The sequence below is a fragment of the Hippichthys cyanospilos genome, chromosome 8 (assembly GCF_059441005.1).
Source record: "Hippichthys cyanospilos isolate Australia breed blue-spotted pipefish chromosome 8, RoL_Hcya_1.0, whole genome shotgun sequence".
Classification (NCBI taxonomy): domain Eukaryota; kingdom Metazoa; phylum Chordata; class Actinopteri; order Syngnathiformes; family Syngnathidae; genus Hippichthys; species Hippichthys cyanospilos.
Window position 1 is genome coordinate 18,361,188 of NC_142376.1, and position 141,945 is coordinate 18,503,132.

Here is a 141,945-nt window from a genome sequence, read left to right on the forward strand (position 1 = left end):
AACTAGTTTAAATATTCTGACCAGTATGGTTTTTGTGGTTTATATATTAAGCAACAAAATGCACTTATATTAATCCATTTACGGGCGGTCGTTTTATCACTTGCTGTTGACTGAAAAAGACATAACTTTTGCTCAGGGCTCACATGACCAAACTCAGAAAACCGGTGAGCCGGGATTACCGTATCCCTTCGTGCACAAGTTGTGTTTTTTTTCCTCATTTTCAACCCCCATATTGGGGGGGGGGTTGACTTATACCCGCTTAACTCAAAACTGGACAAATTTTCTCCACATATCTGTGTTTGAGTAACCTAAATTTGAATGTGAAATAAGTCATATCTTGTCATTTACAAGGCTTAAAATGACTATATACTTCTAGTTCGATATAGTATGCATCCTTTTTAGCGCGTTTGCACTATCAAATGCACTTTCGTTAAGTGCTGCCTCATTGCCTCTTTGTTGTCAACGAGGCAACAAGCACACTTTGACCCATTTTGAAAAGGAGAAGACGGCTTGACTTGTTCGTTCAAGACAAAAATGCAAGAGCAATGGCACGGCACACGAGGAGGTGGGGGGAGAAACACAGCGAAAAGCAGCCCGTCCATGCTCCGATCTCTTCACAGTCATGGGTAAAGAACGTTTCAACAAAAGCATTTTTGGAAACCTCCATTTCAAACAAATTGGATGGGTCCGGAGATGACTACTCGTGGAAGAATAACAAGGACGTTTGCCCAAATGACGAGCAGGAGGGACAGGACGTTTGAGATTTAAATGGGAGGAGCTATTTGGCATGTCAGATAATGATGATGACTTTGAGGGGTTTTGACAAATTCATATTCAGTTGTGTCGAAAAAAAAAAAGGCATTGAAACTTCAAAGCGTATATTGCAACATTAGTTTCAGCATTTGCATCCACACGTGCACGTACATTGCCTCGCACTTCTCGTTTCTGCTCGATAACCGCAACAGTATGTCATTCGATATACAACGCAGAAATGCATCCAAAAGTTGCTTAATTTCGTCATTTTAATAACACACACCATGTGATTTAATAGAACAGCCATGATATGTGTAACCACTAAAGTCAGGGGTAGACTTAGTCACATTTTTGTCAAAATCACCCAAATTGAAGTAAAAAAAAGAGGGATGAACTTATACATGAGGTCGACTTGTACAGAAAGAGATGAGAAACACGGTAGTTTCCAGAGCCCTGAGCAATTGAAATGTTATTCAGCTGACAGCAAGTGTCAAAATTCACCAAGTGAGATGGACAAAACAGGTGGATTTTGTTGCTTATCATATTGAACAAACAAAAGTCTAATCAGAATCCTAATTGTGTACAGTTGGTCGTTCACAATGGAAAGCACAAATTCTGCCTGAGAACAACTTTTAGTGTAAATGTGGGACATGGCCTGTATCTGATTTTTTTTTTTTTTTTTTTTTCATACCTGCAAGATAAGCTGTTTTGCTTGCGAAAGGTTACAGTGATGGAGATCGTTCTTACAGTTTAGTCTTGGGTAAATTTACGTCTTCAAACTATCCTGTTCTAAATCTGACCTACTTGTGTCAGCTTTCTAACATGATCTAATAATGCTTTATCGTTAGACTAGGACAGGCCGTGATGCTGAATCAGCAGTGACTTACTTTGCTTTACTGTCAGCCTCATCTTAACTGTTAAGGTTGTTTAAAAAAGTGCTATCTTTAAGCAAAAGTCACACATAAGAGGGAAACAGAAGTTGATTTAAAAATAAGTTGTTGCTCTATTAGATATGTGAGGAACTGACAGTGCTTATGAGTAAACCTAACACTGCATGTCATTGGCAGCTAATTTCTCAAGCGTCATCTTTGTTATTCAAAAAGTCACAATGGAAAAATAAAGAGGTCAGACACAATTTATCGTCTGGTTAGACGTCACAAGTTTTACAAACGATTACAGCTGTGTCAAAAAACAAACACGAACACTTCACAGAACAGATCCTCATCATTTCAAAATAATTCTGTCGTGCATTATCTCAAATACTCAATCCAATACTAGCAAATCAAAATAACAGCTTATGAATATACATAAAAATTCCCTCACTTGACACATACACAAGATAAACATATACAATACATAAAGATGCTGGTGTATTTCAATCTTTCCTTACAAAAGATACTCATTTGAATTCACTAAAACTCCAAATAAACAATTTTCACCATTTTATGGAAGGAAAACCTCTGATAAGACACAAAGGATTGAGTAATAGTGCCTTGACTACAATATCATGGAAATACTGTATGACCAAAGGAAGAATCCATTGCAGTATATTTTACAGCTGCAGTTCCACAAAAATATAAACAAACACATCCCTTGCAGTATATTATATGTACTGTTGCAATTCCAGAAAAATATAAACATTGACGTAATGTGTCTGACCAAAGGAAGAATCCCTTGCAGTATATTAAACAGTTGCAATGCCACAAAATATAAACAAACAAATCCCTTGCAGCATATTATATGTACTGTTGCAATTCCAGAAAAATATGAACATGAAAGTACTGTATATGGCCAAAGGAAGAATCACTTGCAGTATATAATACAGTTGCAATTCCAGAAAAATACAAACAAACAAATCCCTTGCAGTATATTATATGTACTGTTGCAATTCCAGAAAAATATGAACATGAAAGTACTGTATATGGCCAAAGGAAGAATCACTTGCAGTATATAATACAGTTGCAATTCCAGAAAAATATAAACAAACAAATCCCTTGCAGTATATTATATTTAATGTTGCAATTCCAGAAAGATATAAACAAACAGTAAAGCTGTTATCTTCATATAGTTGTGAGATACAGCTTTGTTCTTAATTCATTCACTACTAGTGCAGTAAAAATGGAACTTTGATGCCCCTTTCCATCAATGAGAGTGAATGAGGTTTTTTTTTTTTTTTTGACAAATTAGTTGGGCAAAGGATAAGAATTATTGTATTAGTGTTTTGTGGCAATTTAGTGGCCATCCTATACTTTCCTTTCTTTCACTTCACTTTTATTCAGATACGCTATTCGTATAAAAAAAGTCAGTTGGTTAAGATTTATTCTAACAACAATTCCTACAGAATTCATAATTTTCAAGACAGCAGTGCTATTTCACCAAAAAAATTACAGTTGTCCACTAATTACTCTCGCTCACATTGACTGATTCTGTGAGTTTTTTTTTTAAATTTTATTCATTTTGAGCCTTTTTCCTCATTCCTAAATGCTCAACAAGACAAAAAAGAAGCTTATGAGTGCAGTGAAGTCAGCTGCTAAAATTAGCCAGCTGTTACCACCTGCTACAGTAAATGCTGACATTCTGCTGTATGTTCACTCAGTGTCCTGTGCCATTCGCAAGGAACTTCTTTTTACATTTGTGAGAGAGGAAGAAATTATTTGGATTTTCATCATTTCCAATAGGAAAACATATGCTGGTTTCACTGTGAAATACATGTGAACTTTGCTTCTTTTTTGTAAAGGACTAATTGAAGCTAAGCAAATACATAATTCAAAGTCTGTATTGCAATTCAAATGAGCCAAGCATTTTTTTTCTAGTGCTTAAATGCTGCTGGGTTTAGAATCTGTGTGCTTTCCTTTCAGGCAGGTACACATCTCCAGATTGTGCCTCAAGTCGTCTATCCGCATGTCCTTTATCTGAACCAGGCGCTCCAACTTGCTCACCTTCATTTGCAGGATCTACGCACACACACAAGCCGACCCATAAATAGGAAAACAACAGGGTGTACATTGACTGAAAGTCAGCGATTTGTGATGAAAAAAGAGGAAGTGTTGCACATTTGTCCTTGTGTAGCTTCTTGCCTCACATGCAGATGTTGCCACAGATTGAGTTATATCCGGTGAGGTGAAACTGACTCACTGACCACAGCTGACTCAACTTGTGCCATATACTGTATGCGTCCGCACACACACACACCTGCAAAATGTCTATATGACCTGCTTTTCCCCCAGTATAAAATGAAAATGGGGAGACAAGTCAGGCGATGGATGTGTTTCCTAAATTAGTGTGTATGCTTGTGTGTGTGAGTGTGTGCATTTGTGCATGTACCTCCACTGTCTCCTGCAAAGCCATGGCTGCATGCTCTTTTTCCTTCAGAATTTGGCGTACAGCCGGGTCCAAGTTGGAGTAAAACTGAGCTGTGTGGTGTAGTTTGCTGCAACGTTAAACACACAAAAAAACTTTTTTCAAAGTGGATATACAAAAAGTCCACACACCCTGTTAAAATGATAGGTTTTTGTCCTAAAAAAAGATTCATGGCAGACCCTTTTCCACATAGAAAGTCACTAAATGAAACAACTGACAAATAAATGGAAATCTTATGGAAGGTTAAGAGATAAGAGATTTGTACAAAGAATTTCCAGGCCATTCAATTGGACAGAAGTGACACAAACCAGTGCCGTAGGTGCCCCCGAAATGCAAGAAAAACTAAAAGTAGAAAACTAAGAGGCATACAAGCCTTATTAAATAAGCTGCAGGGATTCTTGCAATTACTGACTTTGTTAGGCATGTTACAGCAATCCCACAAGTAAGCTGTTCCTCCAAACAGCAAGCATTATGGGAATTGGCACTGATTGCATTATACTTTTTTATGTTTGACCCAATGAGTATGTATATTTATGCAACCAGACTGCTTCCCCCTACAAAAAAAAAAAAAAAAATCTATATTTTTCTGCTTCTTTGACAGATTTTAGTGATTCAGCTTTACTTAGTTACCTGGTCTCCATTTTTAACTTGTCATCCCGTTTCACTTCCTCGCGTACCATCTCAGATAGATATCGTGCCTCACTCTGACTCACGTCTGAAGGAAAGAGAAGAAAAAGGGTGACACACCCTCCATAATCATGTCCACTGTTCTCAAGAGCTGCATAGTTTGCTGTTGGTGAACACCCTAAAAAGTCGAGTAAATCTTCCCAGCACAAACAACGGGGGGAGAACGGAGAAGGAGTGAAATGAGCGGGAGCCTTGAAGTTCTGCCATGCCGCTGTTTGGTCAGTGATAAGGCCAACAGTTGATAAAAGGATGTGTGCTCTGTGTCTGTCCGTGATAGCATGCGGGGTGGAGGGGAGGGGAGGAAAAAGGCGCTGGTTTGAGGTCAACTCAAAAGGTTATTTGACGGGACGGATGAGGTGAGAGAATTGAAAGAGAGTCGTGTCAGCGACTGACGCCCAAAAGGTTACGACATTAGCTTATCGTGTGTGGTCACTATGATCTCGATAGCAAGACATACACGTACAGGGTGGGTACAAAGCGAGGCTTAAGGGGAAATCCTCTCAAATCAGCATGTAAATGTGGCTCATATGTAAGGCTGAACAATTAATCCAATTAATATGGACCGCAATGTCTTATAATTGAATTTCCTGACTGCAAAGTCTCGAATTTGGGCTTTACTTTTGATATTATTATCTACTTTCTTTATTTATATAAATGTATGAACAAACAAGAGAAAGGAAGAGGCCCAATCATGTGTGTGCTTTTGCATGTTTTCCAAAAACATTGATATGACTTTAACTATACCATACTGTAGTTATGGTGGCAGTAAACTCATCAATCAACCATTATCTATATCTTATCCTCACCAGGGTGGCTGGCTTGCTGGTGCCTATCCCAGCTGTCAACGGGCAGTGGGCAGTGGACACCCTGAGCTGGTTACCAGCCAATTGCAGGGCACGCAGGGACGAACAACCATTCACACACCCAATCACAGCTACAAATTTACAGTAGAATTTAGAATGTCCATGCATGTTTTTGGAGTGTGGGAGGAAGCCGGAGTATGCGGAGAGAACCCACGCAAGCACTGGGAGAACATGCAAACTCCAACACAGGAAGGCCGGAGCCAGCTGGAATTGAACTCGAGGCTCTGAACTGTGAGGCGGATGTGCTAACCGCTCTACCAACGAGCTGCCCGGCAGCAAAGTCACTTCAACTTCTTTCAAGTTTAAATTTACTTTCAAATTTGATGCTAAACATGATGCTATTTAAAACAGCAAATGTTGCCTTAAGAACACACTGGCCAACTTAATGCTAACAGATTACGTCACAAGTAGATTGGATCATTTAGTAATGCTCACAGGCATATATTCTTTGTCTTCTATGAAGGCTAATATTCTTAAACTTAATATAGGATGACCAGACGTCCCATTTTAACTGGGACAGTCCGGATTTTGAGCCTTGTGTCCCAAATCTTGACAAACTTAACCAGCCTCATTGTTTCTTCACGACTTTATGTAGCTTGCGCCTCGAGGTGCCTTGTTTTGTTTTGTTTTGTTTTAGTCCAACAAGCAAATTCTTAGGGCTATGCAAATGTCAATCACACAATTGTTATAACGATTTATGAGGTAAACCAAATTAAAAAGGAATTTAAACTGATTGATTTTCAGTTTTATGGACTAGGTTTAGCAAAAAAGTGCTGGTATCAATCGTTTACATGGAGAAGCAAAAGAAAGAGCGTTCAACTCAATTCAATGACCACTCCCACAGTAGGACATCTCAGATGTCAAAAAAAATTACAATTCTATGCAACAAACAGCAATACCAAGTCTGCGAGCATATTGCATGGGGTCCGTTTTACTATTATTTTTACTATTTATTTGACAAACCAAAATCGCAACTCAAGTTGATACAAATTTTATTACTGTGTCAAAACTTCGGGACCAAGCAAAAAAGGTTGAATCATGTTTGACTAGTTTAGTGCAGTTCGAACTGTCATCCAAGATAGGATTTAGCATTAGCTAAAGAAATAAATCAACTACCGTCACTAGTGATAAAAATTGTTATACTTACTGGTGAGATCTGCATATTTAATGTCCATCAAATTGGCTGTATTTTTGGTTTTTAGTTCTGAAAATGTGTTCACGCTACAAATAATAATAGAGTTAGAAGTGTGTTCTTTGTTTGTCTGCAGGACTGTATTGACCAATGGAGAAGGTCGGCACATCAGAAGGAGCAAGCACAATGAAATGATTTGTAATGATAAATCACGGCGCAAAACCTTTAATGTCTTTACATTCCATCTATTTGTTATGAATCCATATTCTGATGTGGTATTGGTGAGGGACATTTTTTCTTGTAAATGTATGTCTACACTTTATATGCCGTGAGGATCAAGGATTTGGTTACCTGTGAAAGTTTTCTCTGGGTTCCTCGTGTCATAGTATTCCAAGTCCTACAATAAAAACAGATATTTAACACAACACAAATAGCACGCATGCCCATGTAGGGTTACATTACGTACTGATAGGGTGTGTGCCTTTTGGTCCAATTTCTGTTGTATCTTTTCCCTGAGGCCACTCAGCACACTCTCAATCACCCCCGCCGATCGCAGTACAATCTTCTTCACCGATTTCTCAGGCACGTGGAAGTTCAGCTTGGAAAACACCTTCCTGTGTATGAAAAACATCACTCAACAATGCACACACATCTGTTTGCAATCAGGAAAGGAGCAGCAGATGGAAGGCTTTTTGTATCGACGTTGCATGTTGTGAACTTGTGATGATAAACACCACAGGGATCCTCAGGATTGGCCGTGCGCCATTGAAATGGTCCGGGACAGTGTTTGGACTGGTTCTCATGGCCAGATGACGAGAGTTTAGCTAAGTTCAGCCACTGTAGAAATTGACATGTCCTCTGGGAGTGGTGGGTAAGGTGGCAAGAGACATACTGAATTCCCCTTGTGCCCCTTTTACATCCGCACAATTATCTTTGTGAGCTTTACTGTCAAAATATGTATGCTGTGTGCGTTTATTTCTCACTCATGGCTAATGACAGCATTGAACCCCTAAAGTCAAGTATGTTCATGATGTACACTCACTGGCCCCTCCATTAGTTACCTTTGCGCAATCTAATGCAGGAATGGGAAATCAACTTTCTAAGGCAGTGGTGTCAAACACATTTTTATTTTGGGCCGCATTGTAGTGATAGTTTCTGCCAGAGGGCCGGAATGACTGTGAATTCAAATACATTTTAAGTGTGTTGATCACACATTTACCAAGATTTGACATCAGAAGCTGGCAAAAACTGTTCAAAAGAGATTTGGAGAATGAGAAAATGTTTGTTTTTAAAAGTTAAAGACAACTTGCAATTTTGGTATTTTAGTCAGAAACCTGAAGTCAAATCAGCATTTCAAGGGCCACAAAAAGTGAGGTGGCAGGCTGGATCTGGCCCCAGGGCCTTGACTTTGACACCTGTGTCCTAAGGGCTGTGTATGGCCTATGTGCTTCTGCAGGAAAATTTGACAGAAGTAGGCATGGATGATAAATAATGTGTTGCATCTTGCCTGTTCAGGAGGTTCCAGTTGCTGAGCTTCTGCTGCGTGGAGCTTGCAGGTGTGTAGTTGTGCAAGTCAATAATCTTTGGAAAGAAATGTTTGACGACCTCAGCAACCATCACTGCAGAGAGATATTTTATACATCAGCTCTTATTTCATATGCGAGTATACTTATAGCACACAATTAACACATTTGCACAACGTGTCATATGAAGATTAGTGATAGTTTGTTCCAGTAATGGTAATGACTAAATACAATTGGCAATTTAAAAAACACATTAACTCAAAATAGTTATAGCTTCTAACTAATCGCGTCATTAATTATTTGCACCTGAAGACTTGTATGTCATACAAGCTTTATATTAAAAATTCAAGTACTTTTTTTTATATCCATGTCACTGTCAATCAAAATACGCATTATGGTCTTTGTAAAACCAGAACGATCGATCCCGACTCATTAGGCTGCGCAGGTGTCCGAATTGACATCCTAGCTTTAGCATTAACTTTAACTTTAGCTTAGCTTTATGTACCTCCGTCGCTGAAGTCATTAGTGATGTTTCTTTTAGGTCTTGAAAGGCGAATTTTATCGATCCACGCGTACAAATCCTGCAGTTCATCCTCGTCCAACTCTCGCTCCATTCGCCACTCGCGTTTCTGTACACTTTATGAATTCAATTTTAATTCCGTTTCAAGCACCGGAAGATTTCACTGGATTGTTTTAAGCGGTTGCTAGGCAACGAAGCGTAAAGGGCCCTGTTACGAAAGGAGCGGACACAGCAGCAATTGAATCTCATGTAAATGCTAATATTACGTGAACATACGAACGCATTACGAGGTGTACAATATCAATACAATGTGCCTTGAGCATTAGTGGTTTATAATAAAGAAAGAAGAACTAAGAAAGAAGAAATACACTTCTACTGTGACTATGTTTTTATTAAGGAGGCTCCGTGGCAAAGTGAATAGCACGAATAGTTAAAGGGACAGAGGGGGACAGTTAAAGGGACCCGAGTTCAAATCCACCTCGCTCTGGCCTTCTTGTGTGGAGTTTGTATGTTCTCCCCGAGCCCACGTAGTTTCTCTCCAGGCACTCTGGCTTCCTCACTGCTGTGTGATAGCCAATAGCAATAAGAATTGTCATCTTTTTTTGTTTTTTTTTTCTATTTTTGGCCTAGTTGAAACCCGTATAAATGCTGTAAAAAATAATTAACAGTTGTTGAAAGTTAGTTTATGTTGCTTTTTTCTTTTGTTAATGTTAAAAATGATATAGGTTGAGGTATACTCATACAATTGTTACAGATAATCTAATTTATAGCCAGTGTGTCAAATGGGTGAGCATGAAAAGTTTTCTCTTTCCTGGGGGGGCTTTGCAAAATATAATTGAGAAGCACTTTTCAACACATTGTTAAATTGGAAGAAAAAACAAAACGCAGTATTATTGTAAAACTTGTGAACCGTGTCGATGTAGTTATTTTGTGTAGTTTGAAATAATAAGATATCAATTTTTGGGATGGGATGAATGCTATTTTGTAGCATGATATATTTTATGTAATAAAGACAATTAAAAAAATTGCATCACTTAAAGACAATTAGTAAACATCTAATTGCGAAGATTGCAATGACTAGCCTGTTCACACCCTCAAATGGTAATCGAGGAGTTGCTATGATAACTTGTGCTGCATAAAATGACATGCAAGGGCAAAATTAAGTTGTGATTTTATTTAAACACAAGCATGCACACATGGTGGTCTTTATAAATACAACCGAAACTCAAGACTGAATTGTGTCTTAGTTGAAGTAAAGATTGAGTAATTATTACTTCTTGAAGGGGTAATGTAATGATGACCACTGCATAGAACATACAATTCTAAAAAAATCCCTTGAGAAGTTAAAGTCAACGTGTGCTGCAGTAAGAAAAAGACAATCGTAAAGCACATATTCATACATTCAAACAAAAGGCTTCAAGGCATTTCATATTACCTGCGTTCTGTCCTTACCGTACAAAAATCTTTAAAGTGCCCATGTTGGTGCCACATTTGAAAATCCCTAAACTTCTCTTCGTACCAAAACAATATGAAAAGAGTTACAGCATCAGCAGTGCAATCATAAAGTGTTCACATATCTCAGGATCAAGGAGTAGGAGGAGAGACATTTCCCTTCAAACAGATCATCGTTATCATCATGGTGGCGCAGCCATTAGAACTGTCAATCACAGTTTGAGAAAGAAGCAAGGCAGACGATGGTAATCCTCACGGCGTAAAAAAAAAATAAAGCGCTTATTTTTATTGTTGATCCTTCAGATGGAAGTCGTCCCCGCATGAACCCACACCGTCGTCTCCTGAGAGCATTTTTTTTTTTTAAACATTGTAGGTGAGATAAGAGCATCAATGTCTGAGGATTTCAGAAGTGGAATGATTTAACTCCGTCATCTGGGTCCGCCGAGTGCAGTCAGGGCAGCTTTCCCTGCAAGCTACACAAATAAATAACATCATCAAGCACATAGCAAAAAGAATTCCTTCAGATGTGTAGACAATGATAAACTTTTTGTTGCTAGATTTAGGAACTGTTTAGAGAACAATTTAACTTGGCCCCCAAAGCACCTTACAAATTAATCTCCTGTTAAAATTAGTTTGGAAACCTTTAGCAATTCTTAATAAGGACTCAAAAACACATCCTTCTTCTCTGGAAATGACAACAAATAAATAAATCTGACCCTGAGAAAACAACAGAGCAGTGAATTGCATTAAGGTGTTAATTTACTTGGTAAGTTTAAATAGTTCAACAATAACAGTAAAAACCAGACAAATCTAGATAGATTATCCATCGGCACATTCATTTTGGGTAGTGCTTTTCCTCACTAAAGGATGAGCGAGAGCCAATCCCAGCGGACTGTGAGCACAGTTGGCAACACTCTATAGATGCCTGATCTCATTTTTGCAAACTGCATACTTTTCACGGGAGCTAATACCAAGCCGCTGCTTGTTCATTAAATCGCTATTTGGGATGATGGGCAAAAATCCACAATCATGAATGCAGATTCCTCAAGAATAACAATGAGACTGTGATGAGATGAGGCGTGGTGGATTTAGGGAAGCGCCGCTGTGGTGTCAATGCGTACCAGCGTTGTGTGAGGCAGCTGCGGAGGGACGACGGCAGGCTTTGGCTTGACTGGAGGCGTGACGGGTTTTGGCTTTGTGACCTGTGAGCATGCGGATGATAACATCAAAATAACAAGACGCTTACTATGTGTGCCATTAAATGCTGACTTACTGGTTTGGAAGTAAGTGGCGGCAGAGGTCTGGAAGGAGGTAGTGGCCTAGCCTGGAAGTAATCACAAATCAATATGCGACTAATCATTTTAAACAGACCAAAATTTGACGACACAGACGATAAACGACTCAGTAGAGGAACAGTGTGGGAAAGGCACTTGTTTTTCCAGCAAGGAACAATGCTAGCTGCTTTTTTTTAAAATTGAAAATAAAACAAAGGAATTCTTTTCCAGACTTTAAACACAGTCCTAAATCACACGCCAATTTTTCGTGGGCGATTTTCACTCACAATGCTTTTTTTTCTCTCTTAACTACAGATTTATTTAATCTGTTGGCCATGATTAAAATTTATGGCCATTTTGCTAACAATTGACTTCATTCCATCTTATATATTACCTCAGAGTAGATTGGCTTGTGGGGCACTGCTGGTGGTTGCAAAAGTGGCCTTAAACCCTAGAAAAACACATTACGCGACTTAAATAGAAATATAAACAATGATAAGAGTTGCTCTTGTGGGGGTTCAGTACGAACGTCTGGGTCACGTTACCTGTTGGATCTTTGATGACTGAGGTACAGTTGGTCCCTTTCTTGGGGGCTGTAGGACACAAATAAGTGGAAAGAAAAGCACAATGAGTGTTTCCTTAGAGAGACTGCAAAGTTGCTGTTGGATGGATTTGGGTCTGTGACTGGAAAGTACTGTAGATGGTTCCAGACACAGTCTTTGGGGAGTCTTTGGGGGCAATGCTACCGAGACCATTATGAAGGTTTGTGTCTGGGATCCCAAAAGTATGTATAATTTCCTTAAGATACAAACGTAATATGACTGCATTACATTTTTGCCAGTAGTGGCGACCAGTAGAAGCTGAACAATGTTTGGCCTGGATTGCTAATCCCTGCACAGTGGAATGTTCAAACATTAACAAAATTTCCCTTTAATTCAAACCATCATCATTTGATTTCACTTCAGTGCAAATGGAAAGGATATACTTTACGCGTGTGTTTTGGTTACATTATGAGAAATACAATGATGCCTTCTTTCAATGACAACATACCGGATGTATCTTTTAAAGAAAGCAGTTTTACTATATTTTAGTTTTATTTCACAGATTACAACTTGCAAAAGTACTACTTAAATCATTTTTTGTCAAGCATTATTGTTTTATGAAGGTAAATGCTGAAATGAATTTCTTCACCACATATATGTTGTGAGAATGGGCTATTTCCTTTTTGCCGTTCTTGGTTCCACTGCACCACTTCTCATCATTCTAGGAGCATTTTCCCACAAGCTGTGATATCTTTAAATAATGCACCTTCAATCAAGTGGTTTTTTTTTCTTTTCTAATGGATTATTATGTGATTTAATACATTGTTCTTAACCTTGTATAGTGCATTTGTTGAATCTTTTTTATGGATTATTTGTAGATTTTGTATTTTATTTTTCACACGGTTTTTTGTAGTTGTTGTTTTTTTGTTTTGTTTCTGCAAATATTTGCACTGGGGCTCCTTGGAAGAGTTGCTTTCTAAAAAGAGTCCCGGAGTTTGAGAATCCCTGCTCTAAAGTGATTGATTTCCATGAAAGGGGCCCATTGAAGACATTTTGAGGTGGCAAAAGTTGCACGGTGTAACCAACGGACCTCGGGAGCTGTTCTGCAGGGCTTGAACGCTGCACTTGAAGGTCCAACCATGGAGACGGAAAGCGGTTTACAGACTTGTGTGGCTGAAGACTCCACAAATGTTGGTTTGCTGATGGTTGCGGAGCGAAGATGAGGGCTGCCCCGTGCGTTGCCTGATCGAAATAAAGGATTTGTCTGGCCTGAGGTAGATGGGAGGAATCTATAAAATAAATATAAATAACAACTAAGATAAAAAAAGAAAGTCACAGGGGCTCATTGAGCGGTCAAGAGAGTTGAATGTCAAACCTCTTAGAGGGTTGCCTTTTCTGGCTGCAGCACATGAAAGCGCCGATGAGAAGGGCCGCGACGATGAGCAAGCTTACAGCCAGTGACACAATAAGCCCCAGTCCCCCGCCTATAAACACAAACATCACTTTATCAATATCCATTAAATGCCTGAGGGAAGCAAGAGTAAATGTCATTTAACATCATTAATATATCTACGAAGGGGAATTCCATGAAATCACTTATACTGGTGCCTTTATTTGATCACAAGAGCGCAGTTGTCTGACTCTATGTGGAATACATTCCAAGTAATAAGTGTTGAAGCAAACAAGATCAAGTCACATGTAAAGCACAGTCTTATCAAGCTCATTGACAGGCATGCACTGAATGTACAGTATTCTGCACAGTACATGTGCACAATACCTTCGGACACTTCCGATTCCAACACATCACAGAACGGTGGAGCCCAGCCAGGATCACAATGACACTTGCTCTGATGGTTACAAACCTGTTAGCAATATATTCAGTTAGTTTGGGATGCTTCAACTATTGAACGTGTATGTGTGTGTGTGTGTGTGGAGAAGATTTTTACCCCACGGTTGTTGCATTTGGCAGAGCAGTCATTACTTCCATATGCTCTTATGTTTCGGATGTCTTGACATTTTTGGTTATAACATACCTTAAAGAGGGATCAGTCAAGATTTTAGAGCATGTATTTGAAGGACACTGCAGCACTACAGTCTGAAGTACTGATAGACTAATATCTTTTCTTCAGTGCTTATACCGATTATTAGTAGTCAACGAGGCCTATAACTTATATTTGGAGCCAATATCCAATTTTAGTAAAAGAGAAAATATTGGTGTCCAAAAAAGAAACAAAAAAACATCTATGTGATGAGATTTCACTAAATCAGGCTTTTGTCACTAAAATGACAATCGAGATATTGTTAATTCTACACTCAATTCCCTTTGAAATGACACATAATACAGTGAGTACAGTATCTAAAAAACTGATGAACTTCCAGCAATTTGAAAGTAGCCAAGATGAAATCCTATGTTTTGAGAAAAAACCCACATTCGTATTTTAATATGTGCATCGTCTACGAATCCCTTATTTTCATACAATTCGATTCCAGTTTGAACCGTTTGGATGAAAATGAAAGTTGAGACCTTAAGGTGGTTTTAGCAGAAATCCCAACATGAACATCTCTGTCAATTTTTGTTATTTTTGTCAATAACTCAAACCTAATTTCTGTGACTTAAGCCTACTTTTGTGAAAATGCATCACATATAAACTCCAACGTAACTTTGCTGAAATGTCTCTTAGCAAAAATTTAACAACAAACTTGCATGTTTCACTTTTTTTTCAACTTTAGACAACTTTCATTAGTTTGTTTGTTGTTAAATTCTAACAAAAAGTTTCAGCGTGCTCCCATGGTCATCAGTGTTTCTTAAAAAATGTAAATAAAACAAGTAAACTCCTTATGGTTACTACATCAAATCAAGTTCTACAACATTTTGAACATACAAAAATGTTAAAATTTAACATCTTTGTTTAAATTTCAAACAAAAAGGTGCCAGGGTCAGCAGAATCTATCATAAAGTATACTGCACTTGAAAATGTAAATAAATAGTCCATGATTTTAACTGTTATTATTAGATTAAAAGAGAAAACTGGCCCAGATGAAAATCTGCCTATAACTAATTTAAAGAAACACTGTTTTACCATATTATTGCCACACTTGGTACCAGTGGGCACCATGCCCAGGTCTGCAGGATAGTTGTCTTCAGGGTTCATGGTTGCCTCGTTGCATTGGTCATTTCCTAATTTGTAAAAGGACTTCCTGGATGTCACTGGGAACTCCCATCCTCCTGAGCAGAAAAGCGTCCCGCATGATTGCTCTCTACAACCAAACAGCAGATAAAGCAATTAACCACAAAACCAAGAATGCAACACTGATGATATACCAATGTGTCAAAACATACTGGCCAGCGCATCTACGTATAAACAGGCTCTTTCTGCAGCCTCCATGCTGGAAGAAACAGGCATCTGCAGCCACTTCAGCATCTATAAACAAGACTTAAGTTGATTGACCTGTCCTGTTTCATAATAAAAAAGGAAGAAAAAAAAACACTGCAGTTCTTCAGTAAGTATGGAAGTAAATATTTTTTTAATTACAACTCATCTCGCAGAGAGGACTCAGAAAGTTTAGTTTTGAGGTTGGATACAGGAAGCAGGTGCATGGGAGTGATATGATTGGACTGAGAAACAAAACATGTTTTTGGTGTTCTACCTGGCCCCCACAGTCTTTTGCAATGCTGCTGCCGCGATGGACACTGTCCGTTATAGCAATATCCTTTCCCACGGTTGCATGGCAGGCCATTCTGAGCGTAGGCGTCAGGAGGACAGGAGGCGGACAGTCCAGTGCAGTGCTCTGCCAAGTCACAGTTTCCTGTCTTTGGGCGACAGACGCTGCCTGACGCTTTCAACTGCAAATGGTGATGGACCAAATGTAATTAATCTCACACACAACGATGAAGCTGCACATTGACACAGCCACATAGTAGCACATCATGTGAAGAGTGTATTTGACATACTTGACAGTTGTGGCAGCATTCACCCTCAGCACACTGGGCTCCTCTGCTAAGTTTGCAGTTAGTAGCATTGCAACATGGATTCTTGCATTCCTTGGAAGTGAGCATAATATGACAATCTTGCCTTCCTTATTTTAACTTTGGATATGTAAAATGTCTGCATGAGCTCAGTGTACCTCTACGGTTCCACAGTCACACTCCTCTCCAGGTTCCAGGAAGGCATTGCCGCACACTGGCCCACCGTAAATGCGGCCGGTCGAGGGAATATCCAACAGACAAGCTGGGTTGATCTCTTCCAGAAACCTATTGAGCTGCTGCTGGCTGCAGCTGCTAAACATCTCCGGAGGCACGGCGCTAGAGGAACATTCAAGATGCCCTGACGTTTGCTTTGTGTTTGAGAGTTCAGTAAATACATTCAATACAAGCTTAGTCGGCTCTGATTAGCTTACCCAACACTCTCTGCCATAATGCAGCCTTTTTTCGATGTCAGAGAACCACAAATACAATTTTCCGTGTCATGAGACAAGCCCAAGTTGTGACCCATCTCGTGAGCAATAGTGGAGGACACTCCTATTGCGTTATTGTTATGATCCTGGGTGCACAGTAGAGGATTGTTAAAACAAATGAAACAAATACAGTGGAACCAATTCCATTGTAACAGTGAAATGTGTGTGTTTTTTAGCTATTTATTAGGATGATGGACGATAATTAATTGCTCAAATGTGTAAACTGAAGTGACTACAGGCCTTGCGGAAATTTAGACAAACTGGATTGCACTACTTGGCTGCACTCAGCAAATGCATTGTTGAGTCAGTCTTACTCGTAATTTGCTGTCCAAAGAACAACATGACATCAGCTATGGGAAATCCATACCTCCATTATGGCATGACTCCTTTGCACAACATTATTCTGATCAATATACAGTGATGCACAGTATGAAAATCATATATATAGCTTGAGTCTACCTAGCTGCCTATGCAAAAGATGGGATCCACCTTTGACTGGGTGACAATGAACAACAGGGTGCATGTAGACAGACAATTTGATTGCACACATGGACAAACAGTTGCCAATGAATATAACGTGAATGCTTTTAGAATGTGGGAGGAAGTTTTAATTTCCGGAGAAAACACATTCGGGGAGAAAATGTAAACTATATACAACAAGGCAGGTCGCAGCCAGAACTGTGAGGCATACATGCTAACCTCTACTTGCTCAAATAAAACACCCATCCATCCATGTGCACTGAAATGAAAATATTTGTCTCAAACCAAAAACCAAAAATAAGAAATTCTTGGCCGAAAATCGAAACTGGGAAAAAAAACAACAACAACACTTTTTTTTTTTTTGCACATCGCCTTGCAGGAACTGACTTTGATGTAACAAGCCGTGTCCTGTACTGGTCTGTAAATGATTTATGAAAATGAAATACAATGTAAAATTGTATGTTATGGGTCTGAATATTGTCATTGTTCAGTGTTTTAACACCTGTTTAAAAGGGAGTCATTTTAATGTGTTGCGTTGTTTTGTTGGAAATGTTATAATAATAATTTAGAACAAAGGAGCTCTGTTTTTTTATTTTGATTCATTGACATACCAACCACTAGAATGGAAGACATAAGCCTAGTTACTTGATTAGGTATTATTGTAAAGGTATGTGACGAGGCACACTATTTATTGTAATGAAATATCAAATCAGTAAAATAAATAAATAAATAAACAACATATACCTTGACCTATATCTTGAATTTGAAAAACATAATCATATTTTTCTTTCTATAAAGAAGGGTTTGGTAAATGTGCATATAAAACCAGAAGGGTTCTTTAATTCCAACAAGGTTAAGAACCAGCGATATAGATATCTGCAATTATAAAATGCATTGCCAGACTTTTTTTTCTGTCTGAGTTCCCGGTGCTTGACTGCATTTGAATGCACCACGTGCACTACATATACTGTATACAGAGATAGTAGCTAGTGGCTAGCTTTAAAGCTGGAGACTTGTATGGTGTCATACGATGACAGCGTCACTCCTTAGCAGTTTCTTAGTGCCCTTAATCAGGGATTTAAATGGACTTTTTTTATAGGTGGTGTGCCGAGGCTGATGACGTAATAAAAAACGCAATTCATAGATCTAGATTTGGTCCAATGGCCAACTATTCACAGCTAACAGTTTATAAACATCTCATCATGATTACAAATAACTTTATGAAACAAAAAAAATCACCTACCTCATTGACTGCTCCCGAGCTCGAGGTGCACATTGCATTTGTGTTGGCAAGACCAACCGTGGTGCCTTCGAAATCCAAGCCTCTAAATAATAAAAAGAGCACATTTTTCACATACGAGTCAGGCCAGATGAAAGGCTCTTTACGTGAGCCAAAAAAAACGTCTGAGTCTTACGTGATGAATTGTGCGTTGTCATGCTTCATCCTCGGCAGGAGGTTCCGCTGGCGCCACTCCAGAAAGCGGCTGAGCGTTTGCTCGGGATTGGAGCTGACCTCTATTTGATCTTTGTATGACCAGATATCAAGTCCCACCAACATCACTCGGACATCCACGGGACGATACAGCTGGAACGCAATAGCAGAATGCATTTTAGCACATTCAAGTGGGCAGCAACAAGGACGCATAACTTAAAACAGTATGTGGACAGAGCTGTTCATAAGCGAGTCAAACGTGATGCGACAAACCACATGAGCGAGAATTTGGGGGGCTTTAATACTGTCACAGACCACCACTGTTGGGTCTACTGCCTGAAGAGTCACAAACATTGGCCCAATTCTTAGAAAATATGCAAACGGACAAAGTGTGATGTGTGTGAAACTCCTCTTCTTAGGTGTTAAGATTCACAGTTGAAGTGAGAGAACTTCTCTTTTTAATCACTTGTAGGGAACAGACCGTATCAGCACACTTTTTCCTTCATTTCTGATATCCACACGCAAAGGAAATGTCGTGAGTGTACAAGAAATATTCATAGACCACATGAAATAAATCTAGAGTTGTGTGAATTTTAGAGTGAAACTATTTCACAGGACTATTTCTGTCTGTGTGAGAGACACGTACCCTATCAACGTTGTTTGCTATTTCAAGCACCCTGGCCTCCACCGTCCTTTTATTACCAAACCTCTTGTACTGGAAGGAAACATTTACATTATTACATTAGTACTGAGTTTGGAATGCATGTTGTTGATTAAAATCAAATGTATTATTGATATGAGAAAGAGAAATCAAACCTCTGTGTTGTCAACCACCACAGCGAGCTCCACTATTCTGGGTTTTCTACCTCTGTCTTTAGTCTGGCCTCTGCTTCGCTGAGGAAGAAAAGGAAAAAAAGTCTAACAAGGACATGATTTTTTAAAGACAGACAGTAAGATATAGCAGTGTGTATATTTTTAGGTACACCTAAACAATCCAGTGTAATCCAATATAGCTCTACCATCCATTTCTACCTATATGAAGATACTGTAATAATGCGCAATTTTAATTGGCGCTGCCACTAAAGAATTAACAATACATTTATTGTTGTTTTGCCTCTAATGATAGGGATGATGTCCAAGACAGTGAGAGCTGTGGAACTGGATAATTGTGTCTTGAGCAAAACTGAGTGTGCTATTGAGCTGCTAACCAGCAGAAGCCCTGTTGATTCAGCCTCACCTTTTTTGCTGTTGAAAGACTTCCATGATATAACTTAGATATGGTAAGTTGGACTACACTGTAGTAAAATTGCTCTCATGAGCATTATTCTGATTATTACAACTGTGTGTAGGCTGTGCAACAACTGTAAGGACTTGAACTAGAGGCTCATTGTTCATGTGCCACTAAGTACAAAGTGTAAAAACTGGATATTGTTCAGATCTTTGAGCAAGTGACTGCCTCACACCCTCCTCCCACCCCAACTCGGGTTTACCTATACAGTATGCGATATGGAACAAACAAAAAAACATATTACTGTGCGTTGCAGAATATAATTTGAACATACCTATAAATATTACTAATAATATCAGCATGCAAACAGGAGTTCAGTGGAAACACAATTTTCATATCCCATTAAAATATGTCTTTTATAAAACAACGGATTTTGTGACATTTCCCCGTGGTCTAAACAAATCATTTAGTCAAATAGCAAGCCTTCTGTTGATATGCTGGGTTACAAAGATTTGTTGTAAAGCTTAATATTCATGTCAAAACTTTTGTTCACTGGTCCAATTAGTGGACCATTGGAGTATATACTGTATATAGTGTATGAATGTGTGCATGCTGTGAGTGTCTTTACCAGACTGCTGAGATGGAAAAGTCCAGACGGAGGAGCGACATGATCATAGTACATGGTTATGTTTCCATGGGAACAGGAGCTCCTCTTCCTTCTCAGGTGTTTGTAGTTGTAAACTGCATGAAGACCCTCATCACTGTGAACTTCACCTTGCTGCGAGGCCAGGGGCTCTATCAGGTACGTTTGATCCTGGATCCGTACAAACCCCCTGCAGGGAAAAACAGGAACTTCAGAGAAGGTTCAAACACTAGCATTGCCCTGATGTCAAAAAGCAATCCATGTTCTCACTCTTGTGAATAGCAAAGATGCGATTTATAACTAAAGCAGGTTAAACCCGAGACATCTGGATCTCCGATCCTGTCTTACTCACAGCAGTTAATTTTAATGGAGGAAACGGCTGCAGTGGAGTCTGTCTTTAACATGCTGGACATGAGTCATGGTGTACAGTCTCAAGCCATAATGGCTTTAAGTGAACTTAAACGGTAAGAATAACCTGTAAGGAATCATTTTTACAGAATGGGGAGTGGGGAAGAAAAAAAAAACTTACTTTAATCCTGAGCACAGCTCTATACTGGCAGAGGAATCGTCCACTCCCACGATGTGCCCATGGTAGTAGCAGTGATTCTGAACATGTCAGAAAAAGACAGATTTGAACACAGATAGATCATTGCATAAAAGCTTGTACTTCATGAGTCATAGTCAAAGGGAAATGATGATTCAAGAACATATACATATCAACTTGTGGAGATGTTGTGAAGCGGTCAGCGTTAGAGGAAGTACAGGTACTGTGTCATAATCAAAGCCCACACGTCAAATCATGAAACACAAATTTGAGAAAAGTACAACATGTAAAGGTATGATGCCACAGGATATCCTGTACTTGACAAAATGCATGTCACATTTTTCTGTGTTGTTCTGTGAAGTCCTATATCAATTATGAACAAAAAGTAATTGGACAAAGAGTAGTGTAACTAAATAATCGATGCAGGATTTTTTTTTTTTTTTTTAAATAATGCCTGTCCTCATTAGAGTCACCGGTGAACTGGATTCCATCTAAGTTGACTTTATAATCACCGAACACATACTATACAAACGGCAGTTCACTCATATTCCGGGTCTTGAATCTAACAAAACTTGCGAGGAAAGGCAGAAAATGTTTATTCAATAACAAGAAGAGCCTGGATTTAAACTACCATCCTTGGAAATGACTTTTATATTTTTACACATGCAAATATCGTCTCGGAAATGAACATTTGACATTTAATTCCTTTCAACTTTTCACATGACTTTCTAAAGGCTGTTTTTGGAAGGAAAAGAAAATATTTGCCTTCTATGAGTTCTACAATAGTGAGTCACAACTTAAAGACCATGTGAAAATATGGGTCCCATAGGAAAACCAATTGAGAACCTCTGGATTATGGACCACAGAGTCATCTAAATTTCTTGTTTTATCCAGCCATGTCAGACAAACCTGAGATTCATGATTTTAGTCGTCGGTCATCGTCATATGACTGAAAAACTTAAATGTCCCCTCAAGGGTAAATGTTTCTACACCTTGACCCTATGGCAATACTGTACATTTTGTACTTTTGGCTGTACTGTATTTTAAAATCATACATCCAAATTCTTACCACACAACCCACATAGAAAAACACATACTATACCTGAAGATCAGGCGTTGCTATTAGTTGAGTACCTTGCTCGGAATAATGTGTCACAGAGAAGGTTTTTCCAATAAGATCCCTGAAATAATCATCAGGTTGGTTGGAAGATTAGCAAGTGAAAAAAAGTTACACAAATGAACATATCTCTCTTACTTATTTCTTTCAAGGTGCAGTGTACAATTTTGTCCTGCTATCCTCACAGAGTACTGCAATACATCTGGGTATTTCTACACAACAACACACAATATTGCATGTACATGAATAGTTGTTTCAGAGTTTAAAACGAGGTTGTGCTGTGGCGGTGTATGGGTGGGGGTCGGGGGGGGGGGGGGGGGGGGGGCTTACCTGATGAATGGCAGCATTAGTTATGTGAAATGAATTCTTCAGCTTCTGAGGTGTCACTGTTTGATACTTTGTCACATGAGGTAGAGTCCACACATTCCCTGCAAATAGAAATGTCCCAATGAGCCAACAAAGTAAGGGGAAAAAAAACAAACACAAACTACAAAAAGGAAAGAAAACGAGTTTGAGAGAAAAAAAAACTGAATTAAATACCCCACGCGCAGAAGAAAATCCATATCACATATCCAAAGTGGGTCATGTTGCTTCGACGGACACAGTCATTGTGAGCTGGAAGGGTCTGAGAAAATGCCGAACACTAGCGCATCTCTCCGCCCCTCTATGTTGTAATTTCCTCAAAACGACCTTCTGACGCGTATAAATCACAAGAGAAATTAAAAAAAAAAAAAAAAAAAAACTCTAACTTTACTCTTTGGAAACCAGTTCAGTACCTTCATTACGACGCCATGTAGGTTGAAAATGAAAACCTATCCATTGTTTTTGGGCAAAATTTTACAAATTGTCTCTGAAACCAAAGCTTTAGAAAAACAAAAACAGCGGATTTAAAATGAGTTGTCAGTTAAGGAAATAAGACATGCATTGTGGTTAAGGCTGCATTATGACACATTAATGATGCGTAATAGGGTCTAAGAAAATGAAAGCAATCAATTTAACAGCCAAAGTTTTTAAGCAGCATTTTTGTTGCCATCTGCAGGTCGTTTTTTCTATTGCATTACCCAGAACTACAAACCAGTACACGTTGAGAAAACCCTGCATTTATCATTTTGCAACTTTGAGAAAAAAATAGTCCAAGATAAAAATCCGAGAATATTTCATCAATACTTTTCTGGCAGCAACAAGGAAAATAAAAATACAAAGTCCGTCAGCTTCATTTTGATGTTTGTTTGTATGTTTACTCATTTGACTGTCAACATCTTACATATACAGTGAAGACAACTTGCAGAAATAGCATTGCGAAACAGATTTACAAATGTAGTAAACACAAAAGAAATAATAAAAAAGAAATGCGAGTCTTGCATAAAGACAAAACAATCAATAAAAAAGAAATGCGAGTCGTACTTAAAGACAAAACAATCATTGAAATCATTAAAATATAATTACAATTACAAGGTTTTAACATATTTTTTTAAATTAACAGATATAAAAAGAAGTTAACGCTTTCAACAACAATCAATTTTATTTGAGAAGTTGAGACTATAGCAGGGTGGCGCCGTTTTGACGATTTTCTGTCCTTTTACGTCATCATTCAGCGACAATGGTAACAGCAACCAAACAATAAAAACAAAAATTCTGGCTTCGTCGACGTCTGGGAAGTATAATGTTCCAACCAGGAGTAGTTCCGACTACAATATGTGGGTTAGGCAGTCGTTATAATGAAGACTACTCGACTGACGACATTTCGCAGGAGGGGAAAACACCTTTTAACTTCAGACCTCAGCTCATTTATCTTCATAAGGACCACGAGCTGTTTGAGGTACTTTACTACGTTTGAAATAATGTAACTTTTTTTTCCCACAGTGAGCATTCTATTTTCAGGATGGCGACGTTGAAAGGCACATGTACCTTCAAGACCTTTACATTTCAGAGACAGACGAAGACACACAAACCCTCAGGTGCGACAGATATGCACCAGTGCCTTTCGTTTACCACCATAAAGTAGTTTTCGCTTCATTGAAGCGTCTCCCATCTGTGGCGTATAGCACTTTTTTTTTTAAATTATTTTTTGAGCGCCTGAATTTCCAGGAGCTCAGACGTTCAAGAGGTTTTGGTCTTGTCAGCGTTTCAGAATTTGCCTGCCACATCTCTGGCTGCAACACAATCCACTGCACGTTAGAGGAGTACGAGCACCACTACAACTCGCTGCACAGACACGTGTGCTCCATTTGTCGACGTTCACTACCAACCGCTCGCCTCCTGGACATCCACATTCAGGAGTGGCACGACTCTGTCTTCATGGTCCTGGCACAACGGCAAGACATGGTATGAAACACGAGGGTTAATACTCTCGAGTTCTCGGATGATAAATCCCACTAACCCATAATGTTTTGACACTCAGTATGTGAAGGAAAACTAAATGACCTTGCACAATGTAGCTTTACCAGAGATACACGATTTACAGTACCAGTGTTTGGTGGAGGGCTGTGAACACAAATTCAGGACGAGCACACTCAGGAAGGACCACCTCATACGAATTCACAAGTACCCCCCAGACTTCAGATTTGACAAATCCAGAAAAAAGAAAGGGTGAGACCGCACTTACCTAATATGCTCTATAGATGGCAGCAAAGTTCTGTGTCGTTTTTTTATATTGATTATAATGTTTTACAGATGACTCGTAGTACTGAAAGCTAAATATATATTAGCGCCTACTTAGCTCTTTTAATTTTAAATCACTGTTATTGCTATTCAGAAGTGAACTGGCTATCAATCTGCACTCAAATACTTTTACCTATGATAACATGATTTAAATAAAGTAGTCCTTCAAATAATTACCCAAGTAAAAGTAAGCACAGTTAAGCATTAGGTGGACAGGTATTGGTATTGTTTGTCTTTTTTTTTTTATGCTTGCCAGACAGACAAAAATATGAACGAGGCATGTGCAAATTAAAATATTTGTCAACAGTTTGAGATGAACTAAAAAAAAAAAAACATTTAATGATGGCGAATTCACCCAGACGAATTGTCTTAACAAAACAATAAGGTCTCAAATGACCTTTTGTCGTTTACGCTCATAAAGCAGCACAAGAGGCTCATCTGCGGCTGATTACTGTGTTCCCTTAAAACTACTTTGACAAGTCAAATTCATCCAATAAGTCACTTGAGGAATTGTAATGGAGTAAATGTAGCACCTACCTCTACTCGGATTCCAAAGTTACCTGCGACTTCACTTGTCAGTTGCAAACTTAATTTTCATTTCTTTAATAACGGAATAACAATTTCACTGTGTGGTATAGCAGTTTACATGTGAATCTTTAATGGGCGTTAAATTACTTTGGATATTCTGCTTAAAATCATAACTGTTTTTGTCAGACCTTTGCAGACAAAGCAGCCACAGCAGACGGACATCTCAATGGAGGTAGCAGACAATTTGAGTGACGTTCTTTGTGCAGAGCAGTCCAAACAGGAAGATCAAGAGGAAGCCATGGAGATGCCTCTATCAATGATAGGGTCCGACTTCACTGACAAAGGCGCTTCACATCAGGAGCAGGCAGAAGGTCACAACACAAACGATAAGCTTCCGAAGGCTCGATTCTCTTACAGGTTAGTCGGGCTGCTTTTATAGCGTTTGCTCATTTGGAACTTGAGTTTTGCAATCCTGCCTTTGAATTCTGCTGAAATATGTATTTTTAAATTGAACAATCATGCTTTATTTACTTATTTTTCCATAGGGTTCCTTCTAATGTCTGCTTTGGTCACGGTTCCATCCGAGGCTTCAGAGGTCGCAGAGGGATGAAGAAATGAAATATCTTGAGAAATCACAAATATGTGCTTAATTATTATATATGACAATAAATAAAATATTTTTTTGCACATTGTTCAGACCATCCTTTGTGTGACACACATGCTATTTTCTGTATGGCTTCAAAACAGAAATTCTTTAAACAAAAACAAAAAACAAAGACAAGGTACTGTATATTTGTAATAGGCTTTAATTTCCAAAAAATGCTTTTCAGTCAACAAGTATAAAATATACTTGGTTACTTATGTATAAAATGTCATTATTTTTTATCTACACAATACAAATGGTGCCTGTTGTAAGAGCTTTTCAAACAACTGAAAAGAAGTAAATTAAACTAACGATGTAAAGATTATTATTGGGGTAAAGCAAATGCCTTGAAATAATGTGACTATAGTGCACATTAAGGCCATGAGGGTAATTTAAAATGTGAATACAATTGTTGCTTAGCTCTTAGGTTGTATGTGCAATGTTGTTGAACTGGCTTTTCAGTATTATATCTTTGGATTTCAATTTTAGGGAGGTCACAATACATTTTTGGCTCGTAAATCCTGTTCAAATTCTGTTCATAAATACACAAAATCTCAAACACATAACCAGCATAAGATAATTGACTACATTTTAGCTTTTCACCACCATTCATAAAAATATAATCGTCTATAAAAAACATGATTTTTAAGGAAAACATCTCACTTCCAACAGAAATATTGAGTCAAGTGCGTTTTAACTCTTTTTGACTATGTTTTTTTTACACTGCAATTTTTGATAAACTGTAAAATGTTTTAAGGCCTATTGTGACAACTATTTTACTGCTTTTATAATCACTATATTGTATTCGTTGTTCAACGCATTTCTATGACCCCCGGCCCCCAGCTAAATAAATATTTTCACATATAATTTTCTTCATGAGACTTTTGTTTCTCTGTGGCATGGAGGTCATTTTAAAAGGTAAAGGCACACACGTCCACACACGCAACGTATCCATTGCAATGCGTTGTTAAGACAAGTAGTACATCCCATAAGGTCCACCGAATAGTCTTGGTACCGGCAAAGCGGGCCGCGGGCAGTTCACAGCCCCGTAGAGGGCCGGTGCGCCCACGGGCGCGCTCAAGGGGAAGGGGAAGGCGAAGGCCGGCAGTAGCGGCTTGGCAGCCAGCTTGAGTTTCTCCAGCTCGGCCTCCTGCAGTCTCTTAGCCTTGGCCCTGCGGTTCTGAAACCAAATCTTCACTTGTGTCTCTGTGAGGCTGAGGGAGCTGGAGAACTCGGCTCTCTCGGCGATGGACAGGTACTGTTTCTGACGGAACTTTCTCTCCAGGGACAACAGTTGGGTGCTGGTGAACGGAGTTCGCGGTTTCCTGTTGTTTTTGTGTTTGCGGAGGTTGCAGTGGCTCGGGCTGGGGAGTCCTGCGAGCACACATAGATATCATTAAAAATCATTTAATCAGAAATTCATTGTTGCGGATGAATGAGAACACGTTATTGTAGCTAACCTGCGCAATTGAATGAAAAAAAATATACAATAATAATTAGCAGTTATATAACTATGTTGTTAATATGTTTTTAGTTTTCAGCGTGTAGAATTGTTTTGCATAATATTAAAACGCGTCTTTTTTTGTACTCAGCCGCATGAAAGGCTCATAGTATTCGAAACGACCTAGTATTAATGCAGTGCATTTCTACCACAATATTACATTAACATTATGTTAAAGTACCAAATTCTTTCCATCAAGTCTAAATGGCTTCTTAAAAATATATCTTAGATGCGTCATCATACATTTCATAAACCACCCCAGCGTCCTTTGGAAGCTATGAATTAAAGGCAAAAAAAAAAAAAGTTTGAAAAAATATATAACTATATGTCGGCGTCTTAAAGTGACCGATGGGTGTAGAACGATGATAATCAGCTTTAATCACTTTTTTTTTTTTACTTGTACGCCTCTGTCATTTTCCGCCATTAAAAAACAAACAAACAAACAAAAAACAATACAGATATTTGTAATTCGAGTTCTTGGACATGATAAATGATTGAGTGATTCCACCCACTCGGAGGTGATGCGTAGGAAGTCTGTAACCATGGGCTGCTCTCCTTATCGTCGACATCCACGACGTTCTCTCCTTTGCACCGATTAAGTTCCACTGGCGAAGTGCGCTCGCTTTCCTCTCGTATCCGCGCGCCGGGCTCCGTGGATTGACTTTTTGCCTGCTTGTCCGACATGAGCGACTCCACGCTGAAAGGCAGATCCACAGTTTTGCCTTTACACCTGGCGACAGGTGACGAGTCGAGCCGCTCAATTGCGGAGCCGCCCGAGGCGCTCTCCTCCGCAGAAGTGTCCCCCGGTGCAGCCGTAGGTGGCGAGCCCTGCGCAGGATTCATGACGCACAGCTGAGGTGCCATACAACCAACTGTCCCTCCGCGCTCTCCGTCGCTATTCGCTTGCTTTATCCCAGTAAATATGTTTTCAAATGCTATGGCCGTGCACCAACTTGCTCCTCACGCACGATAGTGCTTTCCCAGTTCATGGTATCACACGCTTTCTTCTGTATGGACCTCGGTGACTCCACCCAGACTCTCTGATTGGACATCCATCCTCATGACAAGGCTGTGATGTAAAATTCCAACCAAGGGCTTAATTTGAGACCCTAAAAATGTTATATTGCTTGCACTCTCGCCCCCTTGAACATTCCAGCAGGGTTTACCCCCTGTCATTTGGAATTCCTTACTACATCTTCTAGTTATTTTACCTTCAGCATTTTACTCTCTTGGGCTGATGACATTTTAGCTTGAGGGTGACAAGTCCTTTTCTTCCACTGCAGGAAGAAAAATAAAACGGGCCGCTCTCGTACCCTTAAATTTTCCCGCCGATGTATTTAACACTAGAAAAGCAATTCGTCAATGTCGGTGAAAAGATGCAACCTGGCCAAAAGTACTATCTGTACAATGCAAGCAAACAATAGTTGGCACTTACAACGTATAAAAAGGCTCTAGCGCAATGGTTTGAACACCACTTACTTCAGCCAGAGACACATTCAAACAGCTGTTACAAAAAGCTTTTTTTTTTTTTTTGGCATATAGAAAATTTGAAAAAAATATCCCCCAAATTCAAGAGTCACTTAATAAAAAAGATAGAGGCCTAAAGGTAAACATCAGGACAGACACTTAAAAAAGTTCTGTCGTAAAAGTTTTGTTTTGAAACCAAAATATGACGAGGAGGGGATGGCACCACACAAGGTCCTCTCTTGGTGCTTGCAATTGCAGATTTACAGTTTTAGTTCTGCGCTTTTCACGCTCGGTTGACATCTTCCAGTGCCCTGTGACTGGCTGACAACACCCTGGGTTTTGTTTGTTCCTCACCTGAATTCTGCCAAGAAAAGGCTCTCGAGACCCCGCGTTCACGGATGGGATAATAAAGATTAGTTGAATCAGTTACACTACAATCATTTTATTTTTTGCATAAACTCTAGCCTGATTAATAAAGTTGGAAGTTGTTGGTAAACATAAGGGCATTTGAAATGCAATTTTAGAATCCACTGAACCAATTAACTATTGCTTCCTCAAACTTTATTTACAAAGACACTTATTTCACATTTGGAAAAAAAATATCTCATGGCACACCACCAAAAAAAAAAAATGGCAGAAAAAGTGGATACATTGAATTGTTTCATCTGTCATTGGTATTCTGCTAGCATAGTTAGTTGAATGAAGATACATTTTTTGTCGCGAATCAGCCATTTTTTGGCGTTGCACACTGGCATCAGAACACATTCTGTTGTTAGGTGTCATCAAAGATCTGTCAATAGAATTGTGTTATTTTGCACGTGATATTTTGTTCTTGGAACCTACAATTTTTGATAAAAGAGAAGTTAAAAAAAAGAAGCTCCTTCTAGAGCAAGTTCACTCTTGTTCCCCTCTAAACACAGGAAAAACTGGTGTCATTTGTGTCATAGCCAGTTGAATGACTAGCTTTCTGTGATGTTAAAGAACAATGATAAAGACTTCCTTATAAGATTAGATGTGCTTGCTTGGCCATATACAGATATTTTCATCAATGTGTTAGGATTTTTTAAAATGTGAGTTATTTACAGTACTGTACTTTGATAGATTGGAAGCAATGTAAGATTTCTGCCTCCTGGCCTAGTGGTAATCAAATTATCTATGGCTATGTATTGGCTGTATTTCAACCTATTGTGTTCTTTGTCAGTCAGCCCCTGAACAGTCAGCGAAACCCCAAATCAAGTTGGAGGCCCCGTTAAAAAGGCCCGTCCAATTGGGGTTTTGCTTTGCACAGCTTCAAATCAAGTCAAATCATTTTTGGAGAAACCTAATATGTCTTTTTCCCCCTTTGTTGGAACTTTTTTGGTCCACAGCAAGCGCACTGTCAGTGGGACAATTGGTTAAATGGAATTAACCGTTTCTTTCCCTGAGGTACTTTTCTCGCTTTGATCCTGCTGTGACTGGCGCCTGTCTGCTCCATGTCTAACCCTCCCTCGTAGCTAGCTGCCGCCCCCCTCGTCCCTCCCACCCTAGCTCTTTCTCTGTGTGTGTGTGACTGATAGATTGCTGAGTAACCAGACAACATTTCAGTGCCTGTAATTTAGTGTTCAACATTACATTCTCCCCACTTAATGTGAATGTAGCAACTTTAGGCTTTGATTGCCACTCTTTGAAAAAGGACCGGGGTTCACTGTGCCAGCTTGTTTAGTTTATTTTAAACGTATATGTAGTTATTCTTATCTCTCAGCGGAGTGCACATTCCTGAAAAGCCATCATTGAATATTTTTCTTTGGGAAACAAATTGTGAGGATATATAAGAACTATGCCTGATTCAAAGCTATTCTATCTGTAACGTTTTCTTGTTTTCATAATAAAATGCAAGAATCCCTTTAATTCTTCTTCAACTGCGGAATTTAGTACACTGATCAGTAAGCTTGGGGTTAATCAAGCTACACTAATTTCTGTGAGCGCTGCTTTTTGCCAAAAAAATGTTTACTGATATAGTATGGTTTTATTCATTTATTTATTTTTTTAAGTCTTCCTCATTCATGAATGTTTTGGCATGCTGCTCCTGAGCAGATTGCGGAGATAACTGGCTTTGAAAAAGTGCATATATATATATATATATATATATATATATATATATATATATATATATATATATATATATATATATATATATATATATATATATATATATATATATATATACACACACACATATATATGTAAAACACACACTGTATAAATGTTACTGGGTGCAGGCAAGTCATTTGTATATAATTTGTAAAAATATCAGCCATGTATGTACGTATGCTAACAGCCAGTGGCCAAAACTACCTATTCCACTAATATTTGAAACAGCATCGTAGCATCCTAGAGGGTATTACACAAACAGCACAAACTATCCGGATAGTTGAATAGGTGAGTGCTTCAGAAAACAGTTAATTACGATCTACAGGGAAAAAGATTCATTGTACCACCCTTGTCACATTCTTGCTGAAGCCATAAATCTGTTTATTTAAGCAATTATTGAGTAATTACTGAAATAATGAATTTGACTGTACTGTACTTGCTCAGTCATGCCAGCCATGGTAAGTTGATGTTTGAGGGCCCCAGGCCCTTCTTAGCAAATTAGAGTTGTAAAGGGAACTGCTACAGCATGCCAGCCTTGATGAGTTGTTTCATGTTGTGCTGTGTATGTATTTTGTTCACTGTCTTCTACAACCTGTTGACCCCATTGTGACTATATCAATAAATCACCAACACATACCTGGATTATTTATTTATTTATTTATTTTTGCAGTATCAGCCTGATGGTTTTTAAAGCCTAACAATACAGAACATGTTAGAACATTTTGGAGATGAGATATGACAGTTTCATGAGGCAAGTAACTGTTTTCGTTTTAGTTGGTATAACTGATGGTCTACAACCCAGGAAGACAGAAATTCTGAACGCAAATAAGTAGCTCAAATTATTTTTATCTATTTATTTAAATTTATATAAATGCTTCAAGAGTAATGAGTAATGAGTAAACTACAACCGATTTCAACAGATGATTCATTATCAGTAACTGATGTTTGACTGGCAACAAACTGGCCTGGCGTTCGGAACGTGTAATTGTGAAAATGCTGGAATAGCATGAACTTTTTTTGAAAGGGACAACAGGTAACTGGGACAACAGGTGACACATGAGACTCTGATAGTCTATATAATTACCTGATGGATTGTTGATTGGTTAAGTGCTTTTCATGTATCCACTGTATGTTAGCATGACTCAACTGCCAGGGAAAGTGCTGACAGGTGAGCTACTTGTTATTCATCCGTGTGTTTTGTGGCTTTGGTGACAGGGAGGCGCGTTCCACATGGCGTCGGGCCGAGTGTTGGACTGACGGCGACTCCGCGCCGAGGAGCGCTAACAGGCGAACACAGATACCGTATACTGTTGGGATCTGGCTGGAGCAGAGGTGGACGAATGGAACCGGACACCCCCGCGTGGACCTGGTGCTGGGGCGAGCTCAGGCTCAGTGCTGACAGCAGGGCAGGGAACATAGACTCCAAGCGATGATAATGGCCTTGATGAAGACCTTGGAGCTTGAGCCACTAGCAGAGGCTGGAGATGGCAAATTATCACTGGCTCTTTATTGTCTGGCCGTCATCGTCAAAGTTGGCGTCTTTCGTTTGAAGCTGATGACAGCACAGGAGTTGGACAGAATGCAGCAAGAAACCCGAGACGCACATAAAGGTCTTAGTTGTCAAATTCATCTTTAATAAAAATATTTGAGTAATGGTGGCATATATACCATAAATTATAACAAGACTCAAGCAAATACTAGATTAGATTTTTGTGGGAAGGTGAGCTCATCCTGTTCCTTATATTTTGGCCTATTTGTCTTAATATATGGCACCAACATTGCGTTTGCATGGGAATGGGTTGCGAGATATGTTTAGGCCACGTTCCCACAAAACAGTTTCTGCTTAGCCTTGCCCAGTTGATGACGATGGTGTAATATGATACTGATACCTCTCAAACATTTTTTTAATGAAAAGCTTTTTTAATTATTCCAATAGATGGATAGTAGTCTTCAAAATTGCCACTAGTATTTACACATTTGTGTGTTTATTTCTTATTGTGGAGAACCAAAAGAAAAGCGAACACCCATTTCTATTTGGAATTACACTTGAGGTGCGTTCAATGTCCACTCTCACAGTCCAAAATCAAATATGGACTGAAAATCGAAAATCAAATATGCTCCCCCAAAGCAAAAAAATCAGTAACTGATAGGTGAGCGCATTGGAGGGGGACGTGGACACATTTTGTATTTTTTTTTTTAACAAACAAAAATCAGAACAGCTGCATGTAAACTCAGGTTGTAGAGGGAGGGAATTACATTTTGACATGGGTAACTGCATAAGCACATCATCTGTGCTGCACGGGGACATGTTCTGCCAGTGTGCCGCTTGTGAAATGAATGGGAGCAAAAAGCACTCCTTATTTCTGAACACATCCACTTGCTGTGTAGTGCATGGGCGTCGGAGTGCATTGTTCAAACACACCCTAATCGTTGTTGCCATTGTCTCAGTTATATGATGTCAAACACTGCATGTGCGGGATCATGCGCCGTCGGTGACATTTTTGATACATAGGTTGTCATACGGCTCTATATTGTGGCCCGGTCTTCACAGCATAACTGATTTTATTTAAGAATTACGTGGCTCGTGTGTACATACAGATGTAAATTGGGCGTATGCTCCAGTTCTGGATTAAAAAAAAAAAAAAAAATCAATCAGTGTTTGCGATGCCACCTTTTACGTGAGAAAATGAAGGTGTCACGTCTCGCAGAGGCTATGTTTGGGTTAGCCTCGGAGGAGTCAAAACTGGAACAAATTGGGGTTGCACGCTTAAATCAAGGTCACTTTTGTGGTAGCTCTCGATGGTGGGAATAGATTCACTTTGTGTTCACTTCCTTTCAATTATGGTGTTAGTGGATCTGAGCCGCAGCGTGACAGTCTTGTCACACTACCACTTCAGTGACTTATGTTGTTGCTGTACTTTTAAATGTCGAGATGTGACGTGGGAGTCTGCGCACAAAGCATTGTTTAAATGTTTGGCGCCTCTACATGTGTCTGTGTGAGAATGCGAGGTCGTTCCTGTGATCTCGGCACAGTGACAACCTGAACAAATATGTTGGGCTGATTCTTGGTTGATGACAATAGAGGCCACGTTGTCTCAAGGAGCTCTGAAAGAGATGGGAGGGTACAGCAGAGGCCCCTGAATAAACAACCATTAAATCCTCGCTTTGGAGGGGAATCGTCGAACTTGGGTCCGGCAATAAAAAGACCGAAAACATAAATTAAGAGAGCGATTGTTTTAATAAAAATATCCTTTTAAAATCTCCTCCTCTTCATCTTTTTAGATATGAATTTGAAACAAGAGGAAGATTAGTAGACGGCGGGATGAAAAGCGGATGATGGGTTGAGGGACGAAGGAGCGGCGGCATGAAGGAGATGAAAGCTTTGTTGTGCTGATGGTTAATGAGCTGGAAAACACAATTGAACTTCTCTGACTGTGGAAATCGCTGTGAGGGCATCATAAATTAGCGCCAGTGTGGGAGCTAGGCGGCAGACAGAAAAGGGGCTTTGTGTTGCGGGCCTGCTGCCTCTGAAGTTGCTCAATTCTCTCCAGCACTCCGGGGTCTGCCCATCCTGCCTGGTGAGATGGCTTTAAGACTCCGATCTGACGTGCTGGCCCTTTTCCATCATCCCATAAGCGAGCGGAGGCAGAGATAGGATGGGAAGAAAGGAGCGACGACGGGTCTTTGCTGATATTTTCAAAGGGTGACTCCTCATCCTGCCTTTGCAGGCTTGGCACATGCCTTCTGTTACTAAGTGGCTTCATATTGAAAGAGTCGCCGGCCGCTATTCTCTCTCCCACTGGGTGCCAGCCTCTGTGCCCTGGCAGCTGCTGGGCTTTAGAATAGACCCATAGTTTCCCCTCTGCAGGTGAGCTGCACAGCCAAAACGGGGGCCCCTCAAAGGGCCTTTCACCGCCTCAATAGGAAACTGACTTGGAGAGAGAGGAGCGGGCACACAATGGCCGCCTTCTACTCCGAGACAGAGAAGATGGAGATGAGCTTTTTGGGTGCTGCTATAGTGTCGCTTATAACCATGTCGAGGAGAGAGGAGAGGAGGGCTTCCCTCGGTCAAGTTCGGGAGGGCGTGGTTCTCTCCCTTCCACTCTCTTTGGCTCTCCCGTCATCCCCGTGTCTCCTAAGTAATCGCTGTGTCTTTAAAAGTTGTCGATACCATTTTTGTGTATATGTGAAAGAGGTGATACTACTCTGATCTGCCCTGATCAGGACCTCCCTTCGTTTACCCCCTCGAAACCATCGCCGGTACGCTCTTTAGCCGCGCTCTTCTCATGCTCATAAGAAAGAATGCGCCTCCCTCCGTCCCCTCTCACCTCCTTTTCATTTGCTTTTTAACTTTTATTAGCAACAGCCATCAGTGTCACAAGAAGAGTTGGCAACGGAGAGAATGTGGGGGGAGTGAGAGGGGTGCAGGGGGAGTTGGGAAAAGGAATAAATATTGTAAATAGTGAATTATGATGCGGTTAAATAGTTTTATTTTATTCCAATGAATTATAGTTTGTTATGAGGATAATAATACAAGTGAGTAAGAGTGATAACTCATGTATATCTTTGTCATTTCTTGTTCCATTTCTTGCAATGACTTTAGCCTCATATTACGTTTGAAGATATTCATATACTTAAAAATATCCCAAACCACTTAATAAAACTAGTCAATTAGTTTGTTAGAGATAGTTACTGTTGTTTCTATCTCTGTTTCCAGAACCATTTGGGGTTTTAGGCCATTGGGTGATTGGAGGCCCTGTCTCCCCAGAACCAGGCCCTGAGGGACCTAAGGTGGGATCCACCTGGCGCTCCCAGGCGCTCTTCCATCCAAGTACAAACCAGGCCCAACCCAGATTAGTTTCTGAGATCAGAGAGTTCTCAGGGTTGTATGGACGTAAGATCCTTTATGACAGGGGTTCTCAAACTTTTTGGAATCAGGGACCGCTTTCAGAAAGCAAATTTTCCAAGAGCCCACATTGAAAATGTGTACAGAAACAAAACAAAAAACAAAATCATTTAAGCCAAACATAAGTGCCCTTTTTATTCACCAACAGATTCAACTGACCACTATATTTGTTACTTTTCAAATAAACTGAAGTTTAGAAATTAAAAATTACAAATTGCACGCCTCCTGAAACAAACTGGGTCAATTTCCCCCAGACAGGTTTCTTCCAATTATTTAGTCAAAAACAGAATCTTAAAATAAAATGACGCTTTACCTTTGCAAAATTGAAAAACTTGGAAATTTCAGATTTTCAGAATGATGCAATTTAAAAAATATATTAAATTGATTAAATTGACTGCTTTATTGAGGAGTCGTGATTATTTGAATTTAATATAAAATAAAATGAACACAAATTTATATTTTTCATTAAAAACCCAAATTATTTCACGGACCCCTGCAGTCAGTCCGCGGACCCCGCTTTGAGAACCACTGCTTTATAATACTAGTAATACTACTTTATTTCTTTAAAAAAAAACAGCTGGACATTTTAATTAATTAATTTATTTTTTTTTGCTGGTCAATCATATACAGTCCTGTTGGTACGTAGACCCCTAATTTGTAATCTGTTGTATTGGAATTGTTGCTGCATTTCATAATTTAGAAATCAGTTATTTTGGTCGAAATAAAAAAAAACAACAAAAAAACAGAAGTTTAGGAACTCATGACAATTCAGAAGGACTCATTTTGGCATATGATTTTTTTTTTTCAAATAATACAGTATATTTCATTTTGGAAGTGACTTTACTGTGTACACTGCACGACATAATTCTTCAAGGTCAAAACTCTTTGACTTAGATTTAATAATTTCCACTCCAATTTCCGAAAACAGCCCCCTCTCATATTTCCTTATTGTCATTGTTTACATTTGGCAGGAGGTTTTAAACACCATTTTAATGTTTGAAACTGTCTTCCTGGTTGTGCAGGGTGAGATGTTATCAGTTGCTATCTCCTTTTTCCTTTTTTCTTTCCCTCCCATAATCAGTTCCACTCTGTTGTTGCTGGCCCCAAGCCATTGCTAAACTGCTTTCATAAGCATAAGACCAAAGCCTCCTCAGATGTCCTCTAGACCCTTTAAATACCCATGAGGACCTCTGGTCACGGTGCGGCTGACCCCACAGCAATTGCTTGACATCATTATGGAAGCAGTACGATATCCCTCACACCTTCCTAAGCCTGCCATCTTCTAAAGTACGCTGAGCATGTTTGAACAGCAAACTTTGGCCAAGAGCGAGGGCTCGAAGGATACACATGGCTGGACGCATCCCTGAAGGACATAACGTGCTTTAAAATCCAGGACAGACATTAGTTGCGAGGACAGACATGCTCTTGAATGTGCCACACTTCATGTACTATTTGCTCTGAGGTTTTGAGACGAAAGCGGCGTTTCCTGCAGTCGGGCCAGCTGGGAATGATTTTCAGACTTTAGTAAAATCCCACTTTGGCGAGCGTCTTTCCGCAGGGATAAGTTCATAGGCCTATGTAAAGCAATAATGTAATAATAACTCCCTTTAGCGGGGTTTCATCTTGTCTTGGCTGGCTTGTTTGAAGAAGATGCAGCGCGTATCCTTATTGGGTTAAGCTAATTAGAAAAGAACACTGCGGCCATCCACTTCAAGTGCATTTAACTCATTTTTGGGATTTCCCCCCCAAAAAAAACATACTGCCTGTATCGTGCATTTGCAGAACATAAAAGTTAGTTTTGCAATCATATTTTTTTCAAACAATTCTGTCAAACTTCACTGTGAATAACATAATATAGATTCCCCGAAATGAAAATGTTTGTGAAGAAACGAAAATGAATAACGCTTGGCCGAAAACAGAGACACTGTAAAAAACAAATACACAAATGTTTTTCTCACATCGCTTCATGGCACAGCACAAGCAGCGTCATGCACTAGTCTGTAAAATGATTGACGAAACTGAAATAAAACTACATACAGCTCTGAATAATATTCTTGTTCAGTGTTTTAACAACTGTTTAAAGGTTTTTAATGCCCCCCAGTTTTTTTTTCTATATGTTTAATGACAATATAATATAATTACAATGACATATATTTTTTTTATTCTGATTCACTGATATATCAACCACTAAAATAGAAGACTGAGGCATAGTTATTTGATTATGTATAGTAATCATGAGTGATAAGATGCACCATTTATTGTAATTAAGTAAAATATCAAAGTACAATAATTTCACCCCATCTTTCTTCTTGATATATGTCAGCTTTTATAAATTGGTAGAAAGCCGCCATTGTTTAAACATTTGCTGTTATTAACATTGACAGATATTTTTTCTGCGTTTGAAAGGTCCGACTGCAATTGAAAGCAGCACGTGCACAGCATACATAATTAGCGACTCGCGTTAAAACGGGAGCCAAGTGTTGCATCATACGATGACAGTGTTATTGATTATTAGCGGCTTGCATACGATTTTTTTGGTGACAATGTATTGATGTTGATATGTAGCTCTGTGATGTGACTGCAATAAAAATGAGTCACGAGGACTCAAGCTACCCTCTCCGTTAACATTTATAAAGGCCGACTTTTACATTGTCATCCGTGTATTAATTGGTGTGTTTATTTTGAAGTTGGCCTTCGCAACATGCCATTGGCATCTGATGTTATGTTATGTTATGTTGTTGCCCCTCCTTCTCCTGGATGCCCATGTGAAATTCAGACAGACGCCTGTTGATTTTCAAAACATAATTTTTGGACGTGTAGTGTGGGTTTTTAATTGTAATTTAATTTAAAATGCATGTTTGGCTATTTTCTGTGGCCAAATGTTTTGGTGGCCAAAAATGTGGTGCGTACTTATGACTAAGAATCAATTAGCCCAACCGTTTATGAAAAATATAGAGAAAAATCCCTCACAGCCTTTTGTGTCCTCCACAAGTCTTTTTTCTGCACTTTTAAATTGCTTTGAAATAGTGTAAACATCACTGCTCCTTATCATTGGCTTTGTGCTTCTGCTCTTTTTCTCTTCCTGCCCTGTTTGACTGCGCATTATCAGTAACATAAATACATCCAACCACTGACGTCTTATCACCAAAGACGAAAATTATTGTGCTGCTAAAGTGAGCTCTCCCTTTCGGAAGACATCACCTCGTATTTCAAATGATAATAATTTTTGCAGTACCTTATAAACTAGGTTTTGCGACTTGATAAAATGATCCGGTAAGGCATGTATGGTCCACTTACCATAGGTTCCCCTCCCTGATCTAGCACAGATCTCTTTCCAATTGCCAGCACACTACTCATCCACCATAATTTCATCACCCGGGTAGTTTTGACACCGACAAGATAGCATCTTCATTGACGGAGATAATAAGGAAGTGAAATTTGCCAACATAGCTGCAAAAAGGAGGCACATGTTTCTTTAATAAGGATGAAAGCGTTGGCTCCTTGTAACCAGATCTTTCTGTAGCAAGCGGCTTTTCATCACGGAACAGCAGGATCCTCCCTTTTTAGCCCATAAGCATCAGGACAGATGAGAGCATGACACGCAAAGCCACATGGACGCACACACTCACGAGTGCATGCTGAGTGGAATCCTGTGAAGTCGCAAGGGTCGTTTTTATGATATGAAACAGAAAATGAATGGCACCTGTAAGAGTTTTAAACACCTGTGCACATCCTTCCTCTCTGTTGTTGTGGCGACATTACGCAGGAAGTACTCCCTGCTGTGTGTGTGGAACTGACAGCTCTGTGATGAATTTTGTACCACCGGGGTCATGGGTTAAAGGTTAGAGGGTAGTCCAGCTGGCAACCAGGGCTGCCATGGACTCCAGCGAGGAGGCATTCATTGAGCGAAGCAGGAGGGGGCACAGTGTTTGATGCCGTCATCCTGGAGGCATTTCTCTCTCTTTCTTCTATATGAAAGGTGTCATTTGTTGTGATGACCCTGACAACCATTATCACATGGCTTTGCAGTCACACTTCGCTTTTACTACGCTTTGCTACAACTTTGAAGTCACTGTTTTCCCAAATTAACTGTTTGGTCCGCACTGAGACCCCGAGCCTCATTAGGTTCCACTTACCCACGACATGTGGAAAACGTTTTTGATTTAAGACATAGGATGGAATGCGCTGCATTGTCATTAATTGTATAACAAACACACCGAGATAGGGAATAGAGAAGAATAACCAGGTAACACAATAAACAACAAAAGAAATTTAAATGAGTACAGACATATTTTTGACAAGGCGAGAACAGATCCTGATGGTTGATGTATGCCACATATAATATACAGTAGAGGAACCTCCGAGGTCGAACACAATTTTTTGTTAGATCGCTCATTCATTTGTCTCTGGAAATACAATAATTCTTACCATTCGATCTCACACGTTTACTTAACAGTTGAGAGACATCATGGGTTCAAAACTTGACGAAAGACATAAACAAAAAGAACTTGTGGAGTTAATCATTTAGATGAACTGTAGTCTTTGCTCTATGATGTCACACATGATAAGTGTTTGAACTCAAGACTTGTGAGGCATGTTTTTCCCACCAAATTTTGGTTGTACTCCAAATTTTTGGACATGGTTTTCATTGGAGGCCGCATGGTGCCTCATTATGAGTCCTTGGTTAAAAATTAAGCTCAGACCCTCCTTTGTGGAGTGCGTTTTCTCCCAGTATTTTCAAGGCTTCCGCCAACATTAACAAGTATGCAATATGAGATCACTGAAGACTGTAGCTGTCCAGAAATGTGAATGTAAGTGTGAATTGTTGTTGGTTTATATGTGCCCTGAGATGTGTACTACCCCCAAATTGACTGGGACAGGTATCATATTGTGTGTGTGTGTGTGTGCGTGTGTGTGCGTGTGTGTGTGTGTGTGTGTGTGTGATTAAATGTTCCCCAGTTCACACACCTAAATTGTAACAGTAAAATATCAATTGATTGAAAATATAGTACATTTTTAGAGACGTGAACCATGTTTTTTCGAACTTAAATTGTGTTGCTAAGTGAAGGTCCACCTCGTCTTATTAAAGAGGAAGTCAACCCAGAAATCTTCTATGCAATGGTTCTGTCACTATCAAATCTTTTGAAAATTGATCATCCTATCAAATTTTCCATTGAATAATGGAGTAATCGATCCCCCTCTTTGCACCCTCCCAAAACATTTTTTATTATATTTTCTTTTGTTAATTAATTAAGATCAAACATGAGTGGATATAAATACTCATTGTTTGTTATCTTCTACTCGGAATGTGCCCTTGCTAAATGGTTAGCATGTCTGCCTCACAGTTCTGAGTTGCCAGGTTCAATTCCAGCTTGCCCCGTGTGTGGAGTTTGCAATTTCTCCTCATGCTTGCATGGGTCTTCTCCGGCCACTCGGTCTCCTCCCACGTTCCAAAAACATGCATGATAGGTACGTATATTGGTCACTCTAAATTACCGTTAGGTGTGATTGTGAATGGTTGTTTGTCTATGAATGCTGTAATGTTGGCTGGCAACTAGTCCAGGGTGTCCCCTGCCTACTGGCCAAAGATGGCTGGGGTAGGCACCAGCAAGCCACCTATAGAAAATGGATGGATGGATAAATGGTTAGCCATTGCGATCAGCAGTGCACTAGCTATTAACCATTCAAGGTCAACATTTAATTCAAACTACCATTTACTTCACACGTACATATTGTTATAAACATTTCGCATGTAATAGTGTCTTTAATGCCAAAGACGATGCTGCAATGATATTCCTTGAGTAAATAGTGGAGCTGCGACCAGGTCAATAGTTTCCAGTTAATCTTCTTCCTCTGCTGGTGCTGCTTCTTCTTCTTGATGAGCATACGATGCACGTTTCGTGCTTCACTGCCCTCTAATTTGAACACCAAAAAGTAAATTGTTTGCAGCAACAGGTTATATTATTGGATAATGCAGCTCTAGTGCATTTTGTGAAGTCCAAAACTTTCTTTCCTTTCTTTTGGCTAAGAGCGGGTATAGTCATATATTTTTAAGTGAAGTGAAGTGGATATTTTTAGTCTACATAATTTTAAAGTGGTCTCACCAAACTTGGTCGACTTTTTGCCCCCAGCCCTACTTTACAGTAAAATTTACTATCTGCTTTCATACATCTAAACGTGGCAGATGGAATAATATTACATATGTGGAATATAAATGGAGGAAAATGAACCTGTTCTTTTATTCATTTCAAAAGGGCATCCATTTTGTCATTTGCTGCCAACTAAAAATGACATCACAGTTGCTCAGGTAATGACCAGTCACAGCTCACATGATTTCTGCGTTTAGTTGTGTGATATTTGCAAGCCGTTGGTCATTATTGAGCCCTGGGCAATTGGGATGTCATTTTCAGTTGGCAGAAAGTGTCAAAGTGGCTGTCTGCTGAGATTAAAAAAAAAAAAAAAAATGTTATAAAGTTGTAACAGGACTGTCTACATCATACAATGAATATAAAGTTCAACTGAAAATTCCGTATTTTTTGGGGATGACAGGGACATCTTGAAATAACGTAAAGTGGTATTGTCTTAAGAAAAGTGACCTCAGGATTGTTGTGTTAGAAAAAAATTATGAACCTACAGCCTTTATAATGCTAAACTGCGGAAAACATGTTGGCGAAAACAATTCAATTACGTACTGCATGCAGATTAGTTGTTATTAGTGGGGCTTTGTGCTTGTGTTTGATTTATCCTAAAGGGAGCATTTCTTTGTCAAAGACCCACCTGAGCAATAATGTCTGTCATTTAAGAGGCCAAACACTTTGTGGAAAATATGCCGGATCATTACAAAGGAAAACACATTTAATTGCTATTTAACATGCTTTGACTGCTTCCACATGTTTTCTGAATTTATGAGAAGCGTGATGAAGGGTTGAAAATGGTGCGTGTTTTGTGTTTAGATTGAGCGGACCACTTGTGCTTTCCCTCTAATTATTATGCCTGTAATAATAATATAAATTTCCATGGTTTATACACACGAGCAAAGGGTTACGGAATAGCTCGGCAAATCAAGTATCTAAGTGCTTCAAAAAGCCATTTTCTCACTCCATGAATAGCAAGATGTGGACAAAAACGTCAACTGTGTCTTCTCAAAGAAACCCACTTGTCTGAGATATTAACATAGGAAGGGCAAAGTATCAATGATGATTTTACATTTCTCCAGCACTAAGAAAAGTATGACACTATCAGTGGATGTACGCTAATTAACATTCTGAAAAAAAAACAACAGTTGAGTCAATGGATTACTGTCCCACAAAGCAACTGAAAATCAGAGTTGGGCAGTTTGTTGGTACTGATGGACTGTCCGTCAGCCCATCACTGATGGGCGTTTTGCTGACGGAATGGTAGATTTTGTCTGTCATGTTAATCAGTTGCTGTAATCGTCACCACCTGTGTCACCTGGTTGATGATAGTTGTCATCTCACCCAGTTAAATCTTCTAAATTTCAGGGAAATGTTTAAACTCTTATATACTTGGGAGCACAGAAGTGTAAACACGGTCTAAATACATGTAGGCAGCAAGCCTACTGTAGATACATGCACACGGGAATGGTTGATTACTAGAGCAATAATATGTAACAGCGACTATTAAGAAAGAAAGTGTTCTTAATGAATTGCATTGAGCAACACTTTCTATGCATTGAAGGTAAAATGGTCAAATGTGAATTTTGGTTTATGTAACAAACTTTAACACCACTTGAAATATTTTTTTAAAGTCGTAAAGAAAATGGATACTCAGATAGATAGACTGGAGATTGACTAAACAATGATGCTCCCAAGAGGACATGATGACGAAATGCTGTCAAGTCACGACGACATGCACTAGTCATTGTGGTGTGTGATTACCAGTAGTTTAATGTGTTTTAAAATTGTCTTCTTATGGGAATTATAAATATATATATAAATAATAATAAATATATATAAATATTGGACTCACTTTTTTTTTTCGCAAAATGAATGCCGAAAGTATGAGTGCGTCCTATAAACAGTCATTTAGAGATTAGACATGTGTTTTTTCAACAATGGAAAATCGCATCCATTAGCCATATAAGCCAAGTTACGATGTACACATGCACATTTCTACATCAGAGGTATTCTTACTTATGGTAATTGTAATAATGGGATGAGCTAGACTAGAGGCAGTCATTTGGCCTGAAAGCAGCAGAGTGAACAACCTCAGCGAACACAAGCAGCTAGTTAGCTGCAACTGCTTCATTATTTTCAATAAAAGAAGCGAGGAGACTGAACCCAAGTCCGAGTTCATCCTTGTTCACACAGAAATATTACAGTATCTTTCAAGAGCAAAGTGATGATTCTAGCAGAGCAGGTTAGTTATCGTGAGGCCGCCACAACGTTTGTGCTAACAGGCTAACGTCCCTCACATGGCGACCTTGATCGGAGCCCGTAGCTGACCATACAGGATAATGAGGAGGTAGGGTCTACATTTATTTTAACAACACTCCGTGAAAATCCCCCCAATGCTTTATCAAATACTCCTCCAGCTGCACCAGACTCTGGGCTGCCTCTCTCCCTCGCTCGGCCACTCACTCACCTGCAAGCCACACATAGCTGTCAGAAGGACACCATACCCGCAACAAATATATAACTTACAAATGTAAATACAAGAAACTTTGATGACATTACAAAGATAAGATTTATTCTATCTTGCTAAAGTTTTTTTTCGACATGTGTTGCTAGGTCCTATACACGATAACAAAGAAAATACCCGAATTTGGCTCACAAATCAAGGGTGCGTCCATACATAGGTATGTCCTATATTTGGGGAAAACGGTAATTTGGATGATTGAAGTAAAGATTGTAAAGTTTACTTTCTACTTTGTTTAAGCCCGAGCTTTAGATGCGGAGAGTAAATACAGTTAATATTTTTTTTTCATGGGTTTAGTTATTTTTACATTTTAGTAAAATGACAGAGATTTAATGTTTTATTTTTTATTTGCTTTTTTGGTGGGGGGGCATTGATGATGGGAGCAAGCGACAGATCAACAATAAGAATTTGCATCTTGAAAAAATGGGGGACAGACGAGCAGGGGCGGGGCACAGATGACTGACATCTGACGGATGTGACGGCAAAAATATGTAAAATGCTCAAAAATTCCCCCTTGGTAGTTACGATCCAACACCAGGTTCACCAAGTCATGAAACAGCAATTTTTGTGTGGTCACTTCAAAATCCCGCTGGTTCCGGGTAGGATTGGTAAGACCCTGGTGACTTCAGGGTACTTCGAAAACCATGGGGAATCCTCTTTGCCTAGGCCCTATGGGAATATTTATGTTGAAGAAAGAGCAAATTCAAAATGATCACAGTTGATTGAAATTTTTTTTTTAAAGGTTCTTGCAGTAGAAAAGGATGTCAGCCGTTCTACACAAGGATTCTACAACCACATCCAAGTTCCGGTTGTATCCACTTGCCACAAGAGTCTGAGTGTTGTACATTTGCCCAAACGCTTACAAAGAAGACCAGCAGCTTGTTGTCCAATACAGCTGCGTCCTTCTGGGAAACATTGTGATGAACCAAATATCCACCAGCTCCAATAAGTTGGATCTCCGTTATCAAAATTACAATAATTATAGATGTTCCCCACATCCTCTTTGGACAAGATTGATAGATACACCTCCCACACTAAGGTGGTGTATCCACCAGCGGATATCCCAGAGGACTGGGAAGGCTCCCACCAAGCCTTTTTTCATCGAGAAAATTTCGTCAATAGAGTCTCGAGAGCCCAGCTGACCAATTCTGTCATTAGATTTTTGATATAGAATTTCGCATGAGACTATGATGATAGTTGACACAGCATACAGCACAGGACAAAGACAGCAAAGCAGAGTGTAAGGGAGGGAGAGGAGCAGAGCAGAAAGCATCCACCTCTGTTGAGAGCCAGCAGAAAAAGAAGAAAAACATCTTTATATATTTAAAATAATTCAGCAGTTTTGCTCACATTATATAAAGTTGAATGGCCATCATGCTTCTTTTTCTTGTGTGCACACCTCGACCACCTCAGGAAAAGTACAAAACAGACTGATGGGAATGCTGTTTATTGAGACATCGCAACTCCCATTGGGTTCATCAGTACGGCACTGATATAACCTAATCTATGCAGGAGGATAAAGAATTTGACTGTGAAGATTGTTGAATTGCCTTTTCACACTTATTGCTGAAATCCGTTGCTTTAAAGTGTTGTTATTGCCATACATAGGTGATAATTTGAACTAGCATTAAGCTACGGGCCTGAAAGGCTAAGATCTGTGGTTGTTTTGAGTACATAGAGTGTAATTCTCACTTTCACGATCATAAACATCAGCTGGCAGTGAACAACTCTGTTTTGATTGCCAAACTACTGCTTACTGTGAAGTGAGATGGGAAAAATAGGAACATATTCTTTAAAAAAAAAGAATAAAATAAAACATTGAATAACATAGTAATAAAGAAAAAATGAAGGAAAAAGTAAACATTGATTTTAGATAATGCTAGGAACTCTGCTGGTAAATGGCAAGAAACAGACTTGAAGTGATTTAAAAAGTGGCAAGTCTAATGTGGGGGAAAGTTTATGTATTGTGGGATGGTAATTTTGTCCTGTGCCTACCAGATACATGACAGACAAAGGTTTTGAGTGTATTTCATCTGCCCTCTTCCTCAGCTGTCACCAACTCTATTGTAGCTAGATAAGTGTGATGATCATATGGTACAAGGCCCCAGACTGACTGTCTCATCACTGGCCTCATTCTGTCCCCTCCTTTAGACTCACCTGCTCAGGAACCAAGTCCACTTTTCCTCCGAGCAAAACACTCACATCATGTCGAAGCCGAAGCCTCTTTCAGTACACACAACTGTTGAGCAGATGATTCCCTGTGTGGCGCGTCCATAAGTCAGACTTCTCCCTCGTCACTGCGTTCGTGTTTGCGTCCTCTCCACCGTGGAGGTCTTTCTCGCAGCCCTGTAATTTGTGCGGTCCAACTCCAGTGAGAGATGTCTAATGAGCGCTTAATGGGTATTGGTGAAAGCATCAATTAAGTTAATGATAGATCATTGTGTTAATTTTAGTCATTTAAAAAACCCCAGCTTTTCTAAATGTTGTGAGTGTGTGGGGAGATGACGGAAGAGCGCGAGGAGAGACTGAGCGGCGGTTCGCCTCAAATGCTGAGACAACCTTCATGTGATTTATTGCGAGTAATGATGGTGGCCTGGAGCTGATGATTGTTTTAGAAGTGGGAGGGTTTGTGTTTTCTTGCGGTGCAAACAATGTGTAGATGATTACATTTCACAAGGCGTGTTTGGGGGTTTCGCGTTGTGTCGGCAGCTACTCGTCTCCTCTTGACTATTGTTTGTCGGTGGTTTGCCACTTCAAGTCAAGTGGGGCGACAGTGGCCGAGGACTTGGCTTTAAAGACAACCATTTTTTATGGACCAAATGAACTTGGGACAGGTGAGTGGAAGGATACTGCCCTGCTTCTTGGAAACTGCCTTGGAGTAAAGCAACAAAAATATTGGGACAGCGGGCCATCAGCAGATGTGGCACAAGTTGTATGCAGTGGAGATTAGTTTTGCGTTATGGACAAAAATATGAATTTTGCATAACGATATCCATTTTGGAGTTCCTACAAATAAAACATCATGACATAAAATCAAATAACATGAATAACCTCAAGGTCTCAACCTACATTTCCCAACCAAAAGTTTCACTTAATACGGTACATTGATAGAGGTTTAAGAAAATAAGGGCTTAATAGGCAATGTGCTCAATTAGTAAGGTGTTTTTATCCGTCACAGTACCTAGCGTTTCCCTTTGAATTTGCCTCTGATTGACCCGGCGTTCCTCTTCTTGAATGTCTTTTCACAAATGATTTACATAAATGAACATAGTGACTAATAAAAGTTGAAACCACCATTATGTGACTCTTATGTGATCTATCTATCTATCTATCTATCTATCTATCTATCTATCTATCTATCTATCTATCTATCTATCTATCTATCTATCTATCTATCTATCTATCTATCTATCTATCTATCTATCTATCTATCTATCTATCTATCTCTCTCTCTCTCTCTATATATATATATATATATATATATATATATATATATATATATATATATATATATATATATGAAATGATTAAATGAAGCTTCAAAATTGTGAAAAACGAAGTCGATGTCCTTGCTTTTAAGCGCGGGTGCTTTTTGCTCGATGTAAAACCAAGCTCACCAAAAGAAAAAAAAAGAGAATTTGTTTCACTACTTTTTTCTGCCTGCACATCCCTACATATTTGAGCCACAGAAATGTATGCACTTAGGTTAGAGGTTAAAGAAATCCCATTGCAACTGCAAACTCTGAAGCTCTGCACGCATTCAATCCCACACACTCGCACACAACATCTGCACAACAGAAACATTATGCAAAGTCAAGCCAGAATCATTCTTCCTCAAACGGCAATTAAGACAAATATGCATTTTGGTGTTAGGTTCAGCCATAAATTGCTGCGAGCTGTAACATTTTGCCATCCCTGAATTACAGGCGTAAATCAAGACTTAATGCTACATTTAAATAGTTACAGACAGGCAATTTATTCTTGGCTCCTGCTGGTATTTAGCAATGTAACACTGTGTGAACGTGTGTGTGTTTCTCACACGTTGCACACAATCTTTCCTGACGAGTCCCACTGATTGTGGTCCTTGTTGTTGCCCCCATGTTTTTCAAGTGGCTTGTCAATTGCACAAAAACAAGCGCTGTGTGACCTATGCAGTTTGGCAACAACAGGAAAAATGAATACAGCAATGTATTGTGATGGACATTATATACAGTGCAATCCAAGATCTGAGTAGTATATCACTTCTGATCACGGTTGTACACTGCTGTAGGTAATTACGACTGCACCCACCTTTTTTGGGTCGCACATATATGTTCATACATTTATTAGGAAAAGAAATACACACACGACTAATTTGATAATACATGAGTTATTAGCATCTGGTGGTGTTTAGACGAACAAAATGACTGTCTGTACGAGTATTTTTTGAATGGATTATTAGTGGAAGCACAGTGACCCAGCGTGTCACAAGACTCCACCAACTTGGCCCTTATAAATTGAATCAGACATGGCATATTTCTCCACAAGGGCTGGTTGGGACCCCAAGCGGTCGAGGGGGAACCTAGCCCCTGCGAGGTTGATCCGTGCATGTAGACGCTGGGCCTCGGGCCTGCATGCGCACCAAACCTGCTCCACTGATGTGTGTAAGACAGACGAGGACGGGTCGGGTTGGGGGGCAGGCTGCATCGGTCCAATCTCAGCGCACTTTATTCATCAGACCTGAGGGTTTGCACTCAAGGTTGCGGTTTCGACAAGGCTGACAGAAAGTTGCTGTAATGGGCCACATCTCCTTGCCTCAACGTCTGTTTGACAGGTCGTTTGTCTCGAGGACACAATAACTGGAGGGTTGCTTCTATTATGTTGAAGTTGGTGGTCTCATTGAAGCTGTTTGGCGCTATGGGGAATTCAGTTGTCTTTGATATTGTTGTGTAGGATTGTGTGGTGAAAACAGCAAAGCCACATAGGTCTGTTCATGTCGGAATAAAAACATAAATGTTTATCTATTCCTTGTACATAATGAGATGTTATTTACGGTTTAGACGATTAGAGGGCAAGAAAGAAACCATATTTGATGACTTGAATGTACGCCTCAGTTTAATGCGTTGGAACCATGGTATTTTTCCATCAGTGAATAAAGATAATAAAGAATTCAAATTAAATGAATGTAATTGAAATAACAAAGGATAGTATGATATACTGGCGTGTCATTCCTAGGAATAGAATGCCATTTTTAATTTTTATTTAATTACATTTCAAACGAAAAGTTACACTGTGAAGTAAACACATATATGTAATAATAATAGTATATTAACATATTGCAATAAAAAGATAAATTTTTGATAAAATGTTGTGAAACTAATCTACTTCATTTTCAAAACACGGAACAACATTACAGCTCTTGACAATGCTCTCCACTTTAGTTGCATTGATCCAAACTGTGTTTGTCCACAATAGAAAATACAGTACATAACAAAAAGAATGATCAAGGACTGATATAATAACACAAACATCAATATTATTTTAACATGTAGTGATTGGTATAGTACTATACATGTGACAGTAAAATCTCTTTGAATCTTCATGAATGCTTGGTTGTTGAGTTTTGATTTGAATTATTTAATATTGATTTTCCTTCTAATGCTTCCATTCAAATATCTTATATTAAATTATTATTATTGTTAGCTGTATATTTTATTGAATTTCTTAAATTAATCAAATCTTCAAAGAATAAATGATGTTTTCCCAAATATTCCCTACAAATATCCACCCTTCGGCCACTTTATTGAGTACACCACATTAAACAAATACACACACTCACACAGACTCTGAGAGCCACTTCTGATATAGTTAGGGCAACAATATTAAACATATAGCTCAATACATTAGATACCTTTCTGACCGTCACTTGAATTGGATCCCCATGTCGAGTGCCGCCATACGTATAGACATGCCTTGCATCTTCAACTAACTAGAAGCCTTTTCCCTGTTAACATATTGCACATGATGTTGAAGATGTTTGGCATTTGCACTGGGAGTGGTGGACAGTAGATCACAGAGTGACCTGGGGCGATGAAACTTTGAGCTGACACATATGGATCCCATAGCGAGGGCAGATAACCCGGCAGACGCACTGGAGCCATCCCTGGTTGAGGCAGGAAGCGACTGCTGTTGCTCTTTAAAAAAAAAAAAAAATCAAGTGGGCGCTGGCTCGCTGACATTAATATAGCATATGTTGACTCTCCTGACGCTCCTGCTGTTGTACGGAGTCAACGAATAATCAGGCAGGAACTTAACTAACACTCATGTAAAGCGACAGCAATGGATTTTTGGAAGAGAGTTGCAACCCCAAGCGATGCATACATTTAACTAGAGCCTTTATCGTTTTAAATGAAAGACAAAAGCCATTAAAAGTAGCAAAGCGTATGGTGCCATGTGTTATGTATGGCAACATCCTAGATTGATCATATGCTTTCAGTTTGCTCTCGTACGGTAATATGCATATCTGTGTATGATGTACTGTAATAGTTAATACATTTAATAGAAAATATAATAATACTCACAATTGATTTTTACATATTTTTAATTCCTATTTCAGGTTTACCTGAGCGTAGTCGTGCTTTATTTATTTATTTATTTGATGCTAGTTGGAGAACAATTATAATATTATGGGATGATTAATAACCCAATAAGAATGTTTAATTAAAAAGCATGTTTTTAACAGGGCAAATAATTACAAAAAACATATTTCATTAATCTAAAAGTACATTTTATCTGTAATACTGGCACCAATATTTACTTGGTATGCCTTTATTATACTGCCCTCGGGTGGTCAAGGCATGAAATGCAAACGGAGCAGCACAATGCCCATTAATTAAAACAAAAAAAAAAAAAAATCTGTGGCCCAAACAGTACATCTTCTCATTCTTTATAATTGTATGTTGTTTTTTTTTTTTTGTAAAGACCGATATAATTTGATTTGTTCATTTATCATTTATTTATTTATTTTCTGGCTGAGTCAACTAGTATTATGGATTCTAAAGTAGATGATCCACTGTCAATTTGGCAACAAAACATATTTTTCCACTCTTGTTCCCTGTGAGTGTGCCAAAAAAATGATTATATCAAGGCTGCTGTTTTAAGCATAAATGAACACACTGACAATAATGGTCATATAGAGTTGATTAAAAGATGATTAAAAAATATATCTCATTGTAAATTATTAACTTGTAATTGCCGGCTGGTGATAAAGTAGCTGTTACATTGTAGTTATTGAATTGAAATGGCATCTTTTTGATTAGCAGGCATTAAAAAATCGTTCTGTGGCATTAAACAGGCCAATTTAAACAAATGATCTCATTAACGTCTCATTTTGATGGTTTCATCTGTAAGGCTTGCAGTGTATGTTAAATGAGAAGTTCCAGTTTAACTCATGGAGTTTACAAACATCTCGTATGACATGGGCTAGATAATGATTTGATGTTGCAGTATTGAAAAAGATTCAAAGGTCAAGTGAGTGTTTTATTGTTGGAACTTTGGACCATCGTTTTGTCCTGGGGCTGATGTGAAGACATATAGTCTCTACACCTTCAAAACTCCACTCAAACAGGAGCACACCATGTTCAGGTAAGGAGCCAACAGCAATTCTCGATGCATGTTAGAAAGTGCCGACTTGAGAAAAAAACACATGTTAACCTTGAATCTTTCCACATGTAGGGTTACACTATTGGTCGCGCTGATATTTGGCACTGGAGCCAAGCCATCTAAGCCATGGGTTTGTACACCATTTTTTTAAGATTACACCAAAGATTGCTTGAAATGTGCACATAAATGTAATGAGTGCAAAATTGATCTCTGATTGAAATTTGATGTTTAATCTTTTCTCAGAATAAATTTAGTGAAAACACCTTCCAGGACATCATGTAAGTCATTATTTTCGCATTATTATTTTTTTCTTTGGGGCAGCATGGTGCAGTGCTTCTTGAATAGAATTTTTTTTGCAAAACCATTCCAGGGGGATAAAAACAAACAAAAAAAAACATTGAATGTCCCCCACACTCCTATGATTATTACGAATAAGATCTATAAAATCTATAAAAATTGTATAAGTAAACCTAATTTTGTATCCTTTTAAAACATGAAAAAATATTGAAAAGCAACAAAAATTAACTTTCAATAAATGTGAATAAGTTTTTACAGTGATTGTGCAGGCTACAGGTTAGTCTGAAACTGAAAAAAAAAAACTTTTAGAGTGCATCACTCTGAAATATGTAAACAATATTTAAATATATATTTGAACTTGAGACATTTTTGACCAAATAAACCATTTGATGCTGAGAAATATAATAAATCGATAAATAATAGTAAATGTAAATGGATATGGAACAGGAGCACCAATATCTCAAACATTTTAACCTGAAGAAAAAAGTATAAAACGCACTGATTGATCAATTTTCAATTTTCTACATACATCACATTCATCATTAATATTATTTAGAAGAAAAATGCTGATAGCAATTTAGAGTTTATAATTCCTGCACCGATTTTGAGAATGACAGTGCCACTGCACCACCTTGTGCCTTGGACGTGAAATTACACTTCACATGGCAAAAGCAAAGCCTGTTCCCCCAGGTCATACAGTATGCACCCCTCTGGCATCGCCCCACAATTGAGAAGGATTGGTGTTGTGGAATAGCGGTTATATCCTGCTAAATTTAGGGTTCAAACCTCAACCCTATTGCGCTGAGTTAATTTTGTTTTTTCACCCCTGCTCTGACTTGTTGTCAAGTACCAACGTTATTGGTTTTTTTTCCACTGTCAATTGTATGCAATCCATTTTGATACCTTGGCATGGGGAAAATAAAATGTTTTGTCTTTTATTGTACACAGTTTGATATGTTTCCAAAAAGTTCCAGTTTAACTCATGAATTCTCCTTCTGTGGTGTTGTGATGCTAATTTTAGGTCAGAAGACGAAAAGATGCCTTTTGATGTGGAAGTGGAGCCTCCGCAGGACATGGATCAAACCGACTATGACATTGATCCCAAAATGAAGATCTGGGAGATCGTGGCCTCCACAAGTAAGGAAAAAACAGCCCCAGTGGCTGAAGTAGACTTAGACGATGTTCACCATCCTCCTATGGAGAAGTTTCCGGCCGAAGATGAAGACATTTACGGTGAGGAGCCTGAGCAGGACTGGGATGCCGTCTACCACAAAGCAATAGAGGAAATGGATGGATATCTTAACCCGCTCATTGCTGAATCCAAAAAGGACAGACTTGCACAACCCCAACCAGAGACAGCTGAACAGTTTGAACAGGTGAGACGTCACCTGGAACCCGAGGTTGACATGGATGACTTATACCATCCTGATGTGCTGAGCTGGATCCTCCGTTCCCAAGACGATGACAGTGCCGCTGCTCCTGTTGATTGGAAGTCTGACAGGAATAACGATGAACCAGAGGAAGATCTGGATCATGTCTACCATCGCTGAGTATTTAGACCAGTACAATGTATCCCAGTGGGCATGCTTCATTTGTTGATAAAATGTAATGTGTAAGTTGTTTGACAAAGCAATAGAGATGTAATAATACGTAATCGTTTCTGTGCCTAATGCCCTTTTCTTTATTTCTTAGGGGAATTATTGAAAGTTTTAATGCTTCTACCATAGTTACAAGAAGAGAGTTGTAAAGTGGCTACAATAAATTTGGAGTACTCCAAGAAAAAGTTGTGATGTACTATTACTGATACTCATATATTTGGTTACATCATTTTTTTTTCTTTAATGACGTCCAAAAGTCCCTTCTTCTTCTTCATTCCCAGAATTAAAAAACAAACAAACAAAAAAACGGCGTTATTGCAATCAGTTCAGGATCTTAACATGTGTTTGGTCAAAATTAAAAAGCTTCCTAAAAAAGATGATACATTTAAATTTTGACATCATCTTGACAATCATCAAACAATAAGCAATCAAAGTACTGTATTGTCTTGTGACAGGTTAGAACATTCTTATAAAGATTTTCTTCTTTCAAATGGAGACTCTAAAAAGGACATTTTCTCATATGTAAAACATTCCTAGTTCAAATAGCTTATTAGATTATACATGAAATACTATGAAAATAATACACCACCCTAAAAAATTCAACAACTTTCCCCCATACACGGTGGGGCATTTGTAAAAAAAATGCAGTTTTACAAAAAACAAAATTTATCTGGCAGCAGAGGCCTTAATCCAACATATTTTAAGATTTTTCATAATCATTTTTTGTCATAATTTTTGTCACTTGTCATTATATTTTCAAACAGGTCTATCCAAACAATACTTCTATATGAGCAATAAGCAACACTATCCAAAACAAAAAACTAATACAATACAGTCTGGGAATCAGCAATCCATCTATTAATCTATCATCTGTATTTTCGTTCTTATCATGACGTACCAGAAACAATGCATGTTTGGATGTAACATTTCTGTGGAAGGGATATAGTCGTTGTTTTGACTGAACACTACTTTTTTTAAATTGTTAATGCATATTTGGTGATTAAGCGTCAATAACTTTCAGGTTTTGGTCAATGTCTTATAAGTTCACAGATGAACAGAATAATCAAAATATATAGTTACAAGTAAAAAACACACTTGGGATAAGAATCCTATTAAAGGTTAATAATTTCCCATTAAGCACAGTCCATCTTCTGGCTGTCTTTTTTTTTTTTTCTGTTTGTTGTTGTTGGCCCCAAACTTAACTCATAGCAGACTAGTGGCCATATTTTGACAGTCTCTGAAGCCAAAAATGTGACATAATGAAAATATTTGTCAGATGAGCCCTGCATCTTGATCCCCAGCACTGGTTGTTTCATCAGACACTCTTAGCTGAATGACAAAAATGTTCTCTTGTAACAGCATGAGCCTGCTTCTGTACAAAGTCCAAAATAGACATAAAAATGCACCTCCCAAAAAAAAAAAAAAATCAAGTCAGGCTGACTACAACAGGCAAGTAAATTTACATAGCTTTATTAGCTGCCTGTCAATTATTGCTATAATGGACACCCTATAAAAAAATGACAAACCATGTGCAATGTTCATTCAAACGATGACATTAACACATCATATAAATTGGTCACATATACGGCGTGCGGTTGATAGCAATGCATTGATTTAATTCAAGGTGTAATGTTTTGGCATGCACATGCTGAAGTGAGACCCTACTAATTGCAGTAGAGCCCAGAATGTATTCTATTTATTGCTTATATTTAATACTATTCCATTCTTTAAAAAAAAATTGTCAAGTGCTTACACACATGCACTTTACAAATCCTGCACAGTGCAGGAAAGCTGCTAACTAGATATTTTGCACCATCATCCTCATATGTTTATAGTTTCTTCCACTCCATAATATGTTCAGAATGTGAGTCTATTCCTTTATTTGTGCTCCATTATCACTGCCCTTATTGCCCTATGACTGTTTTTTAATTGACTACTTTATTATTTGCTCTATCGTGTGGTAAGCCCCAGAGACATTGTACCATTAAAAACCATCTCCAGGGAGGCGTTGCAAATTTGCAACAATACTATGAGAGTCCCCTAGGTATTCCACATTAATATTGATTGAGGGTTAGGGTCCATATCATATGCCATTAGTAACCCTTTGAAATAATCAAGAACTTTAAAAAAAAAAAAAAAAAAAAAAAGTGAAACAGTTGATGAAAAGGTGTGTTTTATGACCGGTCACAACAATATAATTACTCATTGTGAAAACACACCAAACCAATTTGAGTACGTGCAAATCTATACATCATCTTAAAGATCTTGTGTACGAAAAATGTTTGTTCTGTTTACTTTAACATACTTTACTAACCTTTTGTTTGGGAGCTTTGTGGTTGTCATCTTTCTCTCGAAGTGCAACCACAAAGTAAAAAGCTCTGGTCATGTGACAATATTCTCTAAACGTGACATTGCACATATGTCATCTACACATTGTAGTATTTCAGTACAGTACTTCATGAAAAGTAATTGAAGAATCATTTATAGAGCATCATAAATCAAATTTTCTTTACGGTCACTTTTGTGACAGATGGCTTGAAATGGGTTAAACAGAATGTCACCGATGACGCCTTTCAATGAGGTGAGGCATTCAAACAAAACTGCATTTTTTTTGTCTTTTTTTAAACAACAATGAATATTTACAAGGGAATTCAAATTTTCAGGGACTAATAATTGGACTCCTGGGTAACCGTTTGAACCTTTCTATAGGGAAAGAATGTTCCCAAGCTATAAAAAAAATCATATGCCAAACTACTATATCCCTCTGCTGTACTTGAGTTCTAATAGTGGATTAAATATGATGTTTTAAGGAAAATATATCATTTTTGAAAGCGGGTCATGGCTTTTAAAAGTAAGACAGAAGGCATTAGTAGTCACTAGAGTACAATAAGCAGGGTAAAAGTCAGAAGACATTCCAGAGAGAGAGTGTGGTTGACTTGCAGGAGAGCAATGGCCCCCAAGACCCCCTCCCAATTCTCTGCGTCCGGACCCACGCTGCTCTGTCTTTCTTTAGGACTTCTTTAAATGAGTTTATCGCACCACGAGGGTTTGCGCTGCCCCAGTGTAACGTTTTGGCCTCCATTGTGCGCTTGGAGACCCTCAATTGAGTCAACATTTATTATTTTGACCTCTTTCCAGGCCTCAAAGGAGGGCCGCTTCTCTGCGGAACCTTCGAACGCCGCAGATTTTTTGCGCGTCCCGCCGAGAGAGGAGACGAGTTACTTTTAAACTGAAAAGTTTGGTTTCACGGGAACAACAATAAAGCTATCTCTGAGGGGGAATATTGAATGAACAATAAAAATCAATTGGGCCACGGTCTTGTGGGCAGGATATAGGGGAATGGCAGATATAAGCAAGTTCTCTTGATATTATGGAAATTATGCAGACCAAATGTGCTAGTAAAGAAGCAAAAACACACCATAATACATTATTAGTAATTTGTTAAAAAATACATTTGTATATGTATTTTACATTAGATTTGTTTTCGTTTTTTTTTTCTGATTTCTTGGCATTTCCTGGTATTTGCTTGACTCTTGGTGCTTGCAACTGCATGTGACCTCCACCTAGTGGCGTATAATATCTGTCGCTAAATTCTACGAGCGGGTGATCTAAAAGAAAATAACACAATGATGTAATAACATGCAATAGCAAAAACACAGAATAGCAGGGGGAACATTGAGTCCCTATTTTTTTTTTGAACTAACAACAAAGTAGACATCGATTCCTCGGGTTTATTTGCAAAATGGACACACAAAAAAAGAAACTTCAGACAAAAGGCAAACTTGTATTGAAAGTGAAAACATGCTTGAATTGATCCATCTGATTACTTTGAATTGTAAATATTTAAATGCATCTACATACTTTGCACCCTCAGATGTCAGCCAGGAAAAACAAAACAAAACAAAACAACAAGCTGTGTACGCAATCATTCCAATCCAAGTGTACGCCTTAATAAGGCACTCATCGAAATTAAAAAGGGCAATCCTACTGTAGTCACTTTTTGCAGTATGTACAGTACAAGATTGATTTGCTTTGTTATTTCATGTTCATGATTCTATTTCCTGATAGTAAATAATTGGAATATCATTATTTGCTCACTGATTGGCTGAGAGAAAATTCCACTGGATAACTCTGGCTAAATCAGATTCCGTGTTTTTACTGCCATCGTTGAACTTGATGCACCTGATCTATTTAGAGTTTCATTAGAACATCACTTGTCTTGAAAAGTGGCCTTTCTCTTCTCCACAAATGCAGTCATGCCTTCTTTGCGATCATCCTACAAATCAAAAGCACAATGTTGCATCATGTAAAGCAAGTCTCCATGCATATGAGAGTGGACCAAGCAGTTGTGCCATCTCACCGTAGCAAACGTTGCGTGGAACAGGCGCTTTTCCAAACGATTGCCTTCAGCCAAAGTCAGCTCAAAGGCTGAAACGGCACAAGTAGTACAATGCTTCAATTTCAATTGAATTTGTAACAAAGTATGATAGGAGTTTCAGGTCACGCGGCCTGACCTGCATTAACTGCCTCTTTAGCCATGGCCGACACCAATTTAGAATTGGCAGCAATTTTCTCGCCACATTTCACCGCTTCCGACACCAGTTGGTCCACCGGGTAAATTTTACTCACCAAACCTGCACACGACAACACAAAAGTCCAATTTTTAATGACAAAGGATACAAGTAAATAAGAGCAGAACCAACGGTCTGACAGTAATTGGAAGGATTAGTGCCTTGACGTAAAAGGTTGGGAACCACTGACTAAGAAACCAACAACACATGCACACAACTTTTGAAAACAGTCATGCCTAAAAGTTTGTTCATTGTCGGACTAAAATCTGTAACTGTGTCTCAGTATTAAGCATTTTATTTAGTTGAAGCGTCACACTGTCCTTGTACCTGATTGCTTGGCTTCTTGGGCATTGATTTTATCTCCTGTCAGTACCATCTCCATGGCCAGAGACTTGCCCACCGCACGGGTCAGACGCTGGGTGCCACCCGCCCCTGCAGGGAGTTCAGACAGCAAGGTAAATGTGGCTTCAATGGATTATAATAGTCTAAGATGTCTAGGTAGTGTCACGGGGGAGTACGGCGGTTGAGGAGGCCGGCATGGTTGCAGAGGAGGAGGACCCAAAAGCAGGGGAGCGTCGGGACAGGGGGTTGATTAAATCCATTTATTTATAAACGAACGGGAACAAAAGCGAGAAAAACAGGACGGCAAAAAACTCGAACTAAGGGCGCAGGCAGGCTGGCAAAACAGAAAGCAAAACACTATGGACAGGCTGGCAGGAAAACACGGAGCTGAGGGACTCGGGGCAAGACGGGACTACGAGACAACAATACGATAGAGACAATATGACATGACGTGACAGAGACAATGATCCGACACGGGCTGTAACAGACACTAGGCTTAAATACATTCACAAACTAATCAAACTAACACATGGCAGCTGGGCAGGGACAACAGGCAAAGGGAGCAGATTGGAGGACACGAGGCGCAGGTAACAGACAGGTGGACTAAATCAAAACTAACGCAGACAGACGCGACAGGGGCAGAAACCGGAACTATAAACGTAAACAGAAACAGAACCCCTCAAAATAAACCCACAACCCAACAAACCATGACAGAACCCCCCTCTCAAGGGACGGATCCCAGACGTCCCAAAACAAACCGACAAGCAACCAAAACCGAGGCAGGGTGGGCGGAAGGGGGACCGGAGGAGGGCACAGGAGAAAAACAAAAACAGTCCAAAGGCACCCCTGGTGCCAAACGGGATGCACCCGAGGGGGAAAGTCCAGAGGACGACCCGGTCGCCAGAGCGAGTCAGGCGGGCGACCCGGTCGCCAGACGAAAGGTGCCCTGCGGGGCGAATCAGGTGGGCGGCCCGGACGCCAGACAAGAGGCGCCCGGCGAGGCGAATCAGGCGGGCGGCCAGGACGCCAGAGCAGATGTGCCCGGCGGGCCGAGTCAGGTGGGCGGCCCGGACGCCAGACAAGAGGCGCCCGGCGAGGCGAATCAGGCGGGCGGCCAGGACGCCAGAGCAGATGTGCCCGGCGGGCCGAGTCAGGCGGGCGACCTGGGCGCCCGATGGCGAACAGCAAGCCACCCCAGGTAGGCTTGTATCCCGGTTGCCCCTGAAGATCGGCAGGCGGGGCGTCAGGCGAGAGCGGAGACGTCAGCAGGGCGGCGTCAGGCGAGAGCGGAGACGTCGGCTGGACGCCGTCAGGCGAGAGCGGAGGCGTCGGCTGGACGCAGTCAGGCCAGAGCGGAGACGTCGGCTGGACGCAGTCAGGCCAGAGCGGAGGCGTCGGCTGGACGCAGTCAGGCCAGAGCGGAGGCGTCGGCTGGACGCAGTCAGGCCAGAGCGGAGGCGTCGGCTGGACGCAGTCAGGCCCGAGCGGAGGCGTCGGCTGGACGCCGTCAGGCCGGTGCGGAGGCGTCGGCTGGACGCCGTCAGGCCGGTGCGGAGGCGTCGGCTGGACGCCGTCAGGCCGGTGCGGAGGCGTCGGCTGGACGCCGTCAGGCCGGTGCGGAGGCGTCGGCTGGACGCCGTCAGGCCGGTGCAGAGGCGTCGGCTGGACGCCGTCAGGCAGGTGCGGAGGCGTCGGCTGGACGCCGTCAGGCAGGTGCGGAGGCGTCGGCTGGACGCCGTCAGGCAGGTGCGGAGGCGTCGGCTGGACGCCGTCAGGCAGGTGCGGAGGCGTCGTCGGGGTGCCATCAGGGAACAGCCACTGGGTGCAGACCACAGACACGAGTGAGAGCACAAGACTGACCTGGGACAGGGGCGACCACAGGGAACCGTCTGGCATCTCTGTCGTCTGCGGCAATGGTGGCATGGCTGACAGCTCAGGCGACTGCGGCTGACGCGCCGAGGCTGGCGGCTCAGGAGGCTGTGGCAGCGGCGCAGAGGCTGGCGGCTCAGAAGGCTGAGGCGCCGTGGCTGGTGGCTCAACAGGCTGAGGCTGCGGCGCCGTGGCTGGCAGCACAGGGAACGGCCGGCTGGACAGAGACAGCCACTGGGGCCCAATCAGAAACGGCAGGGATGCCAGGAGACTGACTTGGGATGACTGAGGCAGACGGGCGACTGGCTTTGGAGTCAGACGGGCGACTGGCTTTGGAGTCAGACGGGCGACTGGCTTTGGAGGCAGACGGGCGACTGGCTTTGGAGTCAGACGGGCGACTGGCTTGGGAGGCAGACGGGCGACTGGCTTGGGAGGCAGACGGGCGACTGGCTTGGGAGGCAGACGGGCGACTGGCTTGGGAGGCAGACGGGCGACTGGCTTGGGAGGCAGACGGGCGACTGGCTTGGGAGGCAGACGGGCGACTGGCTTGGGAGGCAGACGGGCAGGGTTCACAGAGCCTGGGGTCCGGCTCGCAAGGTGCACAGAGGCCGGGGTCCGGCTCGCAGGGTGCACAGAGGCCGGGGTCCGGCTCGCAGGGTGCACAGAGGCCGGGGTCCGGCTCGCAGGGTGCACAGAGGCCGGGGTCCGGCTCGCAGGGTGCACAGAGACCGGGCGCTGGCTCGCAGGGGGCACAGAGACCGGGGTCCGGCTCGCAGGGTGCACAGAGGCCGGGGTCCGGCTCGCAGGGTGCACAGAGGCCGGGGTCCGGCTCGCAGGGTGCACAGAGGCCGGGGTCCGGCTCGCAGGGTGCACAGAGGCCGGGGTCCGGCTCGCAGGGTGCACAGAGGCCGGGGTCCGGCTCGCAGGGTGCACAGAGGCCGGGGTCCGGCTCGCAGGGGTCACAGAGGCCGGGGTCCGGCTCGCAGGGGTCACAGAGGCCGGGGTCCGGCTCGCAGGGGTCACAGAGGCCGGGGTCCGGCTCGCAGGGGTCACAGAGGCCGGGGTCCGGCTCGCAGGGGTCACAGAGGCCGGGGTCCGGCTCGCAGGGGTCACAGAGGCCGGGGACCGGCTCGCAGGGGTCACAGAGGCCGGGCGCCGGCTCGCAGGGGTCACAGAGGCCGGGCGCCGGCTCGCAGGGTTCACAGAGGCCGGGGACCGGCTCGCAGGGTTCGCAGAGACCGGGGACCGGCTCGCAGGGTTCGCAGAGGCCGGGCGCCGGCTCGCTGGGACAGGGGCGGTCTGCCGCCTTGGCGCTGGGACAGGGGCGGTCTGCCGCCTTGGCGCTGGGACAGGGGCGGTCTGCCGCCTTGGCGCAGGGACAGGGGCGGGTAACCGCCTTGGCGCTGGGACAGGGGCGGGCAGCCGCCTTGGCGCTGGAACAGGGGCGGGTGCCGCTTCAGCCCGCCGGCAGGAAGTTTGGGGAACAGAGACCGGTGGTACAGACGCGACAGGAGCTTGGGACAGGGTGCAAGAAGAGGGTGGTACAGGACAGGAGGAAGTAGGCAGGGCGCGGCAAGAGGGGGACACCGAGACAGGAGGGAACGGATCGGAAGGCTGAACAGATGGGTCCTGGTGGTCACTGGGGCGGTGGCCTTTTCGCGGGCCCCTCCACCGGCGGCCACGAAATGCCAACCGGGAGCCCACGAAAAGGTCACGGTCAAATAGGGGCTCTGAATCGGAGTCTTCGGACGAACTGTAAAAGGACTGGCCGGACTGATAGTCAAAATCTGAATCAAAATCATAATCAGAGGTGCACGGGCTCGAATACGGAATATGATAAAAAGTGTCGAAGGAAGAGGGACGCGGGTAAACAAAATCCGGACCGGTACTGGAACGAAACGTGACGAAAGGAGGGCAATCCTCGATATCGGAAAAATCTGAGTCCAACGTACAGTAAGGTGCGCGAACAGGAGAGGAAGGGTGATCGGGTGCGCGGACAGAAGGTGAACTACGCAAATCAGAAAAATCGGAACTACAAAAAACGTGCGGGGACAGAATCGTGTCGTATGGGAGGTCGGAGGAACACGAGGGAAACGCGGAAGTAACAGACGCGGGGGGCGGATCAGAAGCGGGGACAGACGCGGACTCGGAGGGGAGAAACACGGAAGAAAAAACAAGAGGTCTCACACTGGGGGAACGGGGCTGACCGGCGGGCTGAGAACGGATGCGGGCGGGGCGGCGGCGTCGAGTCCGCCGACGCGGGCTTCCCGCTGGGTCCTGCGCGGGTCGGATCATTCTGTCACGGGGGAGTACGGCGGTTGAGGAGGCCGGCATGGTTGCAGAGGAGGAGGACCCAAAAGCAGGGGAGCGTCGGGACAGGGGGTTGATTAAATCCATTTATTTATAAACGAACGGGAACAAAAGCGAGAAAAACAGGACGGCAAAAAACTCGAACTAAGGGCGCAGGCAGGCTGGCAAAACAGAAAGCAAAACACTATGGACAGGCTGGCAGGAAAACACGGAGCTGAGGGACTCGGGGCAAGACGGGACTACGAGACAACAATACGATAGAGACAATATGACATGACGTGACAGAGACAATGATCCGACACGGGCTGTAACAGACACTAGGCTTAAATACATTCACAAACTAATCAAACTAACACATGGCAGCTGGGCAGGGACAACAGGCAAAGGGAGCAGATTGGAGGACACGAGGCGCAGGTAACAGACAGGTGGACTAAATCAAAACTAACGCAGACAGACGCGACAGGGGCAGAAACCGGAACTATAAACGTAAACAGAAACAGAACCCCTCAAAATAAACCCACAACCCAACAAACCATGACAGGTAGACTCTAAAGCAAGGTATACACATATTAACAATCGGGTCAAATAACAACATTCCCTCCTGGACATGTGCAAGATAATTTGTCCTTGTACGTATGTTGTCATGTGACATTTGCAGGCCGAGCCATGATTGGTCGTAACAAATTTAAGCAACTCAGATGTCATTTTTGTTGACAGCACACGGCAAAATGGCTGCTCCTGGAGACGAACAAAAGCGGGTGGATTTTGCCGCTTAATTTATATCCTACAAACACAATCATAATTTCTACCAGCGGTGCTGCAAAAACGTTATTGTCAAGAACATTTTTGACTTGACTTTCCCTTTAAACACACAAATATTCTAAATATATGACACATAATTGCATCATATTTTATTTCGTGAAGTCAAATTTACTTATATAAAGCCAAGCAAGACTCCCAAAATGTTCAACTGAAATCAAGAAACGAGTAAAAGGTCCCACAGTCATACCAGGGATGGTCCCCAGCAGGATCTCAGGTTGGCCAAACTGGGCTTTCTCACCAGCATAGATGATGTCACACATCATTGCCAACTCGCAGCCTCCACCCAACTGAAAGAGTTAACAAAGTTTAGCAGAGACAGCAGAGCTCATGCGTTGCTTTCATCCTCGAAGGATAAGTACGTGTGTTTACAAGTGATTCTGAATATAAGATTTGAGCCATATTAGGCTCCATTTTGCTGCTACGTGGACTTTGCAAAACAGACACTCACAGCAAAGCCATTGACAGCAGCAATCACTGGCTTCTTCACAGTGGACACTCTATTCCAGTGAGCCAGAAAGTTCCCACCATAGCACTCCTGGAAAGTTCGATTCTGCATTTCTTTTATGTCAGCTCCAGCTAAACAAAGAGAAAAGATGAGACATGTGGAGTCATAAAAATGGGGTAACAGCGCTGCATATTCTTAATATTCCCTTCACCTGCAAACGCTCGGTCGCTGCCGGTGATGACAATGGCACCCACATCTCCATCCGTCTCGAAGGCGTCCAAGGCCTGACCCACCTCCTTCATCAAGGCGTCGCACAGTGCGTTGAGCGCTTTAGGGCGATTCAACTGGATGAAACCTACATTCTTCTTCTCTCCTCGCTTCTCCACCATAATATGCTCATAGTGGACACCTGCAGAAACAGCAAACAGTGATTATGTCTAGTTCAAAAGTTAGTTTTCATCATGGGGCAGCTTTGAGCGGCACTGCTAATGTTGTGACCACTTTTTATAGACGTTGAACAATGAAAAAAATGCATTCATAAAGATAGCTTTAAAATGTTTTTTTGACATTCCATTCCATACATTAGACTGCGGTGAAAGCTCTTCAGGCAGGCCATATGAAATTATCCAGTTTGACTAAATTAGTCCGATTATTTATATACAGACCTGATCAAAATCTTAAGACGAGTTAAAAAAAAAAACATGGCCATGTTTTGCTCATTTGAATCTTCATAAGGTTTTATGCCGAACTACAAAGGGGGAGTGAGACAAAAAAAAGAACATTTGGAACTAGTAATTTAAAAAAATAAAAATAATAAACTTAAATAGGATTTTCAATGGCTGATCAAAAGTTTGGACCAAAGCTCAAAATGTTAAAAAAAAAAAATAAAAACCCTCACCAAACCAATACAGAAAAAAATCTCAGTAGAACTCAGTAATGATGAGTAGCTCCACCATTCTTATTAATCAATTGAAAATTTTATTTGGGCATGCTTGATGCGAGTGTTTCCAGAAAGCTTCACGGAAATCAACTGTCAACTGATGGCCACCTTTATAAACTTCCCCAGCAAAAGTAGTACAGTCTTCCAGTAGATGGCAGAAGATACACTTAACCTGTACATCCACCTGTTGCCTTTCATACCACAGAATAGCTCTGTGCTCAAATAAACATGTCTAGATTTCCTATAACATAAGTACATTTGTAGGTGACTTTAGATTGGGTGATCATTATTTCATCATATACACAGTATTTTTTGACACGTCTGTCAATGGCGTGTGCCCTGTCTGTGTCTGTCGAGGTTAATGAAGATTATGAAGACGCCTCATTGGTAGTGGTTTCACGTGTACAACCACTCTACATTCGAGGTCTTAGTTACTACTGTAGCATGATAACATAGTTGCTCTACATGATCAACTGTTACAAGGACGCACTAATATGTGCACTAAGAACAACTTTCCACTTCATAGTCAATTGCAACGAAGAGAAGTTTGCAGAGCTTGTATCGACGCAGTTTTACTTGACATTGAAAAACGGGCGTCTTTTAAAACACTTACCCGAACTGCACATGCGGGTGGCGGCCGAGACCAAGGCGGGTGCTACGCGGCTCGGTTTCAACAGTGCGGCAGCATTTCTGCAGACAAACGCCATGTCAAATACAAGGAATGTTGCGCTGTCAACCTGGGGCACAGGCTGTACAGTATTTCCTGTTACGTTTCTTCTTCGTCGCTTAACCGGGGTTCACACTCTTAAAAAAAACATTAGTTATATCGCCATCTAGAGGAAATGAATGTTCCTATCTTTATTAGCTCCACGGGGAGCACTAAATTTTATATTTAGCTAATTCCCTCTCTAGTCAATTAGGGAGATAGATAATATAGATAGATATGTATGATGTGATGAATATACATTTAAATTGGATTAAGTGCCTCAATGATACAAGATGATACAAATTTGGTAACACTATATAGACTGGATATTTAAAATGAAGCCGAAAGGTATTCATAACATTTGCATTCATTAACAATGTGTTTCGGATAATACAGAAGTTCAGCACACTAATATATTTACGTGAGTGTTTACAGCTTCTAGTGGAGGGGTCACCAACCTGGTGCTAGGGGGCATGCTCTATAAATAGCTCAGCATGGGGGGGAAATGTTGCATGATAATATTGGGCGGACACTAGGACCATGTCTCTCACCCAGTAGGCATGTTGCTATGATCCTTTGATGCTTTGAACCTGTTGGCTTTGTCTTTGCTGTTTTGGACTTTGTTGTATCAGTTTTGTGATGGCATGCGAAGAGTAAAGAGCTCCACTAGCACAGCAACGTGTGGTTTCTTCGCCTCCCCACAATATTTGTGTTTCTTAGTTGTTCAGGGAAATATTTAATTAATGCTGTTCTAATGTAACACTTACTGCATTGATAGATCATGTTAAACATATCGGTGTAATCATTTTGTACATCATGTGCTATAGATTGTCGCTTTTAGTTCAGGCCATCAAGATATGACACTTCCAAAATGACAGAAGGGCTGACGTGTTGCAGCAAACTACTCAGTCGCTCAATGTAGGACCTTGTCTACTCTATGGTCTGTATTGCCACAGCGATGGCGAAGCTTGAGCGCGCTGCTCGTCCCCGCGCCGCCATCCTCGTGAACGCGCACCAGCATCCTCCGTGCCCATCTTAACATTTTCTTCTTTGTGAAGATAAACAAGGATCGAGGTACCAACCATCGTAGGAATGCATTTACTATTATGGAATAGGAACAGCTTTATTATTGTTGGTTGAATTCATGGCATGGAGGCTGCAAAGAGCTCGTAAGGCTAATTAGCACGGTGACATAAATATGCATTATAAAATGGTCCATTGGAATATATGGCATGCTATTTGTATTATATTGCTCAATTCCTATCGATAGCGATTGATATGGCTCATTGTCAGTCATGTGCAGTAATTCCAAACATGTATATGTCTATAATTTTCGTCTTTTGTTTGCTGTGCATAACAAGGCATGTTTGTACGATGGGAAAAAGCAAAAGCAGCTAGAGAAAATGGATGGATGGAAAATTTTATATTTTGATTGTATGCAATGTGCATAGTGCAGCAGTTTTGGGCAGCAATAACATAACCACAAGGATGAGTTGTTGTGTCAGACATTGCCTTTTGTGACTGATGATTGACAATGGTCAAATTTTGCTTCTAACTAAAATGCAAAACATTTGACCAAAAATATAAAAACAATTCTACTGCTTCTAACTAAAATGCAAAACATTTGACCAAAAATAAATGATTTTTTTCTGTCTAAATGATGTTCAGCAACACAACATTGGACTTGTTTGGTCTGAGGCAACATCCAGAAGTGACGTGGCAATAATGAGGATATTGTGCTTACCAATCATCCAATCAAGTTTCATTGATTTATAATAGGATCTCAGGTGGTATATAACGGATTTGTATGATCTGCGTTTATTGACTTGCTGTTGCTTTGTCAGGTGTTCCATTCTTATTTTCTTCCCAGGATTTTCATAAGTGTTTACTAGTACCTATTATCCACTGTTTATGATACCACAGGTAATTTGACTAAATTCTATTTTTCAGATTCACGTATCAAAGTGGTAGCCCTTCTTTAAAAAAAAATAATGTTTTTGACGCCTGCATTACATTATCGTAAAATATTTGACGTTTGGCCTCCTGCACAGATGAACCAGATGCTGGCAACTTGTTGGATGTTCCTCCTCCTTTCCGCATTCCTGTGCGAGCCTGCGCTGTGCAAAGGAGGCCGTGGGGGATCCCGGGGCTCGTCCAGAGGCTCCCCCGCCCGCAGCTCCGCAGCGGGCTCATACCGAGGGGCGGGCGGCTACGGCGGCCCGCGCTCTCGCTTCAGGGTGGCGGGCCGGACATCCCCGGTGCGGGTGGCCGCCGCCGCAGCCGCCGGGGCCGCAGTGGCCCTGACGGCGGATAAATGGTACGCGTCCGCTTACCGTCGCAACGCGGACTCTGACGAGGACCTGGATTATTACAACAGAACTGGTTATTTTGATGCCCACATGTCTGGCTCTGCGGCGGGAGCATCCTTCTGCCAAATGTTCTTTATCACCATGGCAACGTTGTCCTCCAAATATACAATCTTGTGGGACTCAATGTTGTAATGAGACCTGACCAATTCAAGACAGGCTGGAAGCAACTGGAAAGACTAGTGCGAAGACGTAAATTTGTGACCACAAAGCAAACACTTGCACTGTTTACTTCACTTTAAAACGCACCAATTCACGTGCGCTCCTCAAACACCAGCTTGAGTGTTGTGTGCCAAACGGGTAAAAAAAAAAAAAAAAAAAAAAAAGGAAAATACACAACGCCAAAATGTTCGATTGAATATGCATTTCCTTAGCCTTATAGCATAATTCCTCAGTCATCTTTGAATCCTTTTGGAAAACAAGCTAATTGGTGGTTTCTTAAAGAGAAGTTAAAAATGTCAATTCGGCTATTTGGTAACAATTTCAAACGAAAACATCCCTACGCAAGATAATCTATACTCATTCAGAAACTTTGGTTTACTGATAAGCTAATGATCATAAACAGTGTTCTAAACCCACAGAAAAAGCCCTCCCTTTTTGACACTATATTTGAGTGGAATTGTTGTCCAGAGGTTTATTTATTCAAGTGCAGATAGGAGAGACACCTAAAGGCCATCTTTCAAAGTAATGCCCAGGGAAATCATTTACATCATGCGCCAAGACTCCGCACTTGAATTCAGCTAACGACTGTTTACGTGACTCGACAAGTGCTGCTGTTAACAACTGAGGTCAAACTTCAGTCTTTGAGCTGAGATCATGACGATTCCGACCCATTTTTTTCTGAAAGGATATTGTTGTTGACTAATAAGTACATGCCGTCATATTAGAGCGACAGCCACATTTGAGGGAATTCACTATCCAGTATTTGTGAGTCAGGGGTAAAGATTTGGTGCTGTTCAAATTGGTTGTGATGTGTCACCAAAACTTCTTCCTATTGTTTTCCATACTTATAGAGCACTTGTGTACTGTTCACGATCCATTTGTTATGTCGAAATGCAAATAAACACAAGTTTAAAACGACTCTAAAGATGTCCGCCTTTTCATTGTAAGAGCAAGACACATTTCAATCACAGAATTATTTTACTTACAAAGTATAATTATACATGTGCATCCATGAAAATATGTCCTTCTAGTCCAGAATGACTTGGCCCAGCTCTCCTTTTCTAAACGCTCGGATGAAGTCGTACGCTGCTGCTGGGTAGTTTGGTACGATGACGTTAACATTGCCTAAATGAGAGTAAACATTGTTAGCATCATCCAGTTGCTTACATTCTAATACTATAAAACAAATATATATACAAAAAAAATCTTCAACCTATATTCTATTGGATATGGCACAAAGACAAAGTATTTAAATTTTGAACTGATAAACTTCGTTTTTTGCAAATAATCCCTCGGTTTGAATTTGATTCCTGCAACACGTTCTAATGAAACTGGGACAGGGGCAAGTTCACTACTGTGTTACATCCCCTTTCCTTCTGAAGATACTCAAATGTTTGGGAACTGAGGACACAAATTGTTTAAACTTTGTAGGTGGCTTTCCTATTCTGCTTGATGAACAATTGAAAGTGTTCAACGGTCCGGGGTACGCGGTTGTCCGATTGTGTGCTTCGTAATGTGCCAAACTTTGTCAATGCGAGACAGGTCTGGACTGCAGGCAGGCCAGTCTAGTACTCGCACTCTTTTATCACGAGGCCACGTTGTTGTAACGTGCCATCAATTGGCTTGGTATTATTTTGCAGAAATAAACCAGGTTGTCCCTGGAAAAGACGCTGCGTGAATATGTACAATATAAAGTGCACATAAAATATAAGATCACCATTCTGTTGTTTAAGCATTTATCAATTTTCCTTGTCTTTTCTTGCAGGCATCGATTATCGAATTTGTAAACATTTGAACAAAAACAAGAACGTTTACCGTGTTAAACATGAAATCTCTTGCCTTTGTAGTCTATTCTGTTAAATACTGTTTGAAGATTATTTGCAAATTATTGTGCCAATTTTATTTCCATTTTACACAACGTCCCAACTTCATTTGAATTGGATTTGAATGTCAATGACACTGTAAATAGCCTGTAATGACAGCAAACAGCTTAATAACACAAATAACAAGGCGGATATGAGCAAATATCGCAAATATTGCCCTTCTGGAACAGTATTTGCTTTATTTCCATTGAGCGCGAACTTGGTGCGAAACTTATTTTCCAGCAGGCTTTTCCTCCGCAAGAACTTGCACCACAGAAATAATAGAAATATATTTGCGTGTCAAAATATGAATGTAAACACTATCCCTAAAAAAAAAATATAAAGGTAGTGGTGAAGAGATTGTTTTAAAAATTAGATAAAATTGTATAATTGCATCAGATTAAAATATTTATGTTTAGTAATCCCTCGTTTTTCGCGGTTAATGGGGACTGGAACCCACGGTTATATTAGCAGTGCCCGGAAGTCTAATTAGAGTGAAGCCTGTAGCTGACCAAACATGATAACAATCAGAGTTTACACTTGAAGTTCCAATTTATTACAAAAGAAATCTAGGTAAGAGATTTACAACGTTGCTCTTCTTTCGCGTCTACCTAACAGCGTGTGTGACTTTCATAAGGGAGACGGGCGCTCCTCCAAGACATGTGATTGGCTCCTGGCGCGGCCATCAACCAATGAGGGCTCTAAAGAAAATAAGGATGCGCGACTCAAAGAAAAAAATAAAAGTGCTGTAGAAGATTAGCTCGGCCACAGTCCCCGGTTAGAAGCGGAAGTACTCGCTGGTGCTCCCCTTTTCCAATCCACGGTAATTGCGCATTAGCGATACTTAACCCTTTTGCCGATGCACGCAAATGAAGGGGCCGGCCCCCTGTATACTCCCGCGGCGAAACGCCAGCGAACCAAGTGAGGTGCATATTCTTGTAAAGTTTAGCTTTAACTAAAGTTGGGAGTATTCTCTCATCTTACCGACTCCAGTGAGGGCTTTGACACGCTGGGTTTTCCTGAGCTTCACAGCGATGCGTTTAAGGACATGTTGGATATCGTCGCTGGGCTCCTGCAGGTTGTATTTTTCAACGTAACTGCACACAAACGCAACACAATGAACCAATACGTACAACGGTAGCAATGATCTGACACAAACAATTATTACCTGAATTTTTCTAGCCGATTCAGAGAATAGAGCAAGTAGTCAGCGATTATATCCTCACCCACTAAATGGTCCAGGATAGTCCCTGCCGAGAGGAGAGAAGCAGTTTTTCTAAAGCGCCACAGTTTCCCAACCTGTACCAAGCCAAATTACGTATTTTACGGCAGCTGTCAAAATGTATCCGAAACTAATCAATTATCAAGTTATCCCAAAACTATTTTAATAATTGATTGTTTAGTGCCATTGCTTAACATAAAATTGTCTAGATACTTTGATTTCAGCCTCTCAACAGTAATTATTGATTGATTTTTGTTGTCTTTCATGAAAACGTGATTAAATTTAGCTAAAATAAGACATTGGCAAAACAATCATCGAACCAGTAACCGAATCACTTTCAAAACAGTTGGCGTGTACAACGTCAGTCTTTCTCATTGATATTTTTAAAATGTTTTTTAGCTTTTTTTTAAATATCAAAACAATACCGAAAAAACCCTGAGAGTTGGTTAACAGTAATGAAGCACAAACGTTTTTCATACATTTTTATCCAAATTAAAATTTCATCCAATTATCCGAGTGCTTGACAGAATAATCAATAACATAATCTAATATAAAGCATTTGAGAGACACAGCACTTTCGTTAACAATGATCTCAGAAAGTGGAAGCGTTTAATCATTCTGCCTGTCACTATGTGTTGCTGGCATAGATACTAAAGAACAAATATCAACACTGTCAGAAATGCGTACACATTTGTTTTTAAATGAAAATGGAAAAAATGAAAAGTAATTGGATCATTCATTAGGGAATCGTTAAGACTGCTCCTCTTACCGCATAATGCCAGCTTCATTCCCGTCTCAACACTTTCTATCTTTGGGGGCAAGACTCCCGGTGTGTCCAACAGGTGCACCATTGGACGTTCACACACCTGAGAATGATACATTATACTGCATGTAATGTAAATAAATAAATAATAGTCGGACCACTGACCTGAATTTGTGTGAGAACGGCTCTAGTTATACCTGGCTCTCCTCCTACTCGAGACCCGCGGCCTGTATGAGATATTTCATCCATGTTACTGAGAAATAACAACAGAATTAAGTTGAAATTTACTTTCCTGTACCTTTTTTCAAATATGTCCTTCTTAGTGAGTTGATAAGTGATGATTTTCCCACATTGGGTACTCCGATAACCATTAGGCAATAATTGCGATTCTGGAAAAATGCACATTTACATGAGAGCATTAAATTAAAGCAGGTACTGGCAATCTGGCTACCTCGGGTTGATACACCACATGCGCGCCCCACAAAAATATCACACTCTAAACTCAGCATCCTCAATGTGGTGAGCGTTTGTGTCTTTTGCTGAACATGGTCGTACCTCTTCTCTGTGAAAGCGACATGATTTGGACATCATTTCCAGGACTGTGGGCACCAACTGCACAAAAAAGCAATGGACTTTAAGGACATGATTATTAGTGAAAGCCAGTAATTTGACTAGGGACAACCATGCATGCCTTTGTGACATTGTTGTCTCTTTGCTTTAGACAGTCAGTGAAAAGGACGTTCTTCACGCCACTTTTATCAAGCTCTTTAAGAATCTTCTGCAGGAAAAAAAGACAAACAATATATTCAATGGACACAACAGAAGAAGACATTTCAAGAATAAAAGTGATTGTATTGATTTATTAAACAAAGATAAATACAGTAATTTTCAAAGCACGATTCCTACCCACTTTATAGGTTAATTGAAACATATTTTATTTTAATTTGAGTGTTATACTCAAATTTATTGAGGTGATAAATTTTGGGTTTCATCGAGAACCAATCTTCAACATTTTCCTTTTGTTTATGGTGAATCTCTATACACAACGTTTCACTTTTGGAGCTAAATGAAAGGTGTTTTCCCACAATATTCAGCTTTTTTTCCTCTGTATTTTCTTTACTGTACAAACTTACGGGGGAATGAATGCAAGTCCCCATAACTGATTTTTTTAGGCTTCGATGCAGGCAAACAACATCAGTTTGTTTGACAGGTCAGCCAAGTCATTCGCCAAGCGCATTTCATTACACAACAGCAGATGAAATGAGGCGACTATGATCGCGTTAACAATAGTTTATAGTTCAATTCATTTCAGAAAGAAACTGGCTGAGCACTGACCCTTATTCCAAATCGGCACAGATATTGTACTATATACCCATATTCAAAGACGTGAAACCTCTGATACCATGACACTGATACCACTAGAAACTGATAACAACTTTTAAAGTAGAAGTCATGTTAGCCGTGCAGGGATACTGGCTTTAAGGACACACTTTTAAGCAAATGGAAATTAAGCTCACATGACAACACAAGTGGTTTGCTGTCTTTGTCCCAAACTCCTGTACAATGTTAAATAGTAGATGTATTTATACAAACAAATAAATAAACAAATAAAAAACCTGGGCAGCACCTGTTTGTTTTCCAGGTCAGCTAAATCCATCTTGTTAAGAACAAGCAAATGTGGTTTGACATCTAAGGTCTCCTGAAACATATGGTTCCTTCCAGAGAAGGGGATGTGCTTCATGTTAAAGATGTTTTGAGAGTAGTATGATCAAACTAACAGCTTAATTGAAAAGGATATTCTGGCGTCGTGTATTTCTATGATGCAGTCTATTTTCTTCAGACTGGCTCTCATCTGTTTCAGCCCTGCATCCAGTCAAACACGCAAACGCATCATTTAAGTCATAATGCACTCATTATGTCCATGATTAATAACTGTACTTGCAGTCACCTTTAGCCATGTGTCCAGGGAACCAGTGAGCCACACTTCGTCCTCCAAAGTCGAACGTACTTCGAAACTTGGCAACATTACAAAGTGACCGATACAGTTTCATGGCTTTGACAAATACGTGCCACTTCAAATCACAAAACTAAGCTGTATGTAAATATTTCTCCATACATGATTGCGGGGAAGAAAATCCTACCAAATGGACATCCTGCGTATCTCTATTTACATGCCGATCCAGAACTATAAACTTTGCATTGGTTCCGCTATGCCTCCTCGATTCAACCTAGTCGTGTTACCGTCCCCAAATGTACTGAACCGCAAATAAATCAGGACAGTATTTTTTACGCTTATTTAGTGGGGTTTGGTGGTAAACAATAACAATAACAATCCTGATTATGTGGGATGAAGCCACACACGCAAAAAAGTGCCTATACTGAAATAATAAAAAGTCCCAATACTGAAATAATAATAATGATAATAAAATAAACACATGTAGTTTCCTATTTTTCACGAACACGATGAAAGTGCAGTTTTAGAGCGGCTTTTTATTTCGGTCGCTAAATGTAGACGTGTGCAAGAATTATGTTGTTTAATCATCATTTTGAATTTTTTTTTGTTATTCAACTGTGCTCATTAATAGATCGATGAGTAACATTCGGGTGAAATATGTATTTAAGAAATACAGCAAAGGGTCTCTTTTGTAAATAAAACAAGTTGAGGATCTTTGATTTCAGCAATTGACAAGTGGGAGCAATTTCGAGTCAATTTTTCAAGTGTGTTTTGCAATGCTTATACAATATTTTGTACAGCAGGGCGTCCCAATTCTAATTGCAGAAGTGAATCTCCATTGAAATAGCTAATAAACAAAACAAAACAAAAAAAATCTAAAGTACTTTTTGGGGACGCTAGTGTAATGCAATTTGTAAAGGGCGTCGTATGATGCAATTATGGTTTTGCTAACCACTTGTTCAAAATGCTGCAAAAAAATATTAAATGAAATAGTGGCAGAATTAACCATTCCACATATAACTGAAATACATGGAAAATGGTTCAGCACTCAAAAAAACCCAGACAATAAAATAACATATCTATTTTTTATTGGATTAGAATTAAATTATTATAGATGCATGAAACTTCTTGGGGTACAATTATGGAAACAACAAATACAATTTTACAATCCTATAGTGAGACTTGTAGCTCTTTATATTGCAGAATTCGGGTGGACAAATTTAAAGTTAATTTTTATAAATTTCCCATTTCTTAAAAATAAATACATGAATGTTGCTCTCCAACAAATCCAATGCCTCTGAATTAACACAAACAATTAGCAGCTTTTCATTTTAGGTGCTTCTTAGGTTAATTATCATGATGAAGTTCAAGTTACAATGAAATCCATTCAATTAGCATCATTCCTTTAAAGCTTTGATTTAGTTGGGTGTGCAGGACAAGCGGAAGAGGAGTAGTGAGCGAGGAGCCTGTCGGCTTCCCTCCAGCCAGTGAGAAGTGCGCCATGGACAGTGGAAAAGTAGCAAGGATGGGTTGCCTCACCTGCAAACAACACCTGCAGTGGCTGAAGAGGACACAGCAGTTTAGATTTCTTATTTTGACATCAACTCTTTTTTTAACGTTTCAAATGTCAGTACTTGTGAGAGTGATTGCTTAGCTGGCAGAGGCTCCATCAAGTTCTCCAAGTCTTGCAATGAGCAGCCCCTTGCAGGGTAACTATACGATCCGCATGTCCAGGGGTGGTGAAACCATTGAGACCTCAGAACTCTCCGCGGCGTGATTACTGGATTACCTAGCACACACAGACAGAATTAATACCAGAAAACAAGTCAGGCTTGTGCAGTAAAGTAATAAAAGACCGTTACTCATTTACCTGTAAACCTACGGACGAGTTGTGTGACGGCGTGCAGAACCTCCTGCTCAGACAAAGTCTCCATATAATTTGACTCATGCCCAGCGATCCAGCCACACAAAACATGGCCGAACCTGAGAGTTGAAATGTTTTTAAAATCCACAAAAAAACAAAACAAACAAAAAAAAAAACATGCAATAGCATTTTGGACGTTGTCACTGTCAAACAAAAAGCAGCCATCAATTTCTTTTTTTAATTTTTTGACTAGTCGTCAATCAACCAATTGCAGGGCACATTTTGAGAGGCAAGCATTTACACTGAGATTCTCACCAATGGAAATTCTCAAATAACCCAACATGGACGTTTTTGAAATATGGAAGGAAGCTGTCATACACCACCTTTTCTGTATAAAAGGCAGATGTGTACCACTACACTACTAGGGCTCAATACGCTAAGATTGTGCATAACCAAGTCACCAAGTCAATTAAATTTTAAGTACTTTGGTTCATAATTAGAATGTCAAACACTAAAAATGCAACATGCATTTCTGTGCATTATCTGACACAACCTAAGCAATGAGAATCCATGATTCAATCATAGGGAGTGTTGGACAGCTGACCTTTCGGTGGGTTTTAACACAGTGAAGCCAAACAATTTCTTTATCCAAGATCCCGGAACATCTTGCACCTGGTCCACCATGGCGTCCTGAACAACGTGACGACAAATAACAGATTAAGTTTTAGGTCATAAAGATTAATCATCAATTATGCAGAAAAGGTAGAAGATAAGCATTGGGCAACAGAACATTACAATTCAACTTTGACAGAGAGGATAATGTTCTACTTTGACAAGAGCTATTGTGTACTGTAATTCATTTATTTACAAGGGTTTTTTGAAACCAAAGCTGAATCAATCTCCAACTTTATTTATGGACTCACCTCATCTTCCCACACTAAGTAGATGACCTCACAGTCCTCATCCCACCAGGGCGAATCAAATTCCACAAATATTTTATTGTTGGTGCCAAAACCCAATCTCTGGATGGAGTGCATTTTATGCAGAGGAAGAGGAGGACAGAACAGTGACATAAGGTGTATTTTTAAGTAGCCTGACCAAACAGAAGCAAGACCACTTTAGTTACCTGAGGAGGAGTAATTAAATAAAGTGCTGACGTGTGATAATACCTAAAGGAATTGTGACGATCACATGGTCCGCAGGCACCATCTTCCCATCTTCGCACTCGACTTGAACAAGTGCATCTCTATTGTCGGAGTTGTTCCAGTGGATGCAGCGAACGGGCTGGTTGTAGCTCACCACACCAGCAGGCATCTCTGACATCAGATTTCTTACAAGTCCCTCAAAACCTCTGATTAAGACACACAGTATATAATATTATGGGTGTCAAACTATTTTCATTTTAATTCATGTTGTTACTTTTGTTTCCTTCCATTACTAGTGAATCTCCATATGGAATCTCATTAGTGTTCTATATGCTTGGAGAAGTGTTTTGTATGATGTAAGTGCCATAAGCAATTATTAAAATGTTGAGTATGCACAGCATGCATGTGTTTTTTGCACACTATGTTGGACTACAAACCCTGGGAAAGTGCAGTCAAGGCCCAGTGTTGTTTTATAGAGGCCATTAGCACCCAAGCCCAGGTCATCCAAGCTGTGAGTACCACTAACGCAACACTCCACCTTCAACATGGTGCTGATCATGCACCGTTGCAAAGATCCTGTTTTGTTTGCTTTCAACTTCTCTGCTGATCTTTGCAGAACCTACACCCAACCAGGACAAAATGTTACTGTTAAGTTGTGGTTGAACAAAGACATGATTTTCATACCTCTGCACGTATGAACTGGCCCACGCTGGGCCACGGTTCTCCTCCCTTCTCATGAAATTCCGTACTCTCATCCAGAAGCTCTTTGAACATCTCCATAGCGGGGTACACATCCTCAAGGCTTATCTTGCGACCTTTTAATTAGGAGGAACGTCACATGAGTTCATCCCAGTGTTTGATTGAGGTGGAAAAAAGGAGACGTTTCCTCAAGAGACCTGAGCTGGTGAAGACATTGGGGATCCATAAAGGATGTCCTCCAACATCTGCCGCCTGGTTCTCAGGGGTCAGGGCATCTGGACTCAAAAGGTCGTATTGCCGAGCCAAACAAAATACCGGGTTCTCCTCGGATGGTCCGTGGATCCAGTTGGCCCCTATTTCCACTATGTTATCACCTACATACAAAAAGTAGAATAGTGTTGTCGACCCATTGTGAATTCCAAACTTCCTCGCAAATTCCTAAAGTATACTTTGTTACGTTGAAAAAATATTAATTGTCCATGTATGTGAACGATTGTTTATCTACATATGCTTCTCCATACGCTGCTTTAAAAAAAAAAAAAACAACAACAACATTACTTAAAACATTAAAAAAATACACCCCGAGTTAACCGCTGTTAAGTGATGCCGTGAAGTGTTTCATTCATTATTCACGGTAATTGTGGCCTACAAAGTGCGTTGGACTCACCAAATTTGCCAGTTTTAATCCTACCCCCGCTTCTTCCGGTAGCTTCCAATATTCTCACATGATTAAATCCTGCTTTAACCAGTCTGTGTGCCGCTGCTATTCCCGATATCCCGCATCCGATTATCACTATTCTTGCATCTACAGACCCCGACATCGCAACGGAGAGCTCGTAGTAGACATTGACAACGAAAAACTTACCTCACGCACACAGTCAAGTTAACCGGACGTTAGTGTTGGTGAGGTGACTTCTGATAGAGACTTTCAAAATAAACTTATTTTCATCAAACAAAGGGTTTGGAATTGTTGCATTTTTCTTTTTTGATTTTATTTAGTCAGCTTCATTCACGAGACTAATTAAAAGTCGAAATTAAATTCTATTGTTGTACTGCCATAATTTTTTCTTTTTGTTTCATTTTATTGAAAAGCAATATTGAACCCCCCCCCCCCCCCATCATGCACTTTTTACTAGTACACCTCATTCAAATAAAACCTATACAAAAGCAGAATATAAAGGTGCGTTTGTAAGCACACGTGTCTTAACACCTAAAGTATAACAAGACACTTGATCTAAAGCTCATTTTAAAGGCGTCGGACACAAGAAGTCGCGAGCAGTTACATACTGCTCAGTTACGTAAGCTTTTTACTTGATTATTTCAAAATGCCCAGACTGGAATTCTTTCATAAACTAAACTGAAAACGCTTCCCTTTTTTTTTTTTTTTTTTTTTTAATTTTTCAATGGTCGGCAAGTGGTTTTCCACAACTGCATTGCATCCTTATGTTCGACGTTTCTTATTTTGCTGAATTTATTAGTTCAGACTTATGTAATGTTTGGTTTATACATTACATTGTACTGTCGGAGTGTCGTTTTTAGATTTTTGAATACAGACTACATTTTGTACATCTGACGTTTATGTGATATACGTATCACACGGAAAGAGGATGTAAATGCTTGACCAGCAGATGGCGTTATTGGAAAAGTCTACATCGGTTTGTGCAGTCGAAGTCGTCCCTATCTTGTTGGACAAAAAGGTAATTTAAGAAAGGAGGTAAGAGGATATTTTTTTTTCTTTCTTTCTTTCTTTCTTTCTTTCTTTCTTTTTTTTTTTTTTTTTTAGAGTAGGGTTGACACAGGGTTGACACAGTGTCAATGTTGACCCAGGTACGGCACTGCCATTCTTGCTGCTATTGATGGAGACGAGACATACAATGCATTTTTTTTCCACAAGAGAAAAGAGGTCCGAAAAGTAGATGTGTTTCATCAAAAATAAATAAATAATTTAAAAAATGCATAGTTACTCTTGATTATTGTGTCACTAAATTCGGACAGTTTTAAAGGGCAGTTCTTTTTCTAGCAAGCGCCCCCCTTCATTCCAATTCTGTATTGCTGATACGATGAGACAAACTTTCAGACAGCTGAGGCAGGCTTTGTGTTTTGCGCTTTCTGTGGAATTGCAATCAACCACGGAAAAACTACATTTCTTTGTCCAAATGTATCTTGGATATTATTGACTCTGGAGTCTCAACCAAAGGAAAGCGGATGTCTTAAAATATATCGGGCTTTATTAATTGCATTAATCACTGAATAATAACAGTGGCCTCACTGAAGGTCAAGGTTGGCCCTGCAAAATGATAAGTCAACACTTATGACTGTTAGCCAGAGTGTGGGAAACAAGGAACGACTTGTCTCTCTCAGGATACCCCATTGTGTAACGCACACGCACACACAAAAGCGGCACATGGGAACAAGTTGGCAGAAAAGATCACTCAGAAGAACAATGCTAATACAGTCATCAGTTACTGTGTGGCAGAACAGGAAATGATAAGTCTCTTTTTTCAATGACATGTTTGTTTCAAAGAGAAATGCAACAACTTTAAGGCCATAAAGTTGATTTATTACATAAAAGTCATGTAAAAAAATCCAAATACAAAATGCATGTAAGCTGTGAAAATGTGTCATATACATTGAAAATATATAAATAGTGTTACGCACACAAACATTTATACTGACTCACAGGAATTAGTTTTATCCTCCAGCTGATGAACAATCATTGACCTCAATGCGATGTACCTGCACAAGGGGAAGAAAACACAGAATCTGTAAGAACATACTTTAAAAAATGTTGTGTCGTCAGGATCCACATGGCCTTCTCCAAAGAACGAGACATAATCAAAAACACTGAACTGCATTTAAAACTGTACACTTATGTAAAATACCGTATACATTTATTTCCAATCATACTTCATTTAATAGTGTGTCTACAGTTGTTTGTGGTAGCTTCTGTATGTTGCTACACCTATGTAACATTCCCCAGGCTTTCAGACTCTCTCTCTCTCTCTATCCATCCATCCATCCATCCATCCATCCATCCATCCATCCATCCATCCATCCATCCATCCATCCATCCATCTATCTATCTATCTATCTATCTATCTATCTATCTATCTATCTATCTATCTATCTATCTATCTATCTATCTATCCATCCATCCATCCATCCATCCATCCATCCATCCATCCATCCATCCATCCATCCATCATCCATCATTAAAAATATAATTAAAATAAAAAAAGTAAAGAATACGAGTACAACTACTAAGATGCATTTAGCGCCTTTCAGGACAAGCAAAGGAGCTTCATAGATACTTGCAGATCAGAATGCGTTCCAAGTAGAGGTGGGCAACTTATATTTTTTTGCTGGTCCAACATTCATCAGAGCCCAACCCCTTTCCGTCATCGTCAGTCCGACATTTTTTCAAGCCAGACGCATTTGTAATCATCGGTCCATCAATCTGTGGGTGTATTTTTGCCCAACCTTTCACCACCACTAGTTGGCGAAATGTGACTTTTTTTTCTGGTCCGTCATTTGTCAGGTGCTAAACTACTTCTGTCTGCACTCCCACTAATTATTTTTTTCTGTTTTAGTCCATACACTTAAGGTTAACACCATGTCTGTGGTTCTACAGTTACACTGCAATTGAAACACTACACAGTGATATAAGTGTAACACAAAAACAAAGCCAGCTAAGGGGTTTAACCCAAGGCTATAAAACATCATCATGTTTATTATTCCACATTTGAGAAATGCATCGGAAAAGAGTGCAGTTAACAATCATGTCCATTGGATGGCATTATCTTGCTTTACATTAGCGGCACCCAACCACCGGTCCGCGGCCCGGTACCAGTCCGTGGATCAACTGGTACCGGGCCGCGTGGGCTGCAACCGGAATAATGTTTTGGAACTGACTTAGTGTAACAGTTCATTCATCTGTGCTTTGTTTGGTCTTTGTTTTTTGGCGCCGCTTCTGGCCACTGTTGATATTACAAAGTGAGAAGGATAATGTGCTTTTGAGAGCAGTCAGTCAGTGACGCGCACCCGGTCCGCAATATAAATCCCAAGTGTTGACCAGTCCGTGGTGATAAAAAGGTTGGGGACCGCTACTTTACATGACACTCAATTAGTGGATGTTGTTTCTCATTTATAACTGCCTGCCCTACACCTACTGAAGAATGTTTTCATTAACATTTGTCCAAATTTGTCTAAATTTCATCTGTCACATACACTACAAATAAAACAAAGTACTGATGAGCTTAAATTTTCAAAGAAAACATCCTTAATTAGGGAATTAAAAAGCTTCCATCTTAAAAAGCTCTATCTTGCATTTCTTGGCCAAGAGTCAAACAGCGAAAGAATGCAAATTTGTTCTGCATTCCGAGAATGCTCTTACCAACAAGAAAGCTGAAACCAGGACTAAGAACCGAGCAACTACAAATAAATCTCCGGTAAAGTCAGCTGTGTTATAGCTGTGATTACAAGTAGTGAACTGAACTAACCCAGTTTATATACTCAAATGAACATATTCCTCCACCGCTTGGTGGTACTGTAAAGTGACTATTGTCATATTGACTGTACTAGGTTGATTGCAGTTTGTACTATAAAGATGCAGCAATATCAGAGTTAAACATTCAAGTCAGTTGAATTATATTTAAGTAAGCAAAAAGGGTCATGTTGGGATGACGGGCATCTGACACACCTCTGACGTAAAGTCTATCCTGACAATTACAAGAACGTATGAAAATTACAATTCTGACTTTTTAAAATAATGTTTTATTTTTTTATTTTTTAGCGTTCCCGTCATTCGTCACTCCATCTGCAAAACAACAGACAAGTCCATCAGTGCCCACCTCTGGTTTTAAGATATTAGATATAGTAGATCAATTTTCACATTGTTTGGGTGCTGATACAGGAATGTTGCTCATATGACTGCAGCAAATAAACAAACACAGCCTCCATTGGCAAGCAAGTTTCTGTTGATTTCATAATGTGCAGGAAATATAGATATTAGCCTCACATAATGCGAATGGACATGTTTGATGAGGAGTGCTTTGTACGACATGCGCTCAAGACTCTTCACTTACTTTTTTGTCAATTTGTTTATCTCACGCTCTTCTTCCTCTTTTAGCTTCTCCACAAAGCTGTCCAAAACTGGGATCTCAAACTTGATGTACTGGGCAACCTGGCAGGGACAAAACACAAAAACATAAAAACTGAAACAATCAAGACGTGATTGACGTTGCAGATGCACTGTAAACGTTCCCGTATGATTTGCAGAATTTGTCAGATAAGTACCGGTACTTAATTACATTTTTTTCTCAATGACTTTTAAGTGTTTGGCTAAAAGAGGGTAAAAAACGGCTCGTATTAAATGAAGAAATGAAGCTTCAATCAGTGAAAAGCAAGAACCGAGGTGGCTGCATGTACACAGGATGTGACTTGGGACTTGGAGTGATGCCGATGAGAAACAAAGAGGATTTCTGCTTCACCCAGCTGAAAGCTGCTTTACTGTTGAATAGCTCAATTTTGCTCTCACACAGAATGCGACGTGACACACACGCACACGTTGAACTAACGTAGCAGCCAATTTGGTGTATTTATCTTCTGTATTGCATAACCTGACTCTTTCATATATTTTCATCAAAGATCCACTTGAGCATTGCTACACCAAGGATTTGTGTTCAACTCAGTGCAGTCACAATATGGCCTATGGTTTTCCTGAGTGTAGTTTCCTCAGTGTGCTTAATTTACCCAATATAATTAGTCCATTGTGTGCCTACGCTCATTTTAAAGAGGTCATCCGTGGTCAAGGTGGTGAAAATGAGACTCACGTCGTAGGTGACCTCCTCTCCCAGGTCAGCTTCCATGATAAAAATTTTGGAGATCATCTCACAAGGTCCGTGAAGCACACGAGTCACCAACGGGTATTCACTATCCTTCAATTGGGTCCGCTCTAAATCCAACAATAAAAAGAATTGCAATCATCAAGAACTTATGAATCTTCTATTCACTTTAAAAGGAATATGTGAATTTATGGAATAATAACAACCTACCACCAGACTCATGGACCATGTAAAGAACAAATTCCTCTGATTTATTCTCCACCTTAAAGATACAAATATTAAAACATATTCTCTACTGTTCAAATACAGTATATAATAATAATAATAATAATAATAATACAAAAGTGCTATACTTGTTTTAGTCGCAGTGAAACAGTAGTTGTAATTACAGCAATTTAAAAACAACAACAACAAAGTACAAGCTTTTGATATTCTCAACAAAAAATACAGTTATACATTATGACCAAAATAACCATAAATCCTTGTTTTGGACAGCTGCATGTGTTCCACCCACAATACTTCAGGATTAATAATTTTGAGGTACCTATTTTTAAGAAGATAAGCATTATGTTTATAACGTGCATAAAATGAGATTACAATCAACATGTTTTCAAAAGTAAAAAATAAATATTATATTATACAAAATTGTCTAATATTTTGACATTGAATTTTTATTTATTGACCACATATTCTAAAATTAAATAGTAAATTGTTTGTAATGTTTATAATGTTTAATAGTGCGGTGTTTTTTGCAGTTTGTACAATCACTCTAAATTAACATACAGTATATGTTTGCCTTACCCGGAACTTTTGGAGCAGCATGTTCAGGACCTGTACTGTCGTCATGGCGCTGTTTACTCTCACGTTGGTGACTGAACCAAAGGCCGGAGTGAACACAGATGTCTGTCAGTAGGGTGATACAAACGCAGAATATCGGGAGGATACTGTAAATAATTTTGTTTGGCTACTTTCATGTTCAGTTTTTGCCATTTCCCTACTTATGGGCTTTGAACATTTTGTACGGGAAATTCAAACTGGGTGGGAAGTCAGCAGTTGGGCAGCTGCACAGTGTTGGACGATACATACACACACCCACCCACACACACACACACACTCTTACTTCAGCCAAAGAGGAACGGATGAAGTGCTCCTAATAGGTCTCATTAGTGAAATATGCACGTTGCCAACCCATTGTAAAACACGAACAGTGTGAGTACAAGAACATCCTTCCAGGAAAGACCTTCCCTTCTGCACCTGCCCGTGTCTGTGTGGACATGTTACCGTATGTGCGTCTGTGTGGACATGTTACCGTATGTGCGTGTGTGTGTGTGTGTGTGTGTGTGTGTGTGTGTGTGTGTGTGCGCACAGGTTTTTGTACCTTGTGGTTGTAGAAGTGTCCGTTGATGGAGAACCTGTGTGTGCGTAATCGCTGCAAGTCTTTGGCCGTGTTTGTCCTTGACCTCCTCTGGATGTGCATGAAGGAAGCGTCGCTTCTGGTTCTCAACAGCTGTGGAGACTCTTCGTCGTCCTGCACCCCCTCTGCACCCACTCCTTAGTAAACAAAAGACATTATTTGTGCTTTTCAAATTGCCAGACAAGCTCCCGGTACCAGCTCCAGGCTTTCTCTAACATTTCAAATACATTCAGGATGATTAAGATTTTTATGATTTTTAAGCCAAATTTTATGTCAGTTGTTTTGTATTATTTGTTGTGTTTATTTTCAATTTCCAGGTACTACAGAGATTCCAAATTCTACTGAATTTTATACTGATGAAAAACGCCACATGGCTAAACAGGTTGCAATTCAATCCAATAATCTGGATCGAAATGTTCCGGAAATCTGCAAAGGATCAAGAACCATATTTCAGTAAAAGTTATGAACTAAATCATGTTCTATGAGGGGTGAAAATTGCAGCTCAAACTTGTTAATTTGTTTGTGTCTAGTTACACGTGACCAGAATTGATCAGCTTCTCATGATCAGATTACTTCTGCACGTGAGATGTGGAATTACGCTGAGTGAAGCGAAGCTGCAACCTGTTCCCCAAGGTGTAATCTGTAATTATCAGATGTGTGTGTGTAGGATTAAAGGGCACGTTTGTTACTCACCTGCTGGTCCATTTTCCCTGCCAAGTGAATTATTGTTTGACTCTGTTAATCGTGGCTTTGAAATGAGAGACATGTTGTTCCTGTAGAAACAAACAAACATACTGAAATTTACCAGGAAGGGAAATTATATCCTGCATATGCCCTATGCTATACTATGTATTTATTTGACCAATTTTCAAAACACCATATAATTATATACCCATCCATCCATCCATCCATCCATCCATCCATCCATCCATCCATCCATCCATCCATCCATCCATCCATCCATCCATCCTGAAGAAGCATTTGTCTGACTCAAGTGATGATGAACAAGCACGTGTCCTTTTGTGTGTTCAACACGGGGCGAGTGAACAAGTCCGTGAACTCGCTTCTCGTACCGGCTGGGACGAAGTCTTTCGTTGTCGTCGTACATTTGAAGCCTGATTGGTCGATGCAGACCCCAATGGATGTTCAGCAAACCCTCCAGGATGAGCCCCCCCGCCTCCTCCTAAACACACACACAAGTAACACGTTTCTGAAAGAGGAAATCCTGAGGTGTACGTGCAAGAACAGGCGCTCCAGGGTGAAGCTTTTCATTTAGGAGTGCCCCGCCCTTTCAATACAGTGCAGGAGTGAAGTAATGTCTGTGAAGCACAGAGGCCCACAGAGTCGGGACTGATTTAGGTCACGTATTCTAGGCACAGGGGCCAAACATTTTATTTGACCAATTTGAATTCAACCTCTTACATTTAGCTACAAAAGAAAAACATTGCTGCTTGTTGATAGACGTTAAAGGTTTTAATGTGAGCACAAAAACAGGCAAATGGCTTTAAAAGAGGATGGTGAATAATATTTCCCCATTGGTAAACTACATGTGACCCAAATTTAAACATTTTAAAGTAATACACTAGTTTGGGGAACTCCAGTTTCCCGTGAGCCATATTCAACCTGTTTCTGATGTCTCTCACTTTCAGCACACCTGATTGAAAATATCAAGATCATAATCAGTCTTTGTGGATTTCAATCAGGAGTAATGCGAGGGAGACCCCCCCCCAAAAAAAAAATACGTCTGGAGTTCTTCCATCTGATTTAGGGGTTGCTCGTAGGATGAATCAAACAGCAAATAGAGGAAAAAAAAATGGTCGTGTCATATTGGCCATTTTCAGTATCAGACGATTTTCTGCTTTAAGGACAATTATGAAAAACATTATGAATACAAAAGTTTAATACAATTTAATTATTGAATTTATTTAATTATATAATTCAAGATTTTAATTTGCCCATGCAGGGCATCAATGAAATGACACAAACTGAAAACAAGTTAAATCTATACATTTATAAATAGCTTCTAAATTGATAAACAATACATAATACATACATAAATACATCCATCCATACATCCATCCATCCATCCATACATACATACATACATACACGCTATATTGTCCGTTAGAGTCACAATAATTAAATCTGTTTTTGCTCGTAGAAAATGTTTCACCTTTAAACATCTTAAATTTCCATTATTATGTTTTGTTATTTCGGTACTTTAGCTACACTGCAATATATTGACACATTTCTGACTCATTTAAAAACCTCAACAGTAACTAAGATTACATATAGTTGATTAAAAAAACTTCTAACATAATAAAAAAAACAAATAGCTAACAAACTTGGAGTTATGCAACTCCCTATTTTGTTTAGAGGCTCTTGGAGTGCATGACAAATCTGGAATATGTGTGTCTAATGAGTGAATTGGTACACTTTCCATGATGTCAATGTGCAAAGAGTTGTTTTTAAATGCCAAGAGCTGCTACTGAGATTTTATTTTTATTTTGTATTAATTTATTTTCTCAATTTGTCATTGCCAGAGGGAAGGCTGAATTGTTCCCATGGCTTGATTGTTTCTGCAATATAAACATAGAGCAAGTCTGAAAACACACTGCTCCAAGGTTTCCGTAGTAGGCATGAACACACCCTTTCCATTCTCTCTCTCTCTCTCTCTCTCGCTCTCTCTCTCTCTCTCACTCACACACACATACACGCAACACGCATGCATGTACATAGTAAGGTCAGCAGTTATATTTAGCACTCACGCCTAATCAGCCTGCTGCAAGCTGCCTCTATAAAGCTGGGCTCGGAACTCCACCAGTTAGACTTTTGACCGAGGCGCTCTCACTGCACTGCTCTGCTTTCTACATCACAACTACAAAACAAGTGCACCAACCAAGGTGAGCAAGCTTCTTCTTGTCGCTTCATACGAAATAGTATTGCACCAGACTAACTACAGACACAATATTTTTGGTAAAATTTTTTTGGTAAAATTATAACTTTTTGGTGAAATGGTGAAATTATATATATAATATTGTAATTACGTTATAAAAGAAATCACTGTTCAATAAAACTGAATACAGTTCATAAAATAAGATAGTTATCAACATGTGATTGTTGGCATTTAATATGTACAATGTAATTTTATCAGAATTAATTCACTTCTGCAATGTTCCCTTTATTTTAAAATGACTTCAGACCCGTTTCATAATACTAACACCAACTCCACAGAGAGACAACATACAGTCTACTGATGCTTTTGTTTTTGCTCTTTCAGCATGAAACACAAACGTTTGCTGCTGTCCTTGCCCCTCTTGCCAACCATCATGGAGACGCTGGAGGACTCGCCTCTGCATCCCGCCGCCTGCCAGTCCACTCAGTCCCTGGACGACTACATGAGCAGCATACAGGCTCTCGCTCGTCCCGACGGGACCCTGAGCTCGGGCCCCTTCAGGCTCCAGAGACCCCCCAGGCTGAGGCAGTTGTCCAAGACTCAGATGAAGCACTCTGTATCGGCCTCGCTTCCTCGCGGCTCCCCGCGCACGCACAGGATTTGTCGACCCTCTTGCGTGGGTGCGAGCGGCACGGAAGATTGTTCTCTCAGGAGACAACAAGATAGTCGAGGTAAAGATCCCGTGGACTGGCTCTTTGCTCAAATGAGGACTTGAGGGACGTCTTAAGGGGCACTTTGACAGAAGCGAGGTCACAAGAACTTGGATACTGGGGAAGGATGGATGCACAAGGACTGAATGGCTATTTATTTGCATGAAATGTGATGGCACTCTTGTTTACACTCTTTGTACGTATGTATATGCTACACTTTGTATTAAACTGCTGATAACATTTTGTATATGAAGTCGTTTTACTTTCACAACAACCTAAACACTTGCAGGAGTTATTAGTCCGGATACAGGCACCCAGGCCAAGACAATCTCAAGGCACATACTGTGTAGACCATTGGAGTCAAACTCCTGTACTCACGGGCTGCTATCCTGCATGTTTTTGATACTTCTCTCTCAAACACACCTGATTTAAATGATTAGGATCATTTTCAAGCTCCATTGGAGCTTGATGATTAGCTGATCATGAGAATCAGGTACATATTGAGGAGAGAAACTTGGAAAACATGCAGGATACTGGAGTTTGACACCTGTGCTGTAGACAATAACATACACATTCACACGTGTGAAAGGAATCTGGAGAAACATTTGCATGAAGAAAAGGACAAAAACACAATTGGAACACAGAACCTCATGATTGAGTGGCCAAGGTGCTCCCGCCAGCTTAATTTGCTGCCTCAACACAAAAACATATTTGTGATTTTTTTTTTACACCATCTATAAGAGATAGATTCATAAGTTACAAACTAATAAAAATAAAATTACAAATCCAAACAATTAACATGTATTAGCATTTATTTGCTTTACATTATTGTATGATAAATGAACACGCATATTGTGATGAGAGTTTAATGCCAAATATCCAAACATACAGTCTGGCAATTGTACACAAAAAATGTAAAGATTAATATATTTGTTTAAAACAATAGTTCACATTAATAGCATGCCATGAAAATGTTGCTAGTGAAAGGAAACTCAAAATTTTCACCCACAGCTTATTGTTGTTCTCTGTACTTTCTAAATACAACAATATTTTAAAAAAAAAAAAAAAAAAGGCAACTGCAGCACAGTGAACTAGTGTTTTGCGTGTTTGCTGCAATGAAGAGGAAATCGAATCTCATTTTCATGTGCAGAATTTGCATGTCTTTCACTCCATGGGTCCATGGGTGTACGGTACTATAATTACCCTCTTTTCACAAAATCAGCTGTGTGCCCTAATACGTCTAAGCGCTATGTGGTAAAATAATTAAACAAAACAAAACCAAGCAAAACCGATGAATGAATTGCTTACATCTATTTGATGTAAAAACAATAAAATAAACACTTAAAAATAATGCAGCACAAGACTGTCATCTAGCGGTAAAAGGTTGTGCAACAACTCTGTCGTCTTAAATTAAAATAACCTAATACAACCACTAGAGGAAGCTATGCTCACACCAAATGATGGACGTGCGGTGCACTGATTTGAGTACAGTACAGTATTTTCAATTGTTGTTTTCATTTTACTCTCGAGGTTAGACATTTCAATCCTGATCTACATAATTTATTCTAAACTAAAAGAGGGAATGAACGCCTAAATACAATTTAGTGCCCCCTACTGTTTCATTTGCTAATTTCTTTACAAACATCCTTTTAATTATTAAAACATGTAAAATAGAAGCATCGTTAGCTGTTTTCCCCTATAATAATTGCTGAACATGGTGTCTTCTCAACCTTTTCCCCATTTTTCATGGGGGGGGGGGGGTTAAAGGGCAGAAGCCCGAACCAGGTGTTCCCAGTTGAGCTCTCTTGTCGGCTACGAACCTGGCATGACCCTCATTACTGGCTTCCATATTCAAATGACATTGGACATTTGGCCAACATTTCATGTCATATGATTTATCTTAATTCTTACTTTTTTTTTTTTAATTTACACCAGCACAAGGGTTGCCTCACGAGTTGCCATCCATGTGTGTGTTTCATCTGGGTACTACAATTTCCTTCCGCATCCGCATGTTAGTTTCATTAAGAATTCTAAATTGTCCTTGGGTAGCGGTATCAGTATGAATTCTCGTTTGTGGTTGGCTTTGCTTCCAGCTCACCCATTATCCCTTTTGTGGATAAGTGACATCATATGGATGGATTTTTAAATCAAATAATTTCATTGATATTTCAATTGTACTAAACAAAAAAAAGTCATTTAAATTTACGATACATAATCTGAAAATGTCAAATTGGTTGCACAAAATATTTTAGATATGTTTTGTTGAGGATGACAGGAAAATTACTTCAGTTTATCAAATTTTAATCATGTACCACCAATAACTAAATGTTTTTTGAGTGTGTTCAATGTATGAAAAACAATTTTTTGTGACAGAAATGATTGCCAAAACATAAAATCAAATAAAAATGTTAAAAATGAAGATCTCAAGGCAGGTTTATCTTTTGTCATTCTAACATTATCAAATGATCTTCTCCTAAATATCCCCATTCAGGTTACTGTTCCACACTTACCCTGCAAACAAGTTAGGGCATATTCTCAACTCCGACAATTGGGTCGGTGCTCATTTTCCCAAACCTACAAATCATCGTACCTGACTCTTTCTCCCGTGACTTGACTCACACATCACCTGACTACACACCCAGATCCGCGTGATCATGACGTCGTCTTCAAAAAAGCCACAACAAGATGAATGAATTGTTATTCACTGACCTCTTTTTTCACCGGGTCTGTTTGCCTTCATCTGCTTCAACTGTACATATATTTTAGATTTAGTTACAGTCTGGAAAAAACACCAAACTGTTTTCATGATGTACAATAGGCAAAATGATCTTTATTTATTGTTTTAATTTAGATTTTGTTTTGTTTTGTGTTATTCACGTCATGATTCTTTTGTTTTGTTCCAGTGCATTTTGATTGCTTTGTTGATTTAGTCTTTCAATCACTCCGCATGGCTAGTTTGCCTAGTTTAAAAATAGTTTCTTCTAGTGATAGTGAGAACCACATGCACCATCAAAACTTTCACCCGACTATTCTGGCACAAGTGCCAATATTTCATTAGTATTCATTCACTCTATGGCGCCATCATGTGTTCACTAAAATGTCACCCAATTCAGCAGTAATTTCCCTCTACAAAACAGGTGAAAGGGTGACACCGGGGAAGAGTGGTTTAGCACGTGCTCCTCACGGTTCAGAGGTCCCGGATTATAATGAGATATTATCCTACTTGGTGATTCTTCATTTGACAAAAGTACTGCAGTTGCTGGAGCTGTTCCCATCATGGATATCGAAGCTGCGCACACAACAATTCAATTGACGCATGGATTCACCATCAAACCACCAAATCACTTCTCGAATCAGTCACATGATGCGGTGCTTCAGGAAGCTTCCAGCATCATTGCTTACGTCACTGAATCACACTCCAAACCATGCTTCGTTTTGCAGCTGCACGCATAAACGATATCTTGCACTAAAGATGTTTTTGCACTACACCATTAGCACCATCGTCTCTATTTGTTTTTTATTGCTATTTATTGCTCAATTATGGAATGTAGTCTGCTGCTCTGGGAAGTGAACAGAATAAGAATTTCATTGTACGGTGCAACTATATACTATGTGACAATGAATTTCTTGAATCTTGACTAAACGACACACCATTTGAAGTATGTTCATTTCGCCCATCACTAGTCTCTTCTTATGAGCATTCATCATGCTTTGCTTTCCATCTCCCCGATACTTGGTTCCACCTTCTGCCATTATCAACAAACCATTCAACACTTTATGTGTGAGGAAGCCACTGCAGTTCTTTATTGGTCTTTGCCTCCATACTTCTCTATGATATTTCCACCTTTTTCCATCATTATCAAAACCACTTAAAACTTTGTGGGTATGAGGACGTCACTGCAGTACTTTATTGTTCAGGGTACCAGTATTGGGTACCAGAGCCGATGTTCTATACAGAGCCAGCATACCTCACTCACTATTGAATAGAAAAAAAAAAAAGAGGATTTACTCAGCCTATCAGGAAATAATGTACGCGCACCGGTAAATCATTTGTTACTGACTGTGCCTGGTATTTGTGCTCGATGGTTTCAGTTCCCACTCCTTGATGGTGTGAATATGAGTTTGAATGTTTGTCTTTTTCAATAGTCGTTCCTCGTCTATCGCAGGGGTTATCGGTCTCACGTTGATGAAATTTTCCAAACAATCACCTATAAAACGTCATGAATGTTACATCAAAATGTAAGCATGTGAGGTGCACTTGGATTTGTGATCCTCTGACTGACTGACTGTGATTTTGGCTAAACCTTTAGCCACACTTCTGGCGGAGTGACTCAGCGTGTCACTCCAGGTCGCCGGGTTGTCTGTGATTAGGTGCTCATGTTAATGCTGTTTACTTTATTCAATGAAGTGAACTGGTATCTGTGTCCATTACTCACCACAATTGAAGAGCCAACATTTTGTTATAACTAGTAATGGTAGATTGTATTGTTAACTCACAGAGTTAACTTTACGATAAAATTGTTGTTGTGTAGCTTAAGCCAATTGTATTTGGCAATAAGTACATTGCACTAGGGTTTGGAAAATAAGTCACCCCATTTGGGTAAGTCTTCTTTAAAAATGGGTTGAACAAAAACGACTGCCTCAAGGCTCCACTGACCCACGTTTGCGCTAGAGATCGCTAGTGCGCCAATGCTAATGCTATTATATTATATTATATTATATTATATTATATTATATTATATTATATTATATTATATTATATTATATTATATTATATTATATTATATTATATTATATTATATTATATTATATTACATTACATTATATTCTATTATATTACATTACATTACATTACATTACATTATATCACACATACAAACATGTTTGTAAAAGATAATAAACAGTATTTATATCCACTCATTTCCACCCATCTAAGAAAAACAAATTTTTTTTCTTTTGTGTGTGTGTGGTCAATTCTTTGAGGAAACAATCAATGGGATAATCTATTTTAAAAACAGATTTGATAGTGACATCACGACATTGTACTTTAGCTTTACTTTACTTTAGCTCTTCAAAAGAACAAAATAATTCTTTATAAGAGATTTCCAACGCTCTGTTTCTGCGCAGCTCTCCTGGTCTCCCTTCGCGTCTGCCTATAGCGTGTATGAGTTTTATTAGGAAGATGTCCCTGCGTGACCTTTGACCAATGAAAGCAGGAGTAGATACAACTCCTGGGTGGGAGTGGATTACAACTCCTGCCCTCATTGGTCGATGATTGCGCCGGGAGCCAATCACGTGTCTTGTTGCGTTGTAAATGTCTTACCTGGGTCTCTTATTTGTAATAAATTGGAATTGTGCAAACTCTTATTATCATGTTTGGTCAGCTACAGGCTTCACTCTAATTCGACTTCCAGGCGCGACTAAAATGAGGCCAACCGCCGCATCCGTGAGACTACAGCCAAGAGATGACAACGGGAAGAGTTAACAGTACAGTTACTGTATAAGGTTTAATAATTTAAGATTTAGATAAATATGTGTACTGCAGTAGTTCGATGTCCAAGGAGTGCCGATGACATGTGCATTTTCAGTTAACCTGTCCATCTGGGATGCAGGGAGCTGAATGTTCCCTGAATGTGCTCCTCCGCAATATAGCATTTTTATTTTTAATGAAAAAAAACAACAACAAAAATCTGCGATGCACCGAGGGAGCGATAGGATAGGCGCAAAGTTGTGAGGGATCACTGTACTTGAAGAGAAAACAATGCTGCAAATAAATGTATACAATATTTTACAAATTTATGCAAAGTTTTGAAGGTTGGTCAGTGCTTTTGGTGATGTTTAGTCTTTCAGAGAAGGCCCACACAGCACATCACATCTGTACAGTTTATACATCATGCATTCTATGTAACTGTAATTATATGCTGTGATTGTGTTCCTTATGGAGACCATCAGATGGAATGTGAGGGATTTTCCCAGAATGAGACAAAATCCTGAGTCTGACTGGTGGGGGACAAATATGAGGGACACATCATGACCACGGTTAGCTGCCCCCACACACACACACACATGCACATGTTCATACACGAACACATGCAGTCGACCACTCTGCAACCTGCTGCTTCACACTAGGGAAACTCCTGGCCATAAATGCCACAGAACAATTATCAAACAAATGTCCACACTCCAGTGAACATTTTTACACCAAGCACTTTTACACACAGTAAAAGGTTAAGTTGGCAAGTGGTTTGTTTGGGTGTATGACTGCATATTTGAGAGGTCCACGTTTTTATTCCATATTAAAAGGAAGGAAATGGGGATTTTTGGTGGTTGGTGCTCTGAGGCCCAAAGCGGACAGTTGCACACAGCTGGTTTTAATCCCCTTTTTATGCCCGAGAACACTGGTTGAACTGGTTTCAGTTTTGTTATGAGTGCACTCCACGGGGTGATGCTTTTCTCATGCAGCCAAATATAAACAAATTGTACTACCCAAACAAACTCTTTCTGCTTACTGTAATAGGTGATTATTACCTCACGAGCCCGCAGCTGGAAGTTCTTGCCTTCATGGTAGCAATTGTAGGTGCGAAGCAACAACAGGATATCAGACCTGACAAAAGAACAACCTTGTATTAATGCTAGTCAGTGAAATCACAATTGTGTTAAAAGTAAAAACGACTCACTTGGGTATTAGCTTGTCTGCGCTGAGCTTCACGTAAGCTTTCTGTTCTTCCATTTTGTCCAGCTGTGGCCCAAAAGAATACATTAGCATGTTGTCATAGTAATAGTAATGCAATTCAAACCATTTTACAAAGATTTATCAAGTTGCATGTCCCATGTGGTCACAAGTTTCATCAAAGGTGCTGTTGGCAGTTTTTACGTTAAATTTTCCCCCAACAACTCAATAACAAGAAGCTTGATATATATATATATATATATATATATATATATATATATATATATATATATATATATATATATATATATATATATATATATATATATATATATATATATATATATATATATATAAATGTGATTAAAACAACTAAATTTAAAACAAACTATGCTAATTGTAATTACTTGATCACAAATTATCTGTTATTTTAACACTCTTAATTTTAATAGTTATATGAAACACAAATCAAGGCCATACATATATTATGATGGTTCACATTTTTAAATTCGAACTAGTTCTTTACAATTGGTAAACTTGAAATGTAGTATCAAGATACCTGCAGTTGCTTTCCACCAAACTGTGGAGCTGCACAGATCTGCTAGCATCCCAAAATAATTGGCAAAACACAACCATCTCGCAAAAGAAACAATAAAAGATAGCTTGTGCAAGCAATGGTAGAAAAGCAAGTGGACTATATCTTAATGTAACAGAGTAGAAGTAGCATTACTTACCAAAAATGCTGATAGATAGATAGATAGATAGATAGATAGATAGATAGATAGATAGATAGATAGATAGATAGATAGATAGATAGATAGATAGATAGATAGATAGATAGATAGATAGATAGATAGATAGATAGATAGATAGATAGATAGATAGATAGATAGATAGATGGATGGATGGATGGATGGATGGATGGATGGATGGATGGATGGAAGGAGGGAAGGAAGAAAGAAAGAAAGAAAGAAAGAAAGAAAGAAAGAAAGAAAGAAAGAAAGAAAGAAAGAAAGAAAGAAAGATGGAGCAGATAGGTTCTCCTAGCTGTGACTAGAGTGAAAAGGGAAGAGTGGCACTTAGGATAAATCACATGGTGTTGTTGACACAAAGCCAGCAGACTGGCTGTGAGGCAACAGACTATAACTACCACTGGCAAAGTTTAAAACATGAACCTGAGCAATTCACAGGTGAAGACTGTGAAGCCTTTGCTGTGCTTTACCTTGAGAAAAATGCTTAAAATAGTTTACATCAGACAGTAGTTACTGGAAATGGAAAGAGAATTTACTCCCGATTAAATACAGCCTCAGATTGAGGAAATGTAATTCAAATGATGCATTGTAAAACTATTGTGAATTATAACCTGTACAAATCAATGGCAGAAATTCACAATTGGCTTCAAATTTGTGATCTTGTGCACACTGTAAAGACCTTTTTAAAATCAGACCCCCACAAAAATTAAGGATTGAATTTAGGTCTGGGGACTGGACGGACATACAAAAAAGCAGTTATACTATCGTTGCTTTCATTTGATGTTTGACATTGAATGGTGGAATTCCTTTTCAGCGTCATCTTTCTGCCAGACTTGGAAATGAAAATTTGGCTCCACTTCAAGCTGGAGGAAAACAACCACAAAATATGACTCGTCACCATGAGGGTATAGTGTTCTTCTGGTGATGCACGGTGTGGTTTTTGCATTGAAACAGACTTTTGGAAGATTTTTATTTCCTCCAACATGATATTTGATTACGCTGTGGAACTGAACACTGGTCTCATTATGTTGTAAAGTATTGTCTCTTATGGGGGAAAATTTTAAGTAAGACTTTCACCATCCTATTATAGAGTGCAAAATTCTGCCCAGGGTCTCTGCAGCACTCATAGAAGGAAAGTGCTTTAGGGAATTTCCGGGTGTGGAAAGCCCAGCTCTTTAGTGTGCGGGGGAGGAGCGTAAGGGTATAAAAGAGTGGCGTGTCGTTCAGGAGATCACTGTCAATTTTCAGTCATCGTGAAACATGAGGCTCAACCCTCAGTCAGTTTGCAAGCTCATCTTGCTGGCCGCTTGCTGTGTGCTGAACTCAGGTGAGGACATCCCCCGCTCGTGTTGTTTGTTTAGTGTCCCTACTGTTGCAGAGTTGTATGTGCCAGTGTAACTTAATCTCAGGACACCGAGTGACCCCGGCACCTAATCCCCTTATTTGTGCTTGTTCAGAAAGCACGTTTGTTCCCGGAAGATGTTTATGTCCTGAGACACAGGCTGGAGTACGAGGCAAACTGCAGGAGCTCACCGTGTACCCCAAGAATCCCAACTGCGAAAAAGTCACTGTGATGTGAGTTGCACATACAATACACAAAATATGCAAACACACATTCAAGTGACCTAACATGCGCCATCATGTTTTACAGAGTGACACTGAAGAGCAACAATGAGCCTGTGTGTCTGACTCCAGATGCTCCAATGGGGAAACAGCTGATCCGATGTTGGAATAGGTAAGATCAAGTCGAAAAATATTATTACCCAGCAACTTTTTGACTTAAAGTGCATTTGTATTTGTTTAGTTGCCGGTAATGATATAGGAATGGTATTGTTGTTTATTTGGACACAAACCTCTATGGCGGAAAAAAAATCATTTTAGTTTTTCTATTCATATTTAGTGGCCAGAAGATGAGTGGCCTGCATTTTATTGGTATTGACAAAGTTCCAAGGACGATTTGAGGGTCATGCAAATTTGCAGCTCCTCAGAATTGTCAAATTATTACTTTTTTTTTAATGTGTATATCATTCCCAGCAGGAAAAAAAACAGGGACTCCCAAACTGTGGGGGTGCACAAGACTAGTGTAGGTCAGCTTAAAAAACAAAAAAAAACAAAACAGCAACAAAAACCCTGCTTCACTCCAAATTTGCCTATTATATAAATAACAGTGAATTTCCTACACATTAGTACTTGTAATACATATGCACATGTCACAAAAACAGCCATTGTGGTGTATTTGTATGTTCATGCTCACCCAACCCCCATGTAATCCTTCAATTTAGGTTAAAAAGGAATGGTGACCTCTATACGTAATTGCACTATGCATCACTCCCTCCGCATGAGGGTATAGGTCACAGACATTGAATGTTATTTTGTTTGCATTTGTCCAAGTTACCAAAAACGCCAAGACAAACAAAGCAAACAAACAGTATGTGCATACCCTTGATTGACAACTTTTCAGATCACAAAAAGCCATGTAAAAAAGGTTGGTTTGTTTTCTAGAGCCAAGTCTCTGGGTCGCAACGTGAAGCTGTGCCTGAGGAGGAGGAGGAGGAGGAGAGGTCATCGCCAGCGTTCTCGACACCGAGGGGGACTCAAATAAATGCTGATGGTCAAAACAGCATGCAGCTACAGTGTAAGAATGGATTATGTGTACATTGGACTTTGCAATACAAGCTGATATCAGGGACTTTGAAAAACAGCAGAACACTGTGTCATTTTTTAAAAAGTGTCAGTACAGCTCAGATTCTGTTGTCTGCTTGAAATGAGATTGTCTTTTACACATTAGCTGTAAGACACAGTATTTATCTGTGCAGATATCATGTTCACTAAAAGCCCTGGAGGCCAAACATTAATGGACTTTTATAGCTTTAACCAGTCAATATTGTTTTTTGTGTGTGTTATTTATTTTTCATACTACCATTTTACATGTTCTTTTGTAAATAAATGAGTTTAACGGTATGCCAGTGTGTTATTTACGGTCAAAGAGAGGAGGACAAGAGCATTACTTCTACAGAAGGATGTGAGAGGTCACATGATCTTGGCTTTAGTTAATAAACCACAGGATATGAGTCATTCAGCGGGACAACTCTCGACCCAAACATCAAAAAGTGGCACAGATTCCATTGACAGAAATTTCTCTGTAACATGACATGTTATTATATCACATTACCTTTTCCCCTTCTTATACAGTACATTGCAACACATCCATATTACAAGATGCGAAACAATGAAAGTGAGTTGTTTATGGTCTATTAAACCTCCCACTCACATTCTTTATTGGACTTCACTTAATCGCTTTGCGCTGACATTGAAGAATCAATGCTCGTGTCATAACCTGCCTGGTTTTCCATGTACAAACTGATCTCTGTGATATCGGGATTGTTGCGAAATGACTGCAGACATAGCTAAGTGGTGATAAATAATGAATGGAAAGCGAAAGTGAGCTGGGTAAAAAGGGCCTTTGGTCATTCTAGATCAGAATTTTAGGGGACTTTTGCGTAATGGCACCAGGCAATGATTGATAGATAAGTGAATCGACACAACCGTTTTTTTTGTTTGTTTGTTTGTTTATATGTTTTGGTTTGGTTTTTTTTAATGATGGAAAATCATTTAATAACCAGACAACACCGCAAAATGATGCATGGAAATTTTAGAGGAAGAAAAATCCCTACATAATTAACAAAACTTGAATTTGAAACAATCACAGCATGACTTTCTGTAGGTGTGGCCTGTAAAACAAACAAACAAACAAACAAACAAAAAACGTATGCCGTGAACCTCTTGACCATGAGGTAGACAAGCCAACTCCGAGGTCAATATATTAGTACTGTTGATTATAAACTATAACAAAAAAACAAAACAAAACAAAAACATAACAGTAGAGCAAATGGCTGTGTTCTCCAAATCTAGTTCATTCACACATTTCCGAGCGGTTAGTGGTACAATGCTGCCACCTTGTGTTTAAAGCAGGAGCATGAAAATTGCCCCTTGTGAAAAGCTTGAGCTCCATTCTATGTGGATCATGTGGATTAACTCACTTGTAATGTCCCTTGTGACACCAGAAAACAGTGCCAATGTTTTACACTGCATTACTGATGCCTTTTGAAATTCCGTTTCGTTCCCCAGAATTTTCATTGACTTCTATATGATCATCTCAATCTGGTCTGCCCTTGATTTTGTTTACTATTGAATGTATACTTTGATTGTTTAGTGTGTTTACTAAAGTGACACCAACTACCATAAAAAAATACTTCCATGTTTGACATAGGGTTGGCTATTATGCGGTATGTATATGACAATATCAGATAACTGAGCACTTAAACTTACAGCGACAGACAGACAGACAGACAGACAGACAGACAGACAGACAGACAGACAGACGGACGGACGGACGGACGGACGGACGGACGGACGGACGGACGGACGGACGGACGGACGGACGGACGGACGGACGGACGGACGGACGGACGGACGGACGGACGGACGGATGGATGGATGGATGGATGGATGGATGGATGGATAGATAGATAGATAGATAGATAGATAGATAGATAGATAGATAGATAGATAGATAGATAGATAGATAGATAGATAGATAGATAGATAGATAGATAGATTAGCTTGTATGCAGGTATGTTTGTCCAACAAAGAAAATGTCAGTATAACAATTTGGTTTTATAGGAATTTGAGTCAAACAAAGAATAAGGAAATCTTGCAGCTGTCAGTACTACAATACTTATCAGAACCCGAAAATACCAATTTTACATAACCTGCATACTTAATTGAAACTGGAAATAAGGTAAATCTCTTTTCTCCAAATCTGTCCCTAATTGTGTGGTCAGACTGTCCTCCGTGCCTCTTTACACATTTAAATGCATTCCCAGTCTGCCACCATTACTATGAATAATTTAGATAACAATGACAAAAGCAGAGAAAGGCTTGGATTGGGAAAAAAGGTGTTATCTCCCCTGTCTTTATTCTCCATGTGGACAAAGAGGCATCGCGAGAGCTGCGTCCAATTATCACACTTTCACCAGCAACAGAGCCCAAACATCATCATTCATAAACCATGCGTCCCCATGCGCGAAAAGACGCATAAAGAATGTTGACGCTCTCGCAGCTACTTAAGAATTGTGAGGGAAAACAATCAACCGTTTTCTATTTACAATGTCACCAACTTGAGGGCATTTTTTGTTAAGTTAAATGACGTAATTCGCAATTTATTAAAAAAAATATAGGCTACAGGTTATTTCGTTGTTAACTAAAAGCGTCTTACCATAGCATTAGAGGTCTCTGGGTTTCTTCGGGTGGACTATGCCACTTATCTTTTCAGTCTTCTTGTCACCGAAAGCCGCACAAACAAACGGACATCAAAATGGGCCAATAGCGGCCAGCAGTGATAATGTATAACCAATCGACGCCGCGCATGGGCGGGCCTCGTGGTATTAGCGGTGCATTCCACTTTCTGGCGTATTCTAAGTCCGGCAGTTCACGCAACCACAGTAATTTTGCATGAAAAAAAAAAAAAAAAAACTTTAATGGTCGCTAGATGGCTGTTGTGGACTTTGTATATTCATAACAAGCTGTCAGAATAAATTAGTTGACAATGAATTTGAAATTCTGTAGCTTTTTAGAACGCCTATCCTGTTTTGCTTCCTTTCTCTGAATAAAGGAAGAAGCCACCATAGCCGTGTCCGTGATTTATTCCTCCCATCCTGTTTTTGATCCCGGATCTTCCATCTGAGCCATTGTAGTAGGAGAACAAAAACTATAGGAAGTCTCCCCCACACCCTCCCTGATGGGGATTTGCGATTTAAAGAAAGTTACATGCTCCTTGTTGAGTCAATTTCCTCTGAGAAAGAACACAAACGTAAATGGGGTAACAGTTTATTTGGCATCAGTCAGCTGCTAATTGAGGTCATTATAAGAAGCTGTACAAAGCCATTGTGTGACCTCAATGAACTGTGAACAAAGCCGTACAGTTATTTCCATCGGAACATCTCCAATCACATGAGCCCAGTTTACACGAATGCATTGTAGGATAGAGCAAGTATGTTCAGCTGTTTAACCTGCAGGCTATTCACTTGAAATGTATCAATTTATGTGCTTACCAAGTCTCCCTTTTCCCTTCAGTGGTCCACGTCATGCTCCAGATAGACAACAAAAGACAAGTGTGGATACACGCTGAAGTGTGAGTTATTAGAGTAGACAGTATTGATTTACAGTCTGAACAGAAGAACAACTTTAGAAGGCAACCAAAAGAGACAAATGAAAAACAGTTGTTTTTTTAAATCATTACCTATACATGATGTTAAATATTTTTAACAATTCGCAGTCAACAGCGCCTAACCATGTTGGACACATCAACACAATTTTCTCATTGGATTGAAGTGTCTGGTCTCACCTCCCCGAGTCTGGTTGTCATGGTGACCACTCACACTCGATAAACACACACAATGAGGCGTTTTGAATCTGATTGTGACACCTGCGTAGGCTTTAATTCCAGCTTTTCCCTGTCACATTTGCCAGTATTTCCCCTTGTGTTGTTGAATGAGTGAAACACTTAATCGACTTTATTGCCTTATGAATAATGCATCAAACATTAACTAGATTGGATTGCCTTGCATTAGTGTCACTGCCCCAGTCCGTTCAGGCTTTGCAAATAGGAGCTGAATCAGACTAAAAGGCACCATGTGTGCCATTAATTGGTCCGAATGGCTAATTATAAAAAATCATCTTGTAAAAAGCATACACAGGAATACAAAAGAGACACTGTGGACACTCTAAAATCTACATAAATTCGAATTCGACCTGAAATTTGAGATTTTTTAAAAATACATTTAGTGCAGTGCTTCTCAATTACATTTTGCCATGCCCCCCTAGGAACGAGAAAACTGCCCCCCCCTCGCCCGATGAGCTGACTATTAACAGGATTATTATCTATAAAAATTGTATAATTGCACCAAAACCTATATCCTTTTAATCATTAACAAAAGAAAAAAGCAATATAAATCAATTTTCAACAACTGTTCATTATTTTTTTACAGCAATTATGCAGGTTATAACTTAGTTTCAAACTGAAAAAAATAACAACCAAGTACATCAAAGTACCTGAAACAAACAAACAAACAAAAACCCCACAATTCTTGTTTTATTGCAATTATCCTTCACATGACAAAAACAAAACCTTTTCCTAGGGTCACGCCCCCCTACTCTTCTTTACAATATTACCTCCACCAGCCATTGTTTCTAAACCTTAACATATTTTAATGACTTCAACAAGCATCCTGGAGTCAACTGCTGTCACCAGTCATTTTTCAAAACTTATAGTGCGTACATAGACCTTCACTTTTTCCACATTTTGTAATGGTACAGCCTCATTACAAATGTTACTCAATCCATCCCTCATCTCAAAATTATACATACATTATGACGATTTTATTAAACAAAAAAATGTTTTTTTAATTCATTAAAAATGTGTTCAGAGCCTTTGCCGCAAGACTCTGGGTAAGGATACAGAAAAAAAAAAATTCAGCTGCTTTGAAGGTCCTAATGTGCATTGTGTCCTCCATTATTCAATTTGAACCACCCGAACCCTTCCTATAGCTCGTCGGCCATTCCAACGGAGAGATCGGGGGGGGGGGGTTAGTTAGGGAGGCAACCAAGAACCCGATGATCACTCTGTCAGAGCTCCAGCGTTCCTCTGTGGAAAGAGGCGAACCTTCCAGAATTCAGCAATTCTGGCCAGTTTGGTAGATTGGCCAGATGAAAGCCCCTCCCTAGTAAAAGGAACATGGCAACCCGTCTGGCAAAAGGCTTCTGAAAGACACTCAGATCACAAGAAACCAAAATCTCTGGTCTGATTAGACAAAGATTTAATTCTTTGCTGTGAATGCCAGGCATCAGGTTCGGAAGAAACCAGGCACCGCTTATCACAAGGCCAATACCATCCTTACGGTGATGGCTTGTGGTGGCAGCATCATGCTATGAGGAGGCTTTTCAGCACGAACTGGGAGACTAGTCTAGGAAAAATGAAACCATCAGTCTACAAAGATGTCCTCGATGAAAACCTGGTCCATAGCACTTTTGATCTGGGATCTTAGGTTAAGGTTCATTTTTCAGCAGAACAATGACTTGCAGCACACAGCCAAGAACTGGCTTCTGAACGACGCTGTAAATGTCCTGGCGTGGCCCAGGTAAAGCCCAGACCTAAATTTGATTGAACATCTCTGGAGAGACCTTCAAATGGCTGTGCACAGCCATCTCCCATCCAACCTGATGGAGCTTGAGATATTCTGCAAAGAAGAAGTGGCAGAAATGCCTTAAGATAGCCATTTTAAGCATGCAGCATCATATTCAGAAATGCTAACGCCTGTAATTGCTGCCAACAAAGGTGGATCAAAAAAGTATGAAGCAAAGGCTGTGAACACATATGTAAATGCGATTTCTTCGTTTTCTGTTTTTAATCAAAAAATGTCAAAAAACAACAACCTTTCACATTGTCATCATGGGGTATTGTGAGGGAAATTTTGAGGTAAGAGATTAATTAAACAGTTTAGAATGAGACGGTAACATTACCTAATGTGGAAAAACTGAAGCACTGTGTATACTTTCTGAATGCACCAATTTTGTATAGCTGTAATTTCTTTCAAGTACTTGACAGTTTTAGCACCAAGATGAGCTCAACATTTGCTGTGACAAGGACTGCAGACAGCTTCAGTCAGTGATCATAGGTGCAGTATCTGATGTGGTTTCTGGCTCTGAATCTCCAAACTCTCTCATCTCCTCCATCTCTCTCTCCAGCACCTCCTTCCGTCCGCTCATCCATGCGGGTCTCCTCTCCATCCTTTGCCTCTCTTTTGGTGTGTGCTCCAGCTCCAGCATGGCCTGGAAGCTCTCTCCCCCATTCTCGGCCAGACCGTGGCACTCGTCCCTGGTTGCTAGGGCAACTCTGTTTCCCCTCACCACATGGAGGAACGAGGGCGCGCTTTTCGAGGGGACCCCTTCTGTTACACACACTGTAGTCGGGCCTTGGCTCCTGCTGCTTTTAAGGGATTCACTTTTTGTTTTCTTGCCGAGTATGAAGTTGAACAAGGCAGTCACTAGAAGCATTATCCCTGGAAGGGTAGAAATGTATCGAAATGAACTAAATGGCATTTGGGAGTATTGGCTTGTGGTTATAAAACATTCTTCAAGGACAGCTTAACTTTACCTGGAATAATAGCGTGCCACACCAACACAGGATGCAGGAAACAGACTATGGACATTATGGAATAGTAGAGAAACTTCTGAAAGCCTCCAACTTGTGCCATCTTCCCCCATAATGTAAAGAGTTTCCAGTCAGGAGGACAGCTACAGTTGGAAAAGAACACCCTGAACTGGTTGCCAGCCAATTGCAGGGCGCAAGGAGACTAACAACCATTCACACACCCAATACCACTTAAGGACAATTTAGTGTGTGCAATACACCTGCCATGCATATTTTCGGACCGTGGCAGGAAGCCAGAGAGAACCCACGCAGGCTTGGGGAGAACATGCAAACCCCACACAGGAAGGTCGAAGGCAGTTGGATTCGAACTCAGGTCCCTTAACTGTGAGGCGGACATGCTAATCAGTGCATGGATTTATATCATTACAATTAAAAGATTTACATTGACATGCACATATTTTTATGGCATAATATGATTAAAACATAACTCACGTTCAAACCATGTTTGTGGATTACGATATGAGCTTGCTCACTCATCACTTCAAATGATTGACACCTAACTAGACCAATCGGAGAACATTATATTGCCTCACTTAGCATTGCTAGAACAATAACATGTTTGCTGATTCTAATTTTGCTGCCTGTATAAATTAAAACATGTCACTCAACATTTTCCACTTGCCACATAAACTGTAACAGCAACCATAATCTGATTGCAAATAACATCTGAATATTGCTTCGAAATTGGCTTTGTAAGCTTTGTACATTACTTGTGTTATATAGATTCAATGAAATCATAGCATCTGAAAATATTTAATTTAGTAAAAAAACTGATTGATTGTCCACCTCACATTTCATAGGGTTCAATCCGCGCCTTCCTGTGATGGGTTTGCATGTTCTCCCGATGCCTGCATGGTTTTTCTTCGGTCACTCCGACTTTCTCCCACATTCCAAAAACATGCATGGTAGGCTCTAAATTGTCCTTAGGTGTGATTGGGGGTGTGAGCGGTTGTTTGACTTTGTGTGCCCTGCGAGTGGTTGGCAACCAATTCAGGGCAACCACGCCTACAGCCCGCAGACAGCTGGCATGGGCACCAGCAAGCCAGCAACCCTGTTGAGGTTAAGTGACTAAAAGAAATGGATAGGCGAATGTATGGATTTATGGTTTGGTTGATTCTGCATAATTTGAAGGATAAATAACTTGTATAGTTTATTTTTGGAGTTTTAAAAACAAACATTTCATCTGTGTTATTCATTTCATCTGTGTTATTCCATATTTCCACACAGTAAGTCAGTCAGTCATGGCAACAGTGACGAACAATACAATATGACTTTTCCTTCTTTTTTTTTAAAGTAGTTTTTTGATTTTCTTAAGAGATTCTTGGCAAATTGTTATAGAGATTATACAGCTTTTCAGCATTTCAAAACTACTAACAATGTTCCTATGAAAAATCATCAAACAAACCGCAGGCCTCTTGGTTTTGTTTTAGGCTACTGCTTTGATATATTTTCATGAATTAATTTTAGGGCTGGTGTAAGGTGACATGTATTGTTTTAATATTGCATTTAGGAACCAGATTTACAGATTTTTAGCACTATTGTCTAAAATGTGGTATAAATTTGAGCTGTTGTGTGGGTACCAGCTCCTGTTTGCATTTAGAGACGAATGAAACATGCACTGATAAATTGTATTTTATTATTATTTTTTTTTTTAATAATCGGGCTAAGTTTGAGCATTTTTCCTCCCTTGTGATGCAAATGTCCAGTAGTTGGATACCGATCTTTTGGTGTGGAGTGTGTTCAAAGGATTTTGCCTCGCTGAACTGCAGTGAAGACAGTTGGGGCTAATGAAATTAAAGTTTGACAGAGTCACAGAGCGTGATTGATCCTGAGATCCTGTCACCGGGGCGCACGGCGGGTGTGACGGCCGGCGTGGTTGCGAGGAGGAGGACCCCAAAGCAGGAGGACGTAGAGATACGGGCTTGATGTAATTCATATTGATTAACTAAACGTACGGGGACAAAAGCGGGAAAAAACAGGACGGCAAAAACACGAACTAAGGGCGCAGGCAGGCTGGCAGAACAGAAAACAAACACGACGGGCACTCTAGCAGGAAAACACGGGGCTGAGGGGCGAGACGGGGCTACGAAAACGCGACAGAGACGATATGGCATGACATGACAATGATCCGACACGGGCTGTAACGAAAACCAGGTTTAAATACATTCACAAACTAATCAGACAAACACACGGCAGCTGGGCAAGGACAAAAGGCAACGGGAGCGGATTGGAGGACACGAGGGGCAGGTAACGCGGACAGGTGGACTAAACCAAAACTAACGCAGGGAGACACGAAAGGAGCAGAAACAGGAACTATATACGTAAACAGAAAGGAACAGAACCCCTCAAAATAAACCCACAACCCCAAATCCAACAAACCATGACAGATCTAGAATTAGTAAAAAAAAAAAAAAAAAAAAAAAAAAACCATGAATCTTGCACTGTTGTGGGACAAAAATGAAGAAGCAGTGGCTGTGTTCGGTGTTTGTGTAATTTCTCATTTAAAAATGACTAGGAGCAGACATTTCACAATGATGGGTGATTGCGTGATGTGTTGGTCATCTGGAGTTCACCACACACTATAAGATCAGCGAGCACACACTTGCCATTTTTTCCTAATGTGGAATCTCAGTTAGAATGATAGATTGGCATCTTTGTTTGTGTTTAACTTGTCATGACAGCTATACTGCAATCTGCAAGCTTGTTATGACTGAAAACTTTCAAGACATATCGCTGGCATAGGGCGAAATCCTTGTACTTAAAAACTCATCACTTTTCACTTGACACCCTCACCAAAAAATCTCATCATGTTTGTTCAGTGAGAAACACTTCTTGGTCAAACAGAGAAAGCAATGTATCGCATTTAAGATTGGACTGTAATTAATCAAATTTATCTCTCGTGTGAGGACTGACCAAGAGTATCGGCTTGTGAAAAAATGTGAAATATACCAAATTATGACTTAGGAGATTTCGGCCAGGCGCCAACTAAATGCGGAAATATCATGATGAATATATCAAACAAAGTAGTCTAGAACTGGTAGGATTTGTTACATGTTACTGTCGATTCTCAGTCATCTCAGTGATGGAAATCCACACAGGTCAAAGTAAGGCAGTTTGGAAGGATTTTCTCCAAATATAACACACTGATACATATCAAACCCACTTAAGCAAAAAACTGGTGGGCAACCTCAGCAATGTTTTTTTTTTAGTGAGGAGTGCACCAGCCGCATTGAGTCATAAAAGAAACAAACTCGTAGCATTTAATAATGAAAGGTGAATCGTGTAGAACAAAGGGAGAATCCACTTGCCTCACTTTAACCCCTGTGAGTTATTATGATATTGTGTTAATGCAGATAATCAAGCTGTGTACTCACGGCAGGCACGTGACCAAGAGTGCATCCAGGAAGTAGGCCAACTCAAAAATCACAATGCCAATGGAGGACACTCTGGTGAGGAACAAATAATAATTTTGGACCACATTTATTCAGCATCTAGAACAGACTGAAACATGTCACCTTGTGCGTGAATTAATTCTTAATCTTTAAATAAAGGACCAGTAATTACTGCCTTCAATTGTCAGATTACCATCTTGTGAACCCGAAAGAAATACCCCTGGGATAAAACTCATCACATGAAATGCATCTTCTTGGAGAGCACATTATAAACAGCTAGGAGCGCTCCTCTAGGACAACAGAGATTGCAACTCTCCCCTGAGAGAAGCTTTCCGGTGGCTCTGTGTACATTTGAACGGGAGTCACACAAACAGCAAACGGCTTAAGTAGGCCAATTTAGGAAACTCTTTGAAAGAAAAACTTGATAACAATAATATTCCATTAGGTTCTTACAGCAGGTAGATGCCAAGGCTGTTGAAGTCTCCCTGTTGGAGGGTCTCCACTCCTACAGCACACAACACTGAAAAGAGAATGCAACTATATATCACTTTAGAAGTTCCCAAGTTGTGTCCACCAGGTGGCAGGTTTCGTTCACTGTTTCTCAAGCACAGTAATACCATAATTGTTTTCCTGCAAGGGTGGTCTTTGCGATGATTGATTTGATTTTCCTACATTCCATGTGACTCGAAAAAAGGATTTATGTAGATGCAAAACATTACCTCGACACACAGTCTCAGTTCCAAACAACTGTAAATCTTACTTGAAATGCAATTTTCCCTTTACATTTATTACTTGAATTAATGAATTAATTTTCACCTTTTCGCATTGCAATTTGGTAAAATGCAATCTTTACATTTTTTATTTGAACTGATATAGTCCTTAACTTTTCGCATTGGAAATTGGTAATCAATGACTAATCAATGATTTTGGGTTCTGAGCCTCGGTATTTGACCTTCTGGATTAATTGATATTTGATGATTTGGTCATTTTGCCGAGTACCAGATTAAAATTTCTTAATGGCTGACGCCCTTTGAAGATACTACCTTGATGCCATAGACCTTATGGTCTGGCAGCGTTCTCTTCTTCTGTAAATTCATTGCGTCATTTCCATATGTGTTTTTTTTTTTTTTTTTTTGGTTAGTTTGTTGGACGTCTCTGGACTTCTTGGCTGTATTTCTGAGTTCTGGCTCTGTCGAGGTGATGATAGAAGATCTAATTAATTAATGTACTTGATTAAACTGAAGTAAACAATTTGTTGCATCAATTCCAAGAGTCAAAAGTGATGTCAGGGTCACTACTTATGGTTTACTTGTGTTAGTAATTACAATTTGAGCCCCACATTCAACGCCGGTCTCATAAGTAACTTGATATTACAGAATTTGCGCTTATCTCACATCCCGACTTCATGAATGATCAATGATACATATATTTGTTTAGTCTGAATGAAAGTATTCTTTGGAAGACCAGCAAGAAAAATGGGATACAGGGAGACTTGAATTGACAGTGAGGGGCAATGCCAAGTCCTGCTGACTGTACACTCAGCCCAAATAGTGCAAATAAAAGAGGTCATGACATACTGGCCCATGGAACATTTGCTGCCTTGAGTACTTCTGACCTTAAATTTGCCCTTTGAACAAATAAAAGAAGTCAGTTTGAACCCCCAAATAACAGTAACACAATAGAAGGATGGGTAATCCTATTTTAAGGTATGTTAAAGTTACACTGCTTTAACCTTGCATAGTTGTCTAATTGTGTATGTTGGTTTGAGATGTTCAAGTACAAACACAATGAGTGGTTAAAACAACAATTAGGAACATTTCAGCCATCATAAAATATTTTCATCACTCTTCTGACGAAACACTGACTCACATCTAGCTGAACTACTTTTGTCATGGCCTGAGTAGGCCTGTATTGCTTTTGCTGGCAAGAAGCAACTTCGAGGAGGGTGGCAGGAACCCTGCCACAAATAAACTACAAATGGGATGTTTGCTATATGGCATACACTTTTCTCCTTTCTTCATTCATGACAGAGAGCGATCATATAGCCACAGGAAACAGAAATGTAATTCAGTCTAAATTCAGGTGACTGAAAGATGAGAATTTAATAATGCTAAATCCTCATCCTCATGGGAAATGTAGTTTGTCTTCAAGCAAAGCACTACTGCTTTTGTCCATATGGAGCTGTCTTAATCAATAAACGTTTTAAGTGTTGCTTTAAAAAAAAATTGTACCTGATCCAAAACTAACTAAAAACAAACAATACTTGACTGTAGTATAATTGTGGTTTCAATACAAAAAATATGATTTCTTTTCAAATCAGATACTGTTTTGCCTTGGAGGTTTTTAGTGATGCAAGCGTGGCCAAAGTGCCTTACACATGGAAGCAGTTTTTTTGGGGCGGCTTTGCAAAAATGCAACGATACAATCAGCACTGGGGGGAAGTCAGGAAAATTCTGCTTAGAGGTTTGTTGCTAATTTATATGAGAGAATTAAACACAGTGTGCAGACCAGTTGAAAACAAACACCCGATGTAATTGTCTGTCCATGGAAACACACAGAAGCAGACAGACACATAAATGCACACACACCGGTTAATGCATAGTAAGCACACGAGTGTATAAAACCGCGTGAGCTCAAAATAAGGCCAATAAACCTGCTAGATGTGGACAGCTGTACGGCACTTCGTTGTGTAAATGAGCAGCATTGGCAACAGTTTGAAATGTAGGGGTTAATGAACCTATAACACTAGTAGTTTGTACAGTAGGGGATAAGCCATCATAGAAATACGAAAAAAATAAATCAGCAATTCTCTGACTGCCTCTATGTCTCTTGTGCTTTTCTATATTTAAAGACAAACTTCATTCACATTGCAAGTGACCATTTAGTAGCCTGTGTTACGACTCAAGTCTCACATAGCAACACACGTGTGATGGCCCCACTCTTATAAATATCTTGATAGGAGACCGGGATAGCCGAACTTAAATTTTAAGTGAACAAAAACTGAGAATGACATGGATGGAAGGAGGCATCTGACATATCATTAAACCTTCTGAAAAGACTAGAAATATTTTTGGATGCAAAATCTTGGTCATTTTCTTTTTGAAACGTTTATTGGATAGCAATTCATGTTCTGAGGCAAACGCTTACTATTTTCTCAGAGCTGAGTTATGAAATAGTATTGTTTAATATGGATGAGCGCTGCTACAGCACAAATCTCGCATCAGATAACACTTTTCAACACCATGTTGCAACACTCCTTCCCTCATGAAATTCAGAACATATGCCAAAGAATACAACAGCAACAGAACATAAAACAAGAGGTTCTGTGGTCACCCTACATTATATCCTACCTGTGGCTGTAGAAATGCCAAGTATCCTGCAGGCAATTTCCACGATAATCCACCAAACATTCCCTGAGTGACCCATGACAGCAGGGAATCTTCTTCCGGCCCCCTAAATGCAACCTGTGCTCTATATTATGCTATTTGAAATAGCAGATCAGTTAGTTACTAGTCTAACATTCTAGAAGCGTAGCTTGCCCTTAGCTTCATGGAGTTGTGCATTAAAAGCCGCAATGCTTGAAGCTTCTTAGCCTGGACCAGTTCAACCCCAGAAACGTTTGTGAGTCGATAATGACCCTGTTGTTAATCAGTCCCTTGCGCTCACACACATACATACGCACACACACACACTAAACAAGTAGTATTTCTTTATTACAGCGAACTACTACCACAATATCACATACATCAACAATTATATTGATGCTTCCAAGGCAAATTGTGCATATCATCTGTTAAACGTTTAATTGGCCTGTGCAGATGTGCTTAATAAATTGTCATACTCCCTGACCTTATTTCTGTCAAACCGAAGTGTCGAATGAGAAAAAAGTGGTGAACCATATTTGCATTTGTCGTGTGTTCATACATGTGCAGGCTACTTATGGTTCATGGCTAATGAAAACTAACACAAATAAAAAAAATTGAAATATTACAAATATTTCTGAAAAATTTCTGAGACAGTTGTGAAACTCCTCTTCATGTTTGTCACTATTGTACTACTATTGTAATACTATTGTAAAGTAGTGCACATTATTAGAAGGCTTGCATTAATTAAATGGATGCAAGAAATGGCGGTTTATTTCGAAACATTGAATTCATTAAGGCCATTACTCTGTTTTATAAAGCACAATATCGTCTTGCCTTAATTTAAATGGGAAAAGATAAACTCATATCTCACGGCACAACCTAATTAATACAGAGAGCTCAGTGGAAAGCTATTAGTCGTGCTTACTCAGTGGCCTTTAAATTGCAGAAATCAGGGACCTTTATTACTAGTGCCTCTCCCCCCTTCTCATTTTCTCTCAAATTTGGTTGCCTCAGTGTGATCAAACTATCAGCAAACACTTCGTTCTTTCCCCCCCAAGTCTGCAGTAATGCACATTGTGTCCTCGCCTATCCGAGTTTCACTTTTGAGTGCAGCCCCCCCACTTGAAAAGGAGTAAACAGCGCTCTGCATTATGAGCTGACACAAGCTTGGCTGCGCACGGCTGTACGTTTGTTCAGACACGGCGGAGGCGTTTTGGAATGAGCCATGAGTTCCTCGCACACAAACACAAGCATGCGCTCATACACACTACGCCTCCTAGTAGGCCCAAGGTAATCTATGTAAATCTGCTTAAAGTCTCTAACAAAGACATTTTTGTTTGGGTACCTGTTTCGCTTGTTTCTGGCTTAATATCTACAAACTAGGTTAATTCTGGCATTTATGGTATTGAGCATAAATGTCAGTAGTCAAATACCCCTATCTCCTTTAAAATGATTGCATGGCGAGTAATGATATGTCCTCTAGCGCCATCTCCAGTTTGACTGTAATGGTCAATAAAAACTTAATTGGTTCCACTTGTACAGACATTCTCAGACAATGAGTCCCAATCACCCTGGTAATGCCTTGATATATACTCCAGCAACACACCAACATTTCATTTTAAGCATCAGGACAAATAAGGCTGTGTTCTAAAGGAGAACATAATTCATTTCAAAATGCATTACTACAGATCAAGATGAATTAACCACTGGTAGGTGGGTAGTAAAATAGTTTTTTTTTCAAGAGGTTTCATTTATTGCAACATCAAGTGTCATTAGGCACTGAAACCACCCATACACATGTGAACTGTGCTGCATTTACCCAGCAACTGTGTGTTTATTTGACATAGAAGACCCCCAAAATGACAGAAAAACAGCCCACTAAAAGCATAGTTTACAATATTAGGTCAATGTGCCTTGTAAAAAAAAAAAAAAAAAAAAAAAGTCTTGTGTGACATCAAATGAGTTATGTGGTTGCTAACTATGAGTCAGAAGGTAGTAATTGTGACTTCAATATCCCAAATTTAATGCTGCAGTCAACTACATTTGGTACATCTCGGATCGACGCCTCAACATGACTTGTGAACTCGCACACATCCTTTCCCCCTGTAATCATACATGCCTTTCACCTCCTTCTTGTTATCACCAGCTTCACACTCCTCTGCCACATGGCTGCTTACAGATGTCCGTGCCTCCCCCCCTTCTCATCTTCCCTGCAAAGTGCCTGTCGGTGCACTGTAGGCATCTGGTGTCTGTCAGAACCAATGAAAAACATCTCAAATTTTTAGTTCCCCTCATATTTGTGTATGTGTGGCGTTTGCTTGACTAAATATCGTGTAGCTGCCTGACACCGGTCACTTTAAACTTGAATGAATGAATGAAGCTTTATTTAACAGACACAATGCTGTCAGAATTCGGGACAGGCTTGCAGCTGATGCCGTATATGTAGTTTATAGCGAATGCTAATTCTCTGGTATATAACTGGGCTCTTCCACAACACTGGAATATAATAAAAATGTTACAAGACCATCAAATACAAAAATAAAAAAATATATACAATTCAAACATGAATAATACTACATAATTTATACCATAATGTATAACACTCTGTAAAAGTGTTGCAGTAAAATATTTAATATCTATCATTCATCCATCCACTTACCCTCGCAAGGGTCACGGGCGCCTATCCCAGCTGTCTTTAGGCAGTGGGCACCCTGAGATGGTTGCCAGCCAATCGCAGGGCATTCAGTTTCAGTTTTGGAATTCAACATCTTGTTGCATGAGGGCCTCCTAGTGGTTCGAAGAAGTATTAGCGATACTGTGCACTTAGGACATAATAGAGTTGACTTATTCATCCTGAGTGACATTTATATAGTGACTCTGGCAAGGAAATAGTGTCTTGTTTCTCATTCCTGCTTGTATCAATACAAGGAGGTCAGGTGCATCACCCCAGGAGATAGAACACAAACATGAGAAAATATGTAACAGGGAGACAAATTTATAAATGTGTGTACCTCTGTGCGGATCTTAAGAAAGTCTCTATTGCACGGTGGTCGACTTGGCAACGACTTAGGCAAACACGCTGCAACCAACAAAACGATAAATTAAAACACAGGAATGACGTAAACAAACAAATAAGTGATGGGAACACATAAAAGACACAGCATAAAAAATATGCAATCAACAAATCAAAATGTTTTAGATGTAAGCAAACTGAGAAGAAAACAAATCCAAAATACAATCACGAACATGTGTGCGCTAATCTATTTACATCTTGTAGCAGTTTTTATCTCCGTATGGTTTTTTTGCATTTGTTTTGTGTCGAGTTTGCTTCCATTTTCATTATTGTGATTGCACATTCTTTATTTATTTTTTCTTATATTCTATATTTTATGTTTAATTATTGGAAATGGTGGGAAGCAAAAAAATACTTTACTACAGATACTCTCGCTATACTTGAGTATTTTTGTATATGCATATATATATATATATATATATATATATATATATATATATATATATATATATATATATATATATATATATATATATATATATATATATATATATATATGCTTGTATACATTTATTTGCAAGTTATTTTATTTTTTAGTGGTTTTAAAATAAATTACTTTTTTGTTCTTGTCTAAATACTATACTGAATGTCCCTTTAATAACAGACCCTGTAATAAATCTTTTGCACTAGACATTTACTTTCTTGGCATTTTATTCTGAAATAAAAGGTAACTTAACAGAATGTTTTTTTATCATTTTTATTTTGTGGGGGAACAAGAAGAAATTGTTACATAATGTTTGCTCTCTTAAAAAGAAGTGATTCCATGAAACATGCAAACACACACACACACACTGTCATCAAGTTTTGCACAATAAACAGAGTAAAGTAAGAAAAAGTGAGTTTAGCTTTGGCACAGCTAGATTCCCATTGAGCATGAAAAAGTTCAGGCTGTTTTCCAAGCCGTTTTCAAGTGGTGTGAGTGCAAAGTCTAGAGAGTATTCACTTGGTAACTGAAGCACAAACCTAAGCGCCATTGTTCCCTCAAGATTCATGGCAAAATCCCATGTGGTACACTTGGCCCATTTTGATACATCTCCTCTTTACAAATTTAAATCTGAATGAGGGAAGTGCATCTACAAATATTTTCAAAGATTCCGAGGAATTTCGATTAATGTTTGCTTCTTGGTATTTCTTTAAATCACGCTCCAACTTTAGTCACAGGAGTATGCTCCTCATTTCTTTCCATGAAAGAAAAGCTTTCTTAGTAACCTGGCCCGGCTGTAAAGTTGGTCTGCACTTGTCCTCCTGGGGAAGCGGCGATTTCAGAAGACCCCTATGAGCATAGCAGGGGTTCTTAGAGGACGAGGAAACGCCGTTGTATATCACGCTGTAGTATGCATATGGAAGCTGATGGATGTAGGCCCGCAGTAACCTTTCATCACTCCGACTGACATTGAGGGTCTGTTTGGGATTAGGAGCAAAACACTTTTACTGTACGGTCCGTTTGGGGAGCAGTAAAACATAGTCATAGCTGACAGATATCTTTAACAAATAAAGCGACATTTGGTGGACGTAACATTAGATTGAACTGAAAAAGGATTCAATTGGCTGGCATAAGTACGTAAGTACTTGTGTTTATGTGCTTGTTTTCAATAAAAAAATAAAAAATGGTGCCGCTTGGTTGGTCTGCAACGATGTAGAAAACACCAGAGACGGGGACCTTTAGCAGAAAAATCCAATCATTTTTTTTCAACAATAATATATTTATAGCTGCTATTTGCTTGGAATTTGGGGCCGGGCAGGCACGCACAGCAGTGATCTCCATATAAGTTCATAGATTGTTTTTAACCAGTCTGGCTCACCTGAGAATTGGATTTACTTCCTTGTGTCCACTCTGCTAAAACAAGTCTGTCATCCCTGAACTGCAGCGTAGAACTGCATTGTACCATATGGTGATAATGTGTCTTCAGGCAGTAGGCGAGGGACACCCTGGACTGGTTGCCAGCCAAACGTGGGGCACACACATACAAACAACTTTTCAAACTCACAATCATACCAAAGGGTGTATTGTTGTGCCCAATACACTCATGTTTTTGGAGTTTGGGAGGAAGACGGAGTGCCCAGGGAGAATCCACATGGGCTCGGGGAGAACATGTATACACCGCAAAGGAAGACTGAGGCGAGCTGTAATTGAACATGGGACCTTTGAACTGCTGTGCTGCTGGTACATTAACTGACTTTTTCCAAATAAAAAATAGATTCAATTGAAATAAGCAACTTTGAACTGTTTTCTTTGCAGTTTATGATGATGAGCCACGATTGTGATCCTGAGTTTCTCACCAAAAATTGAAAAGGAAATTATGGTCACAGTTAAGTGAATTAATCCTTCATAGATCGGTTATTATACGTCTGATGTGAATTCATTTTTATACTTCTGATCTTAACTAGGTTCTCCGGTGCTCTGAAGACCATTCCAGCTAATTTTGGGTGAGATGCTGTTTACACCCTTGACATGTTGCCCTGCTAAAATGCTAAATGTTCAAATGTTGCATACAGCAATGATGAGAGGCAAATAAAATAAAGCTGACCTGAACAGAATTGACTGGCAGTCTGCTATGATTGGTCTGCTATTAATTATTCCTATAAATCTTGGCCAACCTCTTATAGACACTGCTCTCCACTTAGTTAACTGGTCTCATCCACTTAAGACATTAAAATGTTTCCCTTTTCCCCCAGGGAAAAAATATCTAGTTGAGCATTGAGCCCATGTAAACCCAATTGCAAACTACACAGCAGGTTTCAATGACGGTCAGCGTTTCATTAAGATTTAGATCTTGGTTATTGTCAAATGTGGGTGTAAATAAATCCTCTAAACACATTTGTGGCTTTCAGTCAAAATCCGATTCATGTCATATTTGCATCTTTTCATCAGGACACATCATGCTTTATATGATAACATTGAGCATCCCGCTTAAAGAAAATATAATCATGTCTTATTTTAACCCCCCATCATGAACACAGTTATTGGTCACGCCTGCTTTTAGTGAAGTTATTATCCACCCAAATCCTTTACACATGCTTGTGGTTTAAGAGTGGACAGGGTGAGGGCCATGCTTCAGACTCTTTAAGCGTTTCCATGCTGCAGCCTAGCTGGACCCATAGTGCCAATGACAAGAGATCGCCATCAAGGACAAGCTAATTGAGGATCTTGTCAGCTGATAGTGTACAGTGTACCTGTGTTCATTATGCACAAATACATGTATGCATGCAGCAGTTTAAGTACGTCTGAGAGACGCGGGGAGTCAAATTGTAGACGAGCGCTTCCCAGAGAGCAAATGGACTGATGGTGTTCAATTTGGGAGAAAGCAAAAATAGAGTCAGGCATCATCAAGGGACAGATTAATCAAAATATTCCTCCGAGGCTGATGTAATGTCTAAGCTACAGCCACTATACATAGACATACATAGACTTTAAAACACAACTGACATACTTATAGAACTTGCATAAGGAAAAGTTGCTTTAAGACAGTGTTTCTCAAATAGTGGGGGAGGCCCCCTTAGGGAGGCGAGGCGATGCCAGGGGGTGCACAGATGCAACCAAGAAAAATGATTTGTTAATGTAATAAGATAAAATAGGGTTTGGCATCTTTTTTAGCACTTTGATGCACTTGGGATTTTTCGGCTTATAAAAATCCTTTAACATGTATATAAGCTGTAAAAAAAAGTAGTTAACAGTTGTTGAAAGTTTTTATATATAGTTTTTATATTGCTTTTTCCTTGTGTCAATGTTACAAAGGAAACAGCTTTAGGTATACTTATACCATTTTTATAGATAATACTGTAATCTTATTTATGATTGGTGTGGCAAGTGAAGGGGCGTAAAATGTTTTCTTTTTCCTAGGGGAGGCAGTGCAAAATATCATTGAGAAGCACTGCCTTAAGAAATACTAAAAATTGAAATTTGTAACTTTCGAGTAAACTTAGAGCAGTGGCAGTCTGTTAGCTAAATTATATATATATATATATATATATATATATATATATATATATATATATATATATATATATATATATATATATATATATATATTAAATCACAGTTTAATATAAGAACATTATTTTATTCCTTTACCACTAATTTAATATGAAAGGTCACGTCTGTTCAATCTACGTTTTGCTCTTCTTCAGCTATTGTGGGTTAAAAAAAAAGCAAGTACGCTATGCCTTTAATGCAGATCTCCCAACACGGTGTAGCTTGGTTGATGAACATTTTTTTTTTTAATAACTTTGTAAGAGCCTCCGTCCTATACGGCGCTCTTGATGATTGAACCTGTGGGTGGACCCGGCTAACAGGCCTTTCCTGTTCCACAATCTAGAGTACACCAAACAAATGACTTTTTGACAGCTGCACTTTCTTTTGTGTGAGTGGATTTATTAGCACCAGAAAGTGAATACTGTCCAGACAAACAAAATACCAACACAGTCTTTGAATTTATACCATACCTGCGGTCAAAACCGTTTGCCCTTCCGGGTCAATCCTCCCTCACCCTACTTGTGAACATGCTGCTTACATAAGCCACAGCAACACCCCAAGGAAACATGTGATATGTTGCATTTGGCCCTTACAAACTTTATTGAAAACCTTCAGTTTTTCAACATTAAACACAGTTGATCAACATTCAGTAGCACCACCTCCCTTGTAGTCTCCACTTAGGTCAAGTGAGTATCCAATCACATGTGACGTTCAACGTGAAGCTTCTAGATGGCCACATTATGATTGGCTATTGCAACTGTCTATTAACTGTATGGGCCATTTCACGTATGTCTTTGCACACTGCATAGAAGCCCACAACTGTTGATTGTGAAGGCCCTGGCCACGGGTAGATTTCATACAGCTAGTTAGCTGAATTCTAATTGGCTAAAAACTCTAACCTAAAACTAAAAAAGATATGTTGGACCAGCAGAAAAGGTCTTGCTGGCCCTTACGGTAAACCACGGATTTAGAGTAATTAATCACAGTAATATTTCCATCGCTTTACAATCAATCTGCATTCCACCTATACGCATCAACTACAACTTGTACTCAAAAGTTACTTTAAGACATGCTCAAAATCATTGCGCATAATAACGAAAATTGTAATAATTGATTAACTCTGGTGGTTACTGGTCTGGTTTGTAATGTCGGAAAATAGACGAAAACATTGATGGTAAATGAACTTTTACTCATTTAGCGCTTTTCTATCTTGGGTACCCAAAGCGCTTGACACTAACTAGTCATTTACCTACTGATGATGCAGCATCGGGAGCTACTGGGGGTTCAGTGTCTTGCTCAAGGACACGGACATGGTCTTGATGGTCGGGGGATCAAACCCACAGGCTCTCAGCAGGGAGACGACCCCTGAACCACCGAGCCATGCCACTCGACCACCGATCATTGCGCTTCAAAATGAAAATAGATCATTGTAAATGATCGACACAGTTGTAATTGGTCTGTTTCAAGGAGGATTAAGGAAATCCCATAACAATATCTGATTTTCAAAAGTCAGAAATTCTGAGGATTTGAACAATTTTAGATCTCTAAGTTTTCAAAAATAACAAGCAATTAATTTAAACATCAATTAGTTGCATGTATAAAAGCAATCAATGCATATACTCCACAACTGTGATTTTTCTTTTGTCGTTGTCATTGATTCGCACGTTGAAATCTCAAGTTGTTTTATGAACATATATTTAGACACTAATAGTAATTGTTCAACAACAATTGGCTTTGTCTAAAACTTGATACAAAAATGCAGTTTCCTTGTATGGAAAAGAAGACTCAAGTCATGTGTAAATTTATGAACCTAAAGTGATTGATGACAACAGCATTATTAGAAGAGGCAGCTATGATGACCTCTTTGGTTTATTCTGGCTTTTACAAATGTGTTCGTGTGATGAGAACGCAGCCAAGTTTCTCATTGGTAAAAAGTGGTGACCTTGATTTCATTGCGATATCAGCTCCGGCATGCCTCAAGCACCTGTCACACACACAAATCACTTTGGACTCTCTGGAGGACACACAGGAAGAATTCTCCCAAATAGCAGTTTCCATATTGGAATGTGCTAACACGCTATGAGTGACAACAGATGGAGGAATGAAACAACATCATGCTTTATGATCGAAATAACAAATGAGGCAAACATCGTATATCTCTCTAAAGGCAGTCATTTTCTTTTGAAATTCCATCAGGCCAAATGAAACACAGAAAGAGCTCCTGAGAAGTTTAGTGGGATTTATTTTGATGGGACGGTTAAACTACCCAAGTGGAACCCCAAAAAGAGAGAATTAGGTAGGCAGTGATGACATGATGAATGAAAGAAACGTGTTACACTCCCACTTTGGATGGATGTGTTATGGATGCTGTATATTGGTGGGATGCTCTCATTTTGCTCACTATTTCTCTCATCTGGTGACCTGCTTGACCACAGAACTGCTCCATCAGCAGGGTCACGGATGCACTTTGACCCTTTCTACTGATGCAGCTTTAGTGTTGCAGAACATGTGTTTACATCATGATTGTACTCCTGTCAAAGGCCAGCCTCTCGTAGGCTCATTGCTATGGGAACGAGACTTAGCAAAAAGGGGGCTATGATTTACACGGCACATGTATTGTCTAACCTGAAAGTTGGGAGTGAGATAAATTATTTAAGAAAGAACTCTAAAGTGATTGGTTGAATGTTAATGCTAAGGTCAATGAGATTTCATAAACTTGAGTGCTTTCCATGGTGTGGAAAGCCAAAGCTCTCAATTGTACATATTAAGAGAAATGGGGAGGGTGAGGTGCAGTATCCCTGGGGGGCTTTTTCAGTCAGGGTCATTTATCTAAATAGAGAAACTCACTGAGGTAATAAGTCATACATTGATTGTGTGGTAATATAAGAAAAGCTTGGTTACGGCTCCACACGATGAAAATCGTCTTACACACACCAAGGAAATACAGAATGAAGGCGCGTGACCCCTTCATTTAGACTGGTGGTGTAGTTGTAATACTTGGAGGTTATCAAAAAAAACCAACTAAAAAACTGGGCAGAAAATATGGTTTAGATTTGCTTGTTTTCATCGTTTTGTTTTTTTACTTCTGACCACAACTGATTAAGGACATTTAACTTCTGACCACATCTCCTTGAGGAGTGTCATAAATTTAGATATACCAGTGTCTGCGTCTCTCTAGCATGACAATAGCTAATGGCAAATCAACTGAAAGTGAAGACAGCATGAAATGACGTAAATATCGCCACATTATTACTCACAATATTACAATATTATTGCTGCCCTTAATGCTCTTAATGTACTTTTGTTTCATTGCCTACTTTATTATTTGCTGGATTGTGGAATGTAGTCTGCTCGGGGAAGTGAACAGAATAAGAATGTCATTGTGCAGTATTACTATGCATATGACAATAAAACTCTTGAAACTTGATTCACGTCCACACAGCAAAAGCCACTACAATTAGTGCCCAACAATAAGATGGAGTACCAGGACCTAACCACAGAGATAGAGCAGAACATAATGTGGAAATCAACCATCCAGCTACAAACCTGATGATATAACTCAAGGATGTTTGCTCTAACACCCCACAAATGATTACAATTTATCGCCAAGGTGACCCTTCCATTGAAAGTCGACAGCAGCTGATGAAAGCAATGTTGCAAAAAATGACTGCAAGATGATCTTGTGTTAGCCTTACAAAGCAGTAACATCCACATCAAAGTGCAATCACGCTGACGTGTTAAGAATAAACAGAAAGGCTCCTGCCACCATTCGGACTTTCATGACTTTGAACACAGGCACACATTTCACTGTCCAGACCCACACGGCACCCCTGAGCTCATTCGGCAGCATCGTGCCAGACCTTTTGCAGGACTGCCAGCTGCTCTTAGGAAAATACACAGCCTAATTAGACCTGAGCGTCATACTATTTGTCACTTTGGAGAAATAAAAGCATAAAAAACATTGTTTTCCATTGTGATTTTTAGTACTTTTGTGAAATAGCTAAATGGAACAGGTAGTTCTGGCTGGTCTTAGGCAAGGAAGGATTGTTTTAATAAATAAAGATGACAAAGTGGCCCTTTTTAATTTGTTGTTGTCTTGGAGGTCAAACTATTGGTCTTTCTTTACAAAGGTACAACGTGGAGAGTCTGTTTGCTGGTGCTTATATGTAACCTACATATACATGGATGGTGCCATATGTGTTAAAAAAAAAAAAAGAAAGAAAAAAAAACATTGATGAGCCCGTTTAATGAGCTCAAAATGGCTTGCCTCGGCTTAGTATCATTATACATGTATGACTTCATACTCATAGGGTTTTTTGTAGGACGAGGCAAAATGATGAATCAGAGTAAACTATAAGTAAGCTTAGCATTAATACCTAAATGATGATGATGATCCCATCGTTCAGGTTATTAAACATACTATATAGTTACCAGCCACGAGCTTGTGAGCTGACGTCATGTTGCGCCATCACCCACACATGACAGAGCAAATCCACAGAGAGAAAGCATTTCACTTTCAGGTGAGCAAGAGCAGAAATGCTTCACAGTGTCTGAAAGGTTTCTTTGAGAGATGTGAGATGAGCCTTACCTCAGCCCAAACACAAAGTCTATATTTCCAGTCTTGTGTGATTTATTTGCTGAATGCAAAAACAACAAAAAATCTCATTACAGAGAGATTAAACTCTGACATTAGTTCACTGGTAATTGTGTTTTGTCCACCACAGCGGAGCCGTCAAACGTAAGCACAGATGTAAACAAAAGGATATGCATAGATTTGTGTAAGCACAGTAAATCTTAACGAAAACATCACAGAAAAAAAAAAAAAACACACACTTTACGAAAACATGGAAAAAGCAGTAGTTACAGTAGGTCACTCGGGAAGTTAAGAAGAGTTAAGAACTGCAAGAGGACATAACGGACCACTCGATGAGTTTTAATGCACCATTAGAGATGGTTTGGGCAAAATCGCAATGTGCAGTTAATGTAAATGGAGTTCGGAGAATATTAAAAGTTTTATTTTGCTATATACTGAATTGTCCAACCAATAAAGGTGAAATGGTCAGTGGGGGCTGACCTTTCTGTTACTGGATTTATGTTTTGTTTTTGAGTCAACAATAAAATATAAAGGTGCTGCAAGGATGTGAATGCGTATTTGACTATTTTGATCATGTTAGATCAAAATAGCTTGAAGTTGTCTTTGCAGTTAGTAAATGCCCAAGTAGGGTGCACGTCGTCTTTGGTGTGGCTGGGAGGAAACCCGGCTCATCCATCAGGATCAGCCTGTAAACCTCCAGACAGATTGGATTAAAGAAAAAAATAATTACACCTGTCAAAACATTAAAACACAGCAAAAAACAATATCACTTTAGACACTCAACCACTCGAAGTTGACATTTGAGCAAATATTTGACCAGCGGGGGCACAAAGTGGTGTTCGTCATTGTTTTTCCGCCCACGTTTCCTTCTTAAGAGCATGCAGTGGGTTATTGCATGGTGATTTGGATTTCATGGGTGAAAATGCTAGTCAAGTCACTTCAACAGAAAACTGCTGGGCTTGTTAAGCGTTGAAAATGTCTTCCTCAACCTGAACCGAAGGAGAATGTTAATAGGTTTCAAATTAACATTGTTTAGTTGTCCAAATACTTCTAAGCCTTTCCATGCAGCCATCCCAGCTGTGCAAATATGAACAATTTACCCAGTGGGAGTATAATTTTCATTTCATACAAGAAGCTCGTGGCAGATATAGACAGACAAGCAGAGAGAGTTCAGACCTTGGAAATAAAATATGTTTTGGGGGGGGGGTTACCTAATCTGTCAGATTTTGAACTGGCAAGTTGATCCCAAACCACATACATGCGCCTCGAAGAGGGGACGCACTCTAATGTTTTCCAGAGGTTGCCTTCAAATATAATCAGAATATATATTTACGCTTATTATGGAATGAAATGAGAGGGATATGGGCTGATGCGTTTCCAATTAATAATATCCTACAACTAAATTGCTTCAGGCAAGGGGACTGTATTTTCCTGAATTATCCTTTACATTTACACTTTCAAAGAAATTGAAGTTCCATATTTTTGTCCAATTGTGTAAAACTCATCATACTATAAAGTTATAAAAACCATAAGTTGAACATAAAGAAAGTAGTGTAACATTTTCAGATGTATTCATTCCACAGGTAGGTACTTATCTGGCAAACCACAACCGTTTTGTATGCACACCCCCAGCGCATATGAAAATTTGGTGACAGAAAATGAACATGAATTTACACCCGGTGAAACCTAGTATAGAGGAAAGTCACAGTGAAGGTGGCATAAAACATTTAGTGGAATTGATGATGCACAGGAAAAGAGATTCTCGCTCTGTTGATATGTGGCAGATGTCAATCATGTTTCAGGCATGGTCACTGCACTAACAATATATGGTGTAATTTTGATATACAATTTGAATGTCCATTCTGGATCATCCCTGCAGCTGTTGTTACTTCATTACATTCTGATCTGCAATGGCAAATAACTTCTTATATCTTTTTTTTTTTTTTTTACTTATCACCTGTTTCTCGCCCCAAATGACTGTGAGGGTCCCCAAGGGGTTCCGTCAGGTTTGATGATGCCGACGGACCGCAGGCAGCAATGGGGTCACATGGTACTGTGTTTGCCCCCATCCTGGGAACAAGGCATCTCTTATCAAAAAACAGTGCGAAACAAAGCCGTTAACCAAGATCACCTGATAACAATAAACAAAGGAAGAGCAATGAGGATTGTAACATATGGAAAGGAAGAGATGCATCAAAGTCGAAGATAAACACAATGACCCTCCGCATGGGCAATAAAGCGATCAGTTCCAGGTGTGAACAGTGTGAGTACAAGCCAACAAGGACATCCTGAGCCTATGAAGCGAGTCCAGTCAAACGGATGAAATCCTGCTTTTGTTCTGTACCTGCAGTCGGTGTAAAACGTTTACTGTATGTGCTCGCATTCAAATACCAGCTTTTGTGATCACGACAAAAAAATAGATAAAAATATCAAAACCTACAACTTGCACACTTTAATTTAATTTAATTTCTGGCAAGTAAAGGCTGTTTAGTACATGTGACAACAACTTCTCATTTTTTTTTATTTCTGGAGCAATGAGAAAGAACGTCAAGACAGGCCTTATCTTACAAAGAAAAACATCGAAACCCGGCTTTCATTTCGCTTAAATACACTTGAATTCCACAAATGCATGTCTTTCAGGCCAATTAATCATAATTTTTTGGGGGGGCCATAATTTCAGAAAGTATATTTGATGCAAAAGTGCAAACACAACATTGCATACCTTCAGGCTTGCAAGTAAGCACATCAGAAAAAGCCGACAAGAAACAGCAAGAGGTTTATTTAACAAAAGGCGTATGCTGAGCATGGAATGAAAAATAAAAAAATGACAAAGTACAACCAAAATCACAAAATGCACAAAATCACAAAATGCAAATCAAGGTGAGACAAAAGTGTCAAGAGTCTTGAGTCCAGCGGGGAGGGGGGGGGGGGGGGGGGGGGGGGGGGGGGGAGTCTGCAGGACAACGACTACAAAAACAAATAACAACAAAAATGGTCATACACGGGGAAAAGACAAAGTACCAACCAAAATTTGCTAAGGAGGAAACAACTTGGGAATAGACAGCTGGGATCTTCACTGGTACTTCTCAAGGAGCGGGGAAGGAATAACCCCACAGAAGTAAAGAATCACTCATTGAAGGGCACCCCCCCCAACTCCTGGACACAGTAACTATTTTTGTCATCTTTGTCAAGGCTGTTTTTTTGTTTTTTTTTTTTACACAGCTCTTGTGTTTGAATAGCTAGAGGGACAAGAACAGGTTGCTCTCATTACTTGAATTGTCTGTCTCATTTAATGGGATTCAAGTGACAGCCACCATAGTTGAATGAAGACCATACAGGCAGACACAGACGAACATACAGTTAGTTGAAGCCAATGGCAGCTCATATTTCAATGATCACTCACCATCCAAACTGCAGATTATCACAGCTTTTTTTTTTCCTTACTATTATACGCCGCTTGAATGGGCTTGATTCCCTATTAATGGCATCCCGAGTTTTCTAAAGCAGATGAAGTGAAAGACACAGTTGCAAAAAAGAGGCTTATTTTACATTCACCTCCCAAAACCTTTTCATTGCACATACAGCTTTGACACACAAAGTTCCTTTTGTCCGGAGAATGCGGGGTTAACAGAGACTTGTTGGGGTCCATGGGTGACACTGGAATTCCCATGCCCTCATACATAAGTGATAAAAATATACATGATAAGCTATGGGCCAAATATACTGTAATTCACTCATGCTGCTCTTACTAAAGTACTGAACTCTTGCTCAAATATTGTGGAATTTTTATCAGTCTACCAATTTGCATGTTACACCTTTTTTTCAACATTGCAGTAGAACGTATTTGCAGCCAGAAATTTTTCACAAGGGACTTTTTTTCCACCAAAAAAGCATGACACTACTGCGTTACAGCAAAAAGTAATGCATTACAGTAATTACATTACTTTTCTAATACTTTACAGTAATTACATTACTGTTATAATGCATTACTATCACTGCTTGTCAGAAAGTGTGCTTGTGTGTACTGTATACAAATGGCCATTTGACAAGATGGTTTATGACCTCGAAAACTTGAAAAAAATCAATCTGCTCAAATGACCAGACTACTTGAGGGGAAAGTCAAACAACTCAAAGCAGTTCATGTAGCAGCTTGAAAGACTACTCATTAGCGGCCTTAATGCGTATCTGCGTTCAATTGTCAATGTGTAACTGAGTGACCAACATTTTTAATTTACGTTTCTGTTGTGACATCAGTTGCTATGCAGTTGCTATGGCTATGTATTTGTCACCTTTGTCATTTAGGGCGTAATTTTTACCGATGGGAGGGCTGTGATTGGTTTGATCCTTTATGTATCACCTGCATGCGTTTGGTGTTATGGTGCTTTAGTTTGCCTTTTTACGTCAAATAGAAATGATATCTGACAGTATTTAAACTTAAAGTTCTCAGTGTCATTTTGCCAGAACATTAATTCATGCTTTCAAGTTGTCATGTCAAACTTTCTTTCTAGTTTTTTTTCTGAGTCTATTTCCCTAGTCAGTTTCCCAAGTTGATTTTATGAGTCCAGTATGAGTCCAGAATCTAGTTTCTGATGCTCTAGTTGTTTTGATTTTTGTGTACACAGATTTTCTACTTTTTCCATATCCATGTCCTGTGTGCTTCTAAGTCTAAGAGACTAGATACGTTGGAAGTCAGGAAGAGTGTGTTGGGTGTTGGTATGCGCCGTCTGATTAGTTAAAAAATAAATAAATAAATACAATAAAACACACAGTTGGTAATACTTCTCATGCATGTGCAGGAGGCACTTAACTAGTTAGCGGCATTTTGGTATATTTCCGTCATACTATTTTCAGTGTGACGTGACGTCGGTCACGCCGCATTTGGACCACACTGGATTGTTGTTTCAGGGCCTAAATTTCTCCCTCTCACAAAACAGCTTTACTGTTGATGTCTCCAATAACACTCTCTCAGTCTCTTAATAATTCATCATATAAACCTTTTTTTTTAAGGTAAAACATGGTACAAAACTTGATAAGCATTGTTTCCCATTCCGCGCTGTTATTAAGAAAAACACTGGCAGTGTACCCGACATGCATACATGTTCCACATGTGTGATTGGGGAAAACGCATTTTAGGGTTGTCTCTGTGAGAAGGGGTCAAAGAATGACTTGGGTCTTGGCAGATCCCAAGAATGGATCACATTATCACAGACAGGTGACAAATTGAAGGAAACTGAAGAAATGAGTGCAGGAATCCCTGGGCCCTTGTGTTGCATGGGCTCAGTCCGCTTGTTCTCTTGGAGGGAGAGGACATAGCAAATCAATTTAACACTGCTCAGAATAATTTCTTTTATGCTTTAGTGGAACATCTCTACCTTGTTCCTGTGGATGCCATTGGAAGGGGGGGAGTGGTTATCCAAAAAGCATGAGGGTCACTGTTTTGTTAGATTTCATTCAAAAAGAACTTACAATCAACTGTTATGTCAACACAACTTTCTTTTTATTAATTAAAGCGACAGAATGTTGTCCTTCAATAGTAGCCTGAGAATTATTTGATTGAACTCCAGCGCTGTAATTTCTAAACACTGTGCCATGGCAAACTAGTGTGCAGAGATTAACACATAGTTTCAACCACAAATAATGTATTATTATTTATGTAAAGATTATGGAAAGTATGATAATAAAAAAAAGTTGCTGATTGAATAAAGGACCTTAAGAAAGTTCAACTTGTGCAGTTTCCTCATCTCGTTTTAAAGGGTGGAACCCACTCTGGTGGCTTCACTTCCACTTTATGGAGCTTTAATGATGAACAGAGCATGGTTGCAGCCTCTAATCAAAGCCAGCTCTGTAAACAGACCTTTAGCAGGCCCGCCATTTCTCTAACTCCTTTTACGTTGTCTTCTGTATCATATGTAGTTCTCTTCTTCTCTGATTGCCCAAACTGTCACAGTCTCAAGCTTTGTGCTTTCTCAGTTTTTTTCTTGTCCGGCATTCCTCTGTGCTTTTCGAAGAGCACTGATGATACTCATTTGCTTGATAAAGTGCCAACAAATGGCCGCTGGGATCACACACATCGTTAAGAATAACAGAAGTAGCACAGGCAACATCAGGTCATGATTTCAGCACAAATTCTTACACAAGTCAGGTGTGTTGTTTATTTATCTTTGAGATTTTGTCAACTGCTGTCCATGTTTGAAGACTCCAATAAAACCAAAATGTTGTGATATTAGTTTCAATGTAGTTACCATGGTCATGTATTTGTCACCTGCCATTTTTATGTATTTATCACTTTAGCCATACAAGGTCCTCTATTTACTGTTGTGACTGGCTGTTCCTTCATGTATCAATTGCTACGATCTTTTAGTTTGTCATATAGGATTTATGGATAACAGCTCTAGGTTCTCAGACAAGTTGTCAGAACCAGAGGTGGGAAATCCGCATTTAAAAAGTCAAAACCCTGCCACTGTTGGCCTTTAACCACAGGCGCTTCTACTCAACCAGCAGGTAAACAACCTCTTTTGAGTGGTGGCACCTGTGACAAAAGCAGTTTCTCAGTTTTATTTCCCCCAGGAAAAAGAAAACGTTTCATGCCCCCCCCCATTCGCCGTGCCAACTAGAAATAAAATTATCTAATAAAAATCTGATAAATATACCTAAATCGGTATCAGTTTTAACATTAACAACAACAACAACAAAAGCAAGATAAATCAAATTTTGGTGCTATTTTTACAGCATTTATACAGGTTACACATAGTCTAAAATAGAAAAAAAAAACAAGTGGATCAAAGTGCCTGAAATAAAAACAAAATGATGGCGGTCTTTATTTATTAGCAATTACAGATCACATTGCAAAAGCAAAGCCTTTTCCCAGGGGTCCCACCTGGGGAGCCCACAACTCTTTTTGAGAAGGGCTGGACTAAAGCAGGAGTTTGCATGGTCTTTCCTTGCTTGCGTGGATCTTCGCTGGGCATGCTGGTCTCCACACACATTCCAATAACATCACACCAAATTGCTCTTAGGTGTGATTGAGAGTGTGGATGTTTTTTTTGTCTCTATGTGCCCTGTGATTGGCTGGCAACCTGTCCATGGTGTCCCCTACTTACTGCCCAAAGGCGGCTTTAATAAGTAGCAGCAAGCCGGTGACCCGAGTGAAGATAAGCGGCTAAAAAAAAAAATGCATAGATGGACTAAAGCAAGACTGTGGCAAGGATTTTACATTCTGGACTTAATTTCCCATCTCTGGTCAGCACAACAAGCTCAAAAGCTCTCTGTGGCTGCAAAGCTGCCTTCTGGTGTTTCAGGTTTAGTTTTCTGTGTGTAGTTTTACTGGACTTTTGTTGATGAAAAACCTTTGCTTTTCCACTACCTTAACCTGTCTGGATCTAAATTGCTGCTCCTCACGTACTGTTGTGACTAGTGTTGATGGGTTGGTTGCTTGTTTATCTGGCCCTTTTTCATATAGGCTTAGCAATGACATTTTTATTTTAAGGATTTAAGTTTGAGTCGCTCATTGACCTATTGTCTGAACGTCACACTATCTCAAGTTGTTTCAAGCTAACTCCCTAGTTTCCTTCTTTGTTTGAGGTCTTGTTCTTCTTTGGTGTCATATCGGATCAATACTTCTCCACTTTTGTGTCCTGTCTGCTTCTGAGTCCATATTCTGTTCGTCACGTGACACAAAAATGATCTGCACCATGACAAATCACACGGGAGACTTCGAAAGCAGTCCATTAGGATTTATAGCATGTAACAATATCTCGTCTTTGCTTCACAGCCCTTGTCATTTCCTACTTCTGATTAATTATGATTTGATTGCAGCAACCGACATATGCTCCAGCCTCCCCTAATAGCAGCTTTTATTTGCTTGCAAATGTCTTTCATGTTGAACCTTTCTGTCATTTTGAGAGACAGCTATAGCTTAAACTCTCACTTTAAGTGGTCGGCCAGTGTTTTATGTTGTGACCTGGCCACGAAAGGTTGTAAAGAGAAAGCAGCTGCTTTGTTACGGCTCAGCAGAGGACCGAGAATAGAAAGACCTCAGCGGTTGTCCCAAAACAAGGCTGACAAAAGGAAAGGTGGATCTGGTGGCTAAATTGGGGAAGGAAATGCTTTCTGCACCTTGTAAAGACTTCATGATGAATGATCAGTGTGAGATGTATTCTGTGTCTAAGCTGTGAGAGTTTCTTTTAAAGGAACTGCCAACAGAATGATCCTAAAAGCAGTGTAAAGGCTTTAATGAGCTCTTATTATGAATTCCAGAATGCAAGTTGATCTTTGAGGGAATCTGACACAGACAGCAACACCCACACAGCACATTTTTTCTACATCTTTTAGAGTTAACATACTCTACATAGATTTTTAGTGATGGTCTCTTGAGCCAAAAATAAAAGTCTTTTTATTGCACCCTCATAGATTCATGAGAAAGGGGTGACTAACTGATGTATTAGACGTTTTTTATAAAGCCAAAGGTTAATCACACCCACACTGCATATTTTTGTATTGATTGATAAGATAAAAACTCATGAGAAAATCATTTGGCAGGCCACATTTGTACCGCTTCCGATGAATGTTATTCCTGTAGCATGTGTTTACTTACCTAACTAGCAAAGGCTATAAAGTGATTTATGTCTGATGGTTTCAGCTGTTTTTTGGCACTGCTTCACCTGTTTGAGTATCTTGTAGTAACATGGCTTGGACACATCTCAGCTTGATGGCAAATCTGAATCAATGGCTCTGACAGCGCATTTTATGCATCGCTGACGGCATATAAATGAATAATGAAATGTTCACAGACTCCACATGTTGCTCTACAAAAAAAGATTAATTCCACAAATGTCTGGGGAGTGATGCAACGGCCCCTAAATATAAACAATTTATGTAAAGTGATTAAATTGCAGCCAAAAAATCTAATTCTGTGCTAATGGCATTAAGATTTCAATGATAAATTCATTATTGTCTTTGTCGATAACAGCTTTAGACTTTTAGCATGAATTGGCATTTGTGTAAATGCAGTCATCTGTTACAAGAAAAAAAACAATATAAGTTGTTCTAAACAGCTACAAGTCTTGCTATTTAACCTTTCAAAATTCAATGAGAATACATGGCAGATTTCCAATATACAATTGTAAAATCTACTGCTACAGAGGTTCAAGAAGATATACAGTACAGCAAAAGCATTCCTTGCATTTTGAAAGTCTGCGTGCCAACCATATATCACAAGTCTTGACTTAAAAAAAAAAAGTCCATTCAACTCTTCAAACCATCAACCTTAAGGTGTCTGAGGGCTTTTTTTTTCGGGTCGGTCTGGAAATCAGCTAAAAAGTTGCTGTTTTGAGGTGGGATCTCGCCAGGTGGTAAACTCCATGGAACAACAACCATCTTCATCACCCAATGCCAGATACTTTGGACAGCTTCTCAACGTCAGCCATATAAGGTGTTTTTCTTACCTGGCACCTCATCACAAAGAAAACATTCAGGCAGTCCTTCCACATTCATAAAGAGCGCTTCATCAACAACAATCAGAGAGTCCAAATTATTGAATCTTCAGTTCCTCTCAGCTTTTTTTTTTTTTTTTTTGCAATGGCCACCTGCCTAGCACCAAGCCGAGCTGAATGAGCCACCTAACACCATGCCGAGCTGAATGAAACCTCATGTTTGGGTGTTTTTTTTTTTTTTTAAGTCCATCTTGAAAATGAATTTCCAGTAATGTACAGCCACGTAGGCATCATGTTCCAGCCGTCTGCTCCCCAATTCATTTCATGAATCTCATCGATTGCTGTGAACCAAGTTGAAAATTGGAATCGAATTGCTTCAAATTCTTGCAGGTGTTGCAACACAGAGAAGCTAAAATCTGATTGGACAAAATAATAATGATTTTAAAAATAATAATGATGAAAATAACCCACAAATGACTGTAGGATGCACAGCCAAGTAACATGGTATTAAATGAAGATAAGGCCTAAACATCATCAAAATAAATATTTGGCTAAATGCACTTTAATGCAAAATGAAATGTTATTTGATTATTTACTTAATCAATGGAATAATCAATAAAATAATCGATTTTAAAATAAGGTATTTGATCATGACAGCCCAAGTTTAAATCTAATTTATCGATCATTTAGTTGGGCTTATTCAAAATTTAGAAATGATCTTCTCCGGCTATCCAGACATATGTAAGGAAATTGTCTTGAGAATATGCGCTTTGTATGATCAATCTTCCCTTATTGCATTTAGGATGGCTGCACAGCTATTATCTGAGTCATTGTCCTCTCTTTGGGTCAACATCAATTGCTGAATAGTGAGCAGATAGGCCACGGAGGTGGTCCATATGGCAGTGTAACGGTGGAGGGCTCGTGACTCTCTGGAGGATGTGGAGGAAATCAGACAAAGACTCAGCTAGCAGGCCCTCAGCCTCCAAAGCCTCAATGGAGGAATGGCTGCCCCCCCCCCCCCACTGAGACCGGTAGCCTGTTCACTCTCAAAGCCCGGTCTGATCTGTGGAAACTGGTCATTCTACCATAAAACATCCAGCCATTCATAGACTCCCCCCTGAGGTCATCTGCTGTGAAGTAACTAAAAAATGTTCACCAGTTTATTGACGGTACAGATTTAGAGTCTCATCATCATCATTACTATTCATGTGTAATTAGTTGTTGAACTTACAATGAAAAATGACTTGCTTGGAACGATGTTAGTCGATGAGCCACCCTAAAGTGGGCCTGGTCCTTTGGTTCTGCATTGGTGTTTTTCCGAGGGGCCTTTTCAACACCATTGGAGCAGTGCTGATTACACCTTTCACGCCTGACAAGAAGGTCTTATTAGAATTTTATCTGTGCTCTTCTTGGCCTGAGTGTGTTTTTGGAAACAGAAGCTAGATTTTTCATAGACTGACAAATTGATCATGAACGCCAATTGTTGGGTTCGTTTGTACAGGATTGACCATTTTTTAACTTACAACGGATGTGCATTGGATGCTTTGAGTACCTAAGGTAGGAACATGCGTTATGGGTGTAAGTCCATTATTTTGGCTGTTTGTTTACATGACAATTGCATTTGTAAAAAACAGAACAGTGTCCTCTTGAAAGCAGATAAAAGGTTAACCTTGTTTGCGGTATGGGTATGTACTGTAGGGACATCACAGCCAAAGTAAACATGGTAGACCACAGAGATTTTGTAGCTTTTATATTTTAAATGCTTCTGCAGTTAAAATGGACATTTACTATGCTGTTGATGTGTCCAGCGGAGTCACATACTTCCATGAATCAAATTCTAAATCCATATATTTCCAGGCAGCAGTTTCAGAGAAAACCTGGGAGGACAATCAGTTGGCGCACATGTAATGTTACTTTAATACCTGTCTGGTGCTTATATGATTGTTTTTATTTTATTTCATTTCTTTATGTTTCTAGAGGCTATTGAAAACGGGGATGATTTTAATTTTGTGAAACATTTCAAAAATCCAACTTTTGGTCATTGCTATGCAAACATCCCCCAAGACTGCATTAGTTAGTGAAGCCTCAAGAGTTTCACCGGCGGCAACCGTGTCTAAGAGAAAACATGGATCCAAATTGGCTGAGATAAACTTTCAATAAACTCAAGAATTCTCAGGTCCTACGAATACATTCCTTGGGACAGCTGTTGCTTTGCTGGCCAGAAAGAAAATCAACATGTGTTTTACACTTGGATTCAGAAGCAGTTTGCATCTAAAGTACAGCAAGTGTGCATGACTGATGTAAAGAACAGGAGAAACACCCCTGGAGTGAGACCTCCCATAACACACAGCCAGATTGGCAACACAAGTTGACACCAAAAGTCCTGTCATTTCCAAAGGCACTGAAAAAAAGTGTTGATTTAATTTACTCAATTTTATTTGTCAAATTTTATTGCTGCTGCACCAGTTAAGTAGATGTACAATTTATAAATAAATAAAGTTGAGTTGAGTGATCATGACAACAAATTTATGAAATTTGTCTAAAGGGCATTTATAGAAGCAAGACAGCAATTTCAATCATAACTTGATTTAGTGTCACATATGTCAATGTGTTTTGAAAATGATGAAGATCCATATTCCAGACCCAAATCATGAGCACAGCTGTATCAACTAGGGGTTGGATCACACTGGTGCTACACACTAAACATTGTCCATATCCAGTCACCGTTGCTAATGACGTATCAAAACGGAGATAAAAATGCTAATAAAGCATTCTCGGTGACCAAATACAGTATGTTGTTACACAAACACATTCGCAGTGCTCTTTCATTTGTAAAAACACTGTCAAACTATTTACACAGAACCCTGGCAGTAATACAAGACATGAGTGTACAATACCCGGAAGATGCCTCAGTTTGCAGCTTATGTAACATCACACTACCCATTTGTCTCAACAATAGAAAGTAAATCTTGCTATGTAGACAATATCCAGACATATTGCTCAAGATCTGTCAAGTTTTTTATGTTCAACTAAGCAGGTCCACATTTACGCAGCCATGATACAATGATAGAAAAAAAAAGTCTAACATGGCCAAAACGCATTATGCTAGGTGCAGATTATTTTGGTACAATGCCTGTTTTCTTTTGTTTTTATTCTTATATATAAAATTTTGTCTTTAATCAATCCTCACAATTTTAGTTTGAAAAAGCATTGTATTATTAAAGTGTAGATGTTCATCTTTAGTGTAATATGGATGGATGGATGGATGGATGGGTACACTTATTGAAGATGAATCAGCAGCAGCTGAAGCCCTGGCCAAGTGAATAATGTTTAAACATTTTTCTGAGTCCGTCTCACTACATGTCCACTGATTTCTATTGTAGTCTGTGAGATAAGTCAACACATGTCTGTTCAACTGTCAGCTGATGCTGCTTTTGTGTTCATCTTCAACATCCCGCTGGTCTCCATGGCTTCTTCTGAGATTGAAATCCAAAACAAAGACAGCCTCAAACTGTCCAGATGAAAGCTACTTAGCTATCAGGTACTGCAAGCATGTTTCTGTTAGACAGCTGCATACTTTTCAATTAGTCATATTTATTCAAAACAAACATCAGTAGCCTTTATCTACAGCATTGTTTGTATATTATATTGTCTATTTTTATTTGTACTTTATATTATAAAACATAAAATTATGTGCTCAGTGGAAGAGTGGCTGCAAGTACGCCTCACAGTTCAGGGACCCTAGTTCAAAACCACCTTGCCCCAGTCTTCCTGTGTAGAGTTTGCAGGTTTTCCCAGAGCCCGTGAGGGTTCTCTCTGGGCACGCCGTCTTCCTCCCACAATCCAAAAACAAGCATGATCTGATCTGAAGATTTTCAATTCCATGCATTTTTTGTCCTATTTACACTACCATCATACAAAATGGTAATTGTGCCACTTCATAGCAAGAAATATGACTTTCACTTGAGTGATGCAGTGTAAATGCAGCCTTAGCTTTGACATACACATGCATAGAACACTATGTGACATTGCACCGCCAAGTCTACGGAGCTGTGATTTGTGTTGTGTGTTCGAGTTTTGGCAGCATTGGACCTCTATGTGAAACTAACTCAAAGCCAAATCTCATTTATATTTTGATCCCAGATCTCTCCATTAGGAATAAACTCAACACACACATTTTTATTAATGTAACACAAAGCCCACATGTATCCTCTGGAGTGTTTGCTCTGAAGATGAAAGTCAAATGTTTGGAAACAGACTTCACATCTGCAACCCTTTAAACACACTAATGATACTGGCAGCAGTAACATGCATACACACACACACGCGCGTGCACTCACTCACAAACTTCATCTGATGCGGACAGCAAGCTGTGTCGAAGGAATTGTTTAGAGATTCCCTCAAACAGAGAGGAGCGGTGCACCCTCTCGTATACGATCTGGGGGTTCATGTTTGTTTTACAGCACGGGTGTTTTTTCTTCATCCCTCTTGTCTATTTTTGAGACAGTCGCTCAATGTAACTGAACACTTCACCCTCATGTGAATCAGCTCCAGTTACATGCTTAACTTTAAATTAATTTGGCCTAATGAAGACCTCGAGCAAGACAAACCATGACAAAAAACAAACGTACGCGTCAAAATGTCTCCTGTTTTTTTCTCAATATACATGTTGGAAATAAACATGTTGTGTTCAAGTTTTAGCCTATGAGAAGTGTCCTTTGTATTTCACAAAATGGATATTAATATTGAAGTCTTTTGTTTCAAATTATGACTTCTCATGCAATTAGACTGTTTCTCCTTAATTGATAAATGTTTCATCTTCTCTTTTAGTATTTGTTTTAAGTGACTGCATTTTATTTCTGTCAACCAATTGTAAAGTTCTGATATTTTTTGCATGATAGACGTTGTCTTTATAGTATCAACACATTACATCAAGGATAATCTGGTAAAAATAACTTCTTTGGCCCAGTCACAAATTAACAATTAAATTTGTGTAATGTTTGCAGAGTATCAGCCTTTCTCTAGCCGCACGGGATGGACAAGGATGTTTACCACCAAAATAAGACAGCGTCCTGAAAAAGAAAATATGTTTAATTGTTATGCTAGAGACATAAACCAGTATAAATATGTCTGTTGTTGTCCTATATTTCTGGTGGAAATTCTACTTCCTCGATAAATTGGCTTCCACTTCTTCTTGAAATCTTGAACAAGATTTTATTTTGACGTCCCATTAGCTGTGACTCCCCCCCCCCCCCCCCCCCCCCCCCCCCCCCCCCCACCTTCTCTCTCTCTGGCTTTCTTGTCTGAAGAGCAATTGAAGAGCAGGCAGCTACTGCTTTGCCCCTCACACCTCCTCTGGATTTACTCTGAACAGGACCAGGTACCGGTGACACTAAGCAAGGATGGACGTGAAGTTACTCGCACTCGTGGCTGCGCTCACACTGCTGGCATATGTGCCTTCATTGGAAGGTATAAGTCCAAATTTTCACTATTTATACATACTTTTCATATTTGATTCCTCAAATGTATATGGATACTTGTGATTGTCACGAGCAGGTTTTAAAGGTGTTGATATAATTTCATGACAATTGTTGGAATCTATTATTATTAGAACCGTTATGCGTAAATTGTTGTGCGTAAAACATGTCGCGGCAAATTTCCTCGAAAATCAGTCACAAAATACATGTTATATATGTTACAAAATCTTTAATGAGTTAGTATTAAGCAAGTTTGCCTCCTTGAGCATTTCTTTTTTTGGGGGGGGGGCACCAGGTTACGCGAGTCTGTGTGTGGTTCTTGCCCGTAGAAAGTTTCCTGTCGCTATGCAGATCAACGTGTTTATTTGTTTTCCCACGTTGTTTACGCTTTAATTACTCCCAAATGAGGCAGCATTATTGAAAGTGCCTCAACTAGTCTGAATGGCGACATCAGAAAACTGCGCGTTCTTTCACATGCAAATGTTGGCTCAGGTGTAAAAAAATAATTAGCATGGCGCTTTATCTACACCCACAAGTACCCTCTCCGCATCTGTTATTCTTTTCGCCCTGTAATGTGTCACTTTTGTGGCCTGTATTAATGAAGGATTTGATTAAATTCAAGTTCCTTTCTTAAACAATTTGGTTTGGGTTTCCTGAAGAGAGCACTGTTTATTTTTTGCTACTAATCAACCGTGACCACAGTTTGCACAAGAAATGTGGACTGTATAAGCATTCACATCAATCATAATAGGTAGAAGAAAAAAATAAGGCTTTCTGTTCATTGAGGCCTGATATTGCATTATAGTATTTATTATGTAAAGGGCAATTTATAGTCAACACCATAAATGCAATTTAGTGCATGCAAAGAGAGCATTTGCATAGCTAGCATAGCTAATGTGGGTCGAGTTAATATGAGGAGCATTTGAACGATATGCATTATATTGGATGCATGTTGTTTCAAAGGTTAACTGATCAGAGCACACTTAGATACGCAGTGTGGAAGTTTGATTAACTGATATTTGATTTTTTTTAAAAGCGTGGTAATGGATTTATTGCTTCTGTACAATAAATTGGAGTCATTGTTGTTTTTTGTCTGCTGCAGAATAACTTGGTTTTATTTGACACATTTTGTTGGGGGGGGGGGGGGGTTCAATCGATGCTGTTATGTTTGAAAGAATTTGTCGATAATTTAGAGGCAATAATTGTATTTGTGTCCCCAGAAAGTACATGAAAATTCTGACTTCACTCTACTGCAGTTATAACTTGTCTTGCAATATTTTTACTTTCATATCTATATATATTTCATATACCATTGTGACTTTTATTTGTAAAATTCTGACGTGATGTCCATTCGGATCTCCCATGTCTATGTTGCCATTCACATTTTGCATTGTTCAGAAATGTTCTCGCAAATTGAACGGACAAACATGAACAATATTTTTATTGTACATTTGAGTTACCGTCAGTAGATTTAGAGCACATATGGCCTCTCTGTTCTTAAGTCAGGCTCATCGAGGGTTTGCATCATTGCATGTATTGTGTTATTTTAACTATGTTTTTCCTGAAATTGGTTAAATAAAGTGTATTCATTATATTTGTTTTTTTTCATTTTCTTGTTAAATAATGGGGTAATTAATTTAATGTAGTACTAGATTAGATTAAAATTCTTTTGTTATGAAAATTAACTTTTATTCACTGAATATGCCTGACTTTTCAGGTAGCATGGGTTGAGTTCCCACCTATTGACGATGTGCATGTGAGAGTGAAGTTGTCTGTCTCTGAATAGGGTATAGCGCAATCTTTGCCTGAATTAAACTGGAATATAATAAATGCTATAGAAGATAGATTGATGGCTGTAAGTAAAATTAGCTATTACTTTATTGCCTCGCCCTGAATTAGAGGTCGATCAAAATAATCAATTTGTCAGCTTTTTGCCGGTAGAAGAATACACTACAGTTCAATGTGTAGACTATCGGACCAGAGGGACATTAAATTTATTTTCTGTAACTGTAATTCAATTATGTTTTGGAATGCCTGAGAAAATCCAGAAGATGTCCAGTGGGATCCATTGCGGTTATCGAGCACTAGCCATTTGCAGTTGGTCTTATATTTGAAGTCTAATTGTATCGATTTCATGGGAAAGCCTTGCTACACTTTTGTGGTCACATGTGCTCCACTGTTTAAGTACATTTATTTCAGTATGATGTCTGGGAATATATTTCAGCAGATATTCATACTTGCTCCTTTCTTTGACCTTCAGCCAAGCCCATCAGTCTCGTGGAGAGGTGCTACTGTCGTTCAACAGTCAACAGCCTCCCGAGGGGATACATACGAGAACTCCGCTTCATCCATACGCCCAACTGCCCCTTCCAAGTCATGTAAGTGTATTGTTTTTCTTTTATTCATACAAGGTTCTATCTGTAAAGGGGATTTAAACTCCGCTTCTAAAACGTTTTAATAGGGCTCCTGCATGTCGGACATTTCTCACCATCAATCTCGAGGAGGTGACAGAGTGGAGAAAGGAGTTGGGCATGCATGTGTGCGCACACGCCCCTCTGTCACTCGCACTCTCACATATGGGCAAAGTGAGCCCACCGAGGCGTGCGGAAGGAAGTGTCAGTCAGTTGGAACAGGCGCGCAACTTTTCTTTTTCTAATGCGCTCCTTAGAATGAAAGATTCACTTTCTTGAGCATATTTTACAGCATGGTATGACAAAAAGGTTTTTTATTAGTGTTGTGCAGATAAAAGCAACCACAATCATATGTGATAATGGCCATAAGGAAGTCAACAATAAAACATATCAAGTCGAAACAAAAAGAAAAGCTATGAAACATATGTTCCCTGCAATCATGCTGTTTATCGTTCGTGTACTCTTTATAGCAGAAGTAGACCACTAAAAACACACACACACGCCCACATACGCACACACACACACACACACACAAAATGATCAGTTTCTGATCATGACATTGAGAAATGTAAAACAACGCAATGGCATGCTACTCA

At 39.7% G+C, this 141,945-nt stretch overlaps 14 protein-coding genes across 20 annotated transcripts in view; 6 read left to right on the plus strand and 8 right to left on the minus strand.

Moving 5' to 3' along the window:
- Positions 1-1,905: 1,905 nt before the first annotated feature.
- Positions 1,906-9,018, minus strand: spef1 (sperm flagellar and cilia associated 1). The gene is made up of 7 exons (XM_088421684.1): positions 8,824-9,018; positions 8,303-8,414; positions 7,262-7,409; positions 7,147-7,192; positions 4,744-4,828; positions 4,078-4,183; positions 1,906-3,707 (listed from the first exon to the last, which is right to left on the minus strand). Exons 1-7 carry the CDS (start codon positions 8,930-8,932, stop codon positions 3,570-3,572), a joined length of 744 nt encoding a protein of 247 aa, XP_088277810.1. The 5' UTR covers positions 8,933-9,018; the 3' UTR covers positions 1,906-3,569.
- Positions 9,019-9,997: 979 nt separating this feature from the next.
- Positions 9,998-22,820, minus strand: adam8a (ADAM metallopeptidase domain 8a). Its single transcript, XM_088421736.1, has 25 exons — positions 22,546-22,820; positions 22,336-22,433; positions 22,144-22,217; positions 21,991-22,069; positions 20,874-20,950; positions 20,330-20,534; positions 19,290-19,367; positions 19,120-19,188; positions 18,457-18,626; positions 18,285-18,366; positions 16,505-16,647; positions 16,232-16,409; positions 16,059-16,148; positions 15,755-15,950; positions 15,447-15,528; positions 15,187-15,364; positions 14,053-14,139; positions 13,884-13,968; positions 13,482-13,590; positions 13,197-13,395; positions 12,110-12,157; positions 11,959-12,015; positions 11,564-11,614; positions 11,412-11,492; positions 9,998-10,763 (listed from the first exon to the last, which is right to left on the minus strand). Exons 1-25 carry the CDS (start codon positions 22,589-22,591, stop codon positions 10,719-10,721), a joined length of 2,607 nt encoding a protein of 868 aa, XP_088277862.1. The 5' UTR covers positions 22,592-22,820; the 3' UTR covers positions 9,998-10,718.
- Positions 22,821-23,594: 774 nt separating this feature from the next.
- Positions 23,595-25,888, plus strand: znf511 (zinc finger protein 511). 3 transcript variants are annotated; one of them, XM_088421738.1, is made up of 6 exons: positions 23,595-23,824; positions 23,887-23,963; positions 24,129-24,330; positions 24,470-24,594; positions 25,381-25,611; positions 25,740-25,888. In XM_088421738.1, exons 1-6 carry the CDS (start codon positions 23,669-23,671, stop codon positions 25,810-25,812), a joined length of 864 nt encoding a protein of 287 aa, XP_088277864.1. In that variant the 5' UTR covers positions 23,595-23,668; the 3' UTR covers positions 25,813-25,888. The 3 variants fall into 3 exon arrangements, with proteins under 3 accessions (XP_088277864.1, XP_088277863.1, XP_088277865.1); XM_088421737.1 differs by having other exon boundaries at positions 24,137-24,330; positions 24,444-24,594; XM_088421739.1 differs by having other exon boundaries at positions 24,137-24,330.
- Positions 25,889-25,982: 94 nt separating this feature from the next.
- Positions 25,983-28,308, minus strand: msx3 (muscle segment homeobox 3). The gene is made up of 2 exons (XM_088421741.1): positions 27,851-28,308; positions 25,983-27,211 (listed from the first exon to the last, which is right to left on the minus strand). Exons 1-2 carry the CDS (start codon positions 28,200-28,202, stop codon positions 26,805-26,807), a joined length of 759 nt encoding a protein of 252 aa, XP_088277867.1. The 5' UTR covers positions 28,203-28,308; the 3' UTR covers positions 25,983-26,804.
- A 23,762-nt stretch (positions 28,309-52,070) lies between these two features.
- Positions 52,071-54,102, plus strand: LOC148420401 (uncharacterized). 2 transcript variants are annotated; one of them, XM_088421884.1, is made up of 4 exons: positions 52,071-52,122; positions 52,213-52,270; positions 52,384-52,418; positions 53,459-54,102. In XM_088421884.1, the coding sequence occupies exons 1-4, from the start codon at positions 52,115-52,117 to the stop codon at positions 53,985-53,987; spliced, it is 630 nt and encodes a 209-aa protein (XP_088278010.1). In that variant the 5' UTR covers positions 52,071-52,114; the 3' UTR covers positions 53,988-54,102. The 2 variants fall into 2 exon arrangements, with proteins under 2 accessions (XP_088278010.1, XP_088278009.1); XM_088421883.1 differs by lacking the exon at positions 52,071-52,122 and having other exon boundaries at positions 52,145-52,270.
- Positions 54,103-57,752: 3,650 nt separating this feature from the next.
- Positions 57,753-66,115, minus strand: echs1 (enoyl CoA hydratase, short chain, 1, mitochondrial). Its single transcript, XM_088421181.1, has 8 exons — positions 65,948-66,115; positions 64,606-64,803; positions 64,398-64,525; positions 64,137-64,236; positions 58,934-59,038; positions 58,550-58,669; positions 58,396-58,463; positions 57,753-58,311 (listed from the first exon to the last, which is right to left on the minus strand). Exons 1-8 carry the CDS (start codon positions 66,039-66,041, stop codon positions 58,246-58,248), a joined length of 879 nt encoding a protein of 292 aa, XP_088277307.1. The 5' UTR covers positions 66,042-66,115; the 3' UTR covers positions 57,753-58,245.
- A 505-nt stretch (positions 66,116-66,620) lies between these two features.
- On the plus strand, positions 66,621-69,486 carry sprn (shadow of prion protein). Of its 2 annotated transcripts, none has more exons than XM_088421183.1 (2): positions 66,621-67,209; positions 68,092-69,486. In XM_088421183.1, exon 2 carries the CDS (start codon positions 68,092-68,094, stop codon positions 68,539-68,541), a length of 450 nt encoding a protein of 149 aa, XP_088277309.1. In that variant the 5' UTR covers positions 66,621-67,209; the 3' UTR covers positions 68,542-69,486. The 2 variants fall into 2 exon arrangements, with proteins under 2 accessions (XP_088277309.1, XP_088277308.1); XM_088421182.1 differs by having other exon boundaries at positions 66,621-67,114.
- Positions 69,487-69,527: 41 nt separating this feature from the next.
- Positions 69,528-74,574, minus strand: mtg1 (mitochondrial ribosome-associated GTPase 1). Its single transcript, XM_088421180.1, has 11 exons — positions 74,364-74,574; positions 74,212-74,278; positions 74,043-74,145; positions 73,107-73,193; positions 72,971-73,027; positions 72,714-72,804; positions 72,581-72,642; positions 72,422-72,518; positions 71,599-71,680; positions 71,415-71,527; positions 69,528-69,693 (listed from the first exon to the last, which is right to left on the minus strand). Exons 1-11 carry the CDS (start codon positions 74,464-74,466, stop codon positions 69,596-69,598), a joined length of 960 nt encoding a protein of 319 aa, XP_088277306.1. The 5' UTR covers positions 74,467-74,574; the 3' UTR covers positions 69,528-69,595.
- Positions 74,575-75,440: 866 nt separating this feature from the next.
- paox (polyamine oxidase) lies at positions 75,441-78,981 on the minus strand. Its single transcript, XM_088421409.1, has 10 exons — positions 78,745-78,981; positions 78,275-78,451; positions 78,063-78,193; positions 77,816-77,997; positions 77,403-77,584; positions 77,157-77,326; positions 76,838-76,923; positions 76,240-76,352; positions 76,004-76,158; positions 75,441-75,930 (listed from the first exon to the last, which is right to left on the minus strand). The coding sequence occupies exons 1-10, from the start codon at positions 78,896-78,898 to the stop codon at positions 75,775-75,777; spliced, it is 1,506 nt and encodes a 501-aa protein (XP_088277535.1). The 5' UTR covers positions 78,899-78,981; the 3' UTR covers positions 75,441-75,774.
- Positions 78,982-80,743: 1,762 nt separating this feature from the next.
- Positions 80,744-101,718, minus strand: rassf4a (Ras association domain family member 4a). 3 transcript variants are annotated; one of them, XM_088421410.1, is made up of 11 exons: positions 101,641-101,718; positions 95,618-95,679; positions 95,469-95,544; positions 86,408-86,517; positions 86,028-86,107; positions 85,299-85,471; positions 84,722-84,823; positions 84,131-84,182; positions 83,909-84,030; positions 83,162-83,259; positions 80,744-80,813 (listed from the first exon to the last, which is right to left on the minus strand). In XM_088421410.1, exons 1-11 carry the CDS (start codon positions 101,641-101,643, stop codon positions 80,744-80,746), a joined length of 948 nt encoding a protein of 315 aa, XP_088277536.1. In that variant the 5' UTR covers positions 101,644-101,718. The 3 variants fall into 3 exon arrangements, with proteins under 3 accessions (XP_088277536.1, XP_088277538.1, XP_088277537.1); XM_088421412.1 differs by lacking the exon at positions 101,641-101,718 and adding an exon at positions 96,345-96,475; XM_088421411.1 differs by lacking the exon at positions 101,641-101,718 and adding an exon at positions 96,170-96,298.
- Positions 88,096-89,187, plus strand: LOC148420407 (uncharacterized). The gene is made up of 2 exons (XM_088421414.1): positions 88,096-88,237; positions 88,615-89,187. Exon 2 carries the CDS (start codon positions 88,616-88,618, stop codon positions 89,003-89,005), a length of 390 nt encoding a protein of 129 aa, XP_088277540.1. The 5' UTR covers positions 88,096-88,237; position 88,615; the 3' UTR covers positions 89,006-89,187.
- LOC148420408 (C-X-C motif chemokine 11-like) lies at positions 97,603-99,323 on the plus strand. Its single transcript, XM_088421415.1, has 4 exons — positions 97,603-97,689; positions 97,820-97,937; positions 98,014-98,097; positions 98,865-99,323. The coding sequence occupies exons 1-4, from the start codon at positions 97,623-97,625 to the stop codon at positions 98,962-98,964; spliced, it is 369 nt and encodes a 122-aa protein (XP_088277541.1). The 5' UTR covers positions 97,603-97,622; the 3' UTR covers positions 98,965-99,323.
- A 519-nt stretch (positions 101,719-102,237) lies between the features above and the next one.
- Positions 102,238-112,451, minus strand: tmem72 (transmembrane protein 72). Its single transcript, XM_088421413.1, has 5 exons — positions 112,376-112,451; positions 109,479-109,545; positions 109,008-109,079; positions 105,577-105,716; positions 102,238-105,481 (listed from the first exon to the last, which is right to left on the minus strand). Exons 1-5 carry the CDS (start codon positions 112,449-112,451, stop codon positions 105,081-105,083), a joined length of 756 nt encoding a protein of 251 aa, XP_088277539.1. The 3' UTR covers positions 102,238-105,080.
- A 26,324-nt stretch (positions 112,452-138,775) lies between these two features.
- The window catches only part of cxcl12a (chemokine (C-X-C motif) ligand 12a (stromal cell-derived factor 1)), a 10,532-nt gene continuing 7,362 nt past the window's right edge, over positions 138,776-141,945 (plus strand). Inside the window, exons 1-2 of the mRNA XM_088422173.1 lie at positions 138,776-138,930; positions 141,199-141,316. Coding sequence (XP_088278299.1) covers positions 138,864-138,930; positions 141,199-141,316 — 185 coding nt within the window. The 5' untranslated portion in view covers positions 138,776-138,863. The remainder of the gene's footprint in view (positions 138,931-141,198; positions 141,317-141,945) is intronic.

Bases quoted from the DNA above. Each gene is read 5' to 3' on its own strand.
- spef1 (XM_088421684.1), bottom strand. From the start codon at position 8,932: ATGGAGCGAGAGTTGGACGAGGATGAACTGCAGGATTTGTACGCGTGG. The intron at 7,193-7,261 runs GTACGTAATGTA...TTTTTATTGTAG, and splicing joins AAAAGGCACACACCCTATCA to GACTTGGAATACTATGACAC. The intron at 4,829-7,146 runs GTAACCAAATCC...TCTTTCCTTCAG, and splicing joins CCCAGAGAAAACTTTCACAG to ACGTGAGTCAGAGTGAGGCA.
- adam8a (XM_088421736.1), bottom strand. From the start codon at position 22,591: ATGACCCACTTTGGATATGTGATATGGATTTTCTTCTGCGCGTGGG. The intron at 18,627-19,119 runs GTACGTGTCTCT...ATTGCGTTCCAG, and splicing joins TAGCAAACAACGTTGATAGG to CTGTATCGTCCCGTGGATGT. The intron at 18,367-18,456 runs GTAAGACTCAGA...TTTATTATTTAG, and splicing joins GACAACGCACAATTCATCAC to AGGCTTGGATTTCGAAGGCA.
- znf511 (XM_088421737.1), top strand. From the start codon at position 23,669: ATGTTCCAACCAGGAGTAGTTCCGACTACAATATGTGGGTTAGGCAGT. The intron at 23,825-23,886 runs GTACTTTACTAC...TTCTATTTTCAG, and splicing joins AGGACCACGAGCTGTTTGAG to GATGGCGACGTTGAAAGGCA. The intron at 24,331-24,443 runs GTATGAAACACG...TGCACAATGTAG, and splicing joins TGGCACAACGGCAAGACATG to CTTTACCAGAGATACACGAT.
- msx3 (XM_088421741.1), bottom strand. From the start codon at position 28,202: ATGGCACCTCAGCTGTGCGTCATGAATCCTGCGCAGGGCTCGCCACCT. The intron at 27,212-27,850 runs GTGGGTGGAATC...GTGTGCTCGCAG, and splicing joins TTCCTACGCATCACCTCCGA to GACTCCCCAGCCCGAGCCAC.
- LOC148420401 (XM_088421883.1), top strand. From the start codon at position 52,151: ATGTTAGAAAGTGCCGACTTGAGAAAAAAACACATGTTAACCTTGAAT. The intron at 52,271-52,383 runs GTTTGTACACCA...ATCTTTTCTCAG, and splicing joins CCAAGCCATCTAAGCCATGG to AATAAATTTAGTGAAAACAC. The intron at 52,419-53,458 runs GTAAGTCATTAT...TGCTAATTTTAG, and splicing joins AACACCTTCCAGGACATCAT to GTCAGAAGACGAAAAGATGC.
- echs1 (XM_088421181.1), bottom strand. From the start codon at position 66,041: ATGGCGTTTGTCTGCAGAAATGCTGCCGCACTGTTGAAACCGAGCCGC. The intron at 58,670-58,933 runs GTACAAGGACAG...TGTCGTGTGCAG, and splicing joins CCAAGAAGCCAAGCAATCAG to GTTTGGTGAGTAAAATTTAC. The intron at 58,312-58,395 runs GTGAGATGGCAC...TTTGATTTGTAG, and splicing joins TCCACGCAACGTTTGCTACG to GATGATCGCAAAGAAGGCAT.
- sprn (XM_088421183.1), top strand. From the start codon at position 68,092: ATGAACCAGATGCTGGCAACTTGTTGGATGTTCCTCCTCCTTTCCGCA.
- mtg1 (XM_088421180.1), bottom strand. From the start codon at position 74,466: ATGAAACTGTATCGGTCACTTTGTAATGTTGCCAAGTTTCGAAGTACG. The intron at 74,146-74,211 runs ATCCTTTTCAAT...CATGAAGCACAT, and splicing joins GAAATACACGACGCCAGAAT to CCCCTTCTCTGGAAGGAACC. The intron at 71,528-71,598 runs GTAATAATTGTT...GTTTGTGTGCAG, and splicing joins AATCGGCTAGAAAAATTCAG to TTACGTTGAAAAATACAACC.
- paox (XM_088421409.1), bottom strand. From the start codon at position 78,898: ATGTCGGGGTCTGTAGATGCAAGAATAGTGATAATCGGATGCGGGATA. The intron at 77,585-77,815 runs GTTTGTAGTCCA...TGTCTTAATCAG, and splicing joins CTTGACTGCACTTTCCCAGG to AGGTTTTGAGGGACTTGTAA. The intron at 76,159-76,239 runs GTAAATGAGTAA...TGTGTGTGCTAG, and splicing joins ACTCGTCCGTAGGTTTACAG to GTAATCCAGTAATCACGCCG.
- LOC148420407 (XM_088421414.1), top strand. From the start codon at position 88,616: ATGAAACACAAACGTTTGCTGCTGTCCTTGCCCCTCTTGCCAACCATC.
- LOC148420408 (XM_088421415.1), top strand. From the start codon at position 97,623: ATGAGGCTCAACCCTCAGTCAGTTTGCAAGCTCATCTTGCTGGCCGCT. The intron at 97,690-97,819 runs GTGAGGACATCC...GTGCTTGTTCAG, and splicing joins TTGCTGTGTGCTGAACTCAG to AAAGCACGTTTGTTCCCGGA. The intron at 97,938-98,013 runs GTGAGTTGCACA...CATGTTTTACAG, and splicing joins TGCGAAAAAGTCACTGTGAT to AGTGACACTGAAGAGCAACA.
- rassf4a (XM_088421410.1), bottom strand. The intron at 86,518-95,468 runs GTAATAATCACC...GTGTGTGTTTAG, and splicing joins TCCAGCTGCGGGCTCGTGAG to GAGGAGGCGGGGGGGCTCAT. The intron at 85,472-86,027 runs GTGAGTAACAAA...TTGTTTACTAAG, and splicing joins CAGGGAAAATGGACCAGCAG to GAGTGGGTGCAGAGGGGGTG.
- tmem72 (XM_088421413.1), bottom strand. From the start codon at position 112,451: ATGGGTCACTCAGGGAATGTTTGGTGGATTATCGTGGAAATTGCCTGC. The intron at 105,717-109,007 runs GTGAGTACACAG...TTCCAACTGTAG, and splicing joins CTCTTGGTCACGTGCCTGCC to CTGTCCTCCTGACTGGAAAC. The intron at 105,482-105,576 runs GTAAAGTTAAGC...CTACCCTTCCAG, and splicing joins GTGGCACGCTATTATTCCAG to GGATAATGCTTCTAGTGACT.